The 140,185-nt window shown below is 48.7% G+C and overlaps 6 protein-coding genes across 14 annotated transcripts; 3 read left to right on the forward strand and 3 right to left on the reverse strand.

Moving 5' to 3' along the window:
- Positions 1-8,535: 8,535 nt before the first annotated feature.
- On the reverse strand, positions 8,536-11,426 carry CCDC87 (coiled-coil domain containing 87). The gene is given in 3 exon segments (XM_068555962.1): positions 8,536-8,716; positions 8,719-8,830; positions 8,832-11,426. Coding segments are annotated over 3 exon segments (2,733 nt in total). The 5' UTR covers positions 11,403-11,426; the 3' UTR covers positions 8,536-8,666.
- Positions 11,427-11,620: 194 nt separating this feature from the next.
- Positions 11,621-24,971, forward strand: CCS (copper chaperone for superoxide dismutase). Its single transcript, XM_068555999.1, has 8 exons — positions 11,621-11,750; positions 12,073-12,145; positions 18,897-19,034; positions 19,232-19,409; positions 19,999-20,059; positions 24,325-24,402; positions 24,474-24,577; positions 24,663-24,971. The coding sequence occupies exons 1-8, from the start codon at positions 11,712-11,714 to the stop codon at positions 24,814-24,816; spliced, it is 825 nt and encodes a 274-aa protein (XP_068412100.1). The 5' UTR covers positions 11,621-11,711; the 3' UTR covers positions 24,817-24,971.
- Positions 24,972-39,593: 14,622 nt separating this feature from the next.
- On the forward strand, positions 39,594-55,322 carry RBM14 (RNA binding motif protein 14). 4 transcript variants are annotated; one of them, XM_068554153.1, is made up of 3 exons: positions 39,594-40,027; positions 45,536-47,000; positions 47,777-48,659. In XM_068554153.1, exons 1-3 carry the CDS (start codon positions 39,691-39,693, stop codon positions 47,982-47,984), a joined length of 2,010 nt encoding a protein of 669 aa, XP_068410254.1. In that variant the 5' UTR covers positions 39,594-39,690; the 3' UTR covers positions 47,985-48,659. The 4 variants fall into 4 exon arrangements, with proteins under 4 accessions (XP_068410254.1, XP_068410255.1, XP_068410256.1 ...); XM_068554154.1 differs by having other exon boundaries at positions 39,594-39,766; XM_068554155.1 differs by having other exon boundaries at positions 45,536-45,646; positions 47,777-47,990.
- A 148-nt stretch (positions 55,323-55,470) lies between these two features.
- On the forward strand, positions 55,471-62,798 carry LOC137771186 (RNA-binding protein 4-like). Its single transcript, XM_068554157.1, is given in 5 exon segments — positions 55,471-56,081; positions 56,440-56,863; positions 60,006-60,298; positions 60,300-60,693; positions 62,383-62,798. Coding segments are annotated over 3 exon segments (1,098 nt in total). The 5' UTR covers positions 55,471-56,081; positions 56,440-56,451; the 3' UTR covers position 60,693; positions 62,383-62,798.
- Positions 62,799-81,027: 18,229 nt separating this feature from the next.
- RBM4B (RNA binding motif protein 4B) lies at positions 81,028-91,164 on the reverse strand. 5 transcript variants are annotated; one of them, XR_011075336.1, is made up of 4 exons: positions 91,005-91,159; positions 89,912-90,335; positions 82,318-84,848; positions 81,028-81,712 (listed from the first exon to the last, which is right to left on the reverse strand). XR_011075336.1 is itself a non-coding variant. In XM_068554159.1 (4 exons), exons 2-3 carry the CDS (start codon positions 90,321-90,323, stop codon positions 84,181-84,183), a joined length of 1,080 nt encoding a protein of 359 aa, XP_068410260.1. In that variant the 5' UTR covers positions 90,324-90,335; positions 91,005-91,157; the 3' UTR covers positions 81,028-81,631; positions 84,172-84,180. The 5 variants fall into 5 exon arrangements, 3 of the variants coding, with proteins under 3 accessions (XP_068410260.1, XP_068410259.1, XP_068410262.1); XR_011075335.1 differs by having other exon boundaries at positions 82,223-84,848; XM_068554159.1 differs by having other exon boundaries at positions 81,028-81,631; positions 84,172-84,848; positions 91,005-91,157.
- Positions 91,165-96,345: 5,181 nt separating this feature from the next.
- SPTBN2 (spectrin beta, non-erythrocytic 2) lies at positions 96,346-133,516 on the reverse strand. Of its 2 annotated transcripts, XM_068554417.1 has the most exons (37): positions 133,511-133,516; positions 127,014-127,192; positions 122,304-122,455; positions 121,698-121,871; positions 120,790-120,881; positions 120,552-120,632; positions 120,144-120,259; positions 118,228-118,340; positions 117,918-118,105; positions 116,555-116,672; positions 115,831-115,989; positions 115,198-115,500; positions 113,897-114,050; positions 112,788-113,658; positions 111,033-111,170; positions 109,937-110,693; positions 109,256-109,458; positions 108,822-108,912; positions 108,432-108,578; positions 106,098-106,361; positions 104,663-104,887; positions 104,282-104,371; positions 103,668-103,928; positions 103,457-103,587; positions 103,043-103,247; positions 102,079-102,453; positions 101,139-101,383; positions 100,905-101,043; positions 100,540-100,624; positions 100,065-100,261; positions 99,589-99,731; positions 99,424-99,499; positions 99,290-99,340; positions 98,524-98,744; positions 98,069-98,242; positions 97,525-97,567; positions 96,346-97,196 (listed from the first exon to the last, which is right to left on the reverse strand). In XM_068554417.1, exons 2-37 carry the CDS (start codon positions 127,168-127,170, stop codon positions 96,963-96,965), a joined length of 7,173 nt encoding a protein of 2,390 aa, XP_068410518.1. In that variant the 5' UTR covers positions 127,171-127,192; positions 133,511-133,516; the 3' UTR covers positions 96,346-96,962. The 2 variants fall into 2 exon arrangements, with proteins under 2 accessions (XP_068410518.1, XP_068410516.1); XM_068554415.1 differs by lacking the exons at positions 127,014-127,192; positions 133,511-133,516 and adding an exon at positions 124,511-124,688.
- Positions 133,517-140,185: the final 6,669 nt, after the last annotated feature.

Here is a 140,185-nt window from a genome sequence, read left to right on the forward strand (position 1 = left end):
AATTTCTTTCAAAGAAATTTACAGCAAAATATTATTTGATGTGGGACATAGGTGCATTTGATCAGATGTGAGAAGATGTGGGGTGGGGACCCCAAAAGTCTGACAGACTAAGACCAACAAGGGTCAAAAAATGACATTGCCTTGGCCCTTAGTGGATTTACTGTAATATTTCTTCAATGATTTAATGGATGGATGGATGGAGATTCTGGGCCCCAAGTCTTGAGCCCAGACTCCCTTCCTAGAGGTGAATATATCTCAGAGACCATCTCTCAGCCTTGAGTGAGCAGCTCTGGTCCACTTCCAGGTCTCCCTGGCTGAATCATTAGGCCTAGGGTTAGGGTACTGACCTTCCCCACCTCCACCCCCAAGGGCTCTAGAGCTCCATGCATAAATTGATCCATATCCTCACTGCTTTGTGGCTAAGATCTCAGGCTGCAGCAGCTTCCGAGAGCCCCTGAAGATTCTTGTTACACCCTAATCCCAGAATGACCTCACCTCACTGTTGCATAACTCCTAGGAGTCATCTGATAACAGCAACAACAATAATAGTAACGCATAGCTAGTGCTTACTCCGTGCCCCGTGTTACACCCTTCATAGGAATTACCTTTTAATTTAGAAAGGTCATCTCCAAGTGATCTGAGGCCTTCAAGGTCCTGAAGGAGGAGAGGATGACATTTTAATAACTCCCTCAGTGGAACCCACTTAAATCTCTGCCTTAGCCAGCCAGCAAGTTGTTATTTTGGGGAGTTTGGTCAGATGAGGTGTCGCGATTTAAAACCTGAAACTAGGGGCTTCCCTGGTGGCGCAGTGGTTAAGAATCCACCTGCCAATGCAGGGGACACGGGTTTGATCCCTGGTCCGGGAAGATTCCACATGCCGTGGAGCAACTAAGCCCGTGCGTCACACCTACTGAGCCTGCGCTCTAGAGCCCGCGAGCCACAACTACTGAAGCCTGTGTGCCTAGAGCCCGTGCTCCGCAACAAGAGAAGCCACCGCAGTGAGAAGCCCACGCACTGCAACGAAGAGTAGCCCCTGTTCGCCGCAACTAGAGAAAGCCCACGTGCAGCAACGAAGACCCAATGCAGCCAAAAATAAATAAATAAAATTTTTAAAAAAGAGAAAAAATTGGGTTATTTGTCTTTATTATTGAGCTGTAAGAGTTTTTTATATAGTCTAGATACAATTCCCTTATCGGATATGTGATTTGCAAATCTCTTTTCCCATCCCGTGGGGTGTCTTCCACTCTCTCGATGGTGTCCAGTGAAGCACAAGTTCTAAATTTTTATCTATCACTTATTAATTATAAGACCTTCAGTGAATAGCTCTGCTTCTCTGAGCGTTTCTTCATCTGTAGGGTAAGCATATAGATGTCTTGCAGGGATGAGATGAGAGTACAGTAAAACGAGGCACATAAAGCCCAGGTCCCAGGTCCCAGGGCTTGGTTGGGCTTGGACATAACCTAACTCCTCCTGAGCCTCTCAAGGCAGGAAGGAAGGCTCCAGGTCACGGGTGATCCACAGGCCTCTCCATTACTTCTACTCTCTCTTGAGGGCAGAAACCCTGTCAGCTTTGCTCGTTCATTGCTTTCTCCTCAGTGCCTAAGCACAGCCATAGCTCATTGAATATGCGATAAATGAATGGATGAAAAGGAGATGGAATTCCTTCCCCAAGGTCACAGGCAATGAACGGGAAATCTGGGACTTCTTTGTTTTGTTCTTTCTTCAAGTATTTTCTCTTCTTCTTTTTAAAAAAATTTTTATTGGAGTATAGTTGATTAACAATGTTGTGTTAGTTTCAGGCGTACAGCAAAGTGGATCAGTTATACATATACATATATCCACTCTTTTTTAGATTCTTTTCCCATATTGGTCATTACAGAGCATTGAGTAGAAGTTCCCTGTGCTATACAGTAGGATTTTATTTTATTTTACTTATTTTATTTTATTTTATATTTTTCATTTCATTTTATTTTCTGGCCACACGGCAGGCAGGATCTTACTTCCCCGACCAGGGATGGAACCTGTGCCCCCTGCAGTGGAAGCACCAAGTCCCAACCACTAGACTGTCAGGGAATTCTCTATTTTATATATAGTAGTGTGTATATGTCAATCCCAATCTCCAAATTTATCTCTCCCCCCTTTCGCTCCGGTAACCATAAGTTTGTTTTCTACATCTGTGACTATTTCTGTTTTGTAAATAAGTTCATTTGTACCATTTATTTTAGATCCACATATAAACGATATCATATGATATTTGTCTTTCTCTGTCTGACTTACTTCACTCAGTATGACAATCTCTAGGTCCATCCATGTTGCTGCAAATGGCATTATTTTGTTCTTTTTTATGGCTGAGTAATATTCCATTGTACAATATGTATGTACTACATCTTCTTTATCCACTCCTCTGTTGATGGGGGAAAGCTGGGACTTCTGACTCCCTAGCTGGGATACACCTGATGATGCTTGTCTCTGTCTGCTCAGGCTGCTGTAACAAAATACCACAGACTGGAGGCTTGAACAAACATTTATTCCTCAGTTCTGGAGGCTGGGAAGTCCTAAATTAAGGTGCCAGCAGATCCAGTGCCTAGTGAAGGCCTTCTTCCTGGTTTGCCATTTGCTGCTTTCTTGCTGTATCCTCACACGGTGGAAAGAGAGGGGGCTCTGGTCTCTTCTGCTTCTTTTAAGGGCTGGGACCCCACTCTCATGATCTCATCTAACCCTAAATACCTCCCAAACTACCACCGAACACCATCACATATGAGTTTTGGGGGGGACACAAACATTTAGTCCATAGCAATGCCTAACTCAGTGGTATTAGGTGAACTTTGTATTTAGTGAATAATAGCTTTTATTTTAAAAAGTTTACCTTTGGTAAAATTGTAAACAAATAATTCTTTTACATATTTTAGGCCCCAGATTGACCTAGAAAATTACAGTTTGTGATATCTGAGCAGTGGCATAAGACATATGTATATAAGTATGCTGTTTAAAGATTTCCATCTTTAGCAAAATTTCTGTCCATCTAAGAAAAAACATTTGCCTCTGGATCTCCACTTGGATGCCCTGCAGGCACATCAAACTTAACTTTTTTTTTCTTTTTTTTTGGCCATGAAGTTTGTGGGATCTTAGTTCCCGGACCAGGGATTGAACCCGACCAGCCAGCAGTGGAAGCGTGGAGTCCTAACCACTGGACCACCAGGGAATTTGCAAACTTAACCTTTTCAGGGCTGAACTCATCATCTCCCCCCACTGCACTCCCACCAAACCCTCCATCCTCTCATTTCATGAAGGGCTCCACCAGAGGCCCAAGCCAGACACCCAGGACACAGAGGAGGTGTCCTTGACTCTCTACCCTCATTCCCCACAGTCAATCTTCACCAAACACTGCCAACTTTGCCTTCTAACACTCCGTCCCGGCTCACCTTCCCACTGTGGCAGCCTCCACCCTTGCCTGCTAGCCTCCAACCCGCAGCCTCCTAACCCTCACCCGTGGGGCAGCCAAATGGCACTCCTCTGCCTAAAGCCTGATAAAACCCCCTTATTTCTCTGACCTGATTCCCAAGCATTCCCCACCTGGTCCGTGCCACTCCAGCCACACTGGCATCCTCAGACTCACCAGGCACACACCTGTCTCAGGGCTTTTGAACTTACATTAGCTCCAGCCTAGAATGTTCTTTCCCAGGTATCACACAACTCCCTTTCCACTCCTTCCAGTCTTTGCTCAAATATTCCCTCCTCTGATCCCCTATTTTCTTTTTTTTTTTTTTTGCCGTGCCCCGGCTTGACCAGGAATCGAATCCGTGCCCCCTGCAGTAGAAGTGCAGATTCCTAACCACTGGACAGCCAGGGAATTCCATGATCCCCTATTTTATAAATTTATTTATTTTTATTTATTTTTAGCTGCTTTGGGTCTTCGTTGCTGCGCACAGGCTTTCTCTAGTTGCAGCGAGCGGGGGCTACTCTTCGTTGCGGTGCGCGGGCTTCTCATGGCAGTGCCTTCTCTTGTTGTGGACCACCAGCTCTAGGCGCGCGGGCTTCAGTAGTTGTGGCTCACGGGCTGTAGACCTCAGGGTCAGTAGTTGTGGCGCATGGGCTTAGTTGCTCCGCAGCCCGCAGCATGTGGGATCTTCTCGGACCAGGGCTCGAACCCGTGTCCCCTGCATTGGCAGGTGGATTCTTAACCACTGTGCAACCAGGGAAGTCCCGATCCCCTATTTTAAATTGCTTTTCTCTGAATTTTCTGTTGCCATTTTGGCTTTTTTCCCCTGTATCATTTGTTTTACCTGCCTGGCTGTTGGGTCCTCCCCCCCGAACACGAAGCGTCCTTGTCTGTATTGTGCAGTGTGGCGTCCTCAGCACCTGGAGCAGCCCCAGGCACCGAGCAGGTGCTCGGTAGGTATCTGCTGGTGAATACATGGCTTCCCAACACCTACAGAACAAGGCCCACACTGGACCTGGCCCTGCCTCCCCCTCCAGTCTCACTCCCTTCCAGGCCTTTTCAAGGCTGATTAATGCCAAAGTGCTCATAGTTCTCCCCCATACACTACGCTCCTCTCCTGTACTTTTGCTCACGCTGGGCTTGGAAAGCTCTCCTCTTCTCCTCTGCCACCATGTGCCTGCTGACTCCCACTCAACCTTCTAGAATTTAGACTCCAATTGAGTGTGGCCTCCTCCAGGAAGCTCTCCCCGATCACCCTTCCCCTATGCCCCGGCTCTGTTGCATGTCCGTTTTGTGGGCTCCCACCGTACCCTTCACTTGCCATATTACTGAAATTATCTTCCCTACTAAACTTTAAACTCCTCGGCGACAGCGACTGGTTCTTTCTGGTTTCCTCTGGCTCTGCTTCCCACACCCCCCCACCAAGCAGTGTCTGCCACTTGGGAGGAGTTCAGTGCTCTGGGCCTGAAAGAAGAATGATGTGGGCCTCAGAGTCACCGCTGGGAATCAAGTGGGCTGTCCAAAAGCCTGATTTCCTCCGGGGACAGGTAACGACGAGAGCTGAAAATTTGATCATATTCAGCTTCTCCCCATGGACTTCAACTGGGCAGACTTGTTTTTTTATATTTTATGATAAGAAAGAATACAGTGGTTAAGAGAATGTACTTGGAGTCAGACCTCTGGGTCTGAATACAGACTCTGCCATGTTCCTAGTTGTGTGACCTTGGGCAAGTTACATAACCACTCTGTGCCTCAGTTTCCTCATCTGGGCCTTGAAATAACAGTAGTGCCTACCTCACTGCATTGCCATGAGGACAATGAATTACTGCATGAAAAGTGTTTAGAACGGAGTCTGGCACTTAATAATCACTATATAGTATTAGCTAGTGTGATTAAAATTGCCTTTTTGTTTGTTTGTTTTTTTTGGGGTTTTTTTGCCTTTTAAAATAAGTTTTAAGACAGAGTCAGTATACTCAAAGACGTAGAGGACAGACTTGTGGTTGCCAAGGTCGGGGAGGGAAGGACTGGGGGTTTGGGGTTAGCAGGTGCAAACTAGTATATCTAGGATGGGTAAACAACAAGGTCCTACTGTAGAGCACGGGGAACTATATTCAATATCCTGTGATAAACCATATGGAAAAGAATATAAAAAAGGATGTATATATGTGTGTAACTGAGTCACTTTGCTGTACAGCAGAAATTAACACAACATGGTAAATCAACTATACTTCAATACAATTTTCTCAAAAAGGGAGTCAATATAAAGAAAAGTGTTTGATAAACAACAGTACAAGGAAGAGGCGGGCCAGACACAGAAACCCCGAGACCCAGGGGGTGGGGCTGTAGGCTTAGTGAAGTCAGAAGCACCTGGGCCCAGATCCAATCCCCACCAGCACTTGTGAGCCGTCAGGACTGGGCTTCAGCTCTGTAGGTCTCAGCTTCCCAGAGTGGCCAGATCACCAAAAGCCAATCTGCTTGTCCAGCAGCTAAATGACCAATTTGCAGAATTACCGATTGTTTTTTTCAAGTTGTATTTTACCTCTGGCTTGACATTTTATAAGCAAACAAGCTGGTCAACCAACCCTTCCCCCACTTTTACTGCCCCTGCCCCAGCAACTGCCCACTCCCCCGAATCATGTCTCACAGTCCTTAACACCACCCTCACTACTGCCTTTGCCCCCACCTGTGCCCCTTCCTCTATTTCAAAAAAAATACAAATAGGGCACCCCCAGACCCTTTCTGGGGTTTCATGATATCAAAACCATTTTCATAATACTGCTGCCACGTTATTTGCCTTTTCTACCCTCCCTGTTTCTGAGTACAGTGTTTTCCAGAGGCTGCATGACGTGCAATATTGCAACAGATGCAGCAGAAACATAAATGAGAATCCAGTTGTCTCCTATTAAGCCAGACATTCAGGAGATTTGCAAAAGAGTAAAATAGCCACTCTTCACTACTTTAAAAAAAAAAAGTTGTTTTTCATAACATATATTATCTCTGTAAACACATAATGGGATTAGTGTTAATTTAAATAAATAGCAAGGGACTTTCCTGGTGGTGCAGTGGTTAAGAATCCGCCTGCCAATGCAGAGGACACGGGTTTGAGCCCTGGTCTGGGAAGATCCCACATGCTGCGGAACAACTAAGCCCGTGCACCACAACTACTGAGCCCGCGAGCCACAACTACTGAAGCCCACGCGCCTATAGCCCAGGCTTGGCAACAAGAGAAGCCACCTAAATGAGAAGCCCGCACACCACAACGAAAAGTAGCCCCCGCTCGCCACAACTAGAGAAAGCCCGCGCACAGCAACAAAGACCCAATGTAGCCAAAAATAAATTTAAAATAAAGCAAAATAGTCAAAACCAATTGAAAAGTGGGCAAAGGGCATGAGAATTTTACAGAAAATAACCCAGCTTTTAAACATCTAAGAGATGCAACTTCACTCATAAGAGAGATGAGAACACAACTCAAATGAGATACAATTTTTTCACCTATTAGATGATAAAGATTAAAAATTTTGATAACACTATTGGTGAGAGTGGGGAATTATTATTATCATCATGCAGTGCTGACAGTAATGCAAATGGTTACAGCCTTTGTGGAGGGTAATCAGTAATATCCATCAAAATTACAAGTGCTTATGCTTGGATATAATTCCACTTCCAGGAACTTAAACCATAGAAATAGCTGCACATACTAAAGAGATGAACAAGGATTTTTTTAGAGCATTGTTTTTGTTTGTAAATGTCCAACAATAAGAGACTGGTTAAACAAAATAAAAATACACTCAAGAGAACTCCCTGGCAGTCCAGTGGTTAGGCCTCCACGCTTTCACTGCCGGGACCCAGGTTCAGTCCCTGGTTGGGTGACTAAGATCCTGCAAGCTGCGTGGCACAGCCAAAAAAAAAAAAAACCAAAACCAAAAACACCCAGTGGGATACTAGATAGCAATCAAAAAGAATAAGGCAGATCTATGTGTATCGATGTGGAATGAACTTGAGGCAAGCTCATTGGGGAAAAAAGAAAGGGGCAAAACAGGGGACAGCATGCTACTGCTGGTGTAGTTAAAGACATGTGTATAGACAACATATTCATGTGTGTTCATATATGCATAGGCTATCTCTGAAATCATTTTTACAATGGCCTACAGGCCTTACATAATCTAACCTGTCCCCTGGCACCTTGTCATGACCCCTCTGACTCATCCCTCTTTCCCCTTAGCTCCGCTCCACCTGCATTGGCCACCTTGCTTTTCTGGAACACCCCAGGCACCCGCCTGCCTTACGCTTCCCAATAGCTGGCAGGAACGCTGTTGTCCCAGAGGTCCATGGGGCTCACTTCCTCCCCTCCTTCAAGCCTCTGTTCAAATCTCCCCTTCCCAGTGAGGCCTACACAGACTACCCTAATAAAGCTACAACCTTCACACTCTATTTCCTCTTGCCCTTCTCTATTTTTTCTTTTTCCCACAGTACCTATCACCCTCTAACTTTCTATTACCCAATGTGTTTCGGTACTATGTTTATGGTCTACGGTCTGTTTCCCCCCAGTAGAATGTAAACTCTACAAAGGGTAAGGGTCTTTGTTTTGTTCAGTGATAGAGACCAAGCATGAACACCTAGTAGGTGCTCAATAAATATTTGCTGAATAAGGGAATGAAAAGACACACAAGAAACTGGTAACAGTTGTTACCCACAAGGAGGAGAACTGAGGTATTGGAGGGAAGGATGGGAAGGAGACTTACTTTTCAGTGCATACCCTTGTGTACTTTGTACCACGTGCTTGTATTAACTGGTGAAAATTTAATGAAAAATTTTGGCTCTGCCAACAGTATGCCAGAACTGGAAGAAGTGACAACCTGGATCCAACTCCTTCACCTGACACAGGAAGGTCCAGATGCAGAGAAGTTAGGTAGTGTGCCCAAGGTTACACAGTCAGGATGTGGATTTAAACCCACATCTACTAACTCCAGAGCACTAGCTCTTAGCCATTATGCCATAGAGTCTCTTGGCTTAGGGTTCTAATCAGCCAATCTAGTGTATCGTGATAGAAATGCTAAGCTGAGGTGTTCCATAGGGGATGGTTTCCATCTGTCTAACATTTCCCATTACAATGAACTACAAGGGATGGTCTCAGTTCTTCTGATACATGAGCTTTTGGCTGTGCTGTGCATGGCTTGACAGAAATGGGACTACTGGGCTTGTGGATTCTTTTATGAGAACTTCATGGTCAAAATAAAGTGCTAATTTCAGTCCCCTGGTAGTTGGAAGCACAGTTTCCTGAACCCCACACTCCCAGATATTTCTTCTTTCAAAGCAGTCAAGAGGTCTGGGTGAGCTGCTGGGTGTATGGGGGTGAGGGAGGGATCTGAGGGCACTTGGTCTGGTCAAAGAGTAATGGGGTATTCCCAGGGGCTACTAAAGGCTGGCTGCTGAGCTTCCTGGACAGGGCTGACTGATGGGAGGCCCTCTTGGCCTGGACCAGGTGGCAGACCCGCCGCCGCTGCTGCAGCCAGTAGAGCATCTCCACTTTGTCATGCTTCATCTTGTCCAGGTAGTGCCGCCCCTTGAAGGTCACTGGCTCACCAAAGACTAACTCGATCTCCTCCAGGAGGGGAACCAAAGGAGCCTCCACTAGACTGAGCCTCTTATGGAGATGGTTGCGGATCTGATTCTCCTCCAGGAAGCGACTCAGGCCCATGTCGGTCTTGTGGAAGAAGCGGTTAGGGTCGGAGGCTTGTCGCTCAAAGCACTCCAGTCTCCCCAGCAATATCTCCCGCAGCTGAATGGGCTGCAAGGCCCGCTCCCAGGCACTCACCAGTGACGGCAGCTGCCTCAGGCGGGCATTGGAGCTGTACTTGATGGCCATGTCCAGCCGGTCTTTGTCAGGGACCTCAAGCATGGACCACAGCCGCTCCAGACGCTTCTGCAGGCTCAGGATTTTGTGAGAGTCTTCCAGGAGGCTGTTGTTCTTAGTTCCCAGCCTGCACTCCAGCACCGTGTCCCAATCCCACTCTCCTGGCACAAAGTCTGGCTCGTCGTTTTCCAGCAAGGGAGGTGGGTGCTGAATCTTCAGGGACTCTCTGACAGGGGCCACAATCTCCACAGGAACCTCCTCTTCATACATTTGGAAGATGACATGGAGGAAATCTGTCTGCTGGGTGGTGAGGTACTTGAAGTAGTCACCCACAGACAAAGTCGTTTTCCACCAGTTCAGCCATGAGGCCTTGTTTGACCACTTCTCCCAGCTTTTACTTGCTTGGAGTGATGTGAAGGAGGACATCTTATCAGGGTTGGACTGTAAAGTGTTAGCTCTCTGGGAATAAAGTCCAGCCAGCTTGGTGTTGATGATACGACGCTGTTTTTCTTGACGTAGAAAGGCTGAGGATAGGAAGGCCGACCAGTCTTCATTGGCTGCAGGCTCAACCAGGGGCCCCTGGTCAAAAGAGAAGTGGTCATTAGAGACACAGCTCATCAGCTCCTTGTAGACCTCCCCGATGCTACTGCCAAAAGTGCGATCAGTATCCATTTCCTTGATAAGTTTGGGTTCCAGTTCACCAGCCAGGTGGTTGTATAGGACTCCGGCCCCCTCAACGTGGAAGGAATCCAAAAAGTTTCTTGCTGAGACCTGTACAGCAGCTGCCTGGACCACCTGATTTCTTAGCTTCAAAGTAACAGTCACTGGCTGTGGTTCAAGGGGAGGGGATCTGGGGGACTGGAGGCTCCACTGCTCTGAGGCTTCCTTCTCCTCGAGGCCCTTCAACATTCTCTGCAGCTCTTCCATGTGATGTTTTGCAGCTGGGTGGTAGGTCAGGGCCCCCAAGAGTGGGGGCAGGCCCGAGTCCAGCAGTGAGTAGTGAGACCACCCCAAGTGCATGTTCTTCATCCTCTGCTTCAGGTCCTCAGCCACAGTGTCCCCTTCCAGCTCTGGTTTGCTCTCTGCAACCAGGACCAGTGGGGTTAAGGGGCGAGGAGAGAATGGAGGAAGGCCCAACTCATCTGCTAGTTTCCAGCCCTCATGCAGAGAGGGCATGGACTGGCCCCTCTGGAGCTGGGAGGAGAGGGGCAAGTGGGAGGTGGGGGGAGCCTGGCTGGGGGGAGCCACAGAGGACCCAGGCAGTGAGGCAATCTGTGAATTGAAGTTGCTTTCTCTCCTCTTTTGCATGGTGGACAGCCAGCGGAGAGGCTTCTTCTTCTTCAGCTGGGGAATGGACTTCAGTTCCTTCACTGGATCCGGTTCAGGCTCACTGACAAACTCCCGCGGGCGGCTGAGCTGGATGAGGTAGTTCAGGCTGAGGTTGAAATACGGCGCTTGGGCAAAGCCAGTGCTGTGATGCCATGGGATAGGGCAGAGCCTGAAAGCCCCAGTGGGGCCGAGGGGGCGCACTCTGGGCACGCAGACTTGGACCTGCCCTTCCTTCAGCAGCGCGCGGAAGTCAGCGAGCAGGCCACGGTAGACCTCGGGGCCGGTGAGGAAGACTGTGCAGTCCCTGGCGAGGCTGGCGGCCAACCGGGTGAGCGTGGCTGATTCGGTGAAGACAGCTGCGGGGGTCGACATGATCTTCTGAAGGTGCAGGTAGCGTACGAAGAGCTGCTCGCTGCTGAGCAGCACGTAGACCAGGAGCCGCTTCCGCAGCCTCTGATTGTTCAAGTGGCTCAGACCAGGTTCGGTGGGGGGCTCCTGCCAGCTGCACTTCAGCTCGTCCAAGATGACCTCGGTGAAACGGAGTCGTACCTTGCGAGGCGCGCGCGCCTCCAGCCCGCTGTTGGACAGCCGCTCGGCTACCTGGCGGCAGAGCGACGCCACCGTCAGCCGTGAGACCGGTAGGGGCAGCAGCATCGGGACCTCCTGCGGGAGGCGCTTCTGAGACTCTGTGCGCGTCGTCGTGCGGGGGAAGAGAGACAGCGGACGCAGCAACCGGTGGTAAAACCGCTGGAACTCGGGCTCGGGCTTATATGGCTCCATCTTACACCAGGCGGCGCAGGCGGCGCAGGCGGCGCAGGCGGCGCAGGCGGCGCAGGCGGCGCAGGCGGCGCAGGCGGCGCTGGCGGTTACTAAGGCAACGAGGGGCCGGATGGCCCAAGTGCGCCTGCGCAACACCTGCCCGCCACAGCGTGGACGTGGGTGGGGGGGGGGATGCAGAGCCTTGCGTGCGCTCGCAGCGGGAGGCGGGGCAAGGAGTGGCTTCCGGGGCTCCGCCTCCCCCGACGCATCTCAGGGTTGGCGCCACAGGACCTGGACAGTTCGGGTCCTACGGTGGTGACTGCGTCCGGGATGGCATCGGACTCGGGGGACCGCGGGACTGCCTGCACGGTGAGGGTCGAGGCCTCGTGTGGGAGCCTCGCAGGGCAGAGAGCCTCAGCCCCTGGGGTGATCGTTAACTTGAGAATGGGGGAAGGAGCGGACACTTGGATTGGGGCCTGGGGTCCAGGCTGGAATGTGAGAGTAGCAGGGCCCTTGGCGTTAATGTTGAGGGGTGTTGCTCCTGGAATGATCGTGAGTGATAATGAAGAAGGCGCTTGAGGAGGGGTCACGTGGGGCGTTACTCCAGGCCTTTTGGGGTGGTCACAGGGGAGGTAGTGAAACAGGGTCACGCAAGAAGGTTTCGCCAGCTCTCATCGGCCCGTCCTTGCAGCTGGAGTTCGCGGTGCAGATGACCTGTCAGAGCTGCGTGGACGCGGTGCGCACGTCCCTGCAAGGGATAGCAGGTAAGAACCAGATTAACTTTTCTGCGCGCAGTCAGGAGGCCTCTGGGAGGGGCAGGCAAATCTCTTAGACCAACCCTACTCCCATTTACAGATGCAGAAATTGAGACCTGGAGAGAGGAAGGAATGTTCTCAGTCACACAGAGACCCAGAGGCGGAGTCTAGAGTGCAGGTCTCAGGCCTGCCCTGCCAGATTCTTCTACTGGCTCTAACTGCCTGCCCTTCTGGTTGTCTTAAACCTCCGGTGCCTGGAGGGTGAGGAGGTAGGCAGAGCATAGTCCCCCCCTACAGGGGGTTTTCCCGGGAACACAGGCAGTTCTTGCTTGAGAAACAAAATAATCTTTACAAAGCAAACAGCAGCCCTAGCCATGTTCCATCCTAGGCGGCCCTGATTCTTTTTTTTTTTTTTTTTTTTAAATTTTATTTATTTATGGCTGTGTTGGGTCTTCGTTTCTGTGCGAGGGCTTTCTCCAGTTGCGGCAAGCGGGGGCCACTCTTCATCGCGGTGCGCGGGCCTCTCACTGTCGCGGCCTCTCTTGTTGCGGAGCACAGGCTCCAGACACGCAGGCTCAGTAATTGTGGCTCACGGGCTTAGTTGCTCCGCGGCATGTGGGATCTTCCCAGACCAGGACTCGAACCCGTGTCCCCTGCATTGGCAGGCAGATTCTTAACTACTGCGCCATCTGGGAAGTCCAGCCCTGATTCTTAAAAGCCAGCTAGCTGGTCTGGAGGTGACCAGGCACAATTGGAAAGATCTGAGAAGGCAGAGCCACCAACATGGCTGTGGGAACTGCCTGCCTTTGATTCTGTTAAACGTTTATCCAGTCATTCAGGTATAGACCAGACACTGGGGGCTTTTTAGGGAAAAGTGTTCACAAGTGTTTCAGGCACAGCCTCTGCCCTCAGGTAACATGAGCACACAAGCATTGCGCTGGGAAGAGCAGTTCTTGGAGGAGCTGCCATGTGATGGCTTCTGAAACTGGGACATTGGTGGCACTTGGCTCTGTATAAGGCAGCAGTGTGTCCTAGGTCTTCGGGGATATGTGCTCTAGAGTCATACTGTTTGGGTTCAAATCCTCCCTTTGCCACGTAATGGCACTAAGACCTCGTGCATGTTACTTTTTGTGTCTGTTTCTTCAGTGTTTAAATGGGCAAGGTAATAGAAGCTACCCCAGAGGTTCATTGTGAAGAGTAAATTAGTTAATACATGCAAAAGCACTTTAGAAAGGTCTTTGGCATGTAGTGAGAGCCCACTAAATCTTAGGAATTATGAGGGGAAGGGCTTATAGGTGGTAAGCTGGTTGGGCAGAGGCATGAGGGGACAAATCTTTTTTTTTTGTTTTTTGGCCGCGCCGTGCGGCATGTGGGATCTTAGTTCCCCCACCAGGTATCGAACCTGTGCCCCCTGCAGTGGAAGCGCAGAGTCTTAACCACTGGACCGCCAGGGAAGTCCCTGATCTTTTTTAAGTTGTTCAAACTGGCTTATTTAGGGGTTCCATTTTCACTTCTCAATAGATTTTATGTATTTCTCATATGCTGCTTCACCCATTAGTTCATCTAGTTCTGAGGTGTTCCTGAATGTCATCTTGATCAGCCAACCATCTTCATAACAACATTTGTGGACGAGTCCTGGATTTTCTGCAAGAGCTTCATTCATTTCAGTTACTTCTCCTGATAGAGGAGACTAGAGTTCACTAGCAGCTCTCACACTTTCCAAAGCACCAAACTCCTCTTGTTGGTTCAATTTTGTCCCAACTTCAGGCAGACTACAGTAAACAACATCTCCCAAAGCTTCCTGTGCAAAATTGTTGATTCCCACTGTTCCAGCACCATTTCCTTTTGTTAGCCATTTGTCTTTGCCCGTGAATTTACGCATGGAGAGCAGAGCGAGGCTGGTGCGCAGCGGCCAGGCAACGCCTGCCCTCAACCCCCAGAGTGCTTGGTGCTGGCTTCCAGTGCCATGTTTGCAGAGGGGGACAGATCCTAAAGCTGGGTTTGCTTTGACTGTGTGTTTGGGAATGAGGGGTGCGTGTCTGAGAAAACTGAGCCGTTCCACTGAGAGTGGAGTGATCTGACCAGAGCTTTCTGAGGCTGTTGGACTCTTATCTCCTGTAAAACGTTCTTACTGGGAGAGCAGACAGCTGGACTTCTGTTGGACATAGGGCAGTTTTTAGCTCTCAGCAGGTTTCTTAGAGACCAGATAAAGACTTCCGGTGACTACGTTTTCTGGTCTGGGTAACTGGAAGCAGCTTGGCTTTCTCATGGGCTGGCTTCCCAGATGCAGAGAGGGAGACAGAAAGAGTGATTGGTTGATTTGCCCTCTCCAGGAGGCCTGGGCTTTGGGGAAGAAGGCTCTGCTCTCCTTCTAGGGGTAAGTGAGAGAACCTCCCAGCCCAAGTCTCACTTCCTTGAAATCTTATCAGCCACCCTAGAGTCCCCTATGGCCTTATCTTTTCTCCCTCTCTGGGCTCTGAGCTCAACAGGTACTTCTGGCCTGGCCACACTCCACACGAGCCAAACCAAACTGCTGCTCAGCTGGGGAGCCAGCCTTCTTGGTTCAGACTCAGGTCAAGAGTTCGGGAAGTGCAGTCACAAGGAGCTTCCCACTGGGGCCCTCCCACTTTCGGTGCAGAGAAGCAGCTCTTCTTAGGAGACCCCAGAGCAGCAACCTACCTGTGCCAAAGCCAGTCCATCAGAAAGTCTTGTCTGCTGTGTCTAAAACTCTTTTTCCGTACTTTGGGCTTCATACCCAACCAAACCACCTCACCTCTCCACCACCCACACGAGAACCTTATTTTTGGGCTCTCTGTTGCCCTTTCCAATAGCTTCTTCACATAGAAACCAGAGTGATTTTTTCATTTTTTATTTTCAATTATTTTATTTTATTTTTTGGCTGCACCGCGTGGCTCGTGGGATCTTAGTTCCCCGACCCGCTGGTCGAACCTGCACCCTTGGCAGTGAAAGCCTAACCACTGGACTGCCAGGAAATTGCCAAGAATGATTTTTGAAATCAAACCTCAGATGTTGTCACTGCTCTGCTTAAAATCCTCTAAAAGTCATAATATTTAAGAGCCTCCTGTAGGCCAGGCACTGTTCTAAGTGCTATATGGGAGATAACTCGTTTAGGCCTTCAGTAGCCTGCTGAAGTAGGTCGTATTATTATCTCCATTTGCAGATGAAGAAACTGAAAAGAAAACAGAAAAGTTGAGTAAGCTAAGGCCACATAGCTAGTAGGTGGCAGACTCAGAATTTCAACTCCAGAGCCCACACCCTCAACCACTGTACTCTGTGGCCTCTCCCAATGGCCTCCCCTTGCATTAAAATTAAATTCCAGATTCTTTCCTGTTGCCTGCAGGGCTTTGTTTCATTGGTCTCCACTTACAACTTTGTATCTTGTCATTCTCTTTTCTCCAGCTCCAGCCACTTGGGCCTTTCTCTTCTTAGAACACATAGATGTCGTTCCTGCCTCAGGGTCTTTGCCCAAACTGTACCCTCTGCTGGAATGCTCTGCCCTGACTACATTCAGGCCTTTGCTTGAAGGCTCAGAGAGACCTTCCTTCACCAGCCTAAGCGGCTCACCCCCCAGTTGTTCCCTGTTTCATTGATCACACTTTGCACTATCTGAATCTCTCTGTGCATGTGTTTGATATCCATATTCCTGTGCTGGAACACATGCTGCTTTATGGGGCAGAGACATCACCTGACTTGCTCCCTGCTGCATCCCTACTGCCTGGAACGGGGGGCATGATAGGCACTTAGTGTACATTTGTTCAATGAATGAATAGGCAAGTGAATCCCTCACACTGCATGCTTACTTGAGCTCTGGGAGCCTCAGACAATCAGTCCTTTGGGGCCCAATCCTCCTTCCTGTGGGGCAAGGGGACCAAGCATCAGCTCTGGAGTTGGACAGGCTGCCTTCTGAGCTTTGCGATCTCGAGCCAGTTGCGAAGCCCTCTAGCCTCATTTCTTCACTCGCCAGAGGAGGACAGTATCACTGTCCTGATGTGTGTAAAGCTGAGCACACAGCTCTTGGCATTCCCTAGAGGCTCAGAGTTCCCTGCCGTCCTCCCTACCACCTTGGCATCCAGAGGCACCTCTGGGTGGACCTGGAGCTCCAAGGCTTCACGCTAGGTGGCCCAGGATGAGACATTGTGTTAAGTGACGGGCAGTTGGGTTATTTGGGGGGCTTTCTTCTCGCAGAATTGCAGAATTGCCCGGTACTTGCCGGGGAGGAGATGGGTGTGTCTGTCTGATTTCTGTTTACAAATTCGGCCCCTCCCCCAACAGTGTCACCAGTGGGGCAGGGGATCTGTAGAAGCAAGACCACGGGACCCTTTGTAACCACAGGCCAAACAGTCCTGCCTCTCGGGTGCTACCTCCTCCCAGTGCCGTTTCCCAGTTTTGCCTCGAGTTCGAAGGAATCTGAACAGCTGAGGTTCCTTGTGTGTGCCTCAGGGATTGTTATTCCCGTCACTGCCTGATGGTTAATCCAGGTGTAGTCTTTTTTTTTTTTTTTTAACATCTTTATTGGAGTATAATTGCTTTACAATGGTGTGTTAGTTTCTGCTTTATAAAAAAGTGAATCAGTTATACATATACATATGTTCCCATATCTCTTCCCTCTTGCATCTCCCTCCCTCCCACCCCTCTAGGTGGTCACAAAGCACCGAGCTGATCTCCCTGTGCTATGCGGCTGCTTCCCACTGGCTATCTATTTTACATTTGGTAGTGTATATATGTCCATGACACTCTCTCACCTTGTAACATCTTACCCCTCCCCCTCCCCATATCCTCAAGTCCATTCTCTAGTAGGTCTGTGTCTTTATTCCCGTCTTACCACTAGGTTCTTCATGACCTTTTTTTTTTTTTCCCTTAGATTCCATATATATGTGTTAGCATACTGTATTTGTTTTCTCAATAACAAAAAAACAAACAACCCAATCCAAAAATGGGCAGGTGTAGTCTTGATTCTCCCGCAGCCCATGAGCTCCCTGCGGACTAGGACTGGTGCTTTCCCTGACCCTGGCCTCCTCCAGGCCCAGCACACATTTGTTGAACGAATACAGGGCGGGGGTGGCGGTGGGTGGGGGAACCAAGGATGAAGGGAACGCAGACAGTCAGTGCAGCCTTCAGTTCACACAGCACTGGCTCAGCAGAGGGACATGCCTCGCTTAACCTATGTCTTCTGGGCTGCCCAGGGCTCCTGGCTCCCATGGGCTCTACCCTGCCAGAGCAACAGACACACTTACTAAGATCAGAGCAGAATGGTTGTAAGCTCCACAGGTGAGATCATCCCTCAGAGTTCCCAGCCATCCCCCATGCTCTGGCTCAGGATTCAAGAGTTCTCTTAAAAGGTTTATGAGCCCTGAACATCTGAGTGAAAGAGAAGCCCCTTCTCGTCCTTCTTTGAGTTGGCTCGATGGCCCTCGAAACTGAGCATGTGTCAGAATCGTCCCGCAGGTTGTGTACACACCAGGGTGACTTCAGGGATTTGGAGGGCAGTTGAGACCCTCTGACTTTTGAACCTGACCCTTGTGGACCACACAGAGCTCCTGCCCACACAGAGGATTGTAATCGGTGCAGCATGAGTTACATGGGAGAAGTGGAAACTGCCACAGGAGGATGGAGGAGGGGGTGCCAAGCCAGCCTGGAGGCTGGAGCTGCTTCTCAGGGTGAGCAGTGTTCAGGTGAAGTGCTCGGGCTCTGGAGCTAGGCTGCCTGGGATGAGTTCCAGTCCCACCATTCACTACAACGTGACTTGGAGCAAGTTGCATAACTTCTCTGTGCCTCAGTTTTCTCATCTGTAAAGTGGGGATAATAGTGCCCAACTCACAGGGTTACTGCATTAATACAGGTAAAGTATGAAAAAGTCCACAGTGCATGTTCAGTAAATGTTAGCTTTCAGGATAGTGGTGATAGCCCCCTCTTTTTTATGTGTGCCAGCTTTATTGAAATATTCATATATCATAAAATTCATCCATTAAAGTATACAATTCAGTGGTTTTTAGTATATTCACAGAGTTGTGCAACCATTACCACTATCAATTTTCTATTTCATCACCTCATGAAGAAATTGTACCCTTCAGCTATCACCCTCCTACTCCCCTACCCACTAATCTACTTTCTGTCTCTATATATTTACCTATTCTGGGTATTTCATCCAGAATGACATCATCTAATATGTGCTCTTTGTGACTGGCTTTCACTTAACATAATGTTTTTAAGGTTCGTCCACGTTGTAGCATGTATCAGTGCTTCATTCCTTTTTATGGCTGAATAGTATTCCATTGTATGGGTACACATTTTGTTTATCCACTCATCATTTGATGGGGTTTTGGGTTGCTTTCACCTTTTGACTATCATGAGTAATGTGGCTATTGATAGCCCACCTTTATACAAACTTTTTTTTTTATTGTTTAATTTTTAAAAATTGAAGTATAGTTGATTTACAATGTTGTGCTGAAACATTTTTAAAAGAACTATGTTTCAAAAGTTATAAATAATGCCTGGCATGAAATAAGAATTCACAACACTCCCGGGGACAAGATGGCGTTATCCCCACTTTATTCATAAAGAAACAAACTCAGAGAGGTTAAGGGCCTTACACAGCTAGAAGGCAGCTTCAGAGCTTGCCTCCAACCATAGGAAGGTTGGTTAAGATGGAGATGGGGAATGGCCCCCTGATTCTCTCTTCCCTGCTCCCGGCACAGGGGTGCCAGCCCTCTGCTGCCCTCTGTCCCCTGTCTTCTCCCAGGTGTCCAGAGTGTGGAGGTGCAGTTGGAGAACCAGATGGTCCTGGTACAGACCACCCTGCCCAGCCAGGATGTGCAGGCCCTTCTAGAAGGCACTGGGAGGCAGGCGGTACTCAAGGGCATGGGCAGTGGGCTGTTCCGTGAGTAACCTTGGCCTTGGCCTCTCTGGGAGGGAGGTGGCCTGGGTGTGGTACAGATCCAGCCATAGCCTTTGGGGGCTTTGGGTTGGTGTGGCTTTGGGGACCCCGTGAAAGTTATAGGGAGCTCTCTCCACGCCCTTTCCAAGTTGATAAATGGGTGAGGTGGCGAGCCAGCCCTGGTGTCTAATACCTTACAGAGAATCTGGGGGCAGCAGTGGCCATTCTCGGGGGGCCTGGCCCTGTGCAGGGAGTGGTGCACTTCCTACAGCTGACCCCTGAGCGCTGCCTCATCGAGGGGACCATTGACGGCCTGCAGCCTGGGCTGCACGGACTGCACGTCCATGAGTTCGGAGACCTCACAAGGAGCTGCAACAGGTGAGTCCTCTGTAACCTCCCCGTAGCATCCTTATTGCCCCAGTTGTGCACCCACTTAAGTGCAGGGGGCTGTGTTCAGCTTTTTACACACGCTTTCACATTTGGTCCTCACAAGTACCCTGGGAGGCATATACACAAGGGCCCAGTCTACAGATGAGGAAGCTGAGGCTCAAAAAGTTTAAATGACTTGTCAAAGACCCTGGAGCATGTAAATGGTAGAGTGGGGATTTGAACCAAAATCTGACCTAGACGTTTCTGCTCATAGCCACCTTACTGCCTCCGAGATGGAAGGTGACTCCTGGACACGGGAGGGTCAGGTCTCCATGTCATGGTGTTTGTCATGCTGTCATGCCATTAGTTGTTTACTCATCTGTGTCTCGCCTGGAAGCTTATTGAGGGCAGGACCCATGACTGATTCTTCTTAGTGTCCTCAGCCCAGAGCCTGGCACAGAGTGGGCCTGTGTGTTGAATGAGTGGATGAATGAATAAGTGAGTGAATGAATGAATGAAACAAATGTAAAGTAAGAGGATGGATCACCTGGCCTGTGAGCTGTTGTTTCACTGCCCACCTGCTATCTTTCCTTCTTAGCTGTGGGGACCACTTTAACCCTGATGGAATGTCTCATGGGGGTCCCCAGGACTCTGACCGGGTAAGTGAAAGCCCAGAATCCTAACCACTAGGCCGCCAGGGAACTCCCCGACCAGGTAAGTATTCGTTTTGGGCTGAGAGAGAACCCAAGGTCTCAGAGGCAGGGCAGGCAGCTCTTGGGGCCTGAAAGTATGATTCCTTTTTGTTGGGGTCTTTTTCCCTCACTTTTTTGGTTCCATTTAGAAACATTTATTGTCACTTTCTGTGTTGAAGGCCTGCTCCCTAAGACTCAGAGTCTGGTGAGGGAGACACTGAGAACTCCTTGGTTGCAGTGCAGTGAGAAAATCCTTGCAGGAGCCTGCAGGAGGCCCTGGGAGCCCAGAGCGAGCTCCTGATCCAGCCCGAGGGGCACACGCAATGGGAGAAAGCTTCCTGGAGAAGGTGATGGTGGAAGTTAAAGGTTTTCCCTAAACTAAAAAGGCCGTCCCAGAACTTCCCTGGTGGTCCAGTGGTTAAGACTCCTCACTTCCACTGCAGGGGACATGGGTTCGATCCCTCGTCGTCGGGGAAGTTCCGCATGCCTCATGGTGTGGCCAAAAAAAAACAAAAGGCTGTCCCTGACGCTGCAGCTCCTGGCCCTGGAGTTTAATTTTACACCAGAGAATTGTTTCCCCATCGGCAGTGAGTCACATGCTGTCTCAATGATTCTTACCTTATCTGAGTACTACTTGTTCTGTTAGTTACTCAATGTTTTGATTTAAATTGACTGATTTTTTTTCCCTTAGGTAAATTTAGTTATTTTTAACATTTTAATCTGTCACTGAAGGTTTCAAACAAGTTCTAAAGTGGAGAAAGTAGAGTCCCAAACCCCCATGTCCCTGTCACCCAGTTACCAACTCGTGGCCAGTCCTGCTTCATCTACACCCCTGGCCCTTCTCCACCATTATTTTGAAGAAAATCAAGACATCATTCATGTAATTAAGGTAGATTTATTTTTAACAAGAAACTTGATATGGCCACAGAAAATAGGAAACCAGTACTTCTAGCCCCAAGAGGAGGATCATTGTGAAGATAAATCAATGCAGACCTAAAAAGTGTCATTAGACTCCTGCTAGGGACTACAGCCTGCTTTATCTTTGTCATAGTGATTAGTGAATGTCAGAGAGGCGTTAAAGACGTTTTAACACCAAGCTGAAGTTTTGTCCTGGATATCGTGCCAGGAGGACGGCCTCCTCTCTCAGTGATGGGATGTTTCCTAATGCCCTGTCCACACACACCTAATTCCGTCTCCTCCACGTGCGGTGCTATGTGTTCCCCTCCCCAGGGATTCAGAGGGCATCACGCCTCTGAGCCGCGCACCAGGCCACTTGCTCCTCCGCCCAGTCCTGGAAACGCCTCCCCCTCCTTTATCTTCCTACCGCAAAAGGCCCCAAAACCCGGCACAGCAAAATGTGCCAGGTGTAAGCAGCAGATGTCCCAAAGGAAAACAAGATAAAGCAGAAGTGGCTCTTCTTGCTGCTTGTTCGTCAGCCCCATCACACAGCCCCACCCATCCGTGTGCAGGGGAGGGCAAACAAATGAAAACATGGTGTGTGTTTCTTAATTCATGTAAGTGATTTTTGTTTTTTTGGACTTTTGACAGCTCTGTCACATTTCTAATGATCAAAGTTTTTACTCCTCGCCCCCCGCCCCCTGGGGAGTGGGGGAAGCCTTTCTGTTGGGTCCATCGCATAGTGTCACACTTGCGTTCTGTGTGTCAGTTATCTATTGCTGAGAGTCAAATTACTCCAAACTTAGGGTTTTGGGGGGTTGTTTTTGGCCAAGCTGCTCGGCTTGTGCGGATATTAGTTCCCCAACCAGGGATCGAACCCACAGCAGTGAAAGCGCCAAGTCCTAACCACTGGACGACCAGGGAACTCCCAGGTTTAAAACAGCAAGCATTTGTCATCTCACAGTTTCTCTGGGGTAGGAATTCAGGTGCAGCTTAGCTGGGGACCTCTGTCTTCGGGTCTCTCAAGGCTCGATGTGGGGAGGACCCACTTCCACATGAGCTCATGTTGCTGTTGGCTGGCCTCAGGGCCTCGCTGGCTGTTGGCCAGAGACATCAGTCCTTTGTCAGGTGGGCCTCTTCCCTAGGCCAGTGCACAGCACAGCAGCTGGCTGCCGTCAGAGCAAGTGAGTGAGAGAGAAGGCGCCCAAGACTGAAGCCACACTCCTTTGTAACCTAAGCTTGGATGTGACGCCAGGTCCAGCCCACCCTCGTGGTGGAGCACACAGGGTGTGAATCTAGGGGGTGCATCTTAGAGGCAGTCTTCCTCATTGAAGCCTTGAAAGGTGCTGAGCAGGAATCAGGCAGGTGAAGAAGGGAGAGTGGGAATGGAGGCTCAACAGGGGACGCCCCGTAGACAAAGCCCTGGAGGCTTGAACCGGCAAGAAGGAGGTCTGGGAACTGGCAGCTCTATGCCTCTTAGGAAGTGGAGTTTCTGAAAGACAAGAGACCACCTCGCGACCTGTGCCTTGGCCTGGACCCCTCTCGGGGCAGGGCGTCTGAAAGGGCTGGAGCCAGCTGCTGTCTTGTACCCGAGCCCTTGGTATAGGCGGAGGAAGACTTGAGCAAGAGCTACGTGTCCAAGCGGCCATAATGACTGGCATGTTCCTTTTGGATTTCAGCGTCTGGTTTTGTCCAGACAGAAGTGAATTCAGTGTGGGGATTTATGTCCAAGCCTGGTTGTCCCTTTGCACATCTCCTTACTGGTTTCTAAGCTTCCTTCCCTTCTCTCCCCATCCGCCTCCAGCCCTTTCCCTTCATGCGCGGTATTAGAGGAACTGCTCCAAAGCATGGAGTAACCGTGTCACACCCCTGCCTGAAACCTTTCTTGGCTCCCCAGTACCCAAGGGTACAGATCTCACGTGGCTACTTGGTGTGACATTCAGTGCCACCTGGCCCAGTTCCACCCACCCGTGTGCAGGGGAGGGACTAGAAAGCCTGCGTCTCCCGACCCTCTGCTGCCGGATCACGCCTCTGAGCCACACACCAGGCCACTTGCTCCTCCGCCCAGTCCTGGAAACGCCTCCCCCTCCTTTATCTTCCTACCACAAAAGGCCCCAACACCCGGCACAACAAAAAGTGCCAGGTGTAAGCAGCAGATGTCCTAAAGGAAAACAAGATAAAGCAGAAGTGGCTGTTCTTGCTGCTTGCTCGTCATCCCCATCACACAGTGACATGCTTTGTGACCCTGCTTTGCAGCAAGGCCGTGTGTACCAGCCCATGTTGGCTCAGGCTCTTACTTCTGCCCAAGTGTCAGGTTGGGGGCAGTTTATTTGCACAGACAGACGTGGGTCTCTGTGACTCACCAGTAGGGCCTTGTCACCAGGAAACACACTCACTGTTGTGCTAACCCTGTGTTTTGTAATCACTAGTCTGTTCCATGTCTGGCTCCTCACCATGCTCTGAACCCCTTGAGGGAGGCTGACCACATATACACCATCACCTCCCACCCTGCCTGGCAGAGGGTGTCTGATGTAGGCGGAGCTCAGTAGCTGTGTTAGGACATTTTAAAATATATTTATTTATTTATTTATTTGGCTGCACCGGGTCTTAGTTGTGGCGTGCGGGATCTTTTTAGTTGGGGCGTGCAGGATCTTTTTAGTTGTGGCATGCGGGATCTTTAGTTGCGACATGCAGGATCTAGTTCCCTGACCAGGGATCAAACCCGGGCCTCGTGCATTGGGAGCGCAGAGTCTTAGCCACTGGACCACCAGGGGAGTCCCAGGACATTTTTCTTACCTTCAAGGGAGAAGGTGGGCAGAACCAGGTCTTGGGGGCAGGAGACGCCCTTCGCCCCTGTGTTTCTTCTTTTCCTGGAGGCCGGATGTCAGGGAAGGGATGCTGGCTGCCTCTGATGGTCAAGAAGCCAAGCTTGGCCAACTTAAGCCCAGGGGAACTGCAGACTACCAGGGGCTCACAGAGTCATCGGGAGGCTGGAGAAGTGGGCTTGGAAAGAAGCAGGAACCGGGCTAGATTCTGAGGCTTGGATGCAGACTGGGCAGCAGCCTTGTAGGAGAAGCAGCCTGGTCTAGTGACATGACTTCCTAGGGAGGGGGTCACTGGCCATTTTCAGCGTGCTGTCATTCAACGTGCCCAGGATTTTAGTTCCAGGGAGAGAGAGTCCAGTTGCCTTCCTTGTTTCCTGGGCCGTCCCTTCATCCTACCAGACTGGACCCATAGGAGGACACTGGTACTCTGAGGAAGGGGAACCAGATACTGAGAAGCCAGAAGTTAGCAGCCGTGTCCCACGTGCGCTTTCCCCCCGGGTCTCATTGCAGCACCGCGGAGACCTGGGGAACATCCACGCTGAAGCTGATGGCCGAGCCGTCTTCAGGATAGAGGACGAGAGGCTGAAGGTGAGGTGGAAAAGAAGGTGGGGACCTTTCCTAACAGGTCCACTGTCTGAGGTCGTTGTCTCCCCTCAAAGGTGTGTGATGTGATTGGCCGAAGCCTGGTCGTCGATGAGGGAGAAGACGACCTGGGCCGGGGTGGCCATCCCTTGTCCAAGATCACAGGGAACTCGGGAGAGAGGTGAGTGCTCTGCCCGCAGTGCCCGCGGAGACTGGGAGGGGCCGGGCAGGCAGGTGCTCATCTCGACCCCACTGCTCTTCCTCAGGTTGGCCTGTGGCATCATTGCACGCTCTGCTGGCCTTTTCCAGAACCCCAAGCAGATCTGCTCCTGCGACGGGCTCACCATCTGGGAGGAGCGAGGCCGGCCCATCGCTGGCGACGGGCGAAAGCAGCCCGCCAGTCCCCCCGCCCACCTCTGAGCACAGCCTCAGCCTCGGGTCTGTCACTGTCCTCCCTGCTGAGCACTTCCGGAGGGAGGCCCTGCTCACCCAGTCCTAGGAGAACTCGTGTGCGGGGTGTGTAGGCGTTGCTGTGATCTTCCCTTGGCAAATTAAAGTTTTATTTTCATATGGAACTTTGTGTTTTGTCCATGTCCTGTTGCCCCTTAATGGGCTTAATAACCACAGCACCTCTGCCTCTGTCCTCCCTGTCGAGGGCCACCTCTTGGCTTCAGAGGCAAAGAAAACTGGATTCAAAGCCACACAGTTCCTGAGGGCCGTATCCTTCTCCTCAGGGTCAGAGTGAAGGACCATAGCAGACATATTTCTGTTTGTGGCCTGTCCCCCTCCCTTCACTATGGCCAGTTGGAACCAACATGGACACCTGACCCACACAGGGCCTTGCTTTCCCAGAGAAATCAAAGTGGATCCAACTTTAGTTTCTCCCTGGGGTTGGATCTGTAACATGGGAATATGGAAACTGTGGGTGGGCCTCTTCTCCCTGCCTTATGGACCGAGTATCAGAAAAAGCCCATCTGCTGAGGAGGAAGAATGAGACAGATGCACAGGGAGAACCTAAGAGTCACAGGAGAATGCCAGATGCTCCGGAGTCCGCACTCTGGGCCTTTCCTGAGGCCAGCGACCTCCTGACCTGGGAGTCAAGGGACCATCCGCCCCCCAGTGCATCACCACCCACTTTCTAAAAAAAAATTAATGTGGCTTGAGTTGATTTCCTTACAAGTAAAAGCCTCTTAATTAATCGAGTAAATAAAGTGTTTGGCACAGGGCCTGGTACAGGGTAAGTTAAGGGAGTAGTGCCTGTGATTCTGAGGCCAAACGCGGCCCCTGGAGGCAGACCCAGCCAGGCTCCCCTCTCACAGGGATGGCCGATGTCCAAGGACATCGAATTCCTTGGGGAATTGGGGCGGGGAATTCTGGGGCTCCGCACTCATCTGTTGTGCCCCTTGCCCCCACTGGACTGTGTCATGCTTGCTCATCCATGACAAAGCTGCTTTTGTGACATGGTAGGCTGGCAGAGTGCAAACTTTGCCCCTTCCACTGCCCGCTTGGAACAAGGTGGGTGGTTTTACAGTCAGCTGGCCTTGGCTTAGATGCACCTGGCTCTGTTCCCATTCCCAGGCCCTGTCTGTTTCCCTCTCAAGACTGCTGGCTCTGCCTCTAGCCCTGCTCCTTCTCGCCAAACCTATGCGGGTTGCTTTCCAGCTCCCCTTGGTTCCTGGGGAACCAAGTCCTTTTAAGCCTGGGGCCCAGGCTGTGTTTCTCCACCTGAGAATCATTGCAGGAACTCCCCTTGGACTCTGCTCACAGCCACCTCCTGACCTCCTCTCACCTTCATTCTGGAATTCTAGCTGGATTTAACCCATTTATGGCTAAACTGCTCACCATCCCCTGCCACTCTTTTTCTACTCCTAAGGGATCAGTATCCCCATTAACTTTTCTCTCTTCTAAACTCTTAGCTGTGTGGTTTTCAAACTTCGTTTTTAAATCACAGAACACTGTTCAAGTACCTTGAAACTCTATCTGTAAAGCAGAAGTGGAACTACAGCCAAAGACGCTTAGCTCTGACTAAGCTTCCCAAAAGCCCTGGGGCTTCAGGGAGCACAGGTGGGAAATCTTTGCCAAATTCAGGCATTTTCGTGTTATCTCTCAACTTCTGCCATGTCCACCAACCATCTGTACTATCATTTACCAAATACTATTCTTTAAATTAATTCACTTTGAAACTTACTTAAAAAGGAAAATTTAATCATATTAGCTAACACCTGTATAATGATGATTAAGTGCCAGACTCTATTCTGAACACTTCATATGCAGTAATTCATTGAATCCTCATGACAGTACTACAAGGTAGGTTCTGTTATTTATTTTTTTCTTGGTCACGCCACGTGGCTCGTGGGATCTTAGTTGGCAGTGAAAGCTCGAGTCCTAACTACTGGAGTGCCAGGGAATTCCCAGTAGGTTCTGTTATTATCCTATGTTACAGATGAGAAAAGTGGAACACAGGGTGATTATGTAACTTGCCCAAGATCACACAGCTAGTTACTTGGCCAAGTCTAGATTCAGACACAGGTGGTCTGGTTCTAAGTCTATATTGGTTCTCAATGTAACGTATGAAAAGCAAGAGTCATTTGCCATAAGTAGAAGTTTGCAGGGACTTCCCTGGCAGTCCGGTGGTTTAGACTTGGTGCTTCCACTGCAGGGGGCAGGGGTTCGATCCCTGGTCGGGGAACTAAGATCCCATGAGCCGTGCGGCTCGGCCAAAAAAAAAAAAAGAAAAGAAAAGAAAAAAAACTGTTCCACCACAAATTGCTCAAAATCATGTGTAACTCCAAGGATTTTTGCACTGTGTCTCAGGGAACCCAGATACTTTCTTTTGCCCCCTGTTCTCTCAGCTGCCATTTAGCATCTTTCCTCTGCCGCAGCTGCTTTCTCAGTGGCTCCCAGTGCCCAGCCTAATAATCCACGTCTTGGGGACCTCCTATCTCTTCTGCCCTCTTCCCCCTGGGTTTTCACCTTCTGGCATTGCATTCTCAGTTCTGCCTGGGGTTCCACATTGTGGGTTTGTAAAGCTACTCCTTTTTCCCAAGCGGGAGATCTCCCCAGCTGAATCCCGGTAGAGGGGCCCAGTTGGAGTCACTCTTCAGAGCCGTGGCAGAGCCTCGGCTCAAGGACTCCTGGCCACAGGTGGGGTCCTTGGAAGAGGTGGGGGCCATTATGCGAAGGTAAGTGAAATTCTGGCTTCTGAAAACCCTTCTCTCTGTTCCTCCTCTGTCTTCTCTGCTTTTCCACAACCAATGGCTCTCAAGTGGGGGCCCTTGTCATCCCTGGACCAGCGTGGCTTGAGCAACACCTGGGAACGTTTGAAATGCAAATTCTGGAGCTTCACTCCAGACTTACTGAATCAGACACTTGGTGAGTGAAGCCTAGGAATCTGTTTTAAAAGCATTTGGGGGGGTGGGGAGGGATAAATTGGGAGGTTGGGATTGACATATACACGCTACTATATATAAAACAGATAACTAATAAGGACCTACTGTATAGCACAGGGAACTCTACTCAATGCTCTGTCATGACCTATATGGGAAAAGAATCTAAAAAAGAGTGGATATATGTATATGTATAACTGATTCACTTTGCTGTACAGCAGAAACTAATGCAACATTGTAAATCAAGTGTACTCCAATACAAAATTAAAAAAAAAAAAAACCTTGTAGGTGATTTTGAAGCACACTAAAGTTTGAGAACTACTAGTCTCACGTTTTAAAACTGGTTAGGGGGACTTCCCTGGTGACGCAGTGGTTAAGGATCCGCCTGCCAATGCAGGGGACACAGGTTCGAGCCCTGGTCTGGGAAGATCCCACATGCCGAGGAGCAACTAAGTCCATGCGCCACAACTACTGAGCCCGTGTGCCACAACTACTGAAGCCCGCGCGCCTACAGCCCATGCTCTGCAACAAGAGAAGCCACCGCAATGAGAAGCCCGCGCACCGCAACGAAGAGTAGCCCCCGCTCGCCGCAACCAGAGAAAGCCGGTGGGCAGCAATGAAGACCCAACGCGGCCAAAAAAAAAAAAAAAAAAACTAGTTAGGGACTTCCCTGGTGGTCCAATGGTTAAGACTCCAGGCTTCCACTACAGGGGGCACAAGTTCATTCCCTGGTTGGGAAACTAAGATCCCCCAAGCTGCAGGGCACGGCCAAAAAACAAAACAAAACAAAACAAAAACAGAAACTGGAGCTATGTGTTATAGGAGTAGAGTCAGGACTATCCTCCAGCCCCCAAAATCTTCCCCTCTAATTTAAATACATATATGTCACCTACTTCTGAAAAGGACTTGAGGTATCTTAGCCAGAGAGAGAGAGAGATAGGAGATTATACCTAAAAACCCTGGTGATGGAAGCACCATAACAGAGAGAGGGCTGAGCTTTAAGACCAAGAGGAAAGTGCTCTGGGTTCCCTTGGTCTAATTGCCTAATAATACCGCTAAAAATTTCAGCAGGAGAGAATCCTGTCACTGTGTCTATGATGCACGTTAGTGGTATTGGTGCACCTGAAGAGACTGTGATTACTTCTTTTTTTTAAGTTACTGTGATAGGCTCATAATGCCTCCCCTACCACACACAAATTATCAGGTCCTAATCTCTGGAAGCTGTAAATATTACCTTATCTGGGAAAAAGGGTCTTGGCAGATATGATTGAGTTACCGATTTTGAGATGAGATTATCCTGGATTACCTGGATGCCCTAAATGCAAGCACAGGTATTCTTACAAGAAGAAGGCCCAGGAGGTCCCCCCGCAACCCCCGGCACCACGGGGCATGCGGGATCTTAATTCCCCGACCAGGGATCGAACCCGTGTCCCCTGCAGTGGAAGCATGGAGTCTTAACCACTGGACTGCCAGGGAAGTCCGGAAAGAAGTTTAATGGTATTGACCTTGGAGACTAGAGTGACGCGGCCACAAGCCTAGGGATGCCAGCAGCCACCAGAAGCTAGCTGGTAGGGACGGTTTCTCTCTTAGAGTCTCTGGAGGGCACAAGGCCCTGCTGACACGTTGATTTCAGCCCAGTGCTACTAATTTGGACTTCCAGCCTCCGGAACTGTGAGAGAATAACTTTCTGTTGTTTTAAGCCACCCAGTTTTTTGGTGATCTGTCACAGCAGCCACAGGAAACTGATACAGTTACTATTCAACTGTATTAAAGTAACATACTTAAAGCCTAGCTTTCCTTAAGGCTTTAACTTTACAACGTTTATTGTTCTATCTATAAATCTAGTAAAATAAGAGTTATTATCTTTACCTTTTCTTTGATAAACTCTGGTTGGCTACACTGGACTCCTTTAAATAATCATACCCATCTGCAACTTAAATTCCTTCAAACTTTAAAGAATTGTACTTGTGTATTTAATATGTTTAATTTTCTTAAATACCACAGATTCCTAGCCTAAATGTAAACTTCTCAACATACTTCCTAAGTCTTTTTTTTTTTTTAAAGATATTCTATTATGTGGGTCCCTATCCTTTTAAAAAAAAAAAATTTCTTTACTTATTGATTTTTGGCTGCTTTGGGTCTTCATTGCTGCACACAGGCTTTCTCTAGTTGTGGCAAGCGGGAGCTACCCTTCGCTGCAGTGCACAGGTTTCCCATTGCAGTGGCTTCTCTCTTGTTGCTGAGCATGGGCTCTAGGTACACGGGCTTCAGTAGTTGCGGCTCGCGGGCTTAGTTGCTCCGCGGCATGTGGGATCTTCCCGGACCAGGGCTCGAACCTGTGTCCCCTGCATTGACAGGCAGATTCTTAACCATTGTACCACCAGGGAAGTCCCCCTGTTAAGTCTTACAAATACATTGAAACTATCCTACAACTGTTTACAAACTTTAAAAAAAATTACACATTTTAGCTAAAAATCGTGACCCTAAAGTCAATTTTTGAAAGTGCTGTATTTTGTAATTATTTTAGATTAACAAAACAAGGTGCGATGTGGATAAATCTTGAAAACATTAAGCTAAGTGAAAGAAGCCAGACATGTGAGCCATATATTTGTATTGTTCCATTTGTATAAAATGTCTTGAATAGGCAAATCCAGAGCCAGAAAAATTAGTGGTCACCAGGGCATGGATGAAGGGGAGAATGGGGAGTGACAGCTAATAAGTATAGGGTTTCTTTTTGGGGGTGATTAATTAAAATGTTCTGGAATTAGATAGTGTGGTGATGGTTGCACCACCCTGTGAATATTCTAAAACCACTGAGTTATACACTCAAGGGGTGACTTTTATGTTGTATGAATTATATCTCTTTTTTTTGGGCTGCACTGCATGGCTTGTGGGATGTTAGTTCACTGAGCAGGGATTGAACCCTGGCCCTCAGCAGTGAAAGCGTGGAGCCCTAACCACTGGACCGCCAGAGAATTCCCTATATCTCAATATTAAAAAACCATTTACATTAAAAAAGCAGTAGAGGGCTTCCCTGGTGGTGCAGTGGTTAAGAATCTGCCTGCCAATGCAGGGGACACGGGTTCGAGCCCTGGTCCGGGAAGATCCCACATGCCACAGAGCAACTAAGCCCGTGTGCCACAACTACTTAGCCTGCGCTCTAGAGCCCACGTGCCACAACTACTGAGCCCATGTGCCACAGCTACTGAAGCCCGCACCTAGAGCCCGTGCTCCACAACAAGAGAAGCCACCGCAATGAGAAGCCCGCGCACCGCAACAAAGAGTAGCCCCTGCTCGCCCCAACTAGAGAAAGCCCGCGCACAGCAACGAAGACCCAACGCAAAAAAAAATACTTTGAAAATTAATAAATTTTTATTTATTTTATTTTTTTAAATTAAATAATTTATGTATTTATTTTTGGTTGCGTTGGGTCTTCGTTGCTGCACGCGGGCTTTCTCTAGTTGGGGCGAGCGGGGGCTACTCTTCGTTGCGGTGCTGGGGCTTCTCATTGCGGTGGCTTCTCTTGTTGTGGAGCACGGGCTCTAGGCGTGTGGGCTTCAGTAGTTGTGGCATGTGGGCTCAGTAGCTGTGGCTCGCGGGCTCTACAGCACAGGCTAAGTAGCTGTGGCGCATGGGCGCAGTTGCTCCGTGGCATGTGGGATCTTCCCAGACCAAGGCTTGAACCCGTGGCCCCTGCATTGGCAGGAGGATTCTTAACCTCTGCGTCACCAGGGAAGTCCTAAATTTTGATTTTTATCTAAGTAACATAGGTACACAACTTAAAAAGTCAAATAGTACTACTATGCTTATAATGAAAAAGAGCAATTTCTGTCCCATCTCTTCCCAAATCCACTTTCTAGAGGTAACAGATTTCAACTCCTTTGGCCATTTCCCCTAGAATTTACCTCCATATTTTTAGACAACATGACTGTATTGCTTTTTTAAAAATTTATTTATTTATTTATTTATTTATTTATTTTTGGCTGCATTGGGTCTTCGTTGCTGCACGTGAGCTCTCTCTAGTTGCGGTGAGTGGGGGCTACTCTTCGTTGCGGTGCGCGGGCTTCTCGTCGCGGTGGCTTCTCTTGTTGAGGAGCATGATGGGCTCTTGGTGTGCTGGCTCAGTAGTTGTGGCATGTGGGCTCAGTAGCTGTGGTGCACAGGCTTAGTTGCTCCACGGCATGTGGGATCTTCCCGGACCAGGGCTCGAACCCGTGTCCCCTGCATTGGCAGGCTGATTCTTAACCCTGCGCCACCAGGGAAGTCCCCCTGGTCTTTTTTTTTTTTTTTTTTAATTAATTAATTAATTAATTTATTTATTTATTTATTTATTTATTTATGTTTGGCTGTGTTGGGTCTTCGTTTCTGTGCGAGGGCTTTCTCTAGTTGCGGCAAGCGGGGGCCACTCTTCATCGCGGTGCATGGCCTCTCGCTATCGCGGCCTCTCTCGTTGCGGAGCACAGGCTCCAGACGCGCAGGCTCAGTAGTTGTGGCTCACGGGCCCAGTTGCTCCGTGTCATGTGGGATCCTCCCAGACCAGGGCTCGAACCCGTGTCCCCTGCATTGGCAGGCAGCTTCTCAACCACTGCGCCACCAGGGAAGCCCCAGGTCTTTTTTTTTAATATAATTAATTTTTAAAATTTATTTTTATACAGTTTTTAAAGGTTATACTCTGTTGACTGAAAAAATAAAATAAAAACGCGCAACTTGAAAGTTGAGAGTTGTGTTTTTCCTGTTTTTGGCCGCACCACGAGGCTTGTGGGATCTTAGTTCCCCGACCAAGGGATCAAAACCACGCCCTCAGCAATGAAAGCACGGAGTCTTAACCACTGGATCGCCAGGAATTCCTGAGAGTTGTATTTTATTCGGCAGACATTCTTAGGACTTCACGCCCATGAGATAGCATCTCAAATAACTCTGAGAGACTGCTCCAAAGAGAAAGGGGGAAGAGCCAGGATACATAGGAGTTTTTGCAACAGAACCAATGTAGTCAGAACCTCAAAAGATTGCTTGATAATGAAAGAAAACCAGATATCTCAAGTTAAGGAATTTACCACTTTTCTATATATGGGAAGATGCAAGTGTCTGGGCTCACTGAAACGGGGGTAATGTGATGGCTGATGGCTGTGAAATCCTTTGTTTACTGATATGGCAGGCAATAATTTAGTTCTCAACTCCATTTAAAGTTATTACAAAATATTGGCTATATTCCCTGTGTTATACACTACATCCTTGTAGCCTGTCTTACGCCCAATAGTTTGTACCTCCCACTTCCCCAGCCCTGTACTGCCCCTCCCCCCTCCCCACTGGTAACCACTAGCTTGTTCTCTGTATCTGTGAGTCTGCTTCTTTTCTGTTATATTCACTAGTTTGCTGTATTTTTTAGATTCCGCATATAAGCATACAGTATTCATCTTTCTCTGACTTATTTCTTAGTATAATGCCCTCCAAGTCCATCCATGTTGCTGCAAATGGCAGAATTTTGTTCTTTTTTATGGCTGAGTAGTATCCCATTGTACATATATATCATATCTTCTTTATCCATTCATCTGTTGAGGGACATGTAGGTTGCTTCCATATCTTGGCAATAGTAAATAATGTTGCTGTGAACATTGGGGTGCGTGTGTCTTTTCCAAGTAGTGTTTTTCTTTTTTTCCAATATATACCCAGGAGTGGAATTGCTAGGTCATGAGGTAGTTCTATTTTTAATTTTTTGAGAAACCTCCATACTGCTCTTTACAGTGGCTGCACCAATTTACATTCCCACCACCCGTCTGGACCTCCAGGGAATTCCCTGTGTTCTTTCTGATGATATCCATTCTGACAGGTGTGAGGTGATAAATCAAGGTGATTTGATTTGCATTTCCCTGATGATTAGCAAAGCAATTTATCGCTAATCACCAGGGAAATGTATTGCTTTTTCTTACTTGCAGTTTTGATACTGTCTGTTGAATTCTGTGTTATGATGAATTCTGCTGCAAGTAGCAAGAGTCCTAATAGGGGTCAAAGCAATTAAGACATTTAATTATCTCATAAGATAAGCAGTCTAGAGGTTTGAGGATTCAGAGCCGGTCCAGTGGCTCGGTGGTGTCAGGACACTGTGTCACCCTGACCAGTATGTTTCTCTTAGCACCCCCCTCCCATTTTGGTTGCAGGGTGACTGCTACCACAGCCCCAAGCCTCCGCTTTTCACACCCTTACATAGGACAGGGTGGAGAGCAGGAAGGAAGGGGGTCGAAAGGGGAAAAGTTCGGAACAAGATACTATGAGTCCATGCTGTGAAAATATCTTCATTTGTGTTGTTAAAAAAACAATTTAGGGCTTCCCTGGTGGCGCAGTGGTTGAGAAGCTGCCTGCCAATGCAGGGGACACGGGTTCGAGCCCTGGTCTGGGAAGATCCCACATGCCACAGAGCAACTGGGTCCGTGAGCCACAATTACTGAGCCTGCGCGTCTGGAGCCTGTGCTCCGCAACAAGAGAGGCCGCGATAGTGAGAGGCCCGCGCACCGCGGTGAAGAGTGGCCCCCGCTTGCCACAACTAGAGAAAGCCCTCGCACAGAAACGAAGACCCAACACAGCCATAAATAAAAATAAATTAAAAAAAAAAAAGGGACTTCCCTGGTGGCACAGTGGTTAAGAATCCTCTTGCCAATGCAGGGGACACGGGTTCGAGCCCTGGTCCGGGAAGATCCCACATGCTACGGAGCAGCTAAGCCTGTGCGTCACAACTACTGAGGCTGCGCTCTAGAGCCGGCGAGCCACAACTACTGAGCCCGCGTGCCACAACTACTGAAGCCCACACGCCTAGAGCCCGTGCTCTGCAACAAGAGAAGCCACTGCAATGAGAAGCTCACGCACCGCGACGAAGGGTAGCCCCCACTCGCCACAACTAGAGAGAAAGCCCGTGCATAGCAACGAAGACACAACACAGCCTAAATAAATAAATAAATAAAAACAATACTGCCATTAAAAAAAAAAATCCCCTTCTAATGAATGAAATTAGGGGAATTTCAAAAATTTACAACTCTATTTGTTTCCCGTATCTGCTGTAACAAATTACCAAAAACTGGGTGGCTTAAAAGAGATCATTATTCTCTTACAGTTCTGGAAGCCAGAAGTTGAAAATTAGTACTACTGGGCTGAAATCAAGGTGTCAGCAGGGCCACAGTTTCTCTGGAGGCTCTAGGGAAAAATCCTTGCCATTCCTTGCCTCTTCCAGCTTCTGATGACTGCTGGTATTCCTTGGCTTGCGGCCAATCGCTCCGACTTTCAAGGCCAGCATCTTTAAAACTCTCCCCGCTCTGTCTTCCCATCACCTTCTCCTTCTGTGTATTTGTGCCAAGTCTCCCTCTGTCTCCCTCTTATGAGGATACAGGTACTTGCATTTAGGGCCTAATCAAGTAATCGAGAATAATCTCCCCATCTCAAGATCCTTAAATTCATCACATCTGCAAAGACCCTTTTTCTAAATATGGTAATACTTACAGGTTCTAGGGATTAGGAACTGATATCTTTGGCCTACTACAGTCACCAACTAAACCAAGAAATTTTTGGTTTGTTAATATAATTAACTGAGATGTCCTTGTAGGTGAAAAATGTGTTTATAATTAGAACCTAATTTGTTTTATCTATTTATTATTTTATTTATAAACAACGAAGTATTTTTGATGCAGCCTTAATGGATACTCTGAGTCTCTGATCTTTAAAGGGTTTGGGTCAGCCTGGACTGGCCTGGCTCATCCTGAAGAATCCTCGGCAGCTCTGAGACTATTTGTTGATGGATATTTCTGAGCTTGATCTCCCTGCTAATCCTCATTCCTCACACTTGGCTCTGAAAAATATAGGGCTATTTTAAAAAATCACATGTATCCCCAACGTTGAAGTTTTGCTTTTCCAAAGGATGTCTCTTCAGGATCTAAAGGCCATTTCAAGACGAGGGCTAAACCTGCACTAGCTAAGATGGCAGCCACTGGCCACATGTGGCTACATACTGAACACTTGAAATGTGGCCCGTCCACATTGAGATGTGCTGTTAAGTGTACAATACACAATGTATTTCAAAGACTTAGTTGAAGGAAAAGAATGTAAAATATCTTATCAAGAATTTTTATATTGATAACATGAAGAAAGAATATTTTCTTAGAAATATTGGGTTAAATAAGATATATTGTTAAAGTTAATTTTACCTGTTTCTTTTTATATTTTAAAGTGGATACCAGAAAAACTAAAAGCACATATGGGTTTCACATTATATTTCTATTGCAGTGTTCTGACTCTAAACCCAGGATTTTTTGGAACAAACATGCAACTGCCACCACGAATCCTTTTAAAAGACTATGTGCCCTGGGTGTCCAGAGGCCTGCTGATACCCTGCTCTGAGAATAGTGCCAGCAGTTTGGATTTGTGAATATATCAGAGTGGTATCAAAATGGTGCCCCTCTTTTCCTCCTTATAGTGTACTTTTTTAAATTATAAAAGAATTAGATGCTCATTGTTGAAAGTCTAATGATACAGAAAAGCATAAAAAAATTAACCCCCATCTCATCCCATTGAGGTAACCGGTATTATTCTTCTTTGCTGAAAAAATGTATGTGTATTATACTGAGGGTTTTTTCACCTACAGCTTAGAAAGATGTAATGTTATATAATTACATTTTTTCCCTCTTAAATTATGGTCATCCTTCCATGCCAATAGATTCTGACTTATTTTTATTTTTAGAGGTTTTTTTTTTTTTTTTTTTTTTTTTTTTTGGCCTCGGGGCATGTGGGATCTTAGTTCCCTGACCAGGGATGGAACCTGTGCCCCCTGCAGTGGAAGTGCAGAGTCTTAACCACTGGACCGCCAGGGAAGTCCCCTGACCTATTTTTAATAGCAACATAATATTCCATCATAAGTCAATATTTCCTTATTTATGGACATTCAGGTTGCTTCCACTGCTTGCTACTACAAACAATGCTACAATAAATAAATTTATACCAATATCCTTATTGATGAGTTTTCTGTAGGCTAGATTTCCAAAGCAGGATTACTATGTTAAAGGCTCACTAAATTTATTTATTTATTTATTATTTTTTGGCTGCGTTGGGTCTTCATTGCTGCGTGCGGGCTTTCTCTAGTTATGGCAAGAGGGGCCTACTCTTTGTTGTGGTGCAGGGGCTTCTCATTGTGCTGGCTTCTCTTGCTGTGGCTCACGGGCTTAGTTGCTCCATGGCATGTGGGATCTTCTCAGACCAGGGATCAAACCCATCTCCCCTGCATTGGCAGGTGGATTCTTAACCACTGCGCCACCAGGGAAATCGCAGCTCACTACATTTAAAGTTTTGATATTGGCAGAATACTTACCAAGAAGGATGTAGAGTTCACACTACATATGTAGTTCATAGATACAATCTGTGAGTGTAATTTCCTCACACCCTTACCACCAACAGATATAAATCTTTTGATTTTTTTTGCACATCTGAGGAGCGAAAACGTTCTCATTTTCTCAGGAAATTGCATTTCCCTGACTAGCAATGAAGTTTCTTGTTTATTGGCTATTTGTACTTCTTTTCCTATAAAATTACCAGTTAGCATCCTTGGCATATTTATCTCATCTTTTTTTCCTATCAATTTGTAGGAGTTCTTTGTACAGTATAGATATTAACTCTTTAGACTCACAAATTTGTATCTTCAGCCCAGACCTCTGCCCTGAACTCCAGACACATATCTAATTGCCCATTGGTATCTCCACTTGATGACTTAGAGGAATCTCAAACTTATTATGTCCAGGGAACTCCCTGGCAGTTCAGTGGTTAGGACTCCATGCTTTCACTTCTGTGGCCCTGGGTTTGATCCCTGGTCGGGGAGCTAAGATCCCACAAGTGGCGATGCATGGCCAAAAACAAAAACAAACAAAAAACCAAAAAACCAAAAAAACAACTTATTATGTCCTGGTCATCCACAATGTTCCCTATCTCAATAAATGGCAACTCCATGTTTCCATTTACCTGGCGTCATCTTTGACTTTTCTCACAACTCACATCTGATCGCACATTCTGTTGGCTCTACCTTCAAACTACTATATCCAAATCTGAGCACTTCCCCTGAATTCTACTGCAGCCACCCTGATCCATGTCACCATCATCTCTTTCCTGGATTTTTTTTTGGCCGTGCTGCATAAGTGTTTTTTTTTTTTAACATCTTTATTGAAGTATAATTGCCTTACAATGGTGTGTTAGCTTCTGCTTTATAACAAAGTGAATCAGTTATACATATACAATATGTTCCCATATCTCTTCCCTCTTGCCTCTCCCTCCCTCCCTGCATAAGGGTTCTTAGTTTCCCAACCAGAGATTGAACCCAACCGCGCTGCAGGGGAAGTGCAGAGTCCTAACCACTGGACCTCCAGGGAAGTCCCTCTCTCCTGGATTTTTGCCATAGTGATAATTGTTCTGAGCAAATGACTGTTTTCTCTTTGTTTTTACCCATTTCAATAGCAGCCAGAATGATACTTATAAAACTATGAAACATAAGTCATATCAGATGAACCCCTCTGCTCTCTAGACTTCCGGCCTCACTAAGAGTGAAAGCCAAAATTACTTCAATGGCCCACAAGGTGCTACACCTCCTCCCCATCCTTATGCTCTATTATTCACTCTGTTTCCCCCTCCAGCCATACTAGCTTGTGATTCCTTGGACAGACATGCTCCTGCCCCAGGACTTCCTGACATGTACTTTCACGCTGGAATGATTCCCCCCAGAGGATGGCTTGTCTGCTCCCTCAGTTACTTCAAGTCTTTATCACTACCTAGCAGGCTACATGTTTTACTTGTTATTATCTGTCTCTCCCCACCATGATATAAGCTCCAAGGTCGGGATTTTTGTAACTTTTTGTTCACTGCTTTATCCTTGGTCCTGCCCCACAGGGTAGGTTCTCAAAATTTGTAGAATGAACTTGTAAGCAAACATTTCCCTGAACTTGTCACATGTTCTTGTTTTTGACGTCTTCTGCCATGCGAAATCTTTTTATTTACATACGTACAACCATCAGTTTTGAAGTTTTTCCTCTTTTATTTAAAGGCTCAATTTTTACCCTCTCAAGGACCGTTCTTTTGACTTAATTTCCTATTTTATTAAACTTTCTACTGTGGAAAATTTCAAACATACACCAGAGATATATATCTCATTCCTCGTTTGCAAAGTCCATAAAAGGCAGAGGCGGGCTCTTATTGATTTTTCAGCGTCTCCAGCGTCTGCCAGGACCTCAGCAACCTCAGGGAATGTGTTTCCAAAGAATAAATTAATGGCACGAGGGTTTCTCCAGGGCAGATGCCTCTCAGGGTCCCCTCAGACCACAGGCGGCAGTCCTGGAAGTCGTTTGCTGAAGGAAGGCGTCTGTCCTGTTTTCTCCCGCCAGGCCGGGCCTTCCCGTGGACACTCGCCGCCACCTCTAGGCGCGGGTTTGGCCTAGGTTGCCAGAATGGGAGGGGCTCTGACTTCCGACTGAACAAAGTTTTTTCTTGGGGCCCGCCGATCCCGGCCCCACCCAGGCCAGAGGCCGCCTCACTGACTAGGCCTCTCAGCAGCCACTGCACTCCTCGCACGCGGATCCCCCTCTCCAGCCCTTCTTCCCCCTCCCCCGGGCAGTGGCGGTTGGTCGCGCGCAGTCGTCCCTCTCCCACCCCCTCCGCTAACGAGCGGGCTCCAGGCCCTCTGGGATTGGCTGCGCCTGAGTGCATTTTCTCTCAGCCTCTCTGATTGGCTGCAGGGCACGCGGGATCTGGGCTCCGATTGGCTAGGTCAGAGCGCCTGCGCGGCGGGGTTCTCGGTCGCCAGCCATTCCTGGGGAGGACTGCCGCCGGGTCAGACGTTTCGCCTGTCGCTGGAGGAGAGGTCCAGGCTCTCCGGGAAGGCGGCTGCGGCGGAAAAATGAAGATATTCGTGGGAAACGTCGATGGGGCGGATACGACGCCGGAGGAGCTGGCAGCTCTCTTTGCGCCCTACGGTACGGTCATGAGCTGCGCCGTCATGAAACAGTTCGCCTTCGTGCACATGCGCGAGAACGCGGGCGCTCTGCGCGCCATCGAGGCCCTGCATGGCCACGAGCTGCGGCCGGGGCGCGCGCTCGTGGTGGAGATGTCGCGCCCACGGCCTCTTAACACTTGGAAGATATTCGTGGGCAATGTATCGGCTGCGTGCACGAGCCAGGAATTGCGCAGCCTCTTCGAGCGCCGCGGACGCGTCATCGAGTGTGACGTGGTGAAAGGTAATGTGGAGGCGGGCGCGCGGGCGCGGGCGCGCTCGGGGCACTCTGCTTGTTAGCCACGCCCCTTTCCCGGGGGTCGGTCACTGCGCGGTTGGCGGTGGGGGCGGGGGGAAGTCCGCGGGAGTGAGGCCGGAGGTGTTGGGGGCGCGTTGGGTAGAGCCACCCTCCTCCCGTGCGGTCCAGGCACCATTAACCAAGTGGGAGGAAGCGGCTCTGGGTGGGTGCGGCGGCCACTGTGAGCCGAGCTACGGGGCCGGGGACGCGCCTGAGAGACTTGGGAGGGTACCGGGGGCGCGCCTTCCACTGGGCTCCTGGGCCTGGCACCGAGCGGAAATTGGGAAGTGACGGGCACAAGCCGGATCATGGAGCGGGGAAGATTTCGCCACTTCCCCACTTCCTCTCCAGAAGTCTGTCAGAGCAAGGGAAAAGGGAAAAGGTGGGGGCTGAACCCCACCCCCGCCCAAGGCCACCGTCGTGTTCCCTCTCGATGAATGCTCCCGAGCGGAAGGTAACGGGGCCCTTGGAAGTTTCTTGGGCTGGGATCTTTTAGCATCGTGTGGCGTGGGTCTGCTGATGGGTATAGTTACTCGTGGGTACAGGAGGGGCCCCTTCCTAACCACTTTGGCCTTTCAGTATTGTTAGGCGTGGCAATTCTGTGCTTTCCAACTCCCTCAAACTTTCTTTTTCCCTTTGGGATCGATTTTACATCTATAAACTAGAAACCCCGACTTTTCGCATGTGGACGAAGGCTTGTTTTATGAAACGGCCTCTTCTGAGCAACTAACTGGTCAAGGCGGTGCCCTAGGGCAGTATCCTTTTAGAAACTTGGTGATTTTGCAAGGGGGCACACTCTGAGCGGGACGTGGGGACTTAATAGTCATCTTTGCTTGAGTAGTCTAATTGTCAGGGTAGATCCCTACTTTGCCTTCGAGAAGAATATATCACCATAATTTAGGCCTGACCTCATTTTGGGGACTTAGTTGACTTTTTTCATAGTCTGGGTTCTTATCCCTAAGCTCTTTTTCTTTTTTGTTGGCAAGATTTGGAGGTATAGCCCTTGTGTATGTGGCCAGTTTCTGTTCCACTTGGGAACAGATCAGAGTTAACTTTGCCTTGCTGTCTTCAGGGACGCAACCTGGGAGTGAGTATCTGATCCCTTGCTCCTGGTGTTGGATTCATAGCTGCTCATACCCTGTGTGAGAAGTTTTGAGGATAGTAAATAAATTTGGGAGCAGGTGCTTATTCATTTCCACCAAGATACATCGTTTGGATCATTCCTTATCCTTTCCGTAACTGGGGGAAGTGTGAGGGTTGCAGTCTCCACCACTAGGAGTAATTCCTTCTTCTGCGTTAATACTGCATTTTGTTTTCCTCAACTCAGGCTATGCAAATTCATGACTATCTGGAATCAGGCTTTCCTGCTGGGTGCTCTGATGAGGCAGGCTGTATGGTGCATGAATTTTTGCTTTTATTTAGAGTGAAAGAGTGGGAAGGGCATCAGATTGGGGCCTGGCCAGGAAATGTATATGACTCATTATGAGAGTTCTGTGTTTGATTGACCTATTACATTTTTTGGTGTGGTTCTTAGACAGGGTGGCTACTAGATTGGGAGTCTAGAAATTTGCATCTGAGGGGACAGTCTCTATGGAACTCATTGGTCGAGAAGCCTCCTTTGGGTTGGTAGAGAAAGCTAAAAATTTGCCTGAATTTGCTTGGGACTGACACCAAGTGACAGTGGGGGGGTGGGGTGAAGTGTGTAACTGCATGTGGTTTTTAGAACTCCTGGCTGTTTTCTTGTGAAAGTTAGAGTGAAAGTTTTGCGCATTTTGTCCCTTTGCGAACATTTGATTGGCAGAGATGCACTGACTTCCTTAGGGAGTGGTGGTTAGTTGTTGTTTGTAGTTATGCTGATATGTAAGAGAGTGCCTGATAATACTTTGATGTAAGGGACTGTGGTAAAGATTTGAGGATCATATTCTCCACTGATGCCTTTCTATTTGGAGTGAAGGAAAATGAAGTTTTTAAGTTGGGAATGTAGTAGAAGAGACTGGCTCTGGTTCTATAAATAGCTTACTTATTTCTTGGTCTGGGAATGGGCACTTGACTGAGTCATCTTGTGTTGGTTGTCAGGTCTTTGAAAAGCACAGAAGCTTGGCACTGCACAGGACAGCCAGTTCCGTTTTATTTCACAGGGGGAATAAGGTAGTTGCTTGGTTCCAGGAGCTTAGATATGATTTGTAGAGTAAAAATTTCCATAGCAACAGCAGATTGTAACCACTCGCCACAGCTACATTCTGTTGGGTGTTCAAGGATGAAGTCTGAGAGTTGCTGACAGCTTTAGGAACCATTTAGATTTCATGAGAAGTCTGAAAGGCAGAATAGGAAACTGTTTCCTTTCCTTTGTTGTGGGTGGCCATTCTTTCCTCCTACATACAGCTCTGTAGTTTCAAATTAGAATTTTTTACTCTTCTGAGAAAAGGAAAACTCATTTTTCTGGATTCTCTTAACTTCGGTACTGGAGGAATTGTGATGTCACCAGACCATTAGGATAGCTCTGTAAATCATTGCCTGCTAGTCTCTTTAAATGCGATGGATTTCCTTCGGGGGTCACTGTTTCCTTGAACTACCTCTCTAGGCAGGTGGGTCCCTGGAGTTTGCTAGATCTTTGGTTTTTCTTTATTGTCCTAGGAGTAGTTAGGTTCCCGGGCATCTTCGGTAGGGCTAGGTCTGGGTTTAGCTGCTCACTGTGATAAGGGTTAGTTAGCCCTCATGTGATGGAGTCAGCTGGACAACTTATTCGCACTTCCCTCCAGTATCAGGCTTAGAAACTCTCTGATATAAATTGGATATAATTGTATCTGATGGCTTTCTTTTTATCAGCTATATAGCTTATCTGTGTGGTCAATTGAATTGTACACATGAAATCTCAATTTTCAAGTTTCACAAGTTGGTCTCTTAATAAAACCCAGCCAAGTAGGGCGTAGGGAGTAGATAACGTGACGTCCTATTGCTCTTGTAAACCCACTGAAAGTTTTTGTTGGGTGTTTTTTCCTAGCTTATTCCAGTCCTAGGAATTTGTGGATAAGTTAACCAGGAATGTAGTATGGTTCCTTAATATTCCCTCATAGTGCCTGAAAGTTTTTTTTTTTAATTCCCTTTAATCTGCCTACACTCTTGCTTTCTGCTGGCCATTGCATTCTTCTGGTGGTAGGGTCAGCTCAGCCTTTGCTTTTAACGAGATCTGGGACCACCAGCATTGATTTTTAGCTCACTGTACCCAAACTGGAGGTGAGAGATGAGAGGACAGTTTTGGTGCCCTGTGGCTAGGCCGAAAGGAACACTTTTCGCTTTTTGCAATTGGTAGATGAAGAATCAGGTTCTGGCCATAGGGGTGTGAAGACAGAGTTATGATGCTTCATTTTGTTCCTTTATCGTCTCTGACTAGTTCCAAATTTGCATTTACAGGTGATACTGTATCTCTTGTGTTTTATTAGAGATGAAAGATCATATCTGTAGGGAACAAAGCCTGTGGTTATTCCTAGGCTTGAATGATTATCATGATTTTTATCATTATATAGCTATTTATACTTTACAAGGCATTTTAAAAAAAATTTTATTTATTTATTTATTTTTGGCTGTGTTGGGTCTTCGTTTCTGTGCGAGGGCTTTCTCTAGTTGTGGCAAGCGGGGGCCACTCTTCATCGCGGTGTGCGGGCCTCTCACTATCGCGGCCTTTCTACAAGGCATTTTTATCTCATTTGGATCTTCTAACTCTGAGGTGGGTAGGACAGATTGTCCGATGGAGAAATAAATTGTAAGTTCCGTAAGAACTTACAGCAAGTCAGTGAACTGGATCTTCAGCTGAGGCATTTTAGCGCCTAGCCCCAGGATTCCTTTTGCTATACCGCACTTCTGACTTCTACCTGTTGATTATTTTTATTCTTATTTGTATGAGAGTCACATTGGTGGCATTGCCGTACATCCAGGAAAATGGCTTGCTTTATAGGAACAGCTAGAGAGGGCATCCCAATATGAAAGTTTCTAGAAATTAGGACACTTGTTTAGAGGCCATTTAAAAGGATTTCTTATCAAGAATGGAACCTTAGTAATTTCATCTAGGTAATTCATTTCCTAAAGTGATGTGAGAGAGATGGGGTCCTGGTGCTTGGACTTTAAAAGTAGCCACAGGTTCAGATGGGGTTAAGTGCATGGCCTTACTTAACACCAGCATGACCTTTTTCATTGTTCTTCAGATTCTGCTTGCACCATTGTGGTTTGTGAATTTGGATGTGAACAAGAATTTCTTCCTATTACTTCCTTTCCTAAAGTTTTCTTGTTCTGTATGGTAGATGAGTAGGACTTTGAGATCAACATCCTGTCTTAGAGGCTTTCCTACCACAGCTCATTTAGGACTGAATGAGGACCTGAGGGGTAACCTGCTTAGCAGAGCCTGCTAGCTGTGGTAATTGCAGCTTCTTGCTATGAAGCTGAGAAACCAAATCTTTTCTGTGAACAGAAGCCCAAGGGGTAAGGAATACTTCTGTCTCTTGATGAGTAACCTCTGATGTAATGTAGCCTGGGGGTGGGGGGCGTGTGTGTGTGCCTTGAGCCTGAACTCAGCCGGGAGGCTCAGTTTCCATTCCCACATCTTGTTGGCTTACGTGGGGTCCAGCTTCTCCCCTTCTCAGCTTAAATGTCTAGTCTTAATACACAATCCTGCCTTACACGTTGACTTCTCGGGGTAGACTGGTGTAGTGAAGAGGCATGGAGAGCTGGGATTCTGTTCCTGGGTCTGACACATGGTTTTGCGGCAAGCCATATAAATTCTCTGAGTGTGTTTGCCCACCTGTAAAATGGGATAATGATCCTTTGCTCTGCCTGCCTCCTGGGACTGTTGTGAGGCCCAAATGAGGTCCTGTGCATGGAAGTGCTTTGAAAACTGGGAAGTACTGTGGGAAAAGGGGAGATCATACTGGAGGAATTTCATGGACTGTGCATCGCAGTGTAGCTCTCCTGCCTTAATTGGACCCTGGGCTGAGACACGGGTCATTCCAAGACATAAGTGGTCATTTCCAGTGTTTGAGAGTTAAGCCTCAAAGGTGAACAGTAGTGTTTGGTGATCTTGGGATAGACAATACTGAGTAATTGAGTGATCCAGGAATGCTTTCTGCTTTTTGTCTGCTCGTTTATACTTACAGGAGATGTGAAGATTTTTATCCTGTGTTGCTGTTCATCTTTGCTCTTTCTTCTCTCACCAGGAAGTTGGGTGAGGTGGCAGGGGGAACGGGGAGAATGGGAAGAAAGCCATAGACAAAGCTGCCTGCTTGGGACAGTCAGAAGCTTTGTTATATGGGAGCCACATTTTATGACCTACTCCTGGAGAGGAGGGTTTGGAGGCCTGGAGGTAGCTGGCAACAGCTGGGTGCTGTTGGTGTGTCCAGTTTGGGACCCATCAGGTAGCATGCCCTGCCCCCCTAATTGCTAACCCTCTGTCTGCTGCTTTATCAGACTACGCGTTTGTTCACATGGAGAAGGAAGCAGATGCCAAAGCCGCCATCGCGCAGCTCAACGGCAAAGAAGTGAAGGGCAAGCGCATCAACGTGGAACTCTCAACCAAGGGTCAGAAGAAGGGGCCTGGCCTGGCTATCCAGTCTGGGGACAAGACCAAGAAACCAGGGGCTGGGGATACGGCATTCCCCGGAACTGGTGGCTTCTCTGCCACCTTCGACTACCAGCAGGCTTTTGGCAACAGCACTGGTGGCTTTGATGGGCAAGCCCGTCAGCCTACACCACCCTTCTTTGGTCGCGACCGCAGCCCCCTGCGCCGTTCACCTCCCCGAGCCTCGTATGTGGCTCCTCTGACGGCCCAGCCAGCCACCTACCGGGCCCAGCCCTCAGTGTCACTGGGCGCTGCCTACAGGGCCCAGCCTTCTGCCTCTTTGGGTGTCGGTTATCGGACTCAGCCCATGACAGCCCAGGCAGCCTCTTACCGCGCTCAGCCCTCTGTTTCCCTTGGGGCCCCATACAGGGGCCAGCTGGCTAGTCCTAGCTCCCAGTCTGCCGCAGCTTCCTCGCTTGGTCCATATGGTGGAGCCCAGCCCTCGGCCTCGGCCCTCTCCTCCTATGGGGGTCAGCCAGCTGCGGCTTCTTCGCTCAACTCCTATGGGGCTCAGGGCTCCTCCCTTGCCTCCTATGGTAACCAGCCATCCTCTTATGGGGCGCAGGCTGCCTCTTCCTATGGGGTTCGTGCGGCTGCCTCCTCCTACAACACCCAGGGAGCAGCTTCCTCCCTAGGCTCCTATGGGGCCCAGGCAGCCTCCTACGGGGCCCAGTCTGCAGCCTCTTCACTAGCTTATGGGGCCCAGGCAGCTTCTTACAGTGCCCAGCCTTCGGCCTCTTATAATGCCCAGTCTGCCCCATACGCTGCACAACAGGCTGCTTCCTATTCTTCCCAACCTGCTGCCTATGTGGCGCAACCAGCTACAGCTGCTGCTTATGCTAGCCAGCCAGCTGCGTATGCTGCGCAAGCCACTACCCCAATGGCTGGCTCCTATGGGGCCCAGCCAGTTGTTCAGACCCAGCTGAATAGTTACGGGGCTCAAGCATCAATGGGCCTTTCAGGCTCGTATGGGGCTCAGTCAGCTGCTGCGGCCACTGGCTCCTATGGTGCTGCAGCTGCTTACGGGGCCCAGCCTTCTGCCACCCTGGCAGCTCCTTACCGCACTCAGTCGTCAGCCTCATTGGCTGCTTCCTATGCTGCACAGCAGCATCCTCAGGCTGCTGCCTCCTACCGTGGCCAGCCGGGCAATGCCTACGATGGGGCAGGTCAGCCGTCTGCAGCCTACCTGTCCATGTCCCAGGGGGCCGTTGCCAACGCCAACAGCACCCCGCCGCCCTATGAGCGTACGCGCCTCTCCCCACCCCGGGCCAGCTACGACGATCCGTACAAAAAGGCTGTCGCCATGTCGAAAAGGTACTGTATGCCCCCCCGCCTCTGCCCCCAGCTGGGGCTCAGGGCAAGGGGCTGAGGTTGGCATGGGAGGGAAACTGGAGCCATCGGCCCCTCCCTTGGTCTTCTCTACTCCTGTGGGATGTCCAGAAGCTGAGGGGGGTGATGTCTGTGAACTTTCCTGGTCACCAGGGTTCAAGTGGAGCATAGTGCTCAGACTGGGGTGGTACCAGCTAGTCAGGCTGGGAAAAGTGTCACCTGTCAAGGCTGGCCCAAGTGCTATTGGAGCTGCTGCCTGCAAGATTGTGGCCCATAGTCTTTCCCACTGTCTGAAGGATCCTTAAGCCTGTTACGTGGTTGTCCTGGCCTTTGGTGGGGGTGGGTTTGAAAGAGTAGTCCCTTTGGCAGTCACTGGCTGAAGGCAGGGTGTATGTGGTGCGTCCACTCTTTGGGAAGTTGGGGACCTTGCTTTCGTCCGCCGTTCTGTTGGTAAACAACCAAGGTCTTTCTCTGCAGGGCCCAAGGGTGGGGTAGTTTGTTTGTGGTTTGGGAATGCGGACCAGAATCCACCTTGGCCAGTTCAGAAGGGGAGGTCTTCAGTGGTGGGCTTGGTTTCCCACTGAGTTGGACCAGGCTTGATTTCTTGCCCTGGATAGGGTGTTGAGCCTTCTGACAAAATCTTGTTTGTTGGAGACCAATCTGATTACACCCTCCCTATCCCCATTGGCATCTCCCCCGTGCCCACCTGGAGCCCTCCCCTCAATTGTCTCATTCACCAACTGTCTTCTTCTCTCGACTAGGTATGGTTCCGACCGGCGTTTAGCCGAGCTCTCTGATTACCGCCGTTTATCAGAGTCGCAGCTTTCGTTCCGCCGCTCGCCGACAAAGTCCTCGCTGGATTACCGTCGCCTGCCCGATGCCCATTCCGATTACGCACGCTATTCGGGCTCCTATAATGATTACCTGCGGGCAGCTCAGATGCACTCTGGCTACCAGCGCCGCATGTAGGGCCATCCTGGGACAGGGCTCCACAGGGAGGGAAGGAGAGGAGAGGTGGGGTAGGGTGCAGACGCAGGTTATAACCACTGGCCCATACCTCTCCTGTTTGCGGTTTTTCATCCCCTCTACCATGTGGGCCTTCCCCAGGAGACGATCCTTTTGAGTGTTCGGCAGTAACCTACTTTATTCCTTCGCCTCAGCAGCAAATCTTGCTACTGGCTCTAGATCTGCGGTTCCCCTCTCCCCTGCCTCCCGTCTCCCCAGGATGGGAATTTCTTTTATGTTTTTATTTTTTTCCTGGCTCCCTTTTATTTTTGTGCGCGATATTTAAGGTCGTCTGGATGGGGAAGCAACCTGCAGCTGAGGTCGGCGGCGCCTTTTTCTTTTTAGATGTGAGGGAGGCCAGGAAAGGGTTAGCTTGACCATTTCCTATGCGCCAAGCTGTGCCAGTTGTCCAGGGGGCCCTGACTTTGTCCCTCTATAGACTGTGTTGAGACTGAGTTCCTGTTGGGACAGTTGGTTGGTATATGTCCAGATCCCTACTGACCCCTGATGTTCTAGCTGATGCTGTGCGGCACGGTCCACTTCCCCATCTCCCCAAGTAGGTGGTGTTAGAAAACCTTAATTTTTTTTCCCTTTTGTATGGACTACAAATAAAACTTGGGGCGATTTGCAGTTTGGAAACCTGGTTGTCATTGTCTTGATTGCACTCAGTTTCAGAGAAGCCAATTTGACATCCAGGAGGACATGACAACTAAAGGGAGGGTGGCCAGAGAACCCAGGGCAGATGAGGAAAGGGGTTTGAATGTAGGAATTAGAATGATTTCCCTGCTGCCAGAGGGATTTAACCCATCGTCGTTCTGCTAGTCTGCCATCTTTAGGACTGGAGAGTCCGGCCCAGGTTGCTTCAGCTTGAGTTAATCACACCAAAATGCAGTAAATTTACTGCCCATTTTCCTCGCCTGTGCTTGGCTATTTTCCTTGACTTGTCTCCAGTTCAGGAAAAACCTGGGCTCCAGCAGGGTGGTTCTGGGGTTTGGCTTCTCAGGTGAGAAGTGGGGAATGGGTGGCTTTGGTGTTTATGAGGCTAGTGGGTCTTCCAGGCAGTGGGCTCCAGTGAGTACTGGGGCTGGGACCTGGGAAGGAGCCAGTAGTTGGGGTGGGGGGGTCATGTCACTGTCTGGTAATGCCCTGTGGTTGGGACAGTTGGAAGCCGGTATGGGGGATTCTGGCTGTAGACCTGGTATTTCGCATGTCGAACAACAGCACGGAGCGTCCTTCCTGCGTCCTGCCAACCCCTGTCATCATAGTCACCTGAGACTCAAATTCCCTTTCTTGTTGGGTTTATATTTGAAGGTGTTATGATAGACTCCGGGAAGGGGGTGAGGTGCAAGCATAACTAAATAGGGATGCTGCGATACGCTGAGGAATTGATTGTTTATACTTTCATTCTGGGACTAGGGGTTCAGAGGACCTGAGCACAAAATAAGACAATTCCAGCCATGGACAAGACGGAGGCTTGGGCTCTATGATGGGTGAATGAAAGACTGGTTGGGTAGGGTGGTGACAGGAAACTGACTGACATTCCTTTGGGAAAGGGGGCTTTAGAAATTTGATTTGGGAGTCTGTTGGGGCAAGGTGATTTGGGGGGGGGGGTGTGTCAGTCAAATGGAGTTCAGGTGGGTTCTCTTCTGCTTCCTTCACTGGTTTCTTGTGAACTTCCCTGTGACAGAGTAGTTTGCCCCAGGTGTTCTCTTCCCTCTGCCCAGTGGGCAAAAGTATATGGTCTTTGTTTAACTGTGAGCTCCTATTTGTGGATGCAAACTGGGGGTAATCTCAGGGATACTGAGGCCATAGCCGCCTCCTTGCTTTTCTTTCTGCTCACTTCTTTGCCTTCAGGTGCTTTGCTGCTCCTTTTCATTTGTTTGCAGGACTGGGAGGAGGGGAAATTTGATAGGTTTTTTGTCACTTTTCTGCAGTGAGGGTGGGGTAATCTCAGGGCCAAGCTAACAGGCTTAGCTCTGGTTATTTCCCCGGAAAATCAAGGGTTGGTTAATTGTAGTGCTGTGATTGTGGCCTGTGTATTTGTAATTACTTCTTTCTTTGTCAGTGGCTTTCTGTCATCTTTCTCTCCAGTGAGGGTTCTGCCACTGTCCCAATCCCATGGTTCCTATGAAAAATAGCCTAATGTGCTCTCGGGGCCAGTGCTGATATTTCTTTATTGCAGCCCAAGTTCTTCAGAGTGACCTGGCTTAGGTGATCACTCTGCTTATTATCTTTAGGTCCTGATGCTCTTGTGGCCTCTGCTGCCAGGCTTCTCATTTAAGCTAGAAGGAGCTAAAGCTAAATCATTTGTCATTTTCCTCTTTCTTGCAGATTGTTTTAAAATTCCCTCCCTCTTTAAATTATGCCACCTGTTAATCCTATAGCCCACTCTTCATACTTTGCTTTTTGTGGATTTCTGATTTCCAGGGTCCTACAACTTGGAGACGGTTGGGTTGAATGAATGGGAGGATAGACATTTAATGTGTGTTTTGGGAGAGGTGGGTGGGAATATGCGCTCCCAGTGTCCTTCAGATCTTTGCTCTTCTGATCTATCGCCTCTATAACTTGACCTTCATTGGAGAAGCTTTAGATGGTTTATTCCTGGAACAAGACTATGTAAAGGCTTCTCCCCTCTTCAGCCTCCTCTCTTCTGCGGTTTGGACCTTGTTTCAGATTCTGTCTGGGGTAGGCCTGGGGCCCCATCCCTTGTACTGGAGGTAACGGGACTATCACTGAGTGGTCAGCCTCCATGGGTAGGTAGGCTGCCTTTCTAGTCATGCCCATCAGTTAAGCTCTGCCAGAGTCTGTGCGCAGACTGTTGGTTCTGCAGTCGTTTTATCCTATCAAGCCAAGTCAGTTGACTATAATGTGGGATGACTAAGGTCATAATGAAAATTAATTTCCTAGATTAATGGACTAGTATGTAATGTAATAGGAGTTTGGGTAATAAAGAAGATAAGATGGATATGATAGGTGGAAAATTCTCATTCACCTAAATTCTATAGGAACCTTTAAAAAGATCATAAAGGGTAGAATCTAGTTTTCCAGGAAGAACAAGTTATTAATAAATGATTTCAAGTCTAGCTGTAAATCATTAGAAATATTGCGTGTCTGTAGTGCTGGAAATACAGTGTTCAGGTAGCTGAGCCCTAGGGCTGACGTTGGGAAATCGATAGTCCAGGGGGAGGGGGCAGGACCTACCTCGATGAACTAGTTACAGTTAATAAGCAATGCTAGGGAAGTGACAGGTAAGGAAGGAGAGGATGGGGCAGCCCCACTAGAGAAAACTGTGGAGATGGGATTTGTTTGATTTGAAAACTGACTTGGCACAGAGAATTACTGAGGGTGCTGGCTCTAAAATCAGGCTTCCCGAGTTTGAATCCCGGTTCTGCCGCTTATCTGGGTGATCTAGGACATGTCAGGAATTCTACCTAAGTTTTTTCGTCTATAAGGTAGGGAAAATAGTTAACATCTATTGAACACATGCTAAGCATTGTTAAAAGTGCTTTTCATATATTTCATTTTACCTTTATTGCAACTCAAATGTATTAGGTACTTTTAAACCTATTTTGGAAATTGAGGCTGTAGGTTAAGTAACTTCTGAAGATCACATGGCTAGAAAGTCGTGGATCAAGGAATTGAACCAGCCATTTTGAACCATCCAGGACTGTTGGAGCAAATAACATGTAGCAAGTGTAGAGCCTCATATATAGTCACTGCTCATTAAATGCTAGCCATCTCAGAAATAAGGAGTTAGAACATTCTGGGGAGATTGGGATTGCGTAGGGGAGCACACAGCTGAGCAAAGGACCTTGGGTGTAGGTGTGAGTACAGCAAGTATGAGTAACAGTGAAGGAGGGGGATTTCTGTAATGAGTGGTACCTAGGTGTGATGTAGGCCACTGGACCATACCAGTTTTGGCCACCTCCAGTGTCAGACAACACTTGTGTCCTGGGGGTCAGATTCTCCTAGGTATGGAGAAGAAAGGTATGGAGTAGGGGACCTGCACAGACATTAAGGGGAGGCTTAAGAGTGTGTAGCTTGAAGTGGGATTGGAGGCTTAGGAAGCTTGCTGACTGGCCTAGTGGCTCCCTCTGAACATCCCTGGAGATTACTTGTTTTTAATTTGAGCCCTTATTATACCAGTAACTCATTTCTGGATTAGGAGCCAGAGTTATTAGGTATATAAGTTGTATACATTCCTAAGAGTGTGAAACAAATAGATTGCTTATTCACATTTGAGTGCTCTACACAGACAACAGTGTGTCCCCCTGAATTTGGATTTGTTTCTCATTTCCCTTTCAAGAGTCCAGGCTCCAGCCTCTTTCATCTCTTCAAGATGTGGAGCCAGAACATATTTATGCTTGGGTCTGAGAGAAAGGCTAGATGACTTTGGACAAGTTGCTTTATCTTTTAATTTAGAGGCTTGTTAACCTGATCAGAAGAATCACCAGAGTGGCCATTTGCAGTGTTCCAGACAAGGTGCTTTTAAAACATCCGATTCTCTGTAGTTGGCGTGGTAAGGTAGAGGATTTGGACCAGATATCCTTAATTTAAAAACGCTTAATTTTTAAGTATTTTGGTAAAATACAGTTGGGAAAATGAACATCAGTATGGAGACACTGGAGCTACAAATCTCCCTACCTAAAGCTTCATTTTGCAGCATTTGTCAAATGTAATCCTGGTGATCAGAAGCTGTAGCATAAGTTACCCCTGGCTTTTGGGCTTTTTATGTTTGAGGGAGACTGGAAAGTATACTAGGTGATAAGAGCAAAAGGGCTTGTTTTTAGTACTAAGTGTCCATGTTCTTTTTTTTTTTTTTTTTTTAGTGTCAACGTTCTTAAGCTGACACTGCAAATCCAAAGTCATTTCTCTCCTCTTGGTTATGAAGAATTTAATTCATGCGTTATGTATTTGTTAAGTTAGTCAACAAATATTTGAGTGCTTACCATGTGCCAGGGGCAATTTTAACACAGGATAATAGTAGACAACAAGAAAAGGTCCTTGCCCCTGTAGAACAAGTATTTGCTGGGGGCAGTGGGTGGGAGGGAGTCAGAAAATGAATGAACAAATAGGATTTCAAGTGGTGGTAAGTATTTGGAAAAACAACATGGAGTCATGGGATAGAGTTCCAAGGTGTAGCGTTGGAGTGGGGGGCTGTGTTTAGATGGGGTGGCCAGCGAAGGACCTGGAGAACATTTCAGTCTGAATGAGCTTGGGACAAAGGGGCCAGTGTGCTGGAGCATAGTTGGGGTGGGGTGTGTTAGGGATGGGGGTAGGAGAATTGTTACAGAGATTGGGAGATTCTGGCAACAACCAGATTGGGTAGTGTGAATTGAAACTTTTCCAGTTGCCATGGGTTTTAATTTAAAAAGCACGGGAATGATTTAATGTGGTTTACTCAGTTGGATGAGCTTGCAAAATGAAACAAATATAACTGGACCTAGAGGGCTTTCAGAAGGTAAATCAAGAATATAATTAGATCAGGGTGTAGGTGTGGGTGGTGGTCTGCAAACTGGCCTGAATTGTTATCCCGAGAAGATTTCTATTCCCAGTTTTTCCCCTTTGGACTTGGAGAGATTCCTAGTTTCATAGAGTAAGCTGATCTCATATGCTTTGGTATTTTGGAAGAAAGTTTTATCTCCAAGGCTATTAGGACAGAAATTTTGGAAGATCAAACAAAGGAGCTGAAAGGATTTCTATACCAGATGTGTTTCTCTGCGCACATGGAGTTGTGACCACCTCCCGATGATGCAGGGCCCCTCCAGAGGGCACACTTGGAGCTAACATGCAGTTGGTTTTCTTCATCACTGATCCTTTGGCCTTTATTCAGAGCCGCAGTGTCAGCATCAGGATCCACAATGAAAACGGACCAAGATTAGTGACCACTACATTTGTAAATGTGACATTTTGACATTTTTAGATTCCTACCTTTTCCCACCCTAGAATAAATTCTTGACCAATTACCCACCGTTTGATTTCTGAGTCACGTCAGGTTTTAAAATCTATTTCCATAACTTTGACTTCACCTTTCTCTTTATGATCCCCACCCCTTTTGGGGGGGCTGCTTTGAACGGTAGTATGTTCTGCTTTTGTCATCTTCACTCCTGATGATCCCTTTCCTCACTGCTTTTATCATGTTTTAAGTTCTTCCATCCCCCTTTTTAAATTCCCTCTTCAAAAGCTGCCTTGCAGAAGGGTTGTTCAGTGAATTGTGGGATTATGTGAAGAAGCCAAAGGATGATAAAAAAATGTGATGAGGGAAGCCGGACCCTCTGGAGAATGCTGTTTTGATTGTATTTTGCTTATAGCTGGTTGTGACTTAGGCTCTTCCCTCTAAGGTCGGTTCTAGGAGTTTAAACTTACAGCTCTGGCTGATGGCGCCCAATAAAATAAAACAAAAAACTTTGCTGCTCTAGTTTTTTATCAGGGCGGGGTGGGGGTGTATGCGCAATCTCCACGGTCACACAGAGAAGCCTTTTCTTCATCTTGGACCCCGGGAGGCTGGTTCCTCGAAGGAACTTGTCTCTTCGGCGCCTCCTGAGTAATGCAGCCCTCAACCGAGCCGACGTCGGGGCCTTTATACCCTAATTGAAGCTGAGCCCATTAACCGTTTTCAGAGTTCCTTTCACCACCTATGAAAGTAGTTTCAATGGGGGGGTAGCTCCGGGACTCCCAGGGGGGCAGTGCGGATTCTTGGCCAAAGGAGGAGGTTGGTTTCTTCAGGTGGGAAGCTTTGCTGTTTTTCTTACCTGGCTTCTGGGTCTGCGTAAGCTACCGCCCGCAGCACCCTGGCTGCGAGGGGGATGGCGTTTGGGAGATTAGAGGGAGAAGTGTGGAGTATAAGGCAAAATGGAGCGCACGTGGAGTGGCGAAATGTGGAAGCTTAACAAAGTTGGCGCCATGAAGCTAAAAACCACCACACCGGATCCCTACCTCGCTCCGCCTAATGGCGGGCGGAACCCCGCCAGCGAAGCCCACGTTGGTAGTTCCTCCCTCACGCCGACCTTCCATCCAATCAGTGACCTCAGTTTGTCGAGAGAGGTGCTCATTGGCTTTCGTATAAACTCTTTGGGGTTACTGACGTTTCCACCTCTTCCAGGCCTCAGGTAATTGGCGTTCGTGGTAACCAATCAGGAAGAGGATCTACGGGAACGCCTGCCTTTTATTTTATTGAACGGCCAATCCGGTGGTAGGTTCACCTCCCCCTCTCTACCCAGAGTTACTGCTGCAGCCGCCGCCATTTTAGCGTTTTGTCAGAAGCGTCCGCGCCGCGAGGAAGAGCCCCTGCTGCTTTTCGTGCGGGTGAGAGACTCCGAGCCCCTTCACTGTCTTTTTTTTTTGCCCTGTTAAATCTCACGACTTGGGCTTTAGGGGTATTCTAGGGTGGTCCTGGCCTCCGCACCCGTCACTGAGAGCCGACCTCGGTGCTCGGCGTTGCGCGGTAAGCCTCAAGCAGCCCTTCCCCCACGACCTCCACCGAGAATACCTTGCTTTCTCCCCACCTTGCCCTCTACCCGACTTTGCTCGGCTTAACTGCGTCGAGGCTTTTACCGAGATAACCGCGCTTCCGTTAGACTTAGGAATTACAACCCCGTTTCGAGAATTTTTCAAGCCCCAAGACACTCGTCTGGCCGATGAGGCTCAAGGCCCCTTCTCCGACCATGCATTTCTCCAGTTCTCCAGGAGCTCGTAGGACGGCACCCCGAGAGAGGCGTTCCCCGCTCCAGCACTTCTGTACTCTCCGAACGCCTCGCTATCCAGCTTAAGTCACGGGTTCACTGCTTCCAAAGGAAACCCTAAAACGTAGCTATTATAAGGTCCTTTTTTCAGGAAATGGCTAATTCTTCGGTTACGAGAAGAAGAGCCAATTCATAATTTCAGTCAGTTCGGTCAGCCAAGTAGTTAGACCTTTGTTTTCTGTCTTTTTTTTGTTTTTGGCGACGGAGCCGCCGCGTGGCTTGCGGAATCTTAGTTCCCCGACCAGGGATTGAACCCGGGCCCTCAGCAGTGAAAGCGTGGAGTCCTAACCGGATCTCCAGGAAATTTGCCGTCTACTTAGTAGGTAGAAAGCCCAGTACCCCCAGGGCTGCATTTATGCCCCGCTTTCATTTGCGTTCCCGTTTAAAACTATTCAGCTCTTAGCAAATCCTTTGTCTGTGTCAGCTAAGGATCTGTATCACAGATGCTTTCTCCTTTCTGTAGGTTCTGTAGCTGGAATTGTAGCGGGCCTCCTTATTCCCACTTCCCTTTGATTATTATCTGGGGGTGTGCGTGTGGGGCGTCTGAGAGGGGGGAAAATGGAAATATTTGCCAGACCCAAAGGAGATGGCAGCATTGATTTTTTTTTTTTTTTTTTTTTTTGTAACTGACGTGGGCCTGAGGTCTTTTGTTAGAAATTTCATTTTTTCTCTCCCAGACTGTGTCCGAGATGGTGAAGCTGTTCATTGGAAACCTGCCCCGGGAGGCCACAGAGCAGGAGATCCGCTCACTCTTCGAGCAATATGGGAAGGTGCTGGAGTGTGACATCATTAAGAACTACGGCTTTGTGCACATAGAGGACAAGACGGCTGCCGAGGATGCCATACGCAACCTGCACCACTACAAGCTGCACGGGGTGAACATCAACGTGGAAGCCAGCAAGAATAAGAGCAAAACATCCACAAAGTTGCATGTAGGCAACATCAGTCCTACTTGTACCAACAAGGAGCTTCGGGCCAAGTTTGAGGAGTATGGTCCGGTCATTGAATGTGACATCGTGAAAGATTATGCCTTTGTACACATGGAGCGGGCAGAGGATGCAGTGGAGGCCATCAGGGGCCTTGACAACACAGAGTTTCAAGGTGAACCACCCTCTTTGGGAAGAGGGCTGAACACAAGGTTTTGTGTAGAAAATAGGCTGGATAGGAGGGGTCTGGGATAGAGATAGAGATACAGCTGTTGGATGGCTGATGGTGAGGATTGTGTGTGGGTGATGGGCTTAAATGGAGAATGCATGGGATTTAGAGGCGTTACCTTAGGCAAATCAAGTCTGGGAGAAAAACCACTTGGTTTTAGTTTGGAACCCCTAGGCTTTTTTGCCTATTAGTGCAGAAATCCTTTTCTCTGAAGATTTTTTCAGTTGTTTTGTCTTTTTTGGGGCGGGGGTAGTACAGCACCTAACAGTGTTTCACTCTGAAATTTATTGCCCCAGCACCCCATGTGTTATTTTGTATGTGGAAGGACCTGGCAAAAGCTGGCTTAAGCCACATGTTTAGGAGCAAAATATCTGTGAAGCTCCCCCACCTCATCCCAATTCGTGGCTTCTCAGTAAATATAATTTGTCGTTAAACAGGTCTTTAGAGAACTAGTTTTTTTAAATTGCTATAGCTCTTACTGCTTTTCTGTTATGCTTGCACCAAGAGGTTCGGTTTGGAGGACGAGGACACTCTAGAACTGAAGGCTAATTTCAGGAGTTTCTGAGGAGAAGGTACTGGGATTTGGGGGGCGATAACGGCAAAGCCGTTTCACTGGTTTGAGGAGTGAGCTCTAACATCCTTGGTGAATAGAGCGCTTAGATGGGTGTTAACCTTGGAGCCTTGACCAGATTAATAGTGTGCCTGGAAGGCAGCATGAGTGATGCTGTGGATAGACATTTTATTTTCTTGGTTTAAGATATAAGCTCCTGTGGCAAGGGTGGCAGTTGTGGAGGGGGTGGTAACCATGGTGAGTTGCTAACTCTTATTCTTCGTCCACCCACTTTGGGTTCCCAGTGTCAAAGCCAGAAAAGAGCCTTTCCCCTTCAGTGTAACTACTTCTAAATTATGGAGTATTCCCACAACTCCTTGTTAACATTTTTAATCTATATTCCAACTTTTTTCAGCCGGAACAAGGTAGTGGCTGCTGCTTCTCCTGAGCACTCCTCTTGTTAAGAGTCATTTCAGCTCTCTTTGATGTTTACCTAAATTGGACCTTCTTAGACCTGGAAGTCTGATCATCATTTCCCCCAAGTTAATGGTGCCCTGTGTCATGGGTATTGCTGTGCATTATTAAAGAAAAATGTCACAGGTCTCTCAGGTCTGGTTTTCCTTTTTTAATTGGTAAGTTGAGAATTATTTTGTGTCAACAACTTAATTGGGATCAAAGGCTGCTCTGGTGGAGGGTTTATGATATCTAATTTTTGGATACTCTTCTACACTTTAACCAAGTCATAGAAGAGGTGGTGGTGTCTCCTTGTAACAGTTAACACGTGTAAGGGAAGGATATTGTGAACTGATACAGGACACATCATACTTAGAGCATAACTCTTGGTATCTGAACTCTAGGCTCTTTGATGTTTAGTTATTTTTGCTCTGTTTTCCTTACTATTAGTCATTCTCCTTAGCACTGTCTAGTACAGTTCTATGTGTATATAGAGTAGCGGTATTTATTATGGTGGTCTTTTTCCCTTTCAGTTTCTCAGTGTTGGGGATATTCTTTTTATTGTTCACCCATTTAAGGAACATCCATTTTAGATATTTTTAAAGACTTAGCTTCTTTTTCTGACTTTGGAATTTTTTCTGGCAAATCTTTAGGTCAGGACATTTATTAATGACCTTTATGTCTTGAAGGGACATGGTTGGTTCCTTGGTTGCCCTTACTTTCTCTGGTTTTGTTAGGTGCCAAAGTGGCCACTTGGACAAATGCGAGGGACGCGGGTTAGCACTTAAAGCACTTAAGTACTTAATTGCACATCTTAGCTTTTAACTGGCAACCTACACTTATCAGATAAAATGTTTAAACCGGGACTTTTTTTTGATGTTTTGGTCCTTCCCTTTTCCCTTTTTTAGTCTTCTAGAACCTAACTTTAATTTTGTAGGTGAAATTGTATATTTACCATTTTCTATAATGTTAGTTGAGTAGATGACCTATCTGTTAACTCCCCTGGTTCTAAGCATTCACTTCTTCGCCATCTGCATGCTTGGGTGCATGATAGCCATTTGTATTGGAAAGGTTTTGCAGGAGTTTTGCTTACTATTAAAATGGTAGATCATGTTAGGTGGAAACTGCTTCTGTGAAAAGGTTTAAAACTTAAACTTTTTCATTTCCAGAATACAAATTGTAATTTTCAGCAAAAACTAGTATGAAGTGCATGTTCTTAGGATCTTAGATCTCTAAAGGAGGAAAAGTACTTTAATCTTGCGAACATGAACAGTTTGATACACTAACATTATTGATCATTCTCCACTTTTTTCATCCCCCCTTTTCTTCCACATTTTTCATAATACTCTTTCTGAAAATTCAGGCACCTTGTAAACTGCCTGCCCTGTTTTGTTTGACCGCCTGTTATAAGGGGTCACTAAATATTGTAAAGAATCCCTGTTAGAATGAATATCAGAACTAACAATTTAAAGGACCCAGTTTAGGGGGAAGGCAGTCCTTCAACTCGTATTTCACCCCTCTTCCCCCATTCATGAGTGTTTTTCCCAAAAGTCTTGAAACTTGCCTACCGCACTCAGCCACGGATCAAGTCTGGATTACTATCAATGGTAACTTTAGAGTCCTACTCTGTTCTGTTTGATTTTGGGGTGGTGTGGGTGACTTGCCTTTGCATTCTCCTGCGTACTGAATTCAGGAGTCTTAATAGTGAAGATTGGAGGTGTCAGAATGTTGTGGAGCACTATTATTGTGGTTTCTTTTGACATTGGGCCACTGTTCAGAGTAGTTTTTGTCCACAGTTACTTGGCAAAGGATGAAATGCCTATTTTTGAGCGAGCGTAGTTTCTTTCTTAAGCGTTAAACTGGTGTTAGAGGTGAAACATTTCTTCATTTAATTGATCTTTGCTTGAAATCAGGTCATTATACTGAATTTATACTGGACCTTTAAAAAAAAAAAATCTTTAAAATGGCGATGAATCCTGCATTAGAGTTGTCTAGGTAAAGCCATTGCTATGACCAGTGTCTGGGGTAGGGGCTGGGGCTATGACTAAGAGTGATAGCAACCCTTCTTGCGTCTGTTTCTTCAAGGCAAACGAATGCACGTGCAGTTGTCCACCAGCCGGCTTAGGACTGCGCCCGGGATGGGAGACCAGAGCGGCTGCTATCGGTGCGGGAAAGAGGGGCACTGGTCCAAAGAGTGTCCGGTAGATCGTTCGGGCCGAGTGGCAGACTTTACCGAGCAATATAATGAGCAATATGGAGCAGTGCGTACACCTTACGCCATGAGCTATGGGGATTCATTGTATTACAACAACGCGTACGGAGCGCTCGATGCCTACTACAAGCGCTGCCGTGCTGCCCGGTCCTATGAGGCAGTGGCTGCTGCAGCTGCCTCTGCGTATAATTACGCAGAGCAGACCCTGTCCCAGCTGCCACAAGTCCAGAACACAGCCATGGCCAGTCACCTCACCTCCACCTCTCTCGATCCCTACGATAGACACCTGTTGCCGACTTCAGGAGCTGCTGCTGCTACAGCTGCTGCTGCTGCAGCAGCCGCTGCTGCTGTTACTGCAGCTTCCACTTCATATTACGGGCGCGATCGGAGCCCCCTGCGTCGCGGCCCAGTCCCCACTGTTGGAGAGGGCTACGGTTACGGGCATGAGAGTGAGTTGTCCCAAGCTTCGGCGGCCGCGCGGAATTCCCTGTACGACATGGCCCGGTATGAGCGGGAGCAGTATGCGGATCGGGCGCGGTATTCAGCCTTTTAAAGCTTGAGGTGAGAGCGGTGGGGTGTCCCTTGTTCTGGTTTTGCCATCACTCCTGCAGCCTAAAGGCTCTAGTTAGGCTGCCCTGCTTGCTTGCTTTTGCAGGGTTAGGGTAAGGTTGCTAATGGTTCAGAGGATAGGGAGAAGTCCTAACTACTTTCTGAAATACATAAACATCCTTATTCCTCATGGCTGTTTTTCCAGGGCTCCTAGTCCTGGGAGTCAATCTGATTCCATTTGTGCCTGGAAAAGCAAACAGTGGTGTGATGAATCTTGGGTCACACCTGTGTGCTGTAATTGACCCAAACCTGGAAACCAGACATTCAGACCCAGGTGTGCTGTTTCTCAGAGCCTTCGTTGAAATTCCTAGGTGTGTGACATTACTAAGGTCTGCAAGGTTCCTGTTCTTCATGCTGTGTGAAAGGTCTGATGGTAAGTTGGGGCAGAGAGGAGTAGAAGAAGATATCTTTCAACTTATAAAGTTGATTTCAACAAGGAGTCTGGGGCATAGGCTCAAATTCAACTTCTCTGCTCAGTTCACATTCATTCCCTGAGCTGAATAGAATGCCTACCCCATTGCTTTATCTTTGAATCTGTCCTGTAAGAGCCCGTTTACTTTGTTCAGTTTTGTTTTTAAACTGTCCCCACAGTATTAGATTTGACATTCTCTCCACTTCTTTAAGGTATATAATAACGTAAATATGTATGCACCCTGTTAATTCTACTCTTCTTCAGTAATGTTGAAATCCAAGGTTGGGAGCTTTGCCTTAAGCACATCACTCCCTTCATCTTCCCACCAGCTATGAGCATGTAACACTCTTGAACCACCAGCTCTACCTTGAGTCCTCTGGCTTTTTCCTATACATTTTGAGCCTCATGATCCATTTGGCTCTACTTGAGTGTATTCTCTTCTGATGCTTGCCAGCTTTGGGCTCTAGGTGTTTGAGATTGCTGTTGTATTAAAGGGTGTTTCACAACACCCTTTGTCTTGAGTAGCTCCCATTGTGTCCCAGACATTACCATTGGTCTGTAATCCTGTAGTAACAGGGTGGGTGATACTGTCATCTTTTCCGTTAGGGCAGAAGGTATGTGACTTGCCCAGGGTTATTGGATAGGAAATCACTGATAGGGCTGGAGAAGAAACTTGAGTGACCTGATGTGTAGCTTACACATGCCCTCCAATACGTTCTTTTATTTTATTTTCTTCCCTAGGCAGAGTTGGACGCCCTCAGGTCTTAACAGCTTGTTCAGTTAACGCCACTTTTTCCTAGACCTTAAACGGTTTTTAACTTGGAACTCCAAGATTCAAACATACTTTTTACTCCGGAGAGCTAAGAGCTAATTGGAAACTTTCCCTTTTTCCTGCCCTCCAATGACAGTTTGTAAATGTGGAATTGCCTTCTCTGAGGAATGCTAATGTGCTAACATCAAGAGAAATGCAATGTCTGTCTACTCTCGTGAAAGAAAATTTGCTATTTAGTTTAGAGAAAGGCCAGTCTGGGATTGCTTGACCCTTCCCAGTTACTGTCTGGCCTTCAAGCTCTTTTCACTTTAGAGATTATTATGATACTATGGATGGATACAAGTAAACTTAAAAGGAGTGTCAAGTTACCGTACTTTGTAAAGATGTTCTTTGAAGTGTAAGTGGGAAAGCCCTTGTGAGTTTTGCTGTAAAGCCCCTGTATTGTGCTCTCTTTCAGGTGGGATGTGTGTGGGCTGAAATTCCGAGCTGCGGTTGTGCATGAGAATACACCCTTCGTGGTACCCCATCTCCGGGACGTTCTCAGCTCTGTGCGTTCAGTCCCCCAGGAACCATGGACCTTAATTTACCTTGTTAAGTTCAGACCACCTCTTCTTTCCTCTCTCCTGCCCATTTCTCTGTTCTTTCTGTCCTTCAGTACTTCTGTAGCTTTCCATCATGTTCTGTTCTCCCAGCAGGCCTCATTGTGTGCAGAAACTGGTGGGGGTTGTGCTGTATCCCCACCTCCTGCTTCCAGTGGGTGTTGTGAGAGTGTCACTGCTCCTGAGTCTTTTTGACCCAAAGGCTTATGGCAGGTAGACACATAGAGTTGGATCACTTTTTTCTTTCCGGTGAAATAAATGGTTTTTCAACTTAGGGAATGTGTGCTTTGAGAGAGTTCTTACTTGGGCTTGTGTCTGGGTTCTTTATTTGTCCCTGGAAGAGAAGGGGAGGGTGTAAGGTTTGACATTCAGTTCTGGGTGAACATCACTGCAGTTATTTTCTTTATTGTAGATAGGATTTATAGGTGCCAAAGGTAAAAGAGGGCTTATTATAGAAGAACCCAGGCAAGCAGGCTTATTCCATTAAAGACTTTGTCTCTGATACACCTTTGTTATAAAACCATCAACTTACTGGGAGTTTTGAGATGTGGAACTTTTCCCTGCTTGAGAAACAATTGTCACCCACCCCTCACTACTACCATTCCAACCACCCAGTCAATCAGTACATCTAGTTTGACTTACTTTCCAAGGAAGAGGTCTAGAATAAGGAAGGGTTTGAGGGAACAGGAGGTCAGCTTTCACTTCATGCCATATGGAAAATTAAGTTGTGGCTCCAACAGCATTCTGCTCTTTTCCTAGGCCAGTAAGCAACATTTTTTGATACCTTTCACCGTCTATTTGTACAGTTCTGCCAAAATCCAAAGAATTCCTCTGTGGCCCCACTAGTACCTCATTTCCTTTAGAATGATAGGCATAGAAGAAGGACCCAGAAGTGAGCTTTAGATTATTTAACAACAAGGATGGGGGTGAGTACAAGGAAGAGCCACTGCGTCTTAGTTCCATGCTTTTGTCAAAACAGACTGTCTTGTAGATGTTTTTTGTCTGTACCTTCTTGCTCCAGTTTTAACATATATAGTGGGGTTGTGTCTGGTTAGGGCATTTCCCAGCATCATTCAACAAATACTCAGCACTTACTGTATGCCAGGCATTATGCTTTTAGGAAAGGTGGGTTGTGGTAATGGGAGATAAGAAGGAGCTGGTTTTTAGTTGGATAGTCTCAGATTTTCCTACTTAATATTTCTGTCTAATTCATAGATGGCTGAGATGGGGATAACTATGAGTACAACTTGTAATTTATTGGATATTTGCTCTCTGAAACCCTGTGAGAGGTGTTTTATGTGTTAATCTCCCAGCCACCATTTTACTGAATATGGAAGTTGTGTTTCGTGAGAGGTCAAGTGGTAAAGACAACAGTTCTGGGAAAACTGTTGGTGGAGTTGGGATTAGGGGCGGGAAGAGTTATTAGCTCCTACAGATAAGTGATCAACAAAGAAGATTATGACTAATACCTAGGCTAGGTCCTTGGATTTGTCTTTATCTCCCCTGGCTGGCTTGGTTTTCTGCCACTGCCACTTAGAGGGTTTTTCTGCTTTGGTTCCTTTTTTCCGCCAAAGATGGACCCATTACTGATCAGCACTGATGAACATACCCCTTGGTCCAATGGGTGGGGTTGGCAAGTTTCAAAAGATGGGGACTAGCAGTGTTCATTGATTCAACAAATAAAAATTTTGAGTGATATTCTGCAAGGTACTGTTTTAGGTCTAGATCTGGAGCTTATATTCTAAGAGAGGGAAACTACATAATGTCAAGTAGAGCATTTAGATGGGAATGGTCAATGAAGGTGGTGACATGTCACAGTGGATTAAATATGGGGGTAATATATTTTTGCATTATAAAGCATTCTTTTTCCCTCTGAGAGCATGATCTCCCTGTAACAGACAACATGAGTTTTTCATGACTGCCAGAATCTGGGCTGGTTTAATGCTGTATTTATACTATAATGTTTTTTTGTTTTTGTTTTTTTTAATTACTGTTGAAAGGAAAAACACTGTTAAGAACAGTGGAAAAATAGTTCTAAAACTTTAGAAAGGTGTTTTGAAATGATTGAATTCGCTGATATTTAAACATTACATTTTTTGAAATTATTTTTGTGTGAGTTTCCAATCAAATGTATCTCTTGAGTTGAGGCCACATAGTCTGCCCTGTGTCACTGACAAAGTTATACTGCTAACACTTAGCCTCAGGAGTTGTACGGTAGCTTTTTAAGAGTGATGCTTTAATACACTAGCTTTCTGTAGCCTTCCACTTTTGTTTTTGGCTGCGCTGCATGTCTTGTGGGATCTTAGTTCTGCACCAGGGGATTGAACCTGGGCCCTCAGCAGTGAAAGCACTGAGTCCTAACCACCGGACGGCCAGGGAGTTCCCATGTAGCCTTCCACTGTTCATTCCGTTGAGTAAACTGTGCTTAGCATCCACCTGAGAGCTTGCTTTGCACATCGTGAAGTACTCACTGGTTACCTACTACGTGTTAAGTACCATGTGGAGAATAAAGATGATTAGGTGCCTGTCCTTACTTTGCCTACACAGACAGCTTTCTGCGTAGGCAATTTGGGTGTGCAAATAACTGGTATATATGTTAGGTGGAGATAGAGATGGTTACACCATTCTGTTGTGATGGCGTCTAGCCCAGCCCGATTCTGGATGAGTCAGAGGACTTAGGGCAGTTTTCAGGATGATACTGATTTGGTGTTAGATTAACTTTCACTTAAAAGTCATCCAGACACCCTCAAAATTGGGGTTGACTTGGAATGCTGAGTTAAACCAGGCTTCTTATCCCAGAGCTACATCAGCAATAAGCTAGACGCTAGGGGGATAGAGTAGCGAGAGGTAGACTGTTTGCATTGTGGTATTAAATGATGGTGCAAGTTACCAGTAAAGTTCGCTTAGTACTGGAATTCTCCATGTGGTCTCATGCTGAGGCAGTTGGAATTCCCAGAAATTATGGCAATGGGAAGTCCCAGGACTGCTTTTCTACTTTGGCTTGGAGAACAGTACTCTAGGTTGCAGCAAGGGGAAGTTGAGTTCTAGAATGACTCAAAGACTGATTTTAAAACTTACCATATTTGAGTATCTTGAGGAAATTTTGGTTCATTTGAAGAGTTAGCTCAATTACTGATAAGAAAATAGAAAATAAATGAAAAAATGTAAATGCTAATTCCAGAGTAAACAAAAACTCATAAAATACAATTAGGGGCTCTACGGAGTCATAATCATGGCAGCATGATTTATATATTTAATAAAATAATTGTCATCTAACTAAATTGGGAGCATAGGGAAGTGTGGGTGGGTAAGTAATGGGGTGTGTAAGAGCAAAACTCAAAATATCATAATAGAAATCGAAAGGGACTTTCCTGGCTTCCAGTGCGGGGGTCCTGGCTTCGATCCATGGTCAGGGAACTAGATCCTGCACGACACAACTAAAAAAAAAAAAAAAAAAAATCCCGCACGCCACAACGAAGATCCCGTACACAGCAATGAAGATCCCACGTGCCTCAACTGAGACCTGGCGCAGCCAAATAAATATTACCCCAAAAAATTAATAGATAATTTCTTAAAGTGGTAAATGGAGAGCAATGAGCATCTTACTCAGACACAAAGGTAAGGAATGCTGAAAAGAGCTAAGATCTGTTGCTTTTGGGGAGGATGGGGCAAGAGACTTTTTGAAAGCCTTGTTAAATTTGCTTTGCTAAATCATGTTCGTGGATAATTTTGATAAAAATAAGTTTTATGCTAATGGCTTTTTTCTGACCTAAGCCTGAGATGATGGCTTAACTTGGGAAACCTTCCAACTTCTCACCAAATGCAAATTTTCTGACATGAGTAGGGCCTAGTATTATTCACTAGCAGGTATATAACACCCCTGAGATACAGGATAGGGGTGGTGCTAGCAGTTTGTCAAGGAGATAAGACACCAAAGAAGGAAGGGGCTTAGCTAATGATAGTAAATCTTAAAGTTGCATTGAGTATGTTACTACTGCTCATGTTTTCTCTAACTTGTCAAGGCCAATAGGGAAACTGAGTACTATGCTCTTAGTCCACTGGGGCTGGTTCTTTTAAGGGCTAAGCCTGCTGGTTCAGTAGAGTACCTCTATTTAACATGCTGAATTGTTTGTACTCAGTTAAGCTACGAGATGGGACCTCTCTCATTTTCACTATGTAAGGAATATTGAAACCAGATTGAGTTTGGAGCTTCCTTAGTACCTGGGGTCCCCAACCCCCAGGCCGCGGACGGGTAAGGATCTGCGTTATGAACTGGTCCGCACAGCAGGAGGTGAGTGGCAGGCGAGGGAGTGAGCGAAGTTTCATCTGCCGCTCCCCATCACTCGCATTACCACCTGAATCCCCTGCCCCCGTTCATGGAAAAATTGTCTTCCACGAAACCACTCCCTGGTGCCATAAAGGTTGGGGACCGATGGTATAGACCATCCAACCTAATCTGTTCCATCTAGGCTATTGCAAGGGGAAGGAGGATAGTTTTTACCCACTAGCTTGAGCTGGACTAGGACATTCTGATTTTATTTATAGACTTGAAATGGTTTGAAGAGCAGACTTTCGTAGTAAATGATGAAAAGTTTTTCCTGGAGAGCCAGAGAAGCAGCCTGGGAGCTAAGATGCCCAAAAAGGTTTCCTGTAGAACTTCAACATGGCACATCTTGTAAAATTCAGGATGCCCAGCAAAGATAGGGAACCAGATTTTGAATATTTACCTCAATTTAAAAAATTACGGAATGAAATTAATGAGGTTATAGGATATATATATATTCCTTAATTTCCCCCACATTTTTTAATATCAGAAATTTGAATGTATCTTAATATCCATAGTTTAATTGGCAGTGTTTTGATTTTAGTGGTACATAAAATAATGATGCATCTTAAAATCAATGATGACCTTAAAATCAGTGGCATTTGGATTAGATGAAATATGGTTACTTTGCATGAGTGCAAGCGTATCTCTAAGTTATATTCCTAGAGATGGAATGGCATTTTACATTTTGCTACATGTCAGATTGTTCTCAGAATTTATTCCAGTTTTTCAAATGTTTCTTTAAACCCTCATCAATGTATTTGTTGATCTTTCCCAACCCGATGGGTTAAATGGTATCTTATTATAGTTATACTTAGCGTCTATTTTTACAATGAATGAGGTTGATCATCTCTATATTTTTAAGAGCCATTTGTATTTCATTTTTGTCTCTTCATATCCTTAGTCCTTACCTTTTTTAAAAAATTGGGTCTTCATGTTAACTAACTTGTGGAAGCAATGTATATGTTTAGGAAATTAGCTCTTTGTGGTAGGAGTTGCTAGTGTTTTTTCCAGTTTGTCATTTTATTCATGATGTTTTTGCCATGCAAGAAAATAAAATGTATGGTAGTTGAATTTCCAGCCTTTATTCTTAGGACTTCAGGATTTGCATCATATTTGGAATTTCTGCACTTGAAGAACATAAGAAAATTCTTACTTTTTTCCTGATACTTTAATGGTTTCATTTTTTAACTAAAAATTTAATCTATTTGGAATTTATTTGATATAAAGTATGAGGTAGATACCTGACTTTGCTTTCTAGGTGGCCACTCAGCTGGGGACCAAATTGAAAGAAATCTCAATTTAATTGCAGTAGAACTAAAGGAATGAAAATAATGTTAGAACATCATATTTCCTCTTCTGATTATAAGAAGCAAGAAATTTTAGCACTTTTCATGAAAGACTGGAATGAACAGGATACAGATGCGTCCTACCTACTCGAACAAAACCTGCTTATCCAGGGGGAACCACTGCCTTAGACCCATTAAATCACGGTCTGTAGGGGTTGGCGTTGGGGGAAAAGTCAACCCTGGTTGTAAATCTGTGCCTAGAGTGCTTTGAATAATGTATTTAGGCTTTATAGAGTATAAATCAGATTTGTTGTGGTTTGGCATGCCTGTCCTCCAGGGATTCAATCTGTAGGAGTCAACCTACAGAACATACCAACCAACCAGTAGTGCTCCCCAATCCAATTGTGACAATGCCCAGGACTTCTCTAATAGGATTGAACTTACAGGGACCCAATCTGCCTCTATTTGTCAAGGTGGATGAGAATGACATTTCTCTCCTCACCTATTCCTTCTCTGTCTTATACTGTTTCCACCTCTGGTGGACAGCATGCAGAACAGTTGGGGGTAGATACATAAATTTTAATCCCTTAACTTTTGAAAATTTTTTCTTTGTCAAGTTATCCCCCCTTGGCAATCCAAAACAAAGCTTATTTGAGGGTTGCTTTTTTTTTTTTTTTAATATTTATTTATTTGGCTGCGCCAGGTCTTAGCTGTGGCATGTGGGATCTTCGTTGTGGCACGTGGGATCTTCGTTGTCGCACGTGGGATCTTCGTTGCAGCATGCAGGATCTTTTAGTTGTGGCAGGTGGGCTCTTAGTTGTGGCATGGATGTGGGATCTAGTTCCCTATCGAACCCGGCCCCCTGCATTGGGAGTGTGGAGTCTTAATCGCTGGACCACCAGGGGAGTCCTTATTTGATGTTTTTAAAACCACCTCATATTTGGTGAAGGAGCTCTTGTACTTGATTGGCGATAAATCTGTTCCAGTTTCATATAGGTGCATTGCCATATTTGGCCTGTTCTTATGTTTGCTATTTTGGAGTTTACTTATATCCCATGGCCTTTTTCTTGAATTAGGCTTTAAGACTATTGGTAGCCTTTTACAATATGCAAGTTATCTGGCTGGAAGACATACTTTAGACTTATCAAATTATGGGCCATTATGTTGGCCTAAGTGGAGATCTTAGCCCCCAGATTTCCTACTGGGTGGAAGACTTTACCCAACTGGTTTTCTGCAGTGGTTATGTAGGTCAAGCTACAGCTTATTAGCAGATATCTTACTTTCTTGGTGCCCAAAGCCATGGGTTTTTTGTTTTTATTTTCCCCTCTTGGTGTCCTGTTCGCCTACATTCTTGTGCTGCAACAAGAACAGCCTTTTTAATTTTTTTTAACAACCCCCCCCCCCGCAACAATTTCACTAAAGTATTTGACTGACTTGGAGTATATAGACCAGCATTCTTACTGTTTGGTCCAATTCTTCATCAGAGTTTAATTTCTTATATAGTCAATATACCTTTGGATTTAGAAAGAGTCATGTTAGAACCATACTGATTTGCTTTACCAAAGTAAAGAATGAAATAATAAACAGTACCTGGGCATCCTCCAAAGTCAGTCATAAATTAACTTAGTCATTAAACAATTTCTTTAAACAAATTTCCTTTAGGTTTTGGTGTTGAATGTCTCTCTCTTTTTTTTTTTAATAAATTTATTTATTTTATTTTTGGCTGTGTTGGGTCTTCTTTGCTGCACACGGGCTTTCTCTAGTTGTGGCGAGCAGGGGCTTCTCTTCGTTGCAGTGCGTGGGCTTCTCATTGCGGTGGCTTCTCTTGTTGTGGAGCACGGGCTCTAGGCACGTGGGCTTCAGTAGTTGTGGCCCGTGGGCTCTAGAGCGCAGGCTCAGTAGTTGTGGCGCACGGGCTTAGTTGCTCTGCGGCATGTGGGATCTTCCTGGTCCAGGGCTCGAACCTGTGTCCCCTTCACTGACAGGCGGATTCTCAACCACTGCACCACCAGGGAAGCCCTTGAATGTCTCTTAAGATAGCAGATGGGTAAGAACTCTGGTTGGCAGTGTTTTCCCCCTTCAACAAGGGGGAATGGGTAAATCACCTCAGTGGTGCACCATTCTTAAACACCAGTTGATGTAGAAGTGTGTTTTGTTTTTTTGGTTTGGAGACAATCCTTCAAAAATGCCATCCTCTTAGTCTTTTGAAATTTATTTCTTATCTTCAACTCAGCCATCTTCTGTCATTCCAGATTGCTTTCTTTAATACTCCAATCCTTTTGATCCCATTGGAAATTCCAATTCATTGATTTTACTTTTCATTGTCCCTCACCCTCTCTAATATTATCACCTCCTTATCCAACTTGAAAACCATAGCCAATCACTGTCATTCCTTTGCTACACCATCATTTTTCTTGCAAGCCCAAAGCCTACCCAGTCCCCAGCTTTATCATACTTGGCAAAACCACAACCCAGATTAAATGCAGTTCATCTATTCATTTGTCTGACTGATGAGGCTGAAGGTTGCTGGAGAAAAACAATCTCAGTGACTGCTCTCACTTTAAATAAATTATTACAAACGTTATATCTGGTGTAGACCCATAATTCTGCTAGGCAGAATTAGAGACTAGGTCCTTGGTCCATTTGCCCTCCCATTCACTTCCTCTCCTCTCGTGCTTATTTACCTAATGAATAACGTGCTTCCCACCTTGCAGAAGAAACTGAAGCAATCAGAAGAGAATTAGCATTCTCAGCACACCTATTCACCTTCCAGCATCCCAATTAACTGCATTTATCTAAGGCTAGTTGCTCTACTTATGCATTAGGGCCCTTCTTGTTCCTGTAGTTCTTTTCCTCTCATGTCATCCATTTTTCCTTCTTATTAAATCAATCTTGTTAGCATTACAGACATTCTGTCATTCCCATTTTACAAATGTCTTGACTCTGTTTCCCCTGCCGGTTATTACCACTTTATTTCTTCACTTCCTTTTGTACAAAACTCAAAAGTGTTTTATATGGTTTCTTTTTCTAATGATTGCTTTCCATTTTTTCTTAAACCCTCTTTAATCAGGCTTTTACCCCTGCCATTCCACAGGAATGTTGCTAGTGATTTCATGCTAAATCGTGAAATGATCTTTTCTTAAACGTAAAAAAGGTCAGGGCTTATTTCTTGTTCATGCCACATGTCTATTATGGTTGACATGCTGGTGGTTTCTCCTCTTTGTTAGTCTCATCACCCAAACTACTGGAAGCTCCACCATCTGAAACTTCCACTCCAACCCAAGACAGACAGTGAACATAGTAAATAAGTAAACTGTGTGTTAGGAAATAAGAGCTTTGTATTAAAAAGGGTAGAGTTGCGTAAGGAGGACTGGGAGAGCTAGAGCAATGTATGTGGGTGTGTAGATTACTGAGAAATTGAGATTTAAATAGACTTGAATGAGGTGGACGTTGGCCATACAGCCCTCTAGTATTCCAAGTAGAGAGAACAGCTTGAGCAAGGGCCTGGAGATGGGATTGTAGCTGGCCAGTTCTCAAAGTAAGGAGGCCAGGGGCAAGAGTGGAGTGATGGGGGAGGGTGGGGTAGGTAGAAGAGGTCAGGTAGTTAAATGATCATCTGGGGTACTTTTGGTCTTTACTCTGAGTGAAATAGTCTTGCATTGTTTTTAAGCAGAGGAGTATCATGATGTGATGCACTCTGGCTGAAGATGATGGTTATACCCACATTCAGTCCGTTAGGAAATCTTATGGGCTCTACTTCTTAGAATCCCCCTGTTAATACTCTAGTCAGAGCCACCAGCATTTCTCACCTGGATTTCCTAAATTCTTTACTAATTAATGTCCCTGCTTCTACATTGTCTACACCAGAGTGATCCTTTCAAAACGGAAATCAGATAACATCACAAAACGCTCAAACCCCCCCCTCCTCCCAGGGGCTTTTCATTTCATTCAGAGTAAGAGTCCATGCCAAGGTCTGTAAAGCCCTACATGATCTGCCCCCTCCTCCTCTTAGCTGACTTTGTCCTACTCTCCTTTGCTCACTTGGCTTCAGCCACACTGTACGCCGGACTTTTTATACATCTTAGTCAATGCCAGGGCCCTTCCTCCCTTAGTATTTGCACCAGCTAGTCCTCTAGGTGTTCCTTAAAGGCCTGGTTTGTTTGTTTTAAAAACAGATTTGGGTTTTCAAGGTGGAAAGGAAGCTGATAAGTTTTCAGGACTGTTAACAATTAGGCTAGGGCCCCTCTATTATCACCAATTTCCTTGGCTTTACCCACCATCTAGATTCCAGTCCCAAACTTTCTCCTCTATGCTCAAGCAAGCTGTGTGTCTACATACGAGGCCATAGAAGCTTGATACTGAATCTACACCCATGGTTTCCTCCAATTTGGATAACCCCCTATCTCTCCAAATAGTTATATGGAGTTTCTCTTTGGGGACAGTGGTCCTTGGTAAATGCTACCGCTTGTCAAGCGGAAGGGATCAGATGAGGAGAGGAAAACTTGATTATATAAGAAGTGACAGTGGGGGAGGACCTCTTACTGTTGCTGTTACCGACATTGGTTGGGTGTTTTCATGTGCTAGAAACTGGACCTCTGCAGTTTTCACATGAAATCACCCCACCCCTTCCTTTCAGTTCCCTAGGGCCTACAGTCCTAGAAAAATTGAACCAGAGAATTGAACCTTTTAATTCCCCATGCACACTACCTAAGGCAGATGGTAAGGCTGGAGTTCCCAGCGTTCTCCTAGGCCCTCTTCTCTCTACACTCTCTCTCTGTCTAGGTCAGTGGTTCTCAACCACTGGTGATTTCCCCTCTTCACTCCTCACCCTTTGCCTAGGACAGTTGACAATGTCTGAAGTCCTTTTTAATTGTCAAAGTTGGGAGGATGCTACTGGCATCTACTGGGTGAAGGCCAGGGATGCTGCTAAACGGCCTGCGATGCGCAGGACAGCCCCCTCGCGCACCGAGAACTACCCCGCCCCAAAGAGCAGCAGCGCCGAGGTGGAAACCCTGTTCCAAGTGATTTCATTAGCCGCCTTGGCTTTGTGTACCATCTAAAGTTGTGCTGTCCAGTATAAGAGCCACAGGCACATATGGTGCTGTGAGTATATAATACCCATGGGATTTCAAAAGCTTCGTATGAAAAAGAATGTAAAAATACTCATTTTTTAATGATCATATGTTGAAATAATATTTTGGATATATTAGGTGAAATACAATACATTATTAAAAATAATACAATTTCACCTGTTTCTTTCCACTTTAAAAAATGTGGCTATTAGTAGTTTTCAATGATTACGCATGTGGCTTTTGCAGCTCACTTTATATTTCTGTTGCATAATGCTGATCTAGAATGCTGAAGACTCAAATTTACATCTCTTCTCCCAAATCTCTTTTTGCTCAAAGTTCAGGAATCCAAAGACCTGCTTGAGCATTCTCCTTGGTTGTCTTAACAGAATATCTCAAACTTGATGCGTGTGAAATGGAACTCCTGAGTCTCCCCACTCCAAAATAATTTCTCCTCCGACCTTCCCTATTTCTTTAAATGGTGTTACCGTCCACGTAGCCGCTCCAGCCAGATTCCTGGTAGTCATCCTTGATTCTTCCCTCATTTCTTATCCCCCTTGTCTGTCCCTTAGCATATTTTATATCAAATGTTGCCACTTCTGTCCATGTCTTTGCCACACCACAGTGGAGACCATACAGTCCCACCAGGACTATTGCAGTGGCATTCTGGCCTCTCTTTTCCTCCTTCCTTTTTTTCCTCTGGTCACCCTTCAATTTAATCTCCATTCAGTAGCTGAGATGGTGTTGTTAGATATAAATTAGATTGTCACTCCATAACTCCAGCTTCCTATTGTGTTTAAGACGCCAGTCCTTAGGCCTTGAAATATCTGGCCTCTACCCTGCACTCCAGTGTCATCAGCAGGCTCCCCACCTGCCTTTCTCTAACCACACTGGCCCTCCTTTCAGAACCTGTTCACCAAAAACTTTCTTGCCTCAGGGCCTTCTTTCTACCTGGAAGGACTTTCCCCTTGACCACTTTAAGACTAATTTCTTACCTTCAGGTCATAGCTTCAGGATCAAGCATCGGAGCGCCCTCCTTGACAGCCTCTAAGAGATGCCCCCTTATTCTTCCCTACCATTTTGCCCAGTTTTTGTATTTTGTGGTACTTATCTCAATTTCTTTGCTTACTCATTTAGTGAATATTTTCCTCACAGAATTGTAGTTAGGGGGATAGGAAACTGCCCCAGTGCCTGGCAACAGTGCCTGACATGTAACAGAGATTTAATAATAAATATGTATATATGTAAGCTATCATTTGAATGATGTGCTCCTCCTGGGAACATACTACCCTCTGCCTTTGCCCTCATCCATTCATTGCCCTAGCAGTTACCAGTCATTCAGGAAACTGAGTGCCAGCATAGGACCAGACCCGGGGGTGGGACCAGAGGATTCCTGGATGGCCCCTGTTAGGGTCGGTGTTGTGCCCCATCCCATAAGTCAGCAGTCAAGAAAGACAGAGGTGGCAGAACTGATAACCTAGGAGGGCCCTTCAGCTTTGAGATTTGGTGATCCCTAAGGGCAGAGTTTGAGTGGGTTTGTGTCTAGGTCCCACAGCTGGGAAAGAAAGGAGGGGGAGCTGGAATCTTTGAAGACTGAAGAGGGAGTGATGACAGCTCTCCTCCCTCTAGCTCCCTACATGGATAGGGTGGAACCCTCTCTTTTGCTTGCACACATCACAGTTCATCTGTGATAATGATGGCCAGTTGAGTGCTTTGCATTTACTCCGAACAACTCTAAGAGGAAGTTTACAACTCTAAGAGGAAGTTTACGATGAGGACGCAGGCTCTGAAAGGTTAAATTGCATGTCTAAGACCACAGAAAGGGCTTGGATTTAAGTTCTGGCTTAATTTAAGTCCAGCTCCAGAGCCTGAATTTCATCCATTAGTGTAGTGAGTGTCCTGAGACATGTGGCAGTGCGAGCTCCACTCCCAGTCACACTCGGGGTTCTGACTTCCCTGCAGGGTCCGGACTTCCGAGCTTCCTCCAGCCAGACCTGCGCCGGCCCATCTTGAGCTTGACTCACCTTGTCCGGTTCAGTGCAGTGCGGTTCCGGGTGTGGGGGTGGGGTGGGCGTGTGGCAGCAGTGGCTTGGTCTCTGGAGTGCTGGCCACTTACTCAGCTTAGGTGGTCTTGGCCCAAATACCTCTTTGTGTCCCTATGGAGAGGTGAGGTATGATTCACAAACACAGCCACTGAAGCGTACTGGCCATGCCCCAACGTGGAGGGAATATAATGGTACTTAGGGTGGGGAGGGCCTTTTCCCTAACCACTCATTTTCCTAATTCTCATAATAACTGTCCTGCCTCTGAGATACCAGAGCCAAGGGTGGGCCAGGGACACTATCACTGGAAGTCTAGTTCACCTTGCCAAATGCAGAGGCTTACCCCGCCCCCGAGTAGGGTAGATAGAGTCTAGCCTTAGGACTGCTGGGTGCCTTTGCCAGCTGTTCGTCTCCATTTCAGTAGCTTCTTTCTTTGGCTTTCTGCTGTGGTGAATAGGCAGTAGGAATCGGGGGTCTTTTTTCCTCACCACTGTTTGTGTGTGGGGAGGGTGGCCAAATTATTTAACCTTTCTAAACCTCAGTTGCTTTAATTACCAGGGGAGACAAAGGATGCTACCTCATTGGGTTCTTGTGGATTAGAGATAATGGGTGTCATTAAATCCGTAGGGCTGTTGTGCGGTTTAAATTTGGCCTGGATCCTCAGAGAGCCTGCAAACCTAAGACACTGCTGACTGAAATCATCTTTCCAGACCTTTCCCTCTTCCTTTGTGGGTTCCTGGGACTGAACTGTCATTTCTTGCACTTCGGTTCTCCTTGGCAATAGAGCATAGCCCTGATCTTAAGAAAGCCTTGAGGTGGATTCCTCTGACAAAGCTGACAGCTCTTCCTAGGAATGTATTTTTATTTCCTCCTTCCTCCTCCCACGTATGCCAGAGACACTTCAACTCTTAGGCCCAGATTTGTGAGCCAAATTTTGACAAGCCATGAAGCCAATCTTAGGCACGTTGCTTCCCTTTCCTGGGCTACCTTGCAGCCAGCAAACCCTTTCCTGCCCTTTGGACAAGCTCTGTGCAGTGCATTGAGTGCCCTGAGGGCCTCTTATCTCTCTGTGCCACACTGTCTAACTTCTTCGTGTGGCCGGAGATTGGAGGTAAGGGGAGATTGGAGTCTGCCACAGGCCTAAGAGGCAGGGTTCGGGCTGCAGTGGTCTCAGCGTTTGCCAGGTTGGAGCTGTGGCTCCGTAGCTGTTTGTCTCCCCCACCGCCCTAAGGAAGGTGTTGAGTAACAGCCAGGAGTTCAGAGACACCACCTGGGGGAATCTGGATGCTTTTCTCCCAGCTGCAGTGTTTGAATCAGTCTGCGGTTTCTTTTGCCTTGTACCTGAAGTACCTCAGAGTGCTGCTGCTGTGGCTGGGCCTTGCTTGAGTGGTGCCCAGAGCCCCACCTCAAATAGCTGAGGGCTCAGGAAGAAATTCATGGAGATGGAAGGCCTCGGGTATTATTCTAGCTTTTTCTTTTCTCCAAACTGGGCCAGGGATGTCCTCTCGGCCTTCATCCCTCACAAACATTTCACCCTCTTTGTGGACTACTGATAAGTATTCTCATTTCAAAGGAGAGAAATATTAAAAAAAGTTTTAATCTTAAGGCACCAAGAATAAGCTGTAGAGTTTTGGTAGGATTGCATAAATAATTGTCCTCTGAACTCTCACAATGCTTTTACATTTTTTCTTTTTTTATATATAAATTTATTTTATTTTTGGCTGTGTTGGGTCTCTGTTGCTGCGCGCGGGCTTTCTCTAGTTGCGGCGAGCGGGGGCTACTCTTCGTTGTGGTGCGCGGGCTTCTCATTGCGGTGGCTTCTCTTGTTGCGGAGCACAGGCTCTAGGCGCATGGGCTTCAGTAGTTGTGGCCCGTGGGCTCTAGAGCGCAGACTCAGTAGTTGTGGCGCACGGGCTTAGTTGCTTCGCGGCATGTGGGATCTTCCTGGTCCAGGGCTCGAACCCGTGTCCCCTGCATTGACAGGCGGATTCTTAACCACTGCACCACCAGGGAAGCCTTACATTTCTTATAGCAGTTACTGCTTTGGTCATACTTTCTCATCTCTTAAGATCTCTGAGATCTATCTCATCTCCCTCGCCCTTCAGCTTTCAGTGGTGCCTAGTGTAAAACCCTTAGGTAGGGCCTGGCCCGCAACAGGTGCTTAGCAATGTTAGAGTGGGAGAGGCACAACCCGTCCCTGTAAAGGCTTGATCAGTCAGCCTCAGGATTTAAACCGTGCCCCCTTGAATCACATTTCCTTATGCATGGTTCTTTTCCTGTCTTTGAGGTATTTTTTCTTCCTTTAAAACAAAACATCAACTCTATCAGCTTCATGATTAGGGGAGAGACCTCTGTTATATATCAGGCAAATCTCGCTATTCACTTCTTTTAAACTTTTAAAAAGTTTAAAAAATTTAAATTAAAAAAATTGAATTCTTTAAATTCAATAGTGCTTTACAATTTTCAGAAGTTTCACACGATTTCATATAATCCTATAATAACACTTCCCCCCACCCCGCCCCTGTACTGCCCCTCTCCCTTCCCTCTCCCCACTGGTAACCACAAGTTGGTTTCTCTGTATCGCTGTCTGCTTCTTTTTTGTTTTATTCACTAGTTGTATTTTTTAGATTCCACATATAAGTGGTATCATACAGTATTTGTCTTTGTCTTATTTCACTTAGCATAACACCCTCCAAGTCCATCCATGTTGCTGCAAACGGCAAAATTTCATTTTTAATGGCTGAGTGGTATTCTATTATATATATTTATATACCACATCTTCTTTATCCATTCATCTGTTGATGGACATTTAGGTTGTTTCCACACCTTGGCAATTGTAAATAATGCTGCTATGAACATTGGAGTGTAATGCTATTCACTTTTGTTCTGTCCAATCACAATGATCTTTCAGGAAAAATGAATCTGATCCTGTTACCTTCCAACTTAAAACCCTTTAATAGCTTCCATTTAAGTCTTATTTATTTATTTATTTATTTATGGCTGCATTGGGTCTTAATTGCCGCGCGTGGGCTTTCTCTAGTTGCAGCAAGCGGGGTCTACTGTTCATTGCTGTGCGCGGGCTTCTCACCGTGGCGGCCTCTCTTGTCAAGGAGCACGGGCTCTAGGCACGTGGGCTTCAGTAGTTGTGGCATGCAGGCTCAGTTGTGGCTCGCGGGCTCTAGAGTGCAGGCTCAGTAGTTGTGGCGCACGGGCTTAGTTGCTTCGCGGCATGTGGGATCTTCCCGGACCAGGGCTGGAACCCGTGTCCCCTGCACTGGCAGTGGATTCTTAACCACTGCGCCACCAGGGAAGTCCCCCAGTTAGTCTTTTTTTTTTTTTTTTTTAATGAAATACTCTTTTTTTAAATTATTTATTTTTGGCTGTGTTGGGTCTTCGTTTCTGTGCGAGAGCTTTCTCTAGTTGTGGCAAGCGGGGGCCGCTCTTCATCGTGGTGTGGGGGCCACTCTTCATCGCGGTGCGCGGGCCTCTCACTGTCGCGGCCTCTCCTGTTGCGGAGCACAGGCTCCAGACACGCAGGCTCAGTAGCTGTGGCTCACGGGCCCAGTTGTTCCGCGGCATGTGGGATCTTCCCAGACCAGGACTCGAACCCGTGTCCCCTGCATTGGCAGGCAGATCCTCAACCACTGCGCCACCAGGGAAGCCCCCCAGTTAGTCTTAAAGATGAAATTCCTTAACACAGCCCACAAGGCTCTCGTCAACTGTGCTGGAACTTACCTCTTCAGATTTCTGCCACACAGATTCCTCCTGCCACAGAGCTCCCTTTCTGGTTCCTAATGGGCACCACACTCTTCCTTGATCAGGATCCTTCACATATGCTGTTTCAACCTGGAATAGCAACCGCCCCCCTCCACCTGTCCCCCAAAGTCAGTCACTATTTACGTTTTCAAGGCACCCTGTACTTGTCCCTCTGTTGTGCTTATGAGAGACGTGGTCAAAGTTTGCTTCTCAACTAGGAATCACATATGTCTCATTCATCACCCAAATCTTGGCCCAGAAGGAATTCAAATCACTGATGAATGAATTCCAGAGCTTTCAGTGTGAGAGGCCTCGTGGGACTCTAAAATGGTCTATAATGAGGAACTTGGTCTTGGTGAATAAAAGGAATTTTGTACCCACAACATGCAATTTCTAAACTGAGGTTTAGAAATAAACCTATTTGTTCCTATTCAACAGTCCTCTTAACGCTGGCTGAAAACTAACCCCTTTCCCAGTGTCATCTGTTTTGGGTAGAGTGAAAGGATTTTCTAAGGGAGAAATATTTTATATGATTCTTCAAGGCTTTTCTCCTCCTAAGAAACTTACTTTACCATTTATTATTTGCTAAATTAATTTATTTTTTTGGCCACACCACACAGCATTCAAGATCTTAGTTCCCCGACCAGGGATCAAGCCCGTGCCCCCCTGCAGTGGAAGTGCAGAATCTTAACCGCTGTACCACCGGAAGTCCCTACTTTACCATTTAAACTGTGCTGTGCAATACAGTAACCACTAGCCACATGTGGCTAATTAAAATAAAAACTTCAGTTTCTCAGCTTCACTAGGTACATTTCAAGTACTTAACAGGCACATGTGGCTAGTAGCTACAAATTGGACAGGACAGATATAGAACACTTCCAACACTGCCAAAAGTTTTACTGGACAGTGCTGATGTAAAACTGTTTTGCAGAATCCAATTTTTTTTCTAGCTTGTCCTGCCAGTGATATGGAAATCAAGGTATGTTAAATTTCTATGTTAACTTAGCACAGAGGAGGACCAGAGATTTTGGTGAGGCTAACAAAAGCTGTACATATTTTATTTCTTTGCTCTGTCCGATGCCTTGCAGATCAATCACAAGGAAATCTCAGTATCTTTGCCTTCTTTTTTGTAAAACAAGGACAATCCCGCCTCCTTGGGGAATACTGGAGCTAACATAGGTATTGGATGTACATCATCACTAGTTGGAGTGTGTGCATAGAGAGATTAACCTCTCTAGATTGTTGTATCCTACCCCCAAAAATCAAGGAAGAGTTTTGCTTCACCTATGTCAAAAGTATTTTAAATACAAAATATGTGGGGAAAGTACTGTATAATTGTTAGATAAAGGTTCACAGAATTTATATCACCATGTGATACAGGATATAATAAAGCTTAAGTGGGGTTGAGTCCATCATTAAACTTGTTTTATGAGGATCTAAGCAATAAGAAAATATGTCCATAAATCCTTAAAAAAAATTTCTGGAGGACACATTTTATTGCAGAATATTATCACTGCCAGTTATGAATACCCTACTTGCTTTTCTGCTCAAAATACTGACACGTTTCCCCATATCACCATAACTATTGTATTCACTTTAGCCAAAGTCTAATCCTAGTTTAAATTGTGAATTTAAATGAACATATACTATGAAGTCAAATTGAGACTCTGACAGGTCCTTTGTTCTGGCTCAGCCTTTTCCTGATCCAGGGTTCTCTCTGTGGGGCTTACTTCTATCACTACTAACCTGGGTTTGCTGGCCTATAAAAGGGAAAAAGCAGCTCTGGTTATTTAGAGAGAAGCAGCTGACTACCAGGTATAGCATATTTATCAATGTCTCAAGATGTTGGCTAACTTATCTCCACTTATTGCTGCAGCCATATTACTTATCTGACTAAATCCTTCCTTGTACATCTAAATTTCAGATATCTATTCTGTCACTGAAGTTTGTGGTTTGAGCACAACTGAGAAAGAACCAGAAGATATTGGTGGTAAATAACAGTCACACAAATACAAAAAGATACTTAAGTGTTAGAAACGTTTATTTGTCAAAATATTAAAAAAAAAAAAAAAAAAGGGGGAGAAGTGGAGTAAAACAAGGCTAAATTTCAGCCAATGCTGTACCATGATCACAGGTCAGACATAAAAAAACAAAACAAAACAAAACAACAACCACAACCCCAATGGTCCTAGCAATTTCAGAAGATTAGCTTCAACGTTAGAGTCCAGAGCTAACAGAGAAGAGTAAAAGGCTGCTTGCCACTACATGGTCATTTTAAAGGGAAAGGAGATGTTGCAGGTAGACAGGGAGAAGGGTTCAACTCCTAAGGAAAGCAAGATAAGAGGGATTCCACTGTACAGGAAAAAGGGGATGCCAGCATAATCCTTACCTAGGGCTGCTCAGAGGCTGAGAACATAAGGAATAGAGTGAAAGGCTACAGAGACTAGTATCAGGAGGAAAGAAAAGTCAACTTAGAAGAATTAAATTAAGAAAGAAAACATAGTTGGTCACAAACTCCTTTGTTTACTGAAACATGAAGCAATGGAAACATCCCGGCAAAGGGGACCGCGCGGAGCAAGTTCTCATATATGACCGCAGCCCGAGGGTTCAGTCCGCAATTATCCTACCTGAAAGAGAGCACAACACAAGAGGCTTACACAATGCCTGGAGAGCAGCTTGGCTCCGAGTACAAGGGCCCTGGTCCCGTCCTGTATTCCAGGGGGGAAAAAAAAGAACAGAACAAAACAAAACCAAGTCAGACCGGATCAAACTTACAACTCATATAATTACCTAGGAGTCTACTATGGCTATATATAGGAGTTTACTTTTAGCTGTATATAGAACAAGAAGCAGTCTATCTGGAAGACTGCTGTGCTGGTGATAAACATATCTTTCTCACTTTCTTACCAATCTTTTAGGCAAGACTACTTCTGTGATACAAGGCTACTGTCGCTGCAACAAAGGGCATACAGATATTATCAAGAACCATAATTTATCCAGAAAAATCAGAAGATGCCAAGGTCTCAAATATGGCCAACTGCACTCTTCTAAATTTGTCTCATTTTTAATCTTTCATAGTGAACAAATTTTCAGAAATGACAATCACAAAGGGTTTCAAGGAGTGGTTCATTCATCCTCCAACATATCTGCATATCATACTGTCACAGATTTAGAGCCATAATTCCAGTAGTTCCTTTAATTGACCAAATCTCCCTTACCAAATCAAAAGAAGAAATCCTAAATTCTCTAATTCTTCCACTGATGATGGGAACTCCAGACACCAATGGCTGGGGGAAAAAAAAAGTTAACTCACACCAAGTTCCTCTACTTATTACAGACAAAGGGCCAAATCTTGGTCTTGATCTGTGCCAATCGACTTCAAAAGTTGTGACGTTCTTGAATCAGTTCTGCTAGGGTGAGACCCGAATTTGGATCCCCAGCAGTTCTGGAGTATTTCATCCTGGCAGCCTCATTAACATCAGGCTCCTGGGACTGCAACCAACTCAAGGTTATTCAGTCCATTTGAGGTTCACACCTGGAAGGTAAGTTTCTTTAAAAGTCATCACTAAAAAGAGGTTAGTTGAACAACCACTGCTCGCAGTCAAAAATCACTTAAAAATACCTTAGCAATGCCCTTTAAAGACCACAATATACACTACTTTAATATTTAACTTTGGAACATATTTGAGAGAAATATGTTATCCAATAGAAGATACCACCTTACTTTAGAGGCATATCCTACTTCATGGCAGATCCAGCAGCAATAAAAGTAAAAATAATGGCAAACTACACTAGTTGTAAGATTATCCTCTTCATGCACATGAACACACACTACACAGCGGTCTCAGGGGATCTGTCTTGTCACGGTCATATAGGACATAACTTATCACAGGTTCACATCATATTTGCTTCCCACTACGTAAAAGGGCAAATTCCTGTCACTTGGTTTTCTTCTACACATATACCAAAGGGGTACTCAGGAACCCTGAAAACTCAGTGGTAACTCAGTTTAACTTTGCTACGAGGCCTCCAGTTCTACTGATGCTCAATTTCAAGGTACAAGGAAAACCATGAGAATAGAAAGTTATGATGCAATTTCCACTGAGATGAAGAGTTTTATCAATCTCTAGATACTCCTAATTATTCTTGACATTCGAACATCTTTGCTAGACATTTTCTGAAGTAGGAAAAATTGCAGGGTTACCACCAATGGGACTTACACACATCAGAAAATTACCTGTTTTATCTAGCTCCTTAAATGTTCCTCTCAAAACAAAAAAAAAACAAAATTTCCTGGAAGAAATGGGAAGTGTCAGGCTCGAAATGATAGCATAAGCCATGCAGAAATACGGCTTAAGTGCCCACACAGAACACGATGCTCTGGATTACTAACAAGGAAGGGACACCATGGGACAGGGGCATCAAAACGTTCTGCTTTCAGGCAAGTATCCTGGAACTAAACACCTAGAATTTAGAGGATTTTATGTGGCTTATAGATATATTAGAAGAGTTTCCTCTGATAAAGGCTCATGACCGAAGTAGCAGTTTTATTAGCAAACTGGAAGCCTGAAGTTACAGCTTAAATTCTCACTGGTGACATTCATTATTAACTCCTGAACCTGTACTCTTCAGCATACACTACAGTGACTTTTGTGGTGCAAAGAGAAAAGTGGTTTTGGACTCAGGCACACCTGAGTTTGAATTCTGGCTCTACCTCTCAGTTACCAAATGACTTTAGGCAAAGTACTTAACCCCTCTGAGCCTTAATTCCCTTCTCCATAAAAGAAAATATCTTAAAGGCTAGCTGTATGATTAAATGATATAATGTACAAAGAGGGCACTCAACAAGTGTTAGTTCTCTTAACTATGTCTCTGTAACCCAGATCTGCTTACACTTGATTAAAGAACAATATTCTTACTAACAAACTGAGTTGCTGTTGTTCTCTCAGAAGGAACAAACGGTTGGTTCGAGTTGCAAACTAAAACCTCAACAGGCCAAATGAACCCCTGGCCTAAGTTAGAGAAATACTTAAGACTAACATGCAATTTATACCTTTTGGATACTGTCCTGACAGCAAACAGGTGGCTTTAGCCTCCTCTATGTGGCACAGGTCTCCCTCCTGGGGAACTAAATGGAATCTCTTAACCACACCCACCCCACTCTCACCTCCAGTTTTTAAAAGGCTGAGTACCGTGCTCGGTCCACATACTGCTCCCGCTCATACCGGGCCATGTCATACAGAGAATTCCGTGCAGCGGCTGAAGCCTGAGACAGCTCACTCTCTGGCCCATAACCGTAGCCCTCTCCAACTGTGGGGAGCACAGCTGCAGCACGACGCAGGGGGCTCCTGTCCCTTCCATAATAGGAGGAAGTGGTGGCAGCGGCAGCAGCCATAGCAGCTGAGGTGGCAGCAGCGCCTGAGTTTGGCAACAGGTGTCTGTCGTAGGGATCAACAGAAGTGGAGTTGAGGTGACTGGTCACAGCTGTGCTCTGGACTTGAGGCAGATGGGACATGGTCTGCTCTGCGTAGTTGTACGCGGAAGCTGCTGCTGCTGCTGCCACTGCCTCATAAGAACGGACTCGGTAACGCTTATAGTAGTCGAGCGCTCCATACGCATCGTTGTAATACATGGATTCCCCGTAGCCCATGGTGTAAGGTGTGCGCACAGCTCCATACTGTTCGTTATACTGCTCGGTAAAGTCCGCCACACGACCCGTACGATCTACCGGACACTCTTTGGACCAGTGCCCCTCCTTCCCACACCGATAGCAGCCACTCTGGTCTCCCATCCCAGGGGCAGTCCGAAGCCGGCTGGTGGACAACTGCACGTGCATTCGTTTGCCTTGAGGAAATAGACGTAAGAAGATTTATTATAACTCATTGACATTCTTTATCCTCCCCAAAATGAAAGTGAACTAGTTGGCAAAAGACACACAAACATACGCACACTCCTGCAACCCTATTTCAGCAATCCCCTCCAAAAGAAGTTGAAGTTTTAACAGATGAGAGCTAGAAAATTTGAGTCCTCAGAAACCAGTCAGTACTTTCTACTTACACCAGTAGATCGGGATTCCCTCCTACTTCCGTCTCCACAACTTTCTTCTCCAACACAGAAATTGAGAAAGTTTCCACTTTTCACTACTATTATTAATTCTAACCATTCAAAACCTGACCGTTTTTCCGAATCAAATATCCAACAAAACCTCACTTATGACAGAGGAAAGCATCCTACCTCTCACTGATTTACTCAGGGCCACATAAGGCCTGAGCATTTACTGTAGCTTAAAAACCACAGCAATATGCTGTCCATCTTGTTTCCTCCAGCCATTTTTCCAGGTGTCACCAGAAGGCTATGTTGGGTACACAAGTCATACCTGGCTCATCATCTGCTTCAACTCTAGTACCTCTAAGAGTTAGTTATAAGACCCTCCACATTTCAACCCCACCCCCACTTTTTTCAGCAAGGGTGAACCCATGCCTACTGTGGAAAAGAAAACTACTTGATCTAGGCCTGTCAACAGTTAGAATTAGGTCTTGAAGCAGTACTGGTTTCTCAGGGACAGTGTGCTTCCATGTAATGCAATGATCGGCATTTCATCCTGCTATGTAGTTTACAATTCTTTATAGGGGATTATCTACCTGTTAGAAAAACGCAGCATTTGCCTAAAGGCTTCTGGGCACCCATACAAACAAGCCACATCCATACTTCCAGAAAATGACCAGAACGAGGAACAGCTAAGAGAAGAAACAATCTTTGCCCTGGCCGTGTGTACCATCAAGCCAAGGGACCCTTACTAATGAAAGCATCCAAGGTCTTTAAAAGCAGTTTGAGAAAAGGCACATTCTTGGCAGCATTTAGTGCCAAACTGCCTAAGACTTTGGAGATCAAGTCAATGCTTTACAAATTGTAGCCAAAAGGCAGCCAGTACAGACGTAGAGAACATCACTCTAAAGGGCGGCTCAGAACAAATCCCCCCTCCGCGATCAGTAAGTTGCTCTCTCTTTAACAGACCTTGTTCTGGATGCAGCTATGCGATAGGAGGCCTCGTGCTCCACCATCCTGTTGGAAACAGCCCGATTCAGGACGGCAGCCAGAACAGCGCCATGCACTGACCCTGAGAGGGGAGCGGGTTAGTGCAGTAATATCACTTTAGTCAAACTCAGTTCTGCCCAATGTCCAACATTCCTACCACCCCAGTTTCTAGCAGTTGCCGCCTCAAACTTAAAACCCTTTCTTTAGCAGAAACAAAGGTGCTCAGGTTTTTACTTCCAGCTGCTAGTAGAGAGGCAGCATCCACCATCAACGCTGATACCGTCAACAGATACTAAAGGGCAATAATTCTCTGAAAGCAGCAGTTAGCCATCCCAGTATTTTCAGAGATTTAGATATTCCCATTCTTAGAAGTTATTATGGGCCAAATGCTAACTGTGCTGAGAACAGAAACACACTGATTTTGCCCCAATTTATATCCCAAATGTAGAATTCCCTATAATTTAGACTGGAGGATTACAAGTTAACTTGGCTTTCAAACATGCATGGTGACATTAATCTGTGTGAAAGACACAAACTGTGCTCCATTTCTGAAGTCAGTGTAACAATGCCAATCTAAAAAGCAGCCAATCCAGAAACCTAGAAGTACATTTTTAAGGAAAATATTTAACTTGCTCCTTTATAGATTATGGGTCCATTTTTTTTGAGAAATAAAACCCAGTTTTTTTTGCCCCCACCTTGATGTTTCTAATAATACATCCAGTCTTCACCACTGCTTTATTTAGAGCGGAACTCAGAAGTTTATAAACATCTGTGGCAAAATCTACCCCTGTAGTAGCTGTGAAAAGGATTCAGGTAAAAAAATTTTTTACCCAGAACTAAAAGATCTGCAACAGAAGTGACAGGTTTTTTTTTCACATAATCTTTCCAGAGGTTGTAACTAGGCTTTTAATTTAAATCCCCTAAAGCAGCGGTTCCCAACCTTTTTGGCACCAGGGACGTTTTTTGTGGAAGACAATTTTTCCAAAGACCAGGGTGATGGTGGTGGTGGTGGTGGGGGTTGGATGATTCAAGCGCATTGCATTTATTGTGCACTTTATTTCTGTTATTATTACATCAGCTCCACCTCCTATCATCAGGCGTTAGATCCTGGGGGTTGGGGACCCCTGCCCTAAAGTTCTTATAATTGAAATATACTGTGCTTCTCTATTACCTTAAGGAACCAGGGCAAATAAAATTGAAAGAAGATTAAATTCTACCACTCTACTACACTTGGAGAGGCCAAAAGCTTAAAGATTTTCTGAGATCTCCAAAAAATTACTGAGATGTGTTGCCAACATTTCCCAGAAAAGCAGCCCCCGCAAAGGTGTTTTGTTTTGAAACAAAGAGGCGGGCAACTTGGGGTCCTCATTGCTGAGCTCCTATCAAGTGCCAGGATCCAGAGAAGATTAGGGATATAGCTGATATACAACTGTACTCCCATTTAATGCTTGTTTACATATTGGGGAAAAATGAAACGTCTGAACTCTTACATATCATTCCCAATTCAGCTGCCTGAGTAGTTACTTGGGAATAGCTTCTTTAGGGTCTTCCAATGCAAACTGTTTGCTAACTCAATAGTGGTTCAGTTCACTGCTGCCTGTGGAGAGGAAACATCCTGAAAGACCCAGGTAAACTCAGATTCCGCTGCTTTCTTTCAGAAGTCATACAATGAGGAAGCCTATGGCAGCCATTAACACAAAGGTTCAAAAGATGCCCAAAGTGGCACTCTTAAGAGGCCCCCTTCATTAGATGACTGAAAAGGCTTTATGGAAAAATGGGACAAATTGGTATCTAGATTGTATTTTCTGTAAAACTGCAACTTATTATCCAATGCTAAACTTTCTCTTGTCATCTGGGAAAAAAACAGAGCTGGTTATAAAAACGTCTGTACGTACGTACGCCGTTGAGTGCTTTTTCCAGGGGCCCAGGCTAATAACATGAAAACCAAATAAAGGGTCCTTTTTTTCCAATAAAGACATTAAAAAAAAAAATCTCATGGATCATTGCGTTACTCAGATATCTGCTTCCTGAAGTAATTAAACTCACTATATTAAAACAAACATTCCTTTCATCAAGTCCACTCCCCCCAATTAACTGATTTCCATATACTTATTTTGGCCCCTACCCTTTTATTCAATTGCATATTAAAAAGGCAAGAACATGCAGTATTATACTAGAATACCTCTGCACTTTGTACCTGACTTTAACTGCACTTTTTACATTTTGCTTGTTACTTGTCAAGAGAGAACCCCCATTTCCCCAACACCGTCCATTCATGATCCCCTCTCTCATCAAATGAAAATAATTAAGAATATTTTTAAAGCTGTCTGAAGTGCAACAGCTAATAATGAAAGCCGACTATTACATTTTAAATAAGTGTCTAACCGTAACAGAAACACTCATTGTTGCAAACACCACTCACCTTTCATCATACAGTGCTTTTACTGTCAAAACACTTTCACATCTTATTACCTCATTCTAGCCTCACTACCATCCTGTGAAGGAGGTATGGCAGGGATCACTAATTCTATTTTATAAGTGGGGAGAATGAAGCACTGAGAGGTTAAAACACTTGTCCAAAGTCATATGACAAGTTAACGGTAGAAAGTATCTACAACTTTTGCCCTGTGCTTTAAAGAGTAGCTAAAGGCCAAGACAACACTGGCTGAGGCCAAAGATATCTGACGCACCATTTGTAATCTACTATTTGCACACTTTCTTACCCTTTTCTGGTCAATTTTTCCTCTTCCTCATTTCTTTTCTGTTTTCTAGGTTTAGTAGAGGACCCTTAAGTACTTCTTAACAACCCTTTTAGTGGCACTCAGAAAAAATGGTCTTAATTTATGAACCTGAAAAGCGGCTATAAACGTGCGGTCCAAGATAGTGTCAACAAAAAACCTGTAGAACAGCACTGTACAAGAGAACTTTCTGTGACGATGGAAACGTTCCATAACTGCACGAATACACTCTCCACTAGCCTCATACGACTTCTGAGTGCTTGAAATGTGTGCAGCACAACTGAGAAACTGAATTTTTAAATTTATTTAATTTCAATTTAATAGCCACATGTGGCTAGTGGCTACCATGTTAGCACAGTCCTAGAGAGTCTTCAGTCAACCTCTTGTGGTATTACTGACAACATATGTACGTTTATTAATGACATAAACAATTCGATACAACACCCTTACTGGAATCTCCTCAGAAGCAGGAACATCATTCCCATTCAACCTAATATTTTTAGAAATTTCCTTTTTTCCCCTTAGGGTTAAATAATAGTAGGTGGAGCAGAACAGTCCATGGCATGGCTTTTGGCTCTGCTTGTATAGTTCAGACCGAACAAACCTGAGTACTCAAAAGATACTCCCCAAATCCAGATTCACCACCCAGATTTATAATATAGGGATTCTTCGAGATGTCTTCGTTGTTCTTTCCCACCACAGCCCATCACCCAAGGCAGTAAAGAGTATAAACCCTAAGCATTTAAACTCTCAAATATAAGCCTTCCTTGTCATAACAGAAGAAGCAGGTAACCCACAGACCTTTATCCTCCCTTCTCCCATGAGATACTCATTTGCCCAGGCAGATTAAACTTCCAACAGCACCCAAATGAATGATGGCCTGCAGGATAAAGTAACCCACCGTTTGTGATTCTACAAAGTTGCTGAGAAACATCTCGGCAAATCTGAAAAGGAGAAGTTTGCTTCTCCAAGAGTAAGCTGTGCTTAAGCGTGGTAAACGTACAATCTTTCTATTACTTCCGGCTAAAACGGAATGGAAGAAACCACCCTGCCAGCCCCATGGTCCTGTGTTCTTGCCTCTGTCTAGAGCTAGACCCCACTCAGTTTTGCCACCCAGGCCCCAGAGCAGTTCACCTTGAAACTCTGTGTTGTCAAGGCCCCTGATGGCCTCCACTGCATCCTCTGCCCGCTCCATGTGTACAAAGGCATAATCTTTCACGATATCACATTCGATGACTGGACCATACTCCTCAAACTTGGCCCGAAGCTCTTGGTTGGTACAAGTAGGACTGATGTTGCCTACGTGCAATTTGGTTGAAGCTTTGCTCTTATTCTTGCTGGCTTCCACGTTGATGTTCACCCCGTGCAGCTTGTAGTGGTGCAGGTTGCGTATGGCATCCTCGGCCGCCGTCTTGTCCTCTATGTGCACAAAGCCGTAGTTCTTAATGATGTCACACTCCAGCACCTTCCCATATTGCTCGAAGAGTGAGCGGATCTCCTGCTCTGTGGCCTCCCGGGGCAGGTTTCCAATGAACAGCTTCACCATCCTGACAAGAGCCTGGAAAAGAAGAAAGGAGATTTCCAAAACTTAGGGGTGGAGGGAAAAATTTCAGTGCACTGCATTTTGGATTAATCCTCCAAAGTTCCTGGCACCATCAAGATCCTCACAGACACGTTCATTATGTTTTCAATAGCGGGAGGAAAGGTGTACTCTTAAGGAGTAGTGTGAGTTGTGTGTGACACGCGAACAGGTCGGGTGTCAGCAGGCAGTGCACAGCCCATCATCTCCGTTAAATGAGGCGCATTTTTAGTAACAGGGTTAGCTGAAAATACTCTCTTTGGGGGGCAGGCAAGAGAAGAGTCCAAGCAGGGGTCAAGAGGCATATATCTTACTGTCCCTGGTAACAAGGTTTTGGAGGGAAGTCTGTGTACCTCTCTTCCGTGCGGCATCACCTTTCAAGATACTCTAAGAATTAAAAGGCCCCCTTTGCCCCAACCTGGGACACCCCCGCCCCAGCGGCCCAACTCCAGTTCCTTCGCCCCAACAAAGACTCGACCCGACCTCTGCCCCGCCCCCTCCGGAAACCCGGCCCCGCCTCCTCCCGGTGTCTTCCCCGGACCTCCCGCAGCAAGAGGAGAAACCCTAACCCTGGGCCAACCCCGTCCGCCAAAGGCCCGGCCCGGCCCTCTCCTAGGCTCCCCACACACCCACAAGAACCCCTCGCACCTCCGGGTGGCGGCGGCGGCGGCTCCCGCGTCAGAGAGAACCCTGCAAAATGGCGACAGCCGCTCGAGCCTCAGCGCGACCGGGCCCTTTCTCGCGCGCCAGCTCACGCACGCGCGAGTGCGCGCTGCCCCCCCCCTCACCCTCGCGGGAGCCGGACGACCAATCCCGCGGCCGCATACAAATGGCTGCCCCGGGCTCTGCTCGCAGTCGCCCCGATACGGGGGCGGGGCCGGCTGGTGACGGCGCTGCGGAGCGGAGGTCAGCCCGCCCTCTGGCCTGACTAGCCAATCACCACCTTGGAAGGTGGGCGGTCGTCGCTGAAGCGTCAGAAGGGTCCTGGACGCAACCACTGACTTGGTGAAATCAGAAACCCGGGAGAATCACTAAGCATCACAATGGATCGTGCTATTGGGCCATGTGGGGGAGCGGGGGTGGGGGAGGAAGGCGGCTGCTGATGACAAAGGGTTATCTAACTGGGTCCTTTAAAAGGGGGTTTTCTTTGCGCCTGCGAACCTCTATGGCAGTTTGGGACAACATTTTAGCAATAGAGGCGCGCCACATTTTAAGCTAACCTAGTCTTTTTTTGGTAGAGCTTTTATACATAATTTAAAATTTTTAAATTGCAAACACGTTATGCATTGGTGAGGAAAAGGAGAACCAAAGATGGCAGAGCCGAGATAGCTCTAAGAGGCATTCTATCCTAGCTGCACTTAATCAGTCAAGTTTTGTCACATATACGTGAAGGCTGGTTTTCTCTCCCTAGCTAGAGAATTAAGCTCTAATTGTGTGTCCTTCACAGTTCCTGATCCGTGGTGAGCACACCAAAGGAGGCCCAGAGAGGTTTCTTGTTTTTGGGGTAGGCCAGGTCTCCATGTCCACACCAAGCTGCTGGAGGACTGGGCAACTTGAGTCCCTGAGCACTTTCCAGCTTTCAAAATTCAGCTGTGGTCCAAGGGCACCTCCTGGTGGCAAAAAGGAAGATATTGAGGTGGATTACTCTGTCACCTTTGAACAAAGAATAGAAGTTTATGGAGATTGATGGACTGAGCTTACCTCCAAGTAGAGCATGCCAGGGTGGTTGTCAATCACCATTCCTCCTTGGTATGCTTTCTGATACTGTCAGGCACGAATTCTGCAGGCTGGCCTCTTCCTCTCCAACTACTTTGTTATGTTTCTTTCACTGAATTCTTTGTTTCCCAGCAATTTCAGAAGAGGCACTGTCCTTCCAATTCTGATAACACTCATGCTTGTCTCCCACCTACTTCTATTTACCTCTCCCCTTTCCTTCTCCTCTTGGTCGTTTCCACTTTCTCTCTACACTCAGACTTTTAAAACATGTATAGGGACCTCCTTGCCCATTTCTGAAATAGCTTTCACTCATCTTCACTGTTACGGTTTTTTAACTTGGGTTTCTTCCCTGTGTTCCAGGACAGACTTCCACAAACAGAGTCTGAACCTGCTGTCGCCCACCTTCGTGCACTGTGTTTCGGGTTCTGTCCTCCTCTCCAATGCCCCAAGTTTTCTGAGGTCACCAAAACGAATGTCCTTTTAACAGTTTTCATCCTTCTAAAATTTTCATTCATTCACCATCCTTTTCTCCTGTGTTTTTATGCTGTTCCTCCTCATAGCTGTGACTATACCATTACATCTCCTTCCCCCCCATCTATTTCCCTGTTCTTATCTATTCCGTTACTTCCCTTCCCCTTCCCTCGTAGGCAACCAGTAAATGAGTTTAGTGTGTATTATTTTGTTTGTTTGTGTTCTTGCAAGACATGTCTTTATTTTAAATTGAAGTATAGTTGATTTACAATGTTGTGTTAGTTTCTGGTATACGGCAAGGTGATCCAGTTTTATATATACGTATATTCTTTTCCATATTCTTTTCCATTATAGGTTATTGCAGGATATTGAATATAGTTCCCTGTGCTATACAGTAGAACCTTGTTGTTTATCTATTTTATATACAGTAGTTTGCATCTGCTAATCCCAAACTCCTAATTTATCCCTCCCCCACCTTCCCCTTTGGTAACCGTAAGTTTGTTTTCTACAAAACATGTCTTTTTAGTGCACATTTACTTTTTCCCTTTAAAAAAAACTTTTATTGTGGAAAATTTCAAAAAGGCACAAATAGAGAATATTATGCACTCCTATGGACCCCTTACTCAGCATTGACAGTTATCAGCGTTTTGCTGATCTTATTTTGTGTAGCCCCTCTATTTGTGTGTGGGTGGGTGGGTGGGCTGGAGTTTTTTTAAGGCAAATCCCAGACATAATGTCATTTCGCCTGTAAGGTTTTCACTAACTGCCTCTAAAACATCAGCTCTTTGCTATGCTAATTTCATCTAATATTTATATTTAAAATTTTCCTAGATTGTCCCAAGTATCCCCTTTTACATTTGGTTTCTCCTAATATGGATATAGACAAAGCCCGCCCATTGTTCATTTGGGTAAATTAATTTTGCAAATGTTTATGTAAATTGTGTTGTATAGCTCACTGTTTCTTACTCTTTTCACTAAGCACTAAGTTACTCTGTGGTGTCTAACTATTGAGTAATACTGCACAGTGTGCAACCACCATATTTTGCCTATCCATCTCCCAGCATAGGACACTCAGGTTGCCTCCCAACTCCTTAGTGTTGTTATAAACAAGGTTGCAGTGGACATCCTTATGTTAATTCTGTGTGCCCTAATGGTTTGGTGTGAGAATTTGAGGGGAGATAAGCCCAGGGGTGGAATTGCTGGGTTGCTGGGTCGTAGGGTATACTTGGAACTAACTTGTCCAAGTTAGTTGGAACTAACTACTTGGAACTAACTAGTCCAAGTAGTGCCAGGTTGTCCTCTGGAAACCAGTCTACCCTCCCACCTGAGGGGCCCTGCATCTCAGTGTCTCTGCCAATGTTTGCCATTATCCAGTTGTCTAATTTTGGGCAGTATAATAGCTATAAAGTGGTATATCATTGTTGCTTTAATTTGCATTTCTCTGATCACTAATGATTCTAAGCATCTCTTATTTCTCTAAAGCATGGGAGGTTGACTCTTCTGTAACTTCCCTATTCGTATCTTTTCCCCGTGTTTCTTGTCAGGTTACAGTCTCCTTTTTGTTTGCAGGATTTTCTTGTATGTTCTAGATATTAATCTCTTATTGGTTTCAAATATCTTCTCTCATTCCACCAAATTATTAACTTTGTCCACGGAGTCCTTCCTTCACTGAACAGAAATCCTTAATTTTTTTATGTGATCGATTTAATCAATTTTTGTCTTAAAGTTTGTGCTTTTGAAGTTTTTTATAAAATGTCCTTTTCCATCCCCCTGAGTCACAGATATGTTCTTCTGCATTTTCTTCTATTAACATTAATGTTTTTACCTTTCACATTTAGGCCTGTAGTCCGTTTAGAGCAGTGCTGTCCAAACAGAAATATAATGTGAGCGACATGTACAAAATTTTCTGGTAAACACATTTAAGAAATAAAAGGAAACAGTTGAAATTAACTTTAATATTTTCAAAATCCAATATAGCTAAACTATTTCAACATATAATCAGTATAAAAATTATTGAGATGTTTTAAATTTTTTTTTTCCTCTTCAGTCTTCAAACTCCAGAAAACATTTTACACTTACAGCACATCTCAATTTGGACTAGCCACGTATCAAGTGGCTAGTAGCCGCGTATGGCCTGTGGCTACCATACCAGATAGCACAGATCTAGAGTTCGCCCTTGAGGGTGGGGTTAGGTAAGAATGCAAACATTTTTCTCTAAATAATTAATCCATTTTTATCTCTCCCTATTTCCCCATTGATTTGTGGAACCCGCATTATTGTATTTTTGTGCTCTAACCTGCCTCATATCCGTCACTCCATTCCATTCTGTCATCTTTCCTGGAACTTTCCCTTTCTTCCACTCATTCCCGAAGGTGTCTCCCAAGACTTACTTCCTGACCTTATGCTTATGCTTATCCTCTTCTATGTCCTGTCCTTAAGGATTCATGGACTCAGGTAGCTTCAGCTACCATGTGTTCATAAATGCTCAAACCATATTTTTATTACGTCTCCATTCACAATGTCTGACCGTATTCTGCAGGACTGCTTCACTTGGCTGCCCTATTTACAAGTTAAAATGATAACTTCTCCATTGGTTCCTCACCCCCATATACATTTCCTTCTAAAATCTCCAGTTATTGCTTTCTCCTCCAACCCCCAGGCTTGCCACCATGGAGTACAAATACCCAGATTCCCTGAGCACGCCGCAATGTGTGACTTTCTCTTCCTTCATACAGTGGGGATTTTACAGTTATACCTGAAGAACAAAAGAAGGTGTCTGTGTAGTGCTGATGTAGTACTCCATTTAGTCCCACGACAGATTATTCCAGTTACATTATCCACATGTTTACTTTGGCATACTGAATCTGCTCTTCTTAAGAGAAAGGGATAATTATTCTGTGTACTATCTGGTCTACCACATCTCATGTTTGGAAACGTTCTGGGCCTGCACACACCTGACCCTGTCTTTGTCACGGCTGATGATAGTCAGGGTCTGCTCAGCCAGGGCCCCTGGCCGATTATGCTAAAGATGGGGCTGCTTTCCTGGAAAGGTCTCTGAGCCCCGAAAAGAAATGGTTGTTTTTATATGGGAAGCAATGAAAGAACAAAGCTTTTCCTATAGGAGGCCACCAAGGCAAATACTATTGCCCTGAAACCTCCAGTTGCCGAGCCAGAGACAAGAGGGAAAGCCACCTGCTCCTTTTCTTTATACTTCACTGGATCTAAAATACATTCTCCTGTGTTTTTGTTTACACACTTAGGATGTATCTCGTGGCTTCCCAGGGTGATGTCATTCTATTGGTCAGTGGATTGGGAACCTGTTACTTATCTGATCCCTGTCTGAACTCCCTCGATCCCCTATTGGGGTCCTCTCTATTGAGACAGAAGGTGGGGGTGAGTAATCACCACATATATGCTCCACTCTCCACCGTCAGGCTGAGCAGTGGCTGAGACTAGGCTGTCTTCCATTTTTGAAAACAGTTCGAGAGAATCACGAGTGAAGAAAGTTGTGCACCAGGGAAGCAGTCATTCACTGCCTCAATACTGCTTGTTAATATCATGGTGAACATCTTTGGTCTAAAAAGAGGTTTGACATTGGTCAACCCAGCAAAGAGGAGGTCATTGTCATGGGGAAATGAGGTCATGGTAGGGAGACTCACAGAATAATGTGGTTCTTGGCGGGCTTGGATGCTGGGGGCAGAGTGGGAAACCTGACACACAGGAGACCAGGGCCAGAAGGAAGAACAGGGGCATGGGCAGAGAGGCTTGTGGTCAGGAAAGCAAAGACACCCAGAGGCAGTAAGAGAAGCTGAGCTGTTTAATCACCTCCTTGGCCAGACTCAAGGCCGTGGTTGCCCCTGAACAACTCACACCCGGAAGCTGTTGAGAGTTGCTGGAGATGGAGGGGCTGCTTGAGTCAGAGGATGAGGGAGGATGGGAAGGGGGAGCTTCGGCGTCTCTGACTTGTCACCTGGCAATCTTGCCCCCAGGTCCTGCTTCAGCTCTGAGAGGCTCCTGGCTGGTCCCCAGGGGCAAGGACTGGATGGCGTGCCCTAGCTGTGGCGGGAGAATGACCCCGAGGCAGGGGCAGCCACTCCCCACACGGCCTATGGAGAGGGTGCTGCGCTATCTGCGCTGCGGTGGGGATAGAGGCATAAGGCTAGGGGAGGAGGGCAGAAGGGGGGAGTGGAATTGGGGGTTGCCTGGGCCCCACCACCAGTCTGGAATTAAATAGCAGAAGAGAAGGGTTGCCCTTGGGGACACTGACTTGTCTCCAGAGACAGTTCCTGGTGATGGGTTGACCTTGGCAACAGACCCTAGCAGCAGGCAGTTGTCCTGACAAGAGGGTGGTCCCTGTCGACGGTCCCTGGCAGTTTCCTGGACAGAGGGAGGCAGCTGGCCTGGGAGTCTCGCCCCCAACTACTTGTTCTTCTTGAAGAAGCTGAAGCGCTTTTCTCGCTCTCTTTCTCTGCCATCCTTGCTGCGAAGTACGACAGGTCCCTCCGCCCCGACCGGTGATACTGGGGGCATGGTCATGGCCCGGGTCATGGCCCGGGTGGCAGTGGGCACCGCTGGCTCTTCAGGCTCTCCGGAGGCCGAGGACACAGTGGCAATGGCTGCATTCACCACCCTCAACCACGAGCTCATCTCTGCCTGCAGTGGGGCGCGGAAAGACAACTGGTCAGCTTGGAGGATGCTATGCTTGGGTGGCTGGCTCGCCCACGGTGGGGAAGCGGAAGAGGAGGAGGTGGAGATGACTGCCTCATCTCAGTGGAGAAAAAGACCCCTTTAAGGTAGGGAACATGTTTTGGTGTGGCCTTCACAAACATCCAGTTGGCACATTGTGGGTTGTCTGATATCAAGGAATGAGACACTTCAGACAAGGAAAAAGAGAGAGGCGAGGGAAGAAAGAAATGTGCATCTGGAGGTTCTAAGACTGCACAGAGAGAAGGGGGACACGGGAGGAGAAGGGACAGCTCACCTCATCCTTGGCCTGGAATAAATATTCTTTCCCATCCTGTAAGCTGTTGGGAGAGAGAGAAACCTCAGGGCAGAGCTGAGACTCTGACTGGCCAGATCAGGGCTGGTGAGAGCTCACTATCACCCAGAGACCAGGCTGGAGAACATGCCCGGGGACCTCAGAGCCAGATCAGACACGTTCTGCACATTCTTCAGATTCCCAGGACTGTGCCAAAGCAAATCCTTCCTGATTGGCTGCCGAGGACCAGGGTGAGCTCACTTCCATCCCAGGCCCTGCCTCCTGCTCTGGCTGCCGGCTGGCAGGCAGGGGCAAGCCCCCGGGTGTACCTGGAGACAGGGGAGTGCCAGCATCCTGCTTCAAGATCTCCCAGGCAGGATAATTTTTCAGCGTGACAGGCCTGCGTCTTGGTGCTCCTCCCCTTAGTGTGGAATACAACCAGATCCCCCGCCTCTCCCTCCTTGACCTCTCTGTCCCCTAGTGGCTCCCCTGTGCCTTGTATCACTGTGACCTTCCCTCCCATCCTGAGGGCACGTTCCATTCCTACCCCAGCTTGAAGACATGCTTGCGCTTTCGATAATCAAAGGCAACGCTGCCCTGGGCCCTGGCCAGGCTGACAGGCACTTCTCCGTGGTACGGCACTCCTGCACTGGCTGCCTTAGCATCCTTGTAAAAGCCAAGGCTCCCACGCCGCAGGACACAGTACACGTTCTGCCATGACCTAGGAGGGACATGGTGCAGGTGACGAGGAGGAGACGCAGGTGCCTGACTGGCCTTTGAGGGGCCAGTCATCCTGGGAACAGCTTGGTTGTCCGAGGACTCCCAGTGCCACTCCTGTCATCAGGCCCATCGTCTCTGTACCCTCCCGGCCCTCACCTGAGGTCCCACCTGCTCCTGAGTCCTACCCCCCCACCCCCCCAGTCTACGAAGAGGTTCTGGGCAAGCCTCTCCAGAAGGCAGGAGCCGCAGGGGACACAGGCAGCACATGACCAGACCCAGTACCTGTTGGCGGCTTTCTTGCCAAAGGCCTCCATCTCCTGTTTGCGGCACAGCAGCCCCTCCATCTGTTCTTGGGCAGAGAGCTCCGGGCCGCGGGTGGGCAAGGTGGCAACCCGGGCTGACTCGGATGACCTGCTCTGGGGCATTATAGGAGGGGTCGGGCCCCGTGTCCGGGTCTGCTTCTCTCCCCGTGGCCCATCGGCCTCGTCCCCAGCACCAGACCCCTGTGAAGAAAACGGTGTCTGTGTCAAAAGATAAGATGGGAGGGCTTCCCTGGTGGCGCAGTGGTTGAGAACCTGCCTGCCAATGCAGGGGACACGGGTTCGAGCCCTGGTCTGGGAAGATCCCACGTGCCGCAGAGCAACTAGGCCCGTGAGCCACAACTACTGAGCCTGCGCGTCTGGAGCCTGTGCTCCGCAACAAGAGAGGCCGCGATAATGAGAGGCCCGTGCACCGCGATGAAGAGTGGCCCCCACTTGCCGCAACTAGAGAAAGCCCTCGCACAGAAACGAAGACCCAACACAGCCAGAAATAAATAAATAAATAAATAAATAAACCCAAAGTTTAAAAAAAAAAAAAAAAGACAAGATGGGAGACACCTAGCCTGCAGGTCGCGAAGCTGGAAGTCCAAGAGCTGGTCTTGCCACCTCCACGTTTCCTCTGAGTCTCTGCCCTCTCCTGACCCCGCTGTCCCCACCACCCAGCTCACATACCCATTTCGTCCCATATCTCCCAGTTATCAATACCCACACCTCCAAGAGAAACTCACAGGCGCTTCTGGGAAGCTGCCCTGCTCAAGTCTCTGTTGTTCCACCAGGGGCTACAAGGACAAGACGCTGTACGCAGATGTGCAAGGGGAGGGGCTAAGATTCTGATGGGGGCGCTCAGGGCGGCAGGAGTCACCTGTGGGGCTTCCGCATCTGTGCAGACGCCGTTCACGCTGGCTGGCTGTGAGGGTGCTGGCAGGCGGGGCTGGGCTCTGGAACGGCAGAGGTGACAGAGAACGTGAGGTCTATGCGTTGCTCTGGCTCAGCCTCCTCTTCCTCCCCGAAGTGTCCCACCTCCCACCTGTCCCAGGTAGCATCGGGCGCTGTCTGGCTGTCCACCAGGGCCCCTTCAGGCAGACCGGCGGTGGGCTCTGGGGCAGGGGGCTGTTTCCTCCGTTCCTCTTCCTCCCTCTTTCTTTTCCGCTCCTTCTCCTGCTCCTCCAGCTGTCAAAAAATTCTGAGGTCAGAGCATGGAAGGTCCCAGGCATTGGGGAAAGCTGAAATGTCTCAGCTCTAGTCTGATGAAACAGGAAGAATGGAGACTATAATTCCAGAAGAAGGCGGGGATTAGGAGTTATGGGGGAGATGGTGTCTCTTAGTGCCACCCAGGGAAAAGGATGGCTCCTAAAGCTGAGGTGACAACAGGGCACTCTTGGCTCACATCTGGGAGATGCTGGGGCAATGGGAAGAGAAGAAATGTCTTCTTCAAGCAGGAGAGTGCGCAAAGTCTGGGGCAGTGGGATGGGGCCGGTATTTCTGGGGTCCTGTAGCCCTCACCGCCGTGAGCTTCTCCAGTGCGCTGAAACGCTCCTCCCAGGCCACTGCGGACTTCTGGAAGGCTTCGTGCCGCTTGATGAGGCTCTCGACTTCATCGACTGTGCAACCCAGCTCAGCACTTCGCACCAACGGCTCCTGGCTGCACAGCCAGGCCTCCGCCATACCTGCGTCTCTCCCAAACACGAGCACCTCCAAAACTGCAGGGATTGGGGGTCGCAGGGAGGTGGCAAATCAGGGTGGGCAACGACAGTGTATTATAGCCACAGCAGCTTCAAGCACAGGGACACAGAGAAAGCCACTGTCCCAGAGCAGGAGCTTAGGGCAGAGCCAGGCAGTGCCAAGGGTGGGGGCCTTGAATTCCATGCCCCAGATTCCTGGTCTCGCCTACTCTGGAAACTACAGGGTGCGAGACCCCCAGCCGCTCCCTCACCGCCCAGGGCCTGGAGCCCTCAGTCAGTTTCCTACAGCAGCTCACCAAGCTGCAGCCAGTCCATCTTCTCCTGCCACTTGTCAGCTGTCTCCTGGCGCCGTGCCTGAAGCTGCGACAGCTTCTCTGAGATCTGGGTTGGGGGGGAGGGGGCGGAGATGCGAGTTAGCACCCAGCGGGGCCTTGCCAGGGTCCCTGGGGGGGGTCTCACGTTGGGGAACCAGTGATTTCTTATTTCAAGAGGCAGACAGTTCTGGGGGAAAGATAAAATGGGGAGATCCCTGAACAGCACTAAGGGGAAGGTGAAAGGTTTCTGCAAAGAAAGAATGAAAGGAAGCAGGAAGACTCAGAGGAGAAATCAGCATTCAGGCCTCCCCCGTGAGGGTGCCCGGCTACGCCCAGGCCTCACACACCTCCTCAGCCGCGTAGTGGCTCCTGGCGAGCAGCCCCTGTCCCATGTCGATGCAAGAGGAGAAGCGGTCAGCCCTGGCCTCTATCTCCGCCTTGATGCCTTGGTGGTTCTTGATGACCAGGTCTGCGGAGGACACGTCCCTGGGGGCACAGAGACCACATCACCTGCTGCCCACAACCCTATCCCGGCCACCAGCCCATAACCCCCGGAGGCCGCCAGGCTCTGTGGGCCTCACCGGGGCCGCTCCTGGGCATCCATCTGCAGGTTCACTCCGTCCATCCACAGCATCAGCTCCCGGACAGCCTTGAAGAAGCGGAACTTGTCCGTGGTGTCCAGCAGCAGCTGGCGGCGGGCAGCAGAGCTTCCCTGAAGCTGCGCCCAGGCCTCGGCCACGGCCTGCATGTGGCGGCCGATCTCCTCCGCCTTGTCTCCGGCGTAGGCCTTCTGGAGCCGGTGGCCGTCATCCTGCACCTGCTGGGCCTGCCGGGGCCCAGGTCAAAGTCAGGCAGAGTTGGGAGACTCTGAGGGGCTGCAACCTCCCTCAGTCCTGACCTCTGCTCAACACCTCCTGCCCATTTTACTAGCCGGAGAAGCAGGAGGAGGAGTTGGGGGGGGGCTGTGCTGGGAAAGATGAGGGCTGGAGTCCAGAGTAAGCCCCGTCATACTCTGCCCTGTAGGGTCTTACCAGGGGGCCTGGGCTTAGCCTGGGGATCAACCCTTTAAAAGGGTCACTAGCTGGGTGAGCTTTCAGAGGCCTGTCCAGCTTGTGGGGGACCTCAAAGATTGCTAGAGTGAGATTTTCGGCCTGAAGAAGGGACTTCGGTGGGGGGCCGACTGGGTTTAAATGGCTGCAGGAAGGATCTATGCTTATTTTGTGTAGGTCTAACACCTGAGTGGGACCAACAGATGGTCAACATGAAGTACAACGTGAAGAATCTTCTACCCACCAGGACCATCTGAAAATGTCACAGGCCCTCACAAAGCCTTGTCATTACAGGTGTGGATGGGGTGGCTAGATGCCCCCTGGCCAGAGACGGTTTCCTGGAACCATCCTAACCTCACCCCTACGTGGCCCTGCAGAGGATGCGATCCCTCCAGCCTCCCCATGTTCCCCACGGAGTCTCCTCTAAGCGCCCCCGTCCCTCCCCCCGCCTCCACCCATGCTTGAGTCAGACCTGGGCGCTGAGGGCCTGGATGTCGTGCTCAAAGGCACAGTGTCGGCGCTGCAGGGCCTCGGCAGCGTTGAGGTCCCGGCCGGTCCCGTCTGGAAGCTGCTGCTGCTTGTGCTGCACCCGCGCCAGGGCCTGGCGCGCACCGTGCAGGAAGCGCTGCAGCTCGTGTGCTGCTGCCAGCACCTGACCCCGCGTGTCCAGCAGCTCGAGCAGGTCAGCCCAGGCCTCGTTGAGACTGTCCTTCCACTCGGCCACCGTGGCCCGGGCGGCGTGGCCCCCGGCGATGAGCCCGTTGGCCAAGGTGTTGGCGCTGTCCACGCGCTCCTGGCCGATGGTGCTCGTGTCCCGGGAGAACTCTCGGAATTTGTCCCGGAGCATCTGGCAGAGGAAGCGGTTGCACGGACAACACTGTGACACTGGAGGATGTGGTCCCTGACTCACGGGGCAAGTCCTTTCACCCCAGACTGAGAACCCACTTCTTTCCCTGGGCCACATGGGCCAAAATAGATTTCTTCAGCAGGGCCGAGTTAGGCAGCAGAAGCAACTGGTTCCCGTTGACCCTGGATTTGACCGACACGCCCAGCCTCCAGCCCCCAGCAAAGGGGTACTTGGAACCTTTAGTCTTCAGACAAGGATACCCTAACTATGGTCCATATTTCGGCACCAGTGAGTGTCCAACCCCCAAACTGTGGAGAGGAATCTCAAGTCCCCAGTGTACTGGTGTGAGTTCTGTTGGAAAACAGTGATCGGTCATTTCCTTTTTGCCCACGTCTATGCGCGGCCCCACGTCCTCCTTTCTGCACGGTTCTTCCAATTAAATATCTCAGAACCCAGAGGACAGCGTCTGCACGACCTGGTCTTGTGCCCCTGCCCCTTGGTGCTCGGCCCAGGATGAAGGGCTAGTCTCCCAGTGGGTCCTCTACCCTTCCTGGAGCCCACGTGTGGCCGCCATCCTCCCCGCACTCACAGTCACGTGCTCATAGTCCTGGCCCAGCTCGTGCGAGGCCGCCACCACCTCGCGCTCCTGGATCCACTGCTCCAGGTCGTCCAGCTCCCGGCGGAGCTGGCACAGACGCAGGTGCTCGTGCAGGCGCTCCCGCCGCTCTCCCGCCAGCTCCTTCAGGCTGGCGTACAGCTTGTCCACCTGGGCTTGGCGGATCGATATGCGCGTGCTGCGGGGAAGGGGAGGACACACTGCTCTGACCCCTAGTCTATCCCAGAGAGTCCTGCCCCCCAAATGCTGGCCAAGTCCCTGCTTCTCCAGCTTTCTAGGTGGTCCTGTACACATGCAGTACGGAAGGCTCTGCAATCTCTGGGCCTGTCTGGAACTGGCTCCCCTCTCCCCCAGGGACTGGCCTGGGGGTCCAGGTGCTATGCTCACTTCTCTGGGTGCTCGTGGTCAATCATGTCTTGGCTGCTGGCTGCCAGCTGGTGGATGGTCTGGGCATAGTCGGCCAGGGCTTGTTCCAATACCTGATGCTTCTTCACCTCTGCCTGGGCACTCAGCTCGTCCTGGGGGAGGGGAGAGTGGCAGTAGAGAGTAGGGGGAGGGGGGAGGAAAGCCGTAGCCTGAGCTCTGGTCTGGCTCTCACCTTGGCCTTCTCCTGGCCCATCATGTGTAACTCCTGCTCGCCCATCCAGGCCTCTGCCTCCGCGGCATCACGGTAGAACTGCTGGGCCCGCAGGGCCTCCTCCAGTCGCTTCCCTCGAAGCTCCAACTCGTGCCCCAGGCGCTTCCACATTTCCTGTAGCTCGGCCAGCTCCGGGCCTGCTGCTGCCGCACCCAGAGTGCGCTGTCGCTCCGTTAGGTCCGCGATCCGTGGCTCGTGGCCCTGGATCTCCTTCTGCAGGGTCTGTCCATAGCGACAGAGGAGGAGACGCTGAAAGCCTTGCCAAGGGACCCCCTCACCCTACATCCCCCCCCTTACGCTTACTCAACAGCAAGCCCCCCTTCACACCGTTGTTTCTCATCCTCCCTGTGTCCTCCCACCTCCCCTCTTTTCTGGCCCATGATGCCCCTTCAGTCCACATGACCTCCCACCAGGGGAACCCACCCTCCCGAGGTGAGGAAAGGCGAACCACTGAAGTCTAGGATTACACCCAGCAACCAGGGGGAGCCAGAGAAACCCCAGTTCTTAAGAAAACACACTTTCAAGTCTGGGGAGGCTCTTGGGACCCTTTCTTCTGCCTTTAGCCTTTGCCTCACCTGGTTTTTCTTCATGAGGAGCTGGACACTGGGCAGATCCTTGCCATGTTCCATGGAGCTAGCCATGGGGAGCCGCTCCGTCACCCACAACTGGATACGAAAGTGGGGGTTAGTGGAGGTCCGGAGGGCAAAGTCAGAGCTAGGGGTTGGATAGTGGGGATTCCTGGGGGAAGGTTGTCTAGGCCTCCCGGTTCTGGGGTCAAGGGACCTAGAGGGTGTCCCCAGGTGTCCCTAGAGGGTTGACTTTCAATGCCAAAGGGAAGAGAAAACAGAGCACTGCTGGCATCCCCCCAGCATCCAAGAAGGAGATTAGAGAGCCAAAGACAGGGAGCAATTTACCATGATGGAGACTCTACCCCTTCCCAGGTCCCGGAGACTCACGATCTCATCCTCCACGTCCCGGTGGAACTGGTGCTGCTCGCGAGAGGCTTGCAGGCGCCGGCAGCGCTCCTTCATGGGCTGGCACAGGGCCCTGAACTTCTCCTCCACAGCCCTCGAGGTCCTCTCCACCTCCCCTGCACCCTGGTCTTCCTGGGCCAGAGCTTTTGCCTGTGCCTGGATTGCTTCCACCTCCTTCTCTCGCACAGCCATCTCCCTCTCCAGCATCTGCCAACCGGAAGAGGAAGGAGGTGTTATCGCCGTGCCTCCACCTTCAAGCTCAGCGGAGACACTGGTCTATATCGAGCCAATCATGAATTTTTATCCCTGGGGATCGCCCCAGGGAGAATATCCATTCATGGCCTACATCAGTGGATCTCAAACTTTAATATATATGAGAATCCACGGGGTGTGAGAACTGTGCTAGTTATCAATTTACTGTCTCTCAGTCCCCAATCCATCTCAGTTCCAAGTCCATCTTTGCCCATTTTGAGTCACTGGAACTGGATCCTGTAAATTTCTCCTTTGCCAGCTGGTGCAACACTAGGCCTTGTCCGTAGAGGGCGCTGGAGGGACACCACAATGCACAGGCAAGGCAGAGGCTTCTAGCTACGGTTCCAGTGTGCTTTCCTTCTTGCTCCTACGGCACAACTGCCCACGGTGTGCAGGAGACCCGGTGGCCCTCACCCTCCAGCAGGTTTTGCTGGCATCTCAGTGGCAACTTCCTGATGGCCAGCCTTGGCCTGCCAGATTCAGACCCGCTCTGGTCTGTGACACCCCAGCAAATTTCTACGCCATCCAGCGGGCCTCTGCCTTCACCATGAGGTCTGAAACTCAGCCTTGGGGTAGGAGGAGGGCATCCCATTCCTTCCTGGGCACCCCCTCCTCAGTCCTAGAGGCAGTAGCTGCTCCCTACATTTGCTATTCCTGCATTCTTTAGACCAGGGGTCAGCAAACCCAGCCCCCCGCCGGGTTTTGTAAATAAAGTTTTATTGGCACACAGCCACACCAGTCTTTTACGCATCGACTATGGCTGCTTTTACCCTACGAGGACAGAGTTGAACAGTTGTGATGGAGACCGTATGACCCTCAAAGCTCAAAATACTATTTGGCCCTTTACAGAAGAATGTTTTCTGATCCCTGCTTTGGAGTTCTCTTTACCCCACTGGCAGGTAACCCTCTTTTATTAATTAGTAGTTCTTTTCACTAAAGTTTCCTTGTTCAAGTTAGAGTGTGGTTTCTGTCTCCCGACTTTACTCTGACTGACACACACTCCTAGAGATTCTGACACTGGTGGCCCGTGGAAATCGCCTTGAGAAATACCAGTGAAGATGCTGTCTGCGAGGCCTGAGGGTGGCCTCGTGAATCTCAAGAGCTACTGACTCCCCCCCTCCTTTCTTCTGCTGTTCACCAGTCCCACCAAAGGCCCGCCGTGTACCTGCTGCTTCTTGAGCAGGATGTTGACGCTGGTGAGGTCCTTGCCGTAGTCGTCGGAGTGCAGCTGGGCCTGCAGGCTCTCCAGCCAGCTCTCCAGGGCAGAGCAGCTCTGGGCAAACAGCTCAGCTCGGTTGGCATCGAAGAGGCTGCGGGCTTTGGCCTGGGTGGTGGTCTCCAGCTCGTCCCAGCGCCTGTGCAGGTCATCTAGCTTCTCCCACACCAGAGCTTTCAGCTCCGGCTTCTCCAGAGTCAGCTCCCGCCCTTCCTGGGTGTGGGAAAAGGAAGGGGTCAGTGTCAGAATTAGATACTACTGAACATGAGCCGACAGCAGAACAGGGACCTAAAGGGCAGCAGAGACCTGAAGTGAGGGCAATCCTACCGACTTCTTGGGTGTTCTCCAAGCTTTCTAAGCTCCCCTGCCCTCACTGCTGAGTAAACCCTACTCCTTCCTCAAGGTCCCATCAAACCTCGTCTCAGTGAAGAGGCCACTGCGCTCTCTCCATATTTTGAGTTCCCTGGTGCTTGTGGTTTTCAGTGTCATATTGCACGTGCTATTGTGTTATCGGCCATCATTTTGTGTTTCTCAGCTCATTACCTCTCACCTGAACTATGGCAAGTGACCCTCACCTGGTTTCCCTACTCCCAGCCCTTCTGCTTGAGGACTTTGGTTTCTGGGGAGGTGAGGGCAGCGTGACTTGACCTGTAGGCAAGGTGGCCTGGCAGTGCCAGGGAGTTATTGCCCCCAGAAGCAGCCCTCAACCAGCGACAGCCAGGGCGTTGGTGGACAAACACTGGGAGTCCTTGCTTTGGTTGGGATAACTCTGATTCACGTTCCACACTGTCGCCCAGGTGTCCCATGAGGACTGAGTGCCAGGTGCCCACTGGGGTAACTGGCATGGCAGTGGACCCTTCACTGACTACCTTCTCTTCTCCGCCTCACCTCCCCACCCGCTACTGGCATTCCTGTGATCACCTCCCGTGGAAGTGGCCTGCACTGGAAGCCTTGCTTCTACGGGAACACAAACCAAGTCACTGCCTTCAGGCTGCTTTACACATGCCGCCAGGATGAAGAGCACCGCTGGGTAACTTTACCAACCGTCGGCACAATCCACTCTGATGCACAGTCCTTACGTGGTGATCGGGGCTTTTCATGACCCGGCCTGGCAGGCTTTTCCCACCTTTCCTTCCAAGGCCGGTTCACGCATTCTGTGCTCCTGCCAGAAGGACTTACCCCCTTGCTCCCGTACAGGCGCCCCACTTCCACACCCCTGGTTTCCGGTCTCTCTACCAAGAAACATCTTTCCCTCAACACCTCTGCCTGTCCAAATTCTACTCGTCCTTCATGGACTGCCCCGCTGGCCCCTGCTTCTAGGATTCCCACATCTCCTCTCTCCTTAGTGCCCAGGCTTTATCAGGCTCTCTCATTATATTTGTTATATTCTGCTTTGGATTGACTTTAGCTGTTTGTGTACATGTCTCATATCCTGGCTCTGGTGTCATTCCTCGAGGGTGGAGCCTGCAGTGGAATCACCTTTGTTCCCCACTCAGTGCCTAATACAAGGCCTTGCACAGAGTAGCACAAAGTAAATATTTGCTGAACAAATGGAGAAACTGGATCCACACTGGTCTCTTCCTCTTCCCAACCATCATGCCCTTGAGGGAAGGAAAGCATCTTTTTATATACCTTGCAGCACCTAGCAGAGTGCTGAGCACACAGGATGTTGTCCAGGAATACTTGCTGAGTAGAAATTAAGTTTTGCCTGCGCTCAGCTCTTGAGGAAGAGCTGGGTGGGAGACCAAATACCAGGAAAGCAAGACTCAAAAACGAGGTTGGCAAACTGTGGCCCGAGGGCCAAATCTGGCCCACCACCTGTTTTTATAAATAAAGTTTTATTGGAACCCAGCTACACTCATTCGTTTATGTATTCCCTGTGGCTGCTTTGGCACCACACTGGCAGAGTTGAGTAATAACAGCAGAAACTGTGTGGCCTGCAAAGCCTAAGATATTTTCTGCCTGGCCCTTTATAGAAGTTTGATGACCCCACTGAAGAGTGTCCTCCTGCTCTGGACCAGGAATAGGTATCGTGCTGGCCCAAAGCTGCAGTCTGGCTCCGTACTAATTTGCCTTTTCTCAAAGTTCTGGAGTCACTGTCCCATGGACCGAAGACATTTGCTCCCCAGACCATTTCTTTCCACCTTGGAAGTTTGGCACCAAGGGCTCCATGATCTCTAAGCCAGATCCTGAAGCCAGGACCCTCCCCTGCACTGTGGCTGGGATGCTGACAGGAGGAGGCCCCAAAGGCTCCCTTCTTGCAGCTCCCATCCCATTGCTCACCTTGTCCACCTTGTCCAACCAGTCCTTGTTGGCGGCCAGCTCGGCCATGAACGCCTGGTGCTTCTGCCACTTGGTGTGCAGGTTGCGGGCCTCATCATAGGACACGTCCTGGGCTGTCAGCATCTTCTCGTCAATCCAGAGTTTCAGCTGGACCGAGCATGGAGCAGGGATGGAGAAGGGCAGAGTACATTTCAGAGAGAGGGAAGCGTGAAACGGGAAAGGGGTGAGGGTGAGTGGGGGGAGGTGGTGGATGTGGGGAGAAGCCAGGCAGGGATTCACATGCTCAGGTGACACTGCAGTGGACTGACTCTAGGCTCAGAGAGCGAGGGCGTTGTGGGAAAGGGGTGGCCAGGGAACGTCAGAGGCGACACGGGGGACTGAGAGCCTCACCTCGTGACAGTCTTGTAAGAAATGCTGCCGCTCTCGGTTGTCCCGAAGACGGCCCAAAAGCTGCTGCACTGCTTCTTGATTCTTCCTGTGTCTGTAATGACAGGCCCCCGTGAAGCCCTTGAACTTGCTATAAAAGGGTTATGACCCTCTAACTAACCTAGAAGCCCTCAGTCCTCCTCCTCTGGGGACAATACCTTCTGGGAGCGCTACAAGACAACCCAGGAACCCTGAGGTCCAGTGTCCAGCTACCCTAGGAGACTTCGGGGAGGCGGAACTTCCCCGCCCGTGACTTAGTCCCTCTCCAACCACTTGGTTTCTCCTCCTCTACTTTTTGTCAGCTCCCCACCCCCATCTATCGGTCTGAGTGCCATGTTCATCCTGTTTTCACTTGGTTCCCTTTAGGGCCCCTCATTTGCCCACTGTCCTCATCATACCTCCTCTCTATGGAGTCTGCCTTCTCTTGGATCTTCTCGGCATGGATGTTGCCCTTAGACACCAGCTGGCGCCCGGCTTCCAGGAGCCCGCGGATCCGCTCACCGTTGGCATCCATGGTGCTCATGAAGTCTTCCAGTTTTTTAATGGCAGCATCAGCAGCCTGGAGTGTCCCCGGCATCTCCGTGTGAGACAAAACATATTCCTGTGTGGGAGGGGAGATACCGAGCTCATTTCTCAACCTCTCAGAAGGAACCTACCAAAGGCCCCATCTGAGACATGGAAGCCAACCAGGTAGGGACAGGCAGACTCTGGCTCTGAAGACAGAGGGATGGTGCCTGATTATGTGGGAGTCTCAGAAAGTTAGAAGGGAGCTGGGCTGGAGGGCCTTTAACACTCCAAATCCTGTTCCATCTTATTTATAGCTGCTGATTACATTTCTGTTATATGACAAGCCAGGTTTTCTGTTTCTTCTCTAGTCAGTTTTGGTAAGTTATATTTACATCTTTTTTTTTTTTTTTTTTTTAACTCCCGTATTTTTTTTAACATGTTCTCCCTGCCCATCCTGTTCCCTCACCTACTCCATCTGCTGCGTTTACCTCCTCATCCACCACTCCTTCACATTCCTTTGGTCCCTATTTCCCACTTCTTCCTGGTTGGGACTTTGCCCCGCGGACTCTTACCTGGCTGCTGAGCACGCCCTCGGCCTGGCGAGCATCCCGCAGGAACCCCTGGAAGCCGTGGGCCTGGGCAAGACGGCCTTGTCGGCTCTCCCACATGCGGCCCAGCTCCTCCCAGCCGGTTCCCAGCGCTTCGAGTCGCTGTCGTAGGAAGAGGCACTGGGGATCGGCCTGGTCCCGGGTCACCTCCTCACCCACGGCCCGAAGCTGGCTGTACTCGCTCCGGGCCCGCTCCACCTCTCCCCGCAGGGCTGCATGTTGGGCCAGGAGGGCCTCTGCCTCAGGCAGGGTGGCCGGCCCTTCTTCAGAGGCCACAGAGGTCTGCGTGCGGCTGAGCCAGGCCTGGAAGTCATCCAAGCTGCGCAGGAAGTCCTGCAGCCGCCGCGCCTCGCCCAGCGACTCCTCTCGTCGCCGCATGGTGGCCCTGAGGTCCTCCCAGCCGGCTTGAACCTCTCCAAGCCGGGCGTTGATGGCAGGGGCTTGGGCGGGGTGGTCAGCAGCCAGGGCATTTGCCTCTTGGGTCAGTTCGCCCACCCGGGCAGCGATGGCCTCCAGGTCCCTCTCGGTGCCGGCCAGCTTACGCTGCAGCGCCAGCACCCCGGCCAGGTCATTGCCCAGGCCCTGGGTGGACTCGATGACCTTGGTCTTTTCTCTCATCCAGGCCTGGGTCTCTGTGCACTCTAAGTGGTAGTTCTGGATGCTCAGGGCTGACGTCAGAGCTGCCTTCTTGCCGTCCGCCAGGGACCGAAACTGCTGCCACCTGAGGGCAGAGGGAGTGTCCGGAGTTGCTCAGCTTTCCCGCCCTGTGCAGGTAGATTGGAAGCTTCTTCCTGCTCTCTCTCCCTTGGTATATCCTACCGCCTGCTCCTGCCGTTTAGAGGGCCTGCTCCCCACTCATCTTCCCGTGACCCCTCTTGTCTGCTCCCTATCCAGGCACCAGCCTCTTCAGACGACCTTTCCCCCACTTCCATCTCTTTCATCACCACCCCCCTCCGACATATTTCAGATGGCTTTCCCTCCTCATTTTAGCCTCCCTCCCATGCCCTACAGAACTCTCTGCCAGCTGCCGTCCTGTCTGCTGCATCCTTTCTCACCCCACCTGTGGTTGAGCTGCTTCTGGGTGTTGACAATGCTGTCCTTCCCCGGGGGGTTGGCCTTCAGCAACTGCTCTGCGATGTCATTCACAGCAGTAATTCGCGCTGCAAGGGCGTTCATTTCAGGCTCCAGGGTCTCGAACCTGATGGGGTGGAAGAGCTGGGCATGAGTGGTGGGAAGCAGCGGTGCGCTGGTCCACCTCCCTTAGATGCCCACGAGAACTCCTCTCCGTCAACATGAGGCTTATGGACAGGAGCCTCTGCACCTCTTCCCTACATGGTTCATAGCATCTGGGGATCAAGGGGGAGCCCCCAACTCCCCCCAAACAAGTAGAAAAACTGTCATCTCTAGAGTGGCTCAAAAACATGGTAAAAATTAAAGGTGAGGACCATCTGGACAACGAGTCAAACTAATCCCTGGCACAGGGCTTCACCCTTCAGCAGAACCTCCCTTATTCCTCCTGGGACTTACCCCTTAGCTGCCTACCTGAGTCCCACCTTACTAATATGTGTTAAAAAATGAGTTGATAACGAAAAAAATTTAAGTGATAAAGATGTGAAGCATAACTTCTCGTGGAATATTTCATATTCTCATAGAGCAGAGTCTGCACATGGGCCATATAATAAATATTTTAGGTTTTGCGAGCCATTCGGTCTTTATCACGAATATTCAGCTCTCCTGTTTTAGTGCAAAAGCAGACACAGGGATGACATGCAAATGAATGGGCATGGCTATGTTCCAATAAAGCTTTATTTACAAAAACAGGCAGAGGCTGTATTTGACATAAGGGTTTCTGACTCCTGTCATGGGATATACTGAAAAAAGCAACAAAACATCTTTAATTACATTTTTAAAACCACCAGGAAATTTGACTATAGATTGAGTAGTAGGGACTTCCCTGGTGGTCCAGTGGTAAAGCATCCGCCTTCCAATGCAGGGGACGCGGGTCCCATCCCTGGTCAGGGAACTAAGATCCCACACGCCACAGGGCAGCTAAGCCCGCGCGCCTCAACTATTGAGCCCGTGCGCCACAACTAGAAAGAGAAAACCCGCACGCCAGAACTAGAGAGAAGACAGCGCGCCACAACGAAAGATCCTGCATGCCATAACAAAGATCCCGAGTACCGCAACTAAGACCCAACGCAGCCAAAAAAGAAAAATAAATAAATAAATAAAGGAAAAAGAAGATTGAGTAGTAGGTGATATCAAGGAATTGCTAATTTTGTTTTATGTGATAACGGTATTGTGTGTGGTTCTATAAGAAAAACATCATTTCTAAATTATTTTAGAATTTCTTATTCTGTAAATAAAGCTACTTCATGAGGGGTTAATCAGTGTCTGTCTAAAAGGTTTATAACTTCAAAGCCTTAGCTATTCTAAGCCTGCACACACAATTAAAAAATAATGTACTCCTATTGCAAATTTCTATGTTCCTGGAGAATACAGAGGTGAAATGTTAATACTGGGGATTTGCTTTTGAAAAGGAAAATTAATCAAACAGAGCAAGATATTGATGATTACTGAATTTGGGTGACGGCTATATAGGAATTTGCTGCATAATGTTTCTATTTCTGAGTATGTTTAACGTTTTTCATTAAAGCAAAAACCAGACTATTGGCAAGACTCAAAGGGATGTATGTAGCAAGAGCAGGCAGTTTATGGTGGCACCCACCATACCCCACACACATGGGGGCCACCCTATACATTGGCCCCAAACTCACAAGGCCACTCGGGAGGGCGGGGCGTGCACGGGGCCTACCTTTGCTGCACGACCTCCAGGTCCTCCAGGCGCTCAGGCAGGGCGAGCCCGTTGAGCCACTGCTCCTTCTCCTCCACCCAGAGCCCGCAGGCCCCGGCCTCGCTGAGCATGGTGTAGAGCGCCAGGGCCGCCTCCAGGGCACGTGCGCGCTCACCCGCGCGGGCCCGCAGCTCCTCGTAGTGCCTCTCCAGGGTGGGCAGCCGGCCCTGCACCTCCGGCGTGCGGCTCAGCACGGGAGGCAGGGCCGCGGCCTGCTCCCTCAGGGTGTCCAGGGTGGGCCGGTGGCCTCGGATCTCTTCCTCCAGGGCCCGATGCTGCCGGGCCAGGGCCTGCGTGGAGAACTCGTCGTGTCCCAGCTCGGGGCTGGACACCAGGCGCAGCGCATCCACCAGCCAGGCCTCCATGTCGTTTGCGTCCGCCTGGAACTGGTAGAGGCTGGCGGCCTGGGCCAGCCGCTGGGCACGCTCCTCCGCCAGGGCCTCCAGCCTCTCCCACTGGGCCTGGAGCTCGGCGGTGCGGGCGGCGGCCTGGCCTGCCCCGGGGTGGCCCTCGGCCACTAGCTGCTGGCCCTGCTCCAGAATGAGCTTCAGGGGCCCCAGCCGGCCACTCATCTCGCCTCGCAGGGCTGTGTGCTTGTTGAGCAGGCGGAGGACGCCGGTCAGGTCCCGGCCGGTTTCTGCCGAGGCCAGCAGGTGCTGCTGCTCTCGCACCCAGGCCTCGGCCTCGCCCACCTCCCAGAGGAAGCGCCAGAGTCGCCGGGACTCCTCCAGCCGGGCCCGCCGAGCCGCTGCCAACTTGCACAGTGACTCATAGTTCTGCTCCAGGGTGGCCACCCGCTCCAACACCAGCTGGGGGTCGCACGGTTTGTACTCTGAAACAGTCACACCAGAGGGCCAAGAGCTGTGGCCCAGCCCTCTACTGCCCCCTGTGCACCCCTAGTTACGAATCCCCCCCCACCCCACTCTCTTAGCTCTGTCGCCCACCGTCCACCCATCATCTTTCCTGTCCCCAGGTTTTTCCAGTCTTGCTGCTTCAACTCTTAATGTTCTCCTTCCCAGCCCCTCCCTTTTCCAATTCCTCCCCCCCCGCCCCCCCCCCCCGTTTTTCACCTTTTCCTGTGTCGCAGAAGCGCAGCGCAGAGGCGCTGACGCCCCGCACCCTCTCAGCCTGTACGGCAATGTCGGCTTCCACCAGCTCGTGCAGCTGCAGCAGGTCCTCCACTCCAGCCAGATGCTTGCCCAGGTCCTGGGACTGCAGCCGGCCCTGTGGGGCGCACGCGGCATGTCGATGGCCGTCTGAGAGCCGCCCGGTTCCCTCCCAGTCAGGCCTCTTGCCCCGCCACACACATGCGCTAACCTCGCCCCATCTTCCTGGATCAACCACACATCCCGACCTCTTGGGGCGGCTCCAGGTGTTGCACCCAGGTGAGCACACATGCTCCCAGCTGTCAGCCCTCACTCACACACATAGTGACCCCTGAGTTATCTCCTGGCACCCTGGCCTCTTTGTACTCAACTCCCCTCCTGCCGAACAACTTTCCCACTAAACCCTGCTCCTGGAATCTCCGCTCTGACTCATCATCTCAGCACCAGAATTATCGCCACCCTCCTATGGTCGTGGCTCAGTCCCCAGCACCCCAGCAATCGTCAGCATCTCTGCAGACCTATCCACATCCCCGTCTCTCGCCTAGATCACTGCAACAGCCTGTGACTGGTCTCTCTGCTCCCACTCTGGCTGCCCACAGCCATTCTTCAAATAGCAGTCAAAGTGACATTTAAAAAAATGTAAAAACGCAGAATCATGTCTCTCCCCCTTTTCAAAACCTTCTAATCACTTTCAATGTTCCATGTTACTCTGAGTAAAATCCAAACTCCCTGACCAGGCCTGTAAGCCCTAAGCGAGCTGGCTGCTTCCTCCCTTACCTCATCCCCTGTCCCCTCCCTGTTCTTACAGCAGCCCACCCCCACCCCCCCGGCCTCCCTTCTCATCCGGAACATGCCATGCGTGAGCAGGCCAAGGGCCTTTCTGTTCCTTCTGCCTGGAAACATTCTCTCCTTAGATCTCCCTGTGCTGGCTCCTTGGGACATTCTGCTCTCAGCTTAAATGGCATTTTTCAGAGAGGCCTTCCTGGACCCCTCCATCACTCGGCCTGTTTCTCTTTCCTCGTACGTTTCACACCCACCTGCTATGTTGTTTATTGATAGGCCCACGGGTTTTATCATCAGTCTCCTCCCGCTGGAACGTGAGCCCCATGAGGACAGGGAGCTGTTTGCTCTGTTCATCTGAACTGGGGACAGGGCCCTGGACCGGTACATACTCTGCAGAGGTTCGGCTGAGCAAATGAGCAAACGTGCCCTTCGTCCTCCCACGGTCCCGACCACCTCGACCCCACCTTCACATCCGCTGGTACCTTCATCTCTTCCATCCAGTCCATGAGGTAGAGCAGGTCCTGGAACACCTTCTGCAGCTCCAGGTTGAGGAGGAGCCGCTCCCGCCGGGCGGCCACCATCTGCCGCAGGAAGTCCCAGAGCCGCGCCACGTTGTGCTGCCGCGCGGCGATGCGCTTGATGTCGTGGTAGTGCTCAGCGGCCAGCTCGGCGGCCACGGCGTCCACCGCCTGCACCCGGCCGCTGTAGGCCACGATGTCCGTCTCGATGGCTTCGTGCTTCCGCACTGCTGCCTCCACGGCGGCCAGCTCCAGCCCAAAGTTGTCCTGGGGCGGGGACAGGGAGGGAGGGCTGGGAGCTCCGGGACGCCGTTCTGCTCACCCCCTGCCCACCCCCCGGAGAACTTCTGCTGCGAGGTGCCAACTCCACGGGGTGGCTCTAAGCGTCCTCTCTATCCCACCCCACCCTGTCTCACCGGCCCTTCTCCTGTTCAAGGCTCCGGGCCCTGGTTCCCGGGCTCTTGGTCTCCAAGTCTGTGTGATGGAGTTCTTGTTTCTTTAGCTCCCCACCTCGCAGGGCTCCTTATCCACCACTCTCTCTCACTCTCCCATGTCTCCAGACCTGCCTGGACAGGCCAAGAGCCCCCCGTGTCCTACCTGGGACACAAGGCGCTGGTTCTCGCTAAGCCAGGTCTCCCGCATGGCGGCCTTGCGGTCGAAGCGGGCGGCCAGCTGCTCCAGCTTCTCCTGGCGGATCAGCTCTGTGCGCAGGGCCAGCTCACGCTCGTGTTCAGCTTTCTCCAGCCGCTCCCAGGCCTGCGAGGTGGAGACAGGATTAGTGCTAAAGGGCCAGGGCTCAGGAAGTGAGGGCGGGGAGGGGTCACCGGGGCTGGGGGTGTAGGGTGGGTCCCAGGGAAGCTCGGTCTAGTGGGTCTGTGGAATGCGGTCAGACGCCTGTGCAGGGAAATATGAGGAACAGGGTGGCGTGAGTGCCGTGGAGCCCCGTGAAAACCACGTCTGCTGCTGGACAAAGACCGGAGGGGGACAGGGCACAGTGCAAATCACTGGATTTTTTTGTGGTGGTGGGGCTGTGGGCGAACCCTATTACTTTTGTTAATCTTATGCTGTCTGTAAAAAAAATGAAACAAAAGTAGGGCCAGTGAGTCTAGGGTATGCTGAACAAGATAAGGGACTGGGGTATAATTTGCATGGAGAGACCGAGGGAGGAGGAGGGGGACGTGCAGGACTCGGGAGAGGATGTGGCAGTCACGCCTGCACCCGGGATGGGTGGGGTTCAAGCCAGGCCGAGGGTTCAAGCAGGGACAGTAGGGGCTGGTGCTGAGGGTGGGTCGTCCCAGGGATGGAAAGGGAGGCTGTGGACCTTGTTGATGTCGGAGATGAGCCGGCCCTCGCGGGGTGTGTAGACCTTCTGGTTGTTGGCCCGCAGCTTGCTCTGGATGGTGAACAGCAGCACTTCCAGGTTCCCTTTCTCAGTGAACCTGAGGCAGGAGGCCAGGTGGGGTCAGAGTCAAAGGCCACGAGGGGCCCGGGGACTCTTTACATTTCAGAATGAAGTTGTTCTGTGTTGCTTTTCTTCTTGTAAAAGCTTGTGAAAATACTGGCAAACCACGTTTAAAAAGAACCTAATTTTAAAACAACTGAAAACCACACAGACATGACCACTGTCACCCTTGGGCATGTACGTACTGCATTTTTGCTTTACACAGATGGGATCTTACCATAACCATGGCTAACGTTTGTTGAGGACTCACTCACCGAGAGCCAGGCCCTGTTCTCAGGGCTTTGCACGCATTAACTCCTTCTCTCTGCTACCTACATTCTCTCATTACCCCCATTTTCCAGATGTGAAAACCGAGGCACAGACAGGCTAAATAATGCCCAATGCTCACAAGGGCAGGTGGCAGAGCCAGGATCTGAACTCAGGTACTTTGAATCTGGACGCTTAGCCCTTTGCTCTCTGCCGTCCACAGACAACTGTCTTGTAACTCTTATGTTTCATGAACGTCTTTTCAGGTCAATAAATGCATTTCTCCAATATTATTTTCTGTGGCTGTCCCATGACTTATCTTTCTTTTACAAAGGTCACGTTCGTGAACATCCTTGAAGCTACCTCTTTGTTCAATGCCCAGAAGAGGACTTTCTGGGTCAAAGGGCACACCTCAAATCATTCCCTGGAATGCACAGGAACAGATGTTTTCTGGATTAATATTAGTTTTGGAGCTGAAACACATTAACTCCGAAAGAGCTCAAAAACAAAAAACACAGAAGTTTTAGCATGTACTGTATAGAATCATCTAGTAGTAATTCCATACTTCAGCAGTCAGTTGCTAAAATACATAAAGGATAAGAATCTGTGCAATGTGCAAGTGACCAGCCACATGCATGTATTGCCAGCGACAACCTGCCTGTCGGGTCCAATCCCCTGTCCTTAAGCTGGGATTGGGTTGCCGAGACACCCCGACCAATCTCATCTGAGTAGACTGCACCGGCTCTACATACCATGGCAATCATTTCCACGGCGTGATTTCTTGTAATGGGTGACCATTAAAATTTTTTACTTTGGAACTGCTTCTGGGGCTCTGAGCTGGGGGAAATGAGCCTCCACTGCATTTATGTGCTGCCACATCTCCCTCCCAAAAGGCTCCCCTCATTTAGGCTTCCTGCTGTGTGAGCACAGCTTGGGGCAGGCAGGCCGTGGCAGGGTGTGGCTCAGGGACACCTACTTGGGTGGCTTCTCCACAGTGCGGTAGGAATTGAAGGACTGGAGCTGGTTCTGGACACCACTCAGGGAGTTGGCCAGCTGCCGGTCATTGAGGGTCACGATCGTTTGCTCAATCCACTGCAGCAGCTCTGAGGCCAGGGACTCATACTTCTCCACCAGGCGCTCGGCCTCCATGGCGTGGTCCAGCACCTGTGAAGCCGTGCTGTGGGTTCCCTGGCCCAGTCCTCCCCTGCTCCCGCTTTAGGGGAGTAGGACCCCTAGGCCAGGCCTCCTCTGGTCTTTATGCCTACCGCCCCCATGCTGGAGAGTACCTTGCCAATTCTTTTGCCTTCCACGGCCAGGGCCTTCATCTTGGAGAAATAGTGGTAGTAAGTAGCCACGTAGGTAATAATTGATTTCTCATCTGGTTGGTCCACATTCACGTCTGAGAAAAAGGACCACTCAGATCAGGCCGAGATTAGAAACCTGCTTCCCAGAAGTATGCCCACAACTCGAATCACTTACTCCAATCCTAGGAGCCTCCTAGCCCTCCCAGGCTGATATCTTTCCAGCTCCCTTCAGAGTAAAATGACAAATAAACTATTTGGACTAAAAGGGCATGAAAAGCTAACCGTTCTATTCCCCCTCTTCCTAGAAACAAGCGGAGTTTAAAATCCAGAAGCCCAAAGAGGCTTTTACCCAGTGTAAAATTAGTTGTTTGGAGAAAGAGAGACAAGAAAAGAAATAGCATTCCCATTAGGGGATGGACTGTGGACTTATGGGCTGGAAAGATGGCCAAGAAGTCATCCAATTCAGGGGCAGCAAGACAGAAGGTATGAACGAGGCCTCCTGAACCCAGGATGTTCAGAGGGATGGGCCCAGGGAGCCCTGGAAGCAGGGACAGAGGCCAGTTCTCAGGGCCATCTTGGGGCACAGTCATGGCTATTTCTTACCTCAGTCCCAAAGTTCAGCTGTGGGCCCAGGAGGTGAGTGTCCTTCAAGCCAAATTAACTCCTACCACGAGGACACCAAGGCTGACTATGACTTGAAATCTCTTAATTGGTTCTCTTAATTGGGCCAGCTTGTATCCTACCTACAGGGAAGACTATTAGACCAGAAGCCCTCCTGACCCCCTCTGACCTCCCACAGGCAGGCGGGAACCACGGAAATCATCTCAGAAAGTTGTGGGATACGAGGCTTTACTTAATATTCTTTATCATAGCTGTGCTTCTCAAACGCTCTCCAAGGAGCATTGTACTTGGCCTGCTTCGATCACTAGTTAGCTGATGTTTGTCATTCTGGACTAAGAAGGCACAGGAAAAGGGACTACAGGTGGGATGGAAGACAGGGAGAAAGTAACCAAGTCCGAAATCTGCCCAAGGAGCTTCAGAAGAAGCATTTCCAGCAAGGAAGTCACTCGGCCCTTCTGTCCTTCCCTTTTCTGGCTGCACCATGACTGCTGACTGCTCTCTGCTCTCCCAGAGAGGTGACTGAGGAAACAGGCTCTGGAGCCAGGCTGCCTGAATTTGAATCTCAGCTCCACCAGCCGTATGACCTTGGGGAAGTCACTCAACCTTTATAGGCCCCTGTCTTCTCTTCCATAAACGGAGCATGATATTGATTTCAAAGGGGGTGTTGTGAGGATTAAATTAATTAGAGCGCGTCAAGTGTAGTGCCAGGTACAAAACAAGAGCTCAGTGGCCATTCCCAGTCTCATCAGCATTAGATCAGAACCACAGGGGCCAATGGGTAGGGTCAACTGACCATAAGGCCAGTGCTTTGTGAGACCTCAAGGTCACGGAGCTTAATTTAGAACCCTAGAGTTTTGGAATTAGAAGGGCCCTTAGAGACCACGGAGACCAATCTTCTCATTTTAGAGACGAGGAAACTGAGCCACAGAGAGGCCAAGCGACTGGCTCTACGTCACAGAGCTGCTCTGTGGAGGGGCTGGGATAGAACCACACCCCAGGGCTCCTTCTGCCACGGGACTGCCTTTCTTCCTATATTCAGATATACTTTTCATGCCATAAAATTCACCCTTTTAAAGTATACTATTCCACGGTTTTTAGTATATTCACAAGACTGTGCAACCGTCACCACGATCTAAATCCAGAACATTTCCGTCACTTCCCAAAGAAACCCCGTAGCCATCTGAACCATCTGCAGTTCCTTCCCGTTCTCGCCGCCCTCAGCCCCCGGCACCCACTCATCCACCTTCTGTCTCTAACCCACAGCCTCTCTGCCCCACCTTCAGGATCCAGCAGCTTCGTAAGTCCCAGCTCCTTCTCAGCCAGATTGAAAGCGTTCTGCAGATTGTAATGTGCATTACACTTCTTCAGGGACTCAAAATCCAGCAGGTCTGGCCTAGGTGGGGAGGGAATATAGAAGGTTTCAAGGGCGTGTGAGATTCTGAAGAGGAAAAGTAAACCACCCCTATCTTTCTCCCTAAGTCCCCAACCCTCCCCGCCCCAGGGCTCCCATCGCAAGCCCTCCATGCAATAGGCACCCCGACATCCTGGTTCTTCTCCGAATGTTCCTTTCTTGTAACTGCCATGTAGCTCATCTCATCTCACTGCTTTGTCTATGTGTGCCTGGGCCCTTGGGTCATCAACCCATCCAGTAACTCGGACAAGCTCTCGAACCCCCGTCTTCTCACCGGTGTTTATGTACAATGGCGTTGAAGGCCAGCCCATCTCTCCAGCTGGTGGTGAAGTTGTGCACGTTGACATTGGGGTACCTGTAAACAGAGGCCAGGATAGACAGTGAGGAGGGCCACCCTGGTCTGTGCCTCGAGGACGGACCCCCAGCTTGTGGTTCCTGGCCCCCATCCTTCCTTTACTGCACAGCCTTGGTGCATCCAACCCTCCAAGGCCACGCTGCCTGGGCAGCCTCACCCCGCGGTCTTCATCTGGCACCACAGCAGCAGGGCATCCTTGGCTGACTTCTTCTCCTTATTGTCTTCTGTTTCCACACTTATGTCTTGGATCTAAGAAGGAAGGAAGGAAGGAAGGAAGGGAGGGAGGAAGGGAGGCCCTCACTCCCTGAACAGGGGCTCCTGGAATGATCAGAGATGCTCAGAGATACACGGCAGGAAACTGCTCCTTAGATTCCTGGATTAGGGTCCAAGGACAGAGCCTGGGGACCTTTCCTCCTGGGTTAGTGACCACAAAACTTCAGGTCAAAGGGATTTGAGGCAGCAGAATGGGGTGGGAACTCGGAAGAGTGGAAGTGCCTCGAAGCGAAGAATGCGGGTTCCTGCAGGTGGGGGAACTGCAGGTGGCGGAGTGAACATTTCCTGAGAGCTGGGTTTCAAAGGTGAAGCTGACAGAGCTCTGCTTAGGGCTGGAAGGAGCAGGGGAGGTTACACCCGGGGAGGAGGCAGGGGAATCAGGAGAGCTGTGATGGCATTAGGACACTGGACTGGCTTTGCTCAGGGCATAAGAAGGAGTAGGGCGGCTGTCCTCTTTTGAGGGAGGTGAGCAGAGTTTGAGGCAGCGGAGTGGGCTGGTGACCAGACCCCAAATGTAGCTCTAAAGCTCTCCGTGGTGAAGGACCAGTCTGTAAAATTTCCAGTCCCTTGTGCAGCAACATGTGGTCCTATAGCCCGTGACCAGTACACAGCCCAGGCCACAGGGAATTTGCCACAGAAGTCTGACAACACCCACGCTGGCCTCCACCCTGTTTAATGAGGAGCGTCCCCTGATTTGGCGTATGAGGTTCTAGGCCCCCCGTGTGTGCAGCGACCTTTGGGGCTGCAGCACCGGTGTGCAGGGCACCCACCGAGCAACACCGTGCGGGGTACCTGGAATCGAAGGATGATGGTCCACACCAGCCCGAGGGTCAGGCGGTGGTTCCCGTCCACAATGTCATGCGAGCCCACGTTTTCCAGGTGCACTTTTTGCTCCTTCAGGAACTGCAGCGCCTTGTCCACGTTCTCCAGGCAGTGGATCCGCATGCGGCCCTTTGTGGGCTTTGGCTGTCGAGGGACCGGGGACACAAAGCCATGGGACAGTGGGCCACCTCCTCCTTCCCTCCTAGCTTTCCCGGGGCCCTGCTTCCTACACCTTCCCCATGACCTCCCTCAGGAACACAGGGACCGCCCCAGGGAGCTAAAGCTGAGTTGCAGATGAGGCTTGGGGCAGATTAAGATTCCCAAGGGAATTAACGACACCCAGAGTGGGTGGGAAAAAAATGTTTTCAATGGGGCCACTGTTCCTGTCTCCACGAAGCAATGCTCCTGGTTTAATTCACGCAGCAAAGCCTCTCAAAATGAAACCATCCTCTGAGCAGAGGGCGGCCACTGCTTTCTGCTCTGTGGTGTCACTCTTCTCGTTCAGGGCCACTCCCACAGCTTGTCCCCTTGACCACTGTCTCTCAGGCTGCCTCCTCCCTGGTGACCACAGCTCACCAGTGTCTCTCCCGAGAGCACCTCGAGGAGCCTCAGGAGGTTACGTCCATCCCGGAGGTCGCTGTACAGGTCTCCCACCCGGCATGTCACCCGGGCCAGGTGAGAGTTGACCCACTTGGTGAAGGTTTTCTTCTGGACAGCTTCTCGTTCATCTGTGGCAGCAACATGGGGTCATTTCTGCCCTTCAAGTACCGTGCACCTGTTTCTAAACACCAGTTGGTGGGGTTGGGGAAGTGAGGTCTGGGGAGGAGGAAGGGCAGGAAGACGGCCGGGAGGAAAACCCATAGCTTAAAAAGCCGGGAAATACAGAAATTGGAATGAGTTCATAAGCAAGGTGAAGAACAAAAATAAGAGACGGAAAACAGGCTTTGAGAAGAAAGGATGAAAGAAATTAGAAGCAGGGGACATGCAGGGAAGGTCTGGGATCAGGGCTCTGTCATGTAACAGTGGTGAAACGCTGTTGCTTCACCCATCAGGGCCTCACTTTCCTCATCTGTAAAATGGGCACATTACTTTCTCTTTCAGCAAGTCATTGTGTTGACTGAGACAACGTGTGTAAGATGCGGCACGAAGTGGCTCCTCGATGAGTTACTGTTTACAGGCATGATCTAACCCGAAGGAAAGAGTAAGAGTTTCTCAGGTCGGTCCAGCAGGAGGTATGGCTGTTCCCTTTTGGTGGTGGACAAAGGAGAGGGTGTGGACTTAAATTACAGCAGCCGCTGTTCCAAGTGGTCATTAGAAGGATGTGACATAATAGAGGCTGCAGGCCTCCTGAGTCAGCTTGCTCTCCTGGGATAATTTAAAGAGAAGACAGGTTCCTCTACTTCTGGGTTCATTCAATTGGTTGCAGGGGGATCCTGTCCCAGGACACCAATATTCCAATGCCAAGAGGGGAAACATCATCGTGAAAGTAGGAAACAGGGAAAACAGAGGGGTGGGGGCAGGAAGAAGCCAGGCAGAGCTTAGCACCAATCTCAAAAAAAGTGAGGAGATGCCTGTTGCCTGGCCCACAGGGGGAGCTGCTGATGAGGGGATGCTGTTACATTTCACAGAAAAATAAGAATTAAAAATATTATAAATGACAACGTGAGGGAAGAGGCTCAGGCCATCGGAAGCTGCTCTGGCCACTAGGATTTCCACCGGTTCTCGCCAGAGGAGCCCAGTGCAAGGACCCAGTGCAAATGGCCAGGGCCTGAAGAGTCACTTGTCCTTCCGTCTCGGCACCAGCATCTCAGAAACCGAAAAGACTCACCCCTTAATCTCACATTCCTACGCACCTCACCCATAAAACATAGTGACACACCCATGTCTATTTCTGTCTTTCTTACCTCCAACCCCGTACCTGGGACAATCTTGGGGTCCTAACAAATGCTCATTTATCCTGATGCTCTGTGGGCCTTCTCTCAGGGTCCACAGGCCCTGCCCGAGCCGGGGACCGCCCGGAACATCAGCCATTACTGGATCCATGGAGTCTGCCCTGATGCCAGGCACACGGGGGTGAGGCCATTTTGGCGCACAGGTAGCATGAAAGGGGAAGACGTGGAAACGGGGGCAGCTAGGAGAAAAATGTGCAAAGCCGAGCGCCAGGGACAAAGTGTAACTTTACAAGGCGTCCACGGACACACAAGACACAGTGGCTCCCAGAGATACACTGGAGTATGGCCGCCAGGGTGAACACAGCCTGCTCAGACATATACCTGAGCCTGTCTGCACCAGCTCCCTTTGACACTCTCCCTGGTTTCCACACACACTTAAGACACCCATTCAGAAACCCAGGGCAGCACAGACACGCCCTAGGTCCCTCGCCTACTGGCTCACTCTCCCTGTCTCCTTCCCTTACCACCCCAGCGGGCGTTTCCTCCCAAAGGCCGGAAAGCCTCAGCGAACCACGCTCGCTCCTCGCCTTCGAGGGCACACGCCCAGCGGGGCCCCGCCGCCGCCACCGTCACACCCGCGCTCGCTCTCACCGCCGCTCCAGCGGGTCCAAGCCTTTCCCGATTCTGTCAGCATCCCCGTGTTTTCCGGCCACTTGTAATTACTCCCCCGGCACTTCGTCTCCCAACACAAACGTCTGAGTCACAGAAGATGCTCCCCCCGACCCCGGGTTCCTGGCTCCGGCTCCTCTCCCACGCCCCCCCCCCCGGGCCCCTCGCTCCGCGGGACCCCCTCTCCGCGCGGCTCCCCTCCGCTCGCCCCCCGGAGCCCACCTTGAAGCTGCTTGAAGCGTCCCTCCAGCACGCTGGCGCGCTGAGCCGGGCTGATGAAGGCAGCCGGCGAGAGCGGGAGGCCCCCGGGGTTCTGAGACTCTTCCACAGCCTCGTAGTAAAACTCGCCGGCCCCGTTCAGGCCGTGCCCGTGCGCCCTGCTCACTTCGTGCCCGTTCATGCTGCTGCCGCCTCTCACTCTCCCGGGGCCCAGAGTCCATGCTCTGCCCGCGCCGGGGCGGGGCGCCGAGGGTCCGCTCCCCCTCGAGCCTGGGATCTCGCGAGCCTGGGGTCCCCGGATGGCAGGGGGTGTGCCTCAAGGACGGTGGAAGTTTCGAGGAGTAGGAAAAAGGGGTCACGGGATGTCTGAGCCCCGAGCTCCGGGACCCGTCGGCAGAACACACCTGGCTGCGGCGAGAGGAGACGGAGGCAGCTCCAGACAAACAGGTCGGACAGTGACGGGGGAGGGGTGGGAGGCGGAGCTTTCCGGCTGGGGCAGGGGCAGGGCCAGGCCCCGCGGGCCGCAGGAGGGAACTGCCAGCGCCTTAGAGACCTGCCCGTCTGGCCCCCAGTTGCCTCCGAGTACGCAAGACCCGAGGGAGAGGCCCCCGAAGCAAAGTCCTGCTTTCCCAAGGTCTGCAGGTGTGTTGAGGATACCCCCTCTCTGCGACTCTGGGAGGTCCCCCCTTCAGGATGTGGGCTTTGAGCCCCAGCTCGGGGAGCAGAGAAAGAGAAATCCTTGAAGGGGCAAAGCCAGCTCAGTAGTACTAGCCAGGCACTGTGCTAGGTGTTTGCTTACATTCCTTTATTTGTGAGATAGGTGTTGTTATCTTCCTCTCTTGTTTGTCATCCTCACCTCCAGTACCAGCTCCTTCCCTGCCATGGGGCCCATCAGGCCCCCAGTACACCCACTGCCGGGCACATCTACCCGATTTCCTTCCTACCTTTCTATGGGCTTCAGCCCTTGTCACTTACAAGCTACTCTTGCCCTTCTCCCATCTTCCTTCATTCAGTATCTTTTCGGCACCTACCGGTGCGAGGCGCAGTGCTAGGCAAAGCCCACACAGTGACACCTCCACAGGAGAGCCCCATTTAGTGGTGGAGATAAACACCTATGGACAGCATGAGGTGGCATATGTCGCATGCACAAACATTGCAACCGTCCTGGGTATCACGTGTCGTGTGCACACAGACATCATGACCATTCTAGAGGCTACTCTTATCCAAAATCAGGGTACCAGAGAAACTTTCCCCCAAAGAGGTGAGATTCTCCATAACCCATGTCTTCTGCCTCCTCTCATCTATAGAAACAGCAGTATGAGTATTTCACAAGCCAGCGTGTAGACCTGACCAGAAGGACAGGGAGGCCCAGCAGAAAATGATAAGGGATACCCAGAAGCAATGGCTACCACATGGGGATCCTCAGAATGGTGTGGGGCTGGCGGAAAAGAATTACCTGGAGAGCTTAAAAATTCCGATTCCTGGACCTTAAGTCCAAAGATTCTAATTCGGTGTGCCCAGAAAGGGCTTTGAGAACCTATATTTGTGAAAACATCCATGGGTGATCCTGTAAAAAGTGCAGCCAAGTTTGGGAACCACCCCCCTCAGTGTCTCCCTTCTTATAGGAGGCCACCTCACCCATGCTGGGAGCACCCCCTCTCAGGAAGGAGGAGCTGTGACCTCTCCCACTGCACTGGGCTGGGAGGCCAGCAGGTCAGTGGAAAAGACAAGGGTGGCATGGAGGAGGGAAGCCAAAAGGGTGGGTGGCCTTGGGGTGTGTGGGTGACTCAGCCCCACGACAGCCGCAGCCGGTGGTGTCAGGTGGCAGCCGCACTCTTGTTGCCATGACAACTCCTCCCCAGAACGCAGGGAGGCCCGTCGAACGGGTTTGCTTGTGCTCACAGGGGCCGAAGGAGAGAACCGAGGCCATAGGGGAGGGCAGGGGCTGAGGCAGGCGGGAGAATGGGCGGCTGCAGAAACCAGAGGGAACCTGTTTCAGGGAACCAGTAGATGAAATAGAGGGAGGAACAGGCGGCAGGTGGAAGGAACAGGTGGGGAGGGAGAGGAGAGGCTACTGGACTAGGAGGGAGAACAGGTGTGAGAGATGACAGTGGAAATCAAGGAAGAGACAAGAGGATGAAAGGTAAGGGAGAGGTGGGTGGAAACAGGACAGCAAGACTAAGAGCGCAAAAGAATTAAGGAACATGACTCAGGGATAGAGGCCAGGAAGTCAGCTGAGCGCAGAGGGGAATACAGCTGAGTCCCAGGGTCAGCACGGCTTCTCCCTGCTTGTGGGGAAGGAAGCTGGGCATGTTATGGATTGTGCGCGGTTTGTTCTTGAGGCTGGAGTTGGGGACCAGGGGCTTGGTAGGGTGATCTGGGTTTCCCGCTCTAGTGCAGCAGCTTAGAAAGAGAGTCGGTCTTCCCATGAAGTTGAAGGACTCTTCATGACAAGCTTCCCATCCCAGCATTCTCAGCATCTCCCCCGGCCCTCCCCTGACCTCACCTGCCAGGGCCTTAATTCGAGACCTCTCAAAGAGGCGGGCTGAGCTGCTGTCATTGTCCCAGTCCGAGTCAGGCAGGTCCCAGCGGTTGTTGATGTCACTGTACTGGCCCTGGATCTCCAAGCTGTCAAAGTCTGTGGGTGACAGGGTGCTGCTCATGGTGGTGGATGGCCTCCTGCTCCTGCAAGGGGGAATGTGGCTGGTGAGACGCATCTCAAAGCCGCTGAGTCCAACACTTACCGTGTCCTCCTCTCTTCCTGCCCTAGATCTGCTCTGCTCTCCTGACGGCCAAAGGTTGCGGTCGTTGTTTTCACCAATGGAAATCATCCCCCAGTGGGAGAGAGGAAGCCATGGTGGAGAAGCAGAGAGACAGGAACACAACAGACACACGTGGAGAGAGGCTGGAAGGCAGCAGTGTCTCAGAGCGACATAGTGGAGATGGTCTCCAGAGCCTCAGGCCAGAGAGGGACAGTGGGCAGGGGGCCGAAGGTGGCGATGGCCCTCAGCGTGGCTCAGGACAGCAGTGTGTACACCAGGGCAATGCAGGGAAGCAGGCCTGGGACCCCTTGGGCAATAGTGAGTATAAACCGGAGTTCTTTCATTCCTGGTTCCACAAACCGTTCTGAGTGGCCCCCGCCCCACCCCCGAGATGGCCTCCTATACCCTGTAAGCCAGGGATCCCCACCCCCCGGGCCGCAGACCGGTATGGGTCCACGGCCCGATAGGAACCAGGCTCTAGAGCAGGAGGTGAGTGGCGGGTGAGCGAGCGAAGCATCACCTGCAGCTCCCCATCACTCCTCATCGCTGGCATTACGACCGTCCCCCCCACCCCCATGAAACCAAAAGGTTGGGGACTGCTGCTGTAAGCGATTTGAGGTGAAAAGACCCACATCTTGCTCTCAGGCCAAGATGCATCTATGATACACCAGGAAGACTGATGCACTGCTAGTAAGTATGGATAAAGAGCCCAGGAGTTCAAAGGAGGACACAGTATGGTTATCTCCCCTTTGTTCCCTTTTACTTGTGACACAGAATACTTAATAGGTGCTCAACGAACATCAGCTGTGATTTGTGTCCTCGCCATTTACATGCATCACCTCGTCGCAACCCTCTGTGGGGCAAGGGTCCATTATCATCCCCATTTCATAGATGACAAAGTTGCTCCATGAAAGTTAAATCACGGTTCAAGGTCACTGGGAGGCAGCTGGAAGGCGCAGAGCTGGGTTTTGAAGCGGGATTCTTTTTGACTCTGGAGGACAAGCTCTTAATCATAACATTTACATGTTCCTTGAACTTCCTGGAGCCCTTCAGAGCTCCCTTCTAGGGCCCAGGCTGGGGAAACTGGGACCGTGTGTGCTCGCCAGCACAACTCACGACTCTATTTTACACAAACAAACCCTGTCCTTCTCCAAACTAACAAATGAGTTTCAGATTAGCTTCTAGGGATTTTTTTTTTTTTTTTTAAACCTCTACTGTCCAAAGTTCTCGAGTAATTCAGCAGCCATTCAAGAGAATGGAGGGGGCTGACTCTGTAACTGAACCCCAAATTCTGCATTTCTCATTTTCCTAGTGCCTCTCAAATACAAAGACATTTTCATCCTTAGCACCCTCCTAGGGTTGGGGCTATGACCTTGGCAGTCTCTGGCTCTAGAAAGAAGGTATGGTACCTCTTGTGTGGTGTGGGGGAAGGAAGAAAGAATGGGTGGTGAGTTGTGGGTGGTTAGCGAGATGTGTTCCCATGGGTGCACAGGGCAGAACTTGGCTTCTGTCATTAAGTGGTTTCATGAAGCGGAACCTGCCCCACAAGAAGGCCAGGACTGTCTACCCCTCCCCTTTCTCCCAAAAAGAAAACACACACAAGCATTTCCCTGGGAGTTAAGGTCTCAGGTTCCTAGATTTGGGCTTTTCATTCCCTGTAATAGGAAAGAGAGCTTCATTTTTACTAGGCCGAGGACTCCTTTCTCATTTAAAATCCATCATTTTCCCTAATCCCCAGCAGATTCTTTGAATTTGCTCTGTAAATATTTATATAAAAATAAATTCGAGGGCAGAGCCAAGTCATCCTGAGCAAAGAGTGCTGTAGGCAAGGTGTGACTTGAACTAGAGTCCCCGAATACTCTCAGCCACTGGACAGGGAAGCAGCCTAAGCCCTGGGACCAATTCAAATTCCATTTCTCTGGGCCCCTCAGATTAGGGCTTCTTCCACAGCAGCCATGCTCACACTTAGCTCTGGGATGCACATTTCTAGCACTCCCACTCTCCCTGCATAAGCTCTCCACAAAAAACCCTACATACAATGTCCCGCCTTCTATTCTGTGACCCTTTTTCCTTTTATCAGGAGTCACAAACCTACTAAAGCCAGCCCCCAGGGGTATGGCCAATGAGCTGTTATAAAAGAACTAATTTGGGATTCTTTTAGGTGGGCTTGCGCTTTCCACTTCTCTACAGGCCCCACCATTCCCTGTTGGCTCCTTCCCAGCCTTGTCACACATTTTTGTTACCTGCTTGGCCCCTGAAGGCCTCTGAGGTTTTCACACCTTGTTTTATATCTTTGTACTCCACAAAGAGCAGAAACTTAAAGAAGCAGACTGTCAGACCCCATCTCCAAACTGCTGTGTGTCCCCAGGACCTCTGGAAGCTGTACAAAACCTAAACATGTACCGCTTTGGCTTCTTTTTGGTGATCCAACTTTGTCCTCCTGACGGATCCTGTTGGGACCGAGGCATGGGATCCAGACCTCTCAGGGAGGTCTGGGTGTTACAACCTCTCCTATAACTTGGGGAAGAAAATATGAAGCTGGAACCTCCCCTTCTCCCAAATAAAATGGTCCCCTGGCTAAATCCAATTTGAGACATACATGCTTTTCATCCTGAGTTTCCAAGATGCCTCCCATCATATAGATAAGGAACCAAGATGGCACTGGTGTCCTTAGATCAGTGGTCCCCAACTTTTTTGGCCCCAGGGACTGGTTTCGTGGAAGACAATTTTTCCATGGACGGTGGTGGTGCGGGGAGGATGGTTCAGGTGGTAATGCAAGCGATGGGGAGCGGCAGATGAAGCTTCACTCACTCACCCGCTGCTCACTCCTGCTGTGCGGCCCGGTTCCTAACAGGCCACAGACCCATACCGGTCCACGGCCCGGGGGTTGGGGACCCTTGCCTTAGGTCACAGGACCCCATGGGGCCACCATGTTGGAACTCCAAGGAGTTTATTCCCATAGTGAGTGATGCTTTCTGGTGTCCTTCAGCACAGTGGCTCTGAGAGCCTCTGAGTTTTGGTTTTCAAGCATTTGGGCTCTGCAGACCCCTGGCCTTTTGGACAATGTGCTGTGTTCTGTGTTCCCTGCTGCCATGTCCAGAGTCCTGTAGTTTTCTGGTTGAGTTTCTCTACATAGATCCCACCCTGGTTTCTTTTCTCTGATTTATCATTCCTCGCTTATGATTTGGGTCTCCATGCTCATTTCCTTAGTCAGCCTGTGCCCCAGCCCCACGACTCCCTAACTCAACTCTGTGCTGGGGAATCATCAACCTGATTCTTCTCCATGGATTCCTGGACTCTGGCGATAGGACGGTACAGCAGCTAATCCAGATTACAGTTTCACCAATGCCTTATTCTTAGCCACTGACCTGGAGGCCAGGCCCAAGTAGCTTACATTGTTCATGCTATGATAAAGCCAACTCCCACCAGCTGCAAGCTTGGGGTCCTGCTAGATTATATGCCCAAGCGCTGCTGGATGCAGATTCTGCTCAGCCTAGTGCTGACCCTCAAGGGCAGCTGCCCCCTTCCCCTTTCCTCCCTTTCGCTGGCCTGTAAAGCTAGAAATCCTATCCCCCCGGGCTAGAGTCTGTCTTGTACCCTAATTCCTTCTCTCGCCACATCCTCCTCCTGATTAATTCTTTCCCTCCCTCAGAGACAGTTGATCATTCCCTCCTCTGTGCTCCCACAGCACTTCAGCATGCAGCTATTATTACACTTATCACATTGTATTACAGTCAGTTGTTTATGTGTCTCTCTGCCTGCTCCACTTTTAACCCATTGAGGACAAGGGCTGCATCTTACTCATGTTGGTGTTTTCCCAGTACAATAGGTATTCAATAAAGAGATAGTGAATGAACTAATAAAGACCTATCGTATAGCACAGGGAACTGTACTCAATACTCTGTAACGACCTATACGGGAAAGGAATCTAAAAAAGAGTGGAGATATGTATATGTATAACTGATTCACTTTGCTGTACAGCAGAAACTAACACATTGTAAATCAACTATGCTCCAATAAAATTTTTTTAAAAAAGAAAAAAAAGAACATTTAAAAAAGAGACATTGAATGAATGGGCCATAATTCTTTTTTTTTTTTTTTCCATCAAATTCATGTCTTTTTTAGGTTTAGAGAAAAAAACACAAGGAAAGAATGAAAATGGCATCAGAGAAGACCCTCTGCTTCTCATCTGGAGTACCGTCAGTGTTGAGCTCTATAGTACAGGATCAGGGATTCTCAACCTTGCATGAATTGTAATTACCTGGAGGGCTATTAAAACACAGACCACTGGGCCCTGCTCCCCAGAGCTTCTGATTCAGGAGATCTGGGGTGGGGCCTGGGAATTTGCATTTCTAAACTGTTCCCAGATGATACTAAAGCTACTGGTCTGGAGGCCACACCTTGAGGGCCACTGTTGTTCAAAGATGAGGAGCAGTTAGAATTAGTTAGAGAAGCTATGAGGACAGAGAAGACACAAAGTTTCAGGGGTGAGTGTGACCTGAGGTTAGCCCCTGGGTCTGTTTAGGCTCTCTCCCATGCTAAACTCAAATACAACTTCCCCTCAGAAACCCCAAGACCCACAAAGAACCAGAAGCCTCAGGCAATGAGAGAGGAAAATGAAGATGGAGTGGGCTCTAGATCTAATGAGACAAATAGAGCTGATGGCTGGACACAGGCGAATCGCAGATGTGCGGAAGGACGACGATATGGCTGGAGACGCTGCTGGGAGGTGGAGTTGAACAAATGACAGCGGGATGAATAACAGATGAGAAGGAATGGGGACTTTGGCAAAGTAAAAATCTTATTTGACTCAAAGTATGAGTGGACCAGCAGAGAGATAAAAGGAAAAAGAAATCACAAGCAAACTCGGGGCTCCTAGGACAGCAAAAGGAAATGCACGCAGGGCAACCAGAGACCCGAGAGACGAAACCCCAACCATTTCCCTCAAGGCTGTATTCCTGATAAAGCACCAGGAACTCTCCTCCAAGGAACTTAGGAACTGGGCTGAAGAGTGGGACTGGATTTTTGTTTGATCTTCTCCTTTAGAATCCTCCACTCAGGGCAGAATTATTCAGATTAATTTCCATTCCCTTCCTACGTCCCTCCCCCAAGTCTGTAACCGATGGGTTACATCAGTTTCTCTAAGGGACAAATCTAAGATCCCTATTAGCTTTTTTCTCCCTTATCCCTTGCTCTTCTGAATATGCCAAGAGGTTGCCCAGCACCTCAAGCTAAGTCACGTATTTGGAATTCACTCTGCCCCCTTCACCTTCAAGGGAAACTGGTTTGTAGACACCGTGCCAGTGCCTGAACTGACCAGCTCTCCAGCGCCGGAATTGTGGCTGCTCTCGGAGGGGAGGAGGGCAGCTGAGAAACAACCCACGGAGACAGCATGTAGCAGGTTAGGACAGGGGCAAGCCTGCAGATCAGACAAGCATGTAATGCCACGAGGTTAAAGGGGTAAAGTCGTTCTGAGCCACAGTGGATGGTAAATGCCGATTGTGGTGCTGGAGTTGGAACCGCTCAGGAGGAGGCCTTGCCCACTAGTTCTGTGCCCGCGGACTCCAAGCCCTCTGCATATCTCGGCCACAGGGACACCTTACGCTGCCTCTTCCCCGCCACCCGCAGGGGCTTCATTCTCCCTTCTTCCTCTGCCAGTGTTCCGGTCACCACAGCCAACCATGTCCCTCTCTCACACACACTGTGAGGGAGCATAAAAGGAGAGCATGCAGCTAGCTACCAAAGAGGCGAGGAGAAGCCCACCGGCTCCAGAGGGAGCCCCCAGCCAGCTCCCGAGAGGGAGTCGGGCGCTCACAGCTGCGGGGCAGAGACAGCCAAGCGTGTCCGCAGCACTTGGACCGGCGCCGGCCGGCCCGCCTCCGCGATGCGAACAGCTGGCGCTGTCAGACACGCTCAGAGCCCAGCGACCCGATCCCTTAACGCGTTTGTCAGCCCCAACTCTTCCAGACTCTTCTCTGGTCTCCGGAAAGGCCCGCGTCCCGCAAGCCTCGATCCCCGCTGCTCGCACACGGGTACCTGGGTGGCTGGCACTTGACTCTCCATCCTGTCCCCGGGACCCAGCGGGAGCGAGCGCCAGGAGCCGCATCTTCCCACCCCTGCTCCCCTGGCCGGCCGCGGCCCCGACCCCGACCCCGACCCCGACCCCGCCGCCCGCACGCGGCCGCACAAAGCGCACAGCCCCGCCGGCCGGGACAAAGCGGGCCCGGGCACCGGCACCTACCTCGGTGCGGAGCGCCGGCCGGACAGCCGGGAGCGCGACGGGCGGGGGCGCACCGGTCGTCGCCGCGCCCGCAGCCCAGCCGCGAGGGGCGGTTGCGGGCGGCGGCGGGGCGCACGGCAGGCTGCAGGCGGGCGCTGTCACGGGGCGCGAGCGGCGCGGGGAGCGCGCGGGGCCGGCGGTGGCGGGGCGCGGGCGCGAGCGACGGGACTGCGGCGCCGCGGAAGGAGGACAATAGCCTCCCCCTGCCGCAGGCCGCCGGCTCCCGCGGGAGGCTCGGGACCATCTGGAGCCGGCAGCCCCGCGGGGCTCGGGGCGGGGCCCGAGTCACCCCCTCCCCGCCCGGCGCCATGGCAACCGCGGCCCCTCTTGGGTCTCCGCTCAGCTCCCCGGCCCGGGGTCGCTGACCTTCCCCGGGGCGAACGCGGCGTCAGCTCCTCTGCCGGCTCCCGACCTCCCCCCCCAACCCCCCGCCTACCCTGTGAGTGCCCCCAGAGCCCCGCCTTCCGGTCCTCGCCGGCCCTGGTCACCCTCGGGCCGTCCGGGTACCCCCCACAGCTTGGGGGCTCTGTCTCCGCAGTTTGAGTGGCCCACCTTTGTCCCTACTCCGCTTTTCGCCCCAAATCTGTATCCCCGGGACACGCAATGCCTCCTTTAATGGCACTCACCGCCCAGAAGATTTCCCAATATTCAGCCTCTGTTTCCCGTTTCAATTTTTCCTCTTTGGGCACCTCCAGTCAATCCATCTCCCTTTAAGCATTTCTTTCATCCAGCCCTTCTCTCTCTGGTCCTCCTTCGGTCAGGTAGGCCGGCTCTCTTTCCCAAAGCATCTCCATGGTACGTGTGGAGATTCGTCTCCTCGCAGATCAGATTCTCAGAACAGTCATCACTGCAGCTTCTCTCAGCTCCTTCTCAGCTCCTCTCATTTATCAACCAGAATTCCGGCCTACTCACTGTCTTAAAAGGGAATGGGGGTGGGGACGGACATTTCTCAGCCTGTCACAGCTGGGTTTCTCCTTGGTTTAGTAGCATCGGAGTGGTCTAAGGTGGAGTGGTCTAAGGTCTAGTGGTCTAAGGTCATCGAATAGTGAATTGCTATCTCCTTAAGAGAGGAAAGAATTATGCCCAAATCATAAAGTTATAGAGTGCCAGGTAGGTGCTAAAAGTGCGTTATCTCATGTGACCCCCCCCCCCTCCCCAACTCCAGCTCTAAGAGGTAGGTACAGTTCTTTCATACTCGGAGACTAAGCTAAGAGATGAACTAGTAATAATAGACTGAGCTTTGTACAGAGCAGTCTGAATTGAACCATTAGATTTTACTGCCCCTGAAGATGTGGGCCTGTTTCTACCTGAGAATGCTTGAAATGGCCAAGTAAGGGCAATGTGAAGAATGGGCTTTGCCTGAATTATTGATTTAAGGTTTTGTTTATTTATGAGTAATGGCATTTTAGGATTTGACTCCTTTCTGGAAAGGTATACATAATGAAACAAATATGTAAGTATTTGAAGTACTTTCCAGATATGATTTTGGTAAGGTGAAATCGTTTGTGTTAAACCCACTTGAAAACATTTTCAAGGTAAAAAAAAAAAAAGCCCTGCTACCAATCCAAACTAGTTGTGTCATCTCACCTACCTGGCCTCAGTTTTCCTAGTCTATAAAATGGGTTGGGAGAGGGGTTGTTGTGTTAGTTGCACTAAAAGAAGAACTTGAAGTTCTCTCCCAGCTCTGATAGTCAGATTCCACCATTAAACTGGAACCAGGATTCCACCACCAAACTGGAACTTGGCCTTCCAGAGTGCACTTCACTGTTAGCTGTAATTCAGTCTATTTATTTATTAACATTCACTCCTCAGGCAACAAAATCAAAGAAGTGAGGGCATAAGCTGCAGCTGTTCCCAAAGGTAGTAGTGAGTGCATTCAGGAGGAAGGGAGCACCGAGGTGTGCTTTTGGTCATCAAGGAGACTTGGTCAGGGATGTTAAAGCTGATGGGATGAGAATCAGCCAACCTGCTGCTGCTGTACTGGTTATGGGAACCGAGGGTCTCCACAATAGCCTATTAGATTGTGACCCAACTAGAAGACAAGGATATTAGATTTTGTGATAAACATGACAATAATATCTTGTATATAGTGATTTCCCCTTTTCAACATTACATAACCCTTTTAAAAGCCTCGTAAAGTAAACATTCTCATTCTCATTTTACTGATGAGCAAACGGATGCTCAGACACCTAAGTGAATGCCCAAGCACATAGAGTTAGTTTGTAATAGAGACACCAGGTCTTCCGATTGATTCCTCATATGTTCTTTCCCCTCTGCTAGAGAGGGAGTATAGAAGAGTGGTTAAAAGCATCAATTTTGGGGAGGCATGGATTGGGAGTTTAGGATTAACAGATGCAAAATATTATATATAGAATGGATAAACAACAAGGTCCTACTGTATAGCATAAGGAACTGTATTCAGTATCCTGTAATAAACCATAATGGAAAGGAAAATGAGAAGGAATATATATATGTACAACAATCACTTTGCTGTACAGCAGAAATTAACACAACGTTGAAAATCAACTATACTTCAGTAAAATAAAATTTTTAAAAAGTATCAATTTTGGAGTCAGACTCCTGGGTTTATTTAATTTTTTTATTATTATTTTTTTTATGGCTGCATTGGGTCTTAGTTGTGTCACTTGGGATCTTCACTGAGGCATGCGGGATCTTTTGTTGTGGCACGTGGGCTTCTCTCTAGTTGTAGCGTGCGGGTTCTCTCTCTAGTTCTGGCACGCCGGCTCCAGGGCACGCGGGCTCTGTGGTTTGCCGCACGTGGGCTTTCTCACTGAGGCGCCCAGGCTCAGGAGTCGTGGCGCCCGGCATTAGTGGCCCCATGGCATGTGGGATCTTACTTCCCCGACCAGGGATCAAACCCGTGTTCCCTGCTTTGGAAGGCGGATTCTTTACCACTGGACCACCAGGGAAGTGCCGACTCCTGGGTTTAAAACCTAGTTTTGCCACCTCCACCTGTTGACCTTGGGCAAGTTACTTAACCTCCCTGGAATTCAGCTTCCTCATCTTAAAATGTATCATAATGTGGGGATCAAATGAGTTATTGCAGATAAATTACCAGAACGGTGCCCCGTACATAGTAAGCACTCAACTAGTGCCAGCTATTATTTTACCATATTATCATTTTACCATACTGTTTCCCAATTTGGGGAGGAAGCATGTTCAATAAAGAGAACACTGAGATCGCTTGTCTCAGCTCTGTAACTGAGTTGCTTTGGAAACTTGTTATTTTGCTCTGTAGTGCGTCAGTACAGTCAATGATGAAGAAAATATCTGCTTTCTTTTTACATGAGTGGCAAAAGTGAATGGAGTGATGTCCACCAAATATGCTGAGCTTCTCAGAGAAATCCAGGTTTGCTGCTTACGTTACCAAGATTCATGGAAAGGTCTTGGTAGGACTTCCTGCCACCAAACCTACAGGCACAGCTGAATTCTCAGCTTTCGTTCCTATACCATGGAAGAGGTGTCCCTCCTTCCGTCTGAGACTGATTCTTCCTGCTCCTGCCCTAAGTCCCATCCCCTCGCGCAGCCCCATGGCTCTCATCCCTTCTGGTGAGTTCCCTCTCCTCTGGCTCCTTCCCATCAGCATTTAAACATGCTCAAGTGTCTGCCAGCTTAAAAATGTAGTGAGAAAACTGGATCCTTCTCCATGTCTTGCCCTTAATCTTTATGATGACAGTCTTCTAGAGTCATTTGAACTCATTGGCTCTGCTTCTTTGCCTCCTTTTCAATCAAACATTCATCCAAAACCTACCTGCATTATATGCCAGACATCGTGCTGGGATCTGGGGATCTAATAATGAGTAAAATGGACACTGTCTCTGTCCTCTTGGAGCTTACAGGCTGGTAGGGTTGATGGATATTAATAAAATAATCCCTCGGGTGTATAATCACAAAGTATTGTAGAATGAATGAAAAGTTCAGGACGCTATGTGAGAATTTAACAGAGTCATAACCTGGTTAGGGAGTTCGGGGTGTGGTGGGCAGGTGGGAGCGCGAGGGAGGCGTCCCGCAGATAATTTGAGCTGAGATCTGAAATATGAGAAGCATTAACCAGGCAGGGAATGGGGAATAATATTAGCAGTTGCTAACATTAATTGGGGACTATATTTTTATACTTTATTTATGTATTTATTTATTTATTTGGCTGTGCCTCACGGCTTGCTTGCGGGACTTTTGTTCCTTGACCGGGGATTGGACCCAGGCCCCGGCAGGGAAAGCGCCGAGTCCTAACCACTGGACTGCTGGCGAATTCCCTGTTTCTATACTTTACACATAACATTTCATTTCCTTCTTGTAACAACTCTAAGAGGTAAGTTTTAACCCCAGTCTACAGAAGAGGAGACGGAGGCATTGAGACATTAAGTGACATGCCCAAGGTCATTGAACCTGGAAGGGGTAGAACTAGGATTTTACCTCAGACAGTCTGACATTTGAACCATGTTCTTGGCTACAGGGACACAGAGTGTGTGATACTGCAGGAGGCATGGTGTGAGAAACAGAGAGAGGGGCAGTGAGAGGGAAGACAGAGGAACTGTGTGGTGAATTCTGCCTGGGAAGATAGGCAAGGTCTAGATCATGCAGGGCTTACTAGGTCATTTAAAGAACTTTGGTTTCTACCTTTAGAGTCCTGGCGGCAACTGAATGATTTGAAACAAGGAAGTGAAGTGATCAACTTTGTAGTTTTAAAAGATTACTCCAGCTGCTGTGTGGGGAACAGGTTAGAGGGGTATGTAATTTGATGTGAGAAACCAGTTAGAAGGCTACCACCGTGGTTCAGGTGAGAGAGAAGATGGTAGCTTGAACTTGGATGCTGGCAGTGGAGATGGAGGAACACATAGGTAGAAAGGATTGACAACATGTGGTGATGGGTTAGATATAGGGGTGGTCGTGAGGAAAAAGGGTTTTTCATGGATGGACTGTGCCACTGGAGGAAGGGAGGTACCATTTGCCGAGATGAGGTTTGGGTGGAGAGATTGTTGGTCTTGGAGATATTGAGTCATCCATTGTATCTGGGTGTGGAGCTCAAAGAGGAGGTCTAGGGAATTCCCTTGCGGTCCAGTGGTTAAGGCTCTGAGCTTCCACTGCAGCAGGCACGGGTTTGATCCCTGGTTGGGGAACTAAGATCCCGCATGCTGCTGGCGCGGCCAAAAAAAAAAAAAGAGGAGGTCTGGACTAAGATATGCATTTGGAAGATATCAGTGTAGAGACAGACGGTAAGTGAAGGGGATAGATAGGCTTTGATGCAATTGATTTAATCCAATGCAATATAACTTCTAATCCTCTAAATTTGCTTTCAACCAGGTCGTCAATAATCCTATTGCTAAATACAGTGTCAATTTCCAATTACTATCTTACCGTTTCTCTTGGCAGCAATGGACTCTAATTGTGCCTGCTTCTTGAAATGTTCTTCCTTTGGTTTAGGGTTGCCACACTCTCCTGGTTTTCCTTCAACCCCTGTGGTCCCTCCTTTGTTTCTTTTGTGAATTCCTTTTCTGCTTGTCAAGTAAATTGTTGTTATTGTTGGTGATGGTGTTTTGTTCTAGGCCCTTTTCTCTTTCTATGCATTGTTCCTGGGTCATTTTATCTACCACTCTGCAGCTTGAGTGCTCTTTTTAACACAACAATCTGACAGATCACTTCTTTGCTGAAAACCCTTCAGTAGCTTCCCAACATCTTTGGGATAAAGTCTGAAGTTCTCGCTGTTGCTTCCTCCACAAAGCCTTCCCTGGGCTCCAAGTCTGGGGCGGGGGTCTTCTGGTATCACTCCATACTGGACCGTTACTGCCCATTGGTCGTGTTTCCTCTTAGAGCATGAGCTCCATGAGGGAAGAGAGAATATCCCTTTCATAGTTGTATCCTCAGCAGAGCAGACATGTAGATACCTGTGCAACAAATCAGTGAATAACAGGAAAGACCTTGGGGGAGAAGGTGATTCCTTGTTGTAAACAGAAGCAACTAGATGTTTTCATACCAAACAATGTGTTTTCCATTTCTTTTACCCCTAATCTATCCCCCATCACTTAAGCAGCAGCAAGCGCTTTCTAGATGTACTGCCCTCTGCATAGAAATGATACAGAAGATCAAAGTCTTGGTTTTTGAACTCTTAACTAGACTTTTTTTTTTTTTTTTTTTTTTTTTATTTTTTAATGCTATTCTTGTCTGCTTACATTCTTTTTATGTATGTATGTAGTATGTATGTATGTATGGCTGTGTTGGGTCTTCGTTTCTGTGCGAGGGCTTTCTCTAGTTGTGGCAAGCGGGGACCACTCTTCATCGCGGTGCGCGGGCCTCTCACTATCGCGGCCTCTCTCGTTGCCAAGCACAGGCTCCAGACGCGCAGGCTCAGTAGTTGTGGCTCACGGGCCCAGTTGCTCCGCGGCATGTGGGATCTTCCCAGACCAGGGCTCGAACCCGCGTCCCCTGCATTGGCAGGCAGATTCTCAACCACCGCACCACCAGGGAAGCCCTTAACTAGACCTTTTAAAATCTATTGCAGAGAAGATGTTCTTGAAAGCTTCAGTCTTTTTAATTGTAAGAGCCAGGTTCTTGAGAGGGATTTTTTTTTTTTTAATCCAAGAGACATCTCAAGAGCCAGAACCTGATGAACCTAAAGTT

The sequence above is a fragment of the Eschrichtius robustus genome, chromosome 11 (genome assembly GCF_028021215.1).
Source record: "Eschrichtius robustus isolate mEscRob2 chromosome 11, mEscRob2.pri, whole genome shotgun sequence".
NCBI classification, from domain to species: domain Eukaryota; kingdom Metazoa; phylum Chordata; class Mammalia; order Artiodactyla; family Eschrichtiidae; genus Eschrichtius; species Eschrichtius robustus.

Bases quoted from the DNA above. Each gene is read 5' to 3' on its own strand.
- RBM4B (XM_068554158.1), bottom strand. From the start codon at position 90,323: ATGGTGAAGCTGTTCATTGGAAACCTGCCCCGGGAGGCCACAGAGCAG. The intron at 84,849-89,911 runs GTGAACTGCTCT...TATTTCCTCAAG, and splicing joins TGACAACACAGAGTTTCAAG to GCAAACGAATGCACGTGCAG.
- CCS (XM_068555999.1), top strand. From the start codon at position 11,712: ATGGCATCGGACTCGGGGGACCGCGGGACTGCCTGCACG. The intron at 12,146-18,896 runs GTAAGAACCAGA...GTCTTCTCCCAG, and splicing joins GTCCCTGCAAGGGATAGCAG to GTGTCCAGAGTGTGGAGGTG. The intron at 20,060-24,324 runs GTAAGTGAAAGC...GTCTCATTGCAG, and splicing joins GTCCCCAGGACTCTGACCGG to CACCGCGGAGACCTGGGGAA.
- RBM14 (XM_068554153.1), top strand. From the start codon at position 39,691: ATGAAGATATTCGTGGGAAACGTCGATGGGGCGGATACGACGCCGGAG. The intron at 40,028-45,535 runs GTAATGTGGAGG...CTGCTTTATCAG, and splicing joins CGAGTGTGACGTGGTGAAAG to ACTACGCGTTTGTTCACATG. The intron at 47,001-47,776 runs GTACTGTATGCC...TCTCTCGACTAG, and splicing joins GCTGTCGCCATGTCGAAAAG to GTATGGTTCCGACCGGCGTT.
- SPTBN2 (XM_068554415.1), bottom strand. From the start codon at position 124,688: ATGAACGGGCACGAAGTGAGCAGGGCGCACGGGCACGGCCTGAACGGG. The intron at 110,694-111,032 runs GTGGGGTGAGAA...CTCTGCCCTCAG, and splicing joins CAGAAGCAGCTCAACCACAG to GTGGCAGCAGTTTCGGTCCC. The intron at 98,243-98,523 runs GTACTGGGTCTG...TGTCCCTCCTAG, and splicing joins GGCAAGAAAGCCGCCAACAG to GTCATGGCAGAACGTGTACT.